The following is a 144,179-nucleotide window of genomic DNA, read 5'->3' as shown; positions in this document are numbered from 1 at the left end:
CCGTATATTTTTATGAAGTTTTACTTGAAGCTACACTACCTGAACTAGTTCACAGCACTAATTAACACCTAAATTCCTAAACCCACATAGTCTAGTTTCAAAATATTAACAGTGTGTGTCTCAAACACAAAAGTTAAGCTTTTCTCAGTCTCCAGTCTTTGGACTTAATTGCATGAGACAAAGAGGTGTGTCTGTTGTTTAGCCCACACCCTCACTGATTTGAATGAGGTGGACACTGAAACCCACCTGCAGTCTTTTTCAATGCAAACATGCACCAGTCACCAGCTATTTTGTATGTAAATGCATCTATTTTACTCATCCTTTGGTTGAACATTACTTGTACATTATTTATATTTATTATTTACCCAACTGATTAGAGATAAAAGGCGTTTCAGTCCTGCCTATGTCCCATAATTGACAATGAAGTTATATATATACACAATAGGAACACATGTGTACATAATGTAGCATCTATCTGTCACATGCAAATATATTTTTATAGTTTTCATGCAAATGTAACAGCAGAGTTGTTGAATAAGAAAAATCAATAATAGCAAATGTGAAGTAAAGGTGATCAAAGGTTTAACCTGAGATTGTGTACACCAGTAGGGACTCGTGTGAGGATAGTAAATCTGCACAGCAGCTGAAAGAAAACCTGCCAATGGCCAGTGTAATATGATGGTTCAACCTTTCACATCCATATGCCTGTGCTGTGTCTCTGTGTGTGTGTGTGTGTGTGTGTGTGTGTGTGTGTGTGTGTGTGTGTGTGTGTGTGTGTGTGTGGTGTGTTGTGTGGTGTGTGTGTGTGGGGTGTGTGTGTGTGTGTGTGTGTGTGCGTGTGTGCAATTTGCAACCGGTTTTCAGTCTCTCTTTTAGTTCCTCTTTTAAACACAGGACCATCATTTTTCTCTTTCACAATATTGTACATGCACATGCACACACGCATACACACACACAAATATACAAACACTAACTTATTGTTCTGGGAACACACACACACACACACACACACACACCCACACACACACACACATCGCTTTGTTGAAGAAGTTGTACCCCAATCCAGCAAGCCCTGACATGATGCACACTCTGTCTCTATAACACACACACACACACATACATACAATTCACCTCATGTGTGAAATGCACTCTTATCTACAGGGAGGAAGGGAGACATGGGGGTGACTAGAAAGAAAGTCCCAGGCATATGCCTTGGAGAATTAGTCATCGTGTTTGTGTGTGTATCTGTGTGTGTGTGTGTGTGCGGGTGTAGGATGCGACCGGCTGGCTGATAGACACAACAGACACAAAGACCTCAGCTGTTCCTTCCCCCCTCTCCCTATCAGCCAAATCTCTCTTACTGTAAACTCTCCGAGTAAACAACCTACACAAAAACACAATCCATCTTCCTCAGCACTATGTGGTATTATACAGTAATGGTTACAAAGTAGTAGTAGTAGTGTATGGAGCAGAATATACAGTATATGGTGGGTATGCATATGTTGAGAAGAATAGAAAGAAAGAAGGACTGAGACAAGAAGGAAGGTTTGAGGTGACCACACACCCTCTAGTGGCTGTCAGTATGGTAGATGGACTTGTCAACTATCAATAACCAGCAGGCACAGTGCCAGTGTCAGTAAAGTGTGGTTTACATTTAATTTTAAGGCAACACCTCATGCCCCAGTTGTGTAAATCTAATATGAGGAAAGTATACAAAGTCACACATGGACCAACAACTGCCAAACAACAGTGAGTAGACTTTCTTGTCAAGGCTCAGTTCAGACTGAAAAGATGGATCTATAATCCAAAGCACTCACAGATTTAACATAACAAATATAAAACTCAAGATTTACCTGTTTCTTAACATCTACCAGCACAGTAATTGGGAATGACACGTGGGATTAGCTGAAAATACAGATGTGGGTTTTGCACTTCAGTGTAGTGCTTGGTAAAACTGGACACTGTTGTATAAAGGTGGCAAAAGTTGAGCAAAAGCAGAATTTATATATTTTCCAATCCTCACCTTGCCAGTGGACTCACCACTGAGTGAGAGAGATGTTTTAATGATCTTCCAAAAAACACCCTCATGCATTTTGATCTGTGTACCGATGGAGGTCATGGAGAGCAGACAGTTTGCAGTGGAGGTGGTGTTTTTGCCAAGTGCCTAAAGGTGCTCTTTGTAAGTTTCTCTTATTGCACAGCAGAGGTAACGCTGCTCAGATTTGCATATAATAACCTCTTGGATAATGAAAAGTAACATATGGCTTCTTTAAATATTATACTGTCACACTTTTAATTTGGGTTATTACTTGAAAAGGTTTGCACGCTCCAATTTCAGAAAACACTTTCTCAAGCCTCTCAAGCAGTGTTTTCTCTTGGGTTCCTTTTTAAAGGGAACTTCAGGCTTTTATAAATTCGCAGTCTTTTAATGTACAAAAATGTTTCTCACTAGCGGAAAGGGAAACACTAAAAAGCATAAGAACATAATTTTCACTTGCAACAATCTCCACCAGTACTGTGAACTTCACACAAGCAGCCTCTCACATATGTTGTGGTGTCCACATGGTTTCTCCAGAGCCACTATAGCCATGAGCTGTACACGGTAACAGAGGCCAACATCAACTGCATCACAGCCACCGACACACTCTTTTAACTGATGCTAAATGTAGCTCTACCACAATCTGTCCCTTCAGTAGGTAGCCTGCATTCAATTTAAGCAACTTTCCTTGCCCTTATGTTACAGCTAAGTGGAGCCCAGTTAGTAGTACAGTACAAGCTGTCACAGTCCAAATGCAGTTCGTGGTTATGGTCAGAGAGAGAGAAAAAAGGGAGCAGGGTTAAAGAGAAGTAAGTAACACCTGGCATTACCCCCATATTATGTGTCTGAATCAGACTGTCTGCACGTGGTAACTTCCCTTCAGCCCCGGCAGACAACAGTGGTGGTCTGCAAGTGTGTGTTTACAGCAAGCGCTGTGTTGAGTGAGCGCTACTTCCAAAACTGAGGCTGGCAGTGACCCCCCCCCCCCCAGGGGCTAAACGCACACACACGCAACCACACACACCCACATAGTCCAAAACACTTGATACAGTGACCATACATTCTAAGGTGTTGCATTAATATATTAGTATGTACTACTCTACTGCAAAAACTGTTTAATACTACTTTTTTAAGGGCATGTAGCCATTAAAATCATATACTAGGACAACATAATCAAAGCTATGGTCAGGAGAGAGCGATAGAAAGAGTGGTTCCTGGTTTATTCTTGTCTGGGGGTCCATGACTTAGATGACTTAATGCATTAAGCAGACCCAGGGGATATTTAGGGAGCACAGGGGGAGCAGAGGAGAGGATATAGGATAGCAAGAGGAGAGTATGTAGCTCACAAAAGGTTCTCAATACCATCAACCTCTGTTTTTGATTAGGTTTTATTCCCTTGCCCTTTTTATTTGCTCATCATCTCTTTTATTCTGTTCCCATCTCTCTGTCCTCCTCCACTTTCACTCTTATCCTGTCCTCTCTTCTCTTAGGGAAGAGTTTCAACCTGACCATCACAGTGTTCACCAACCCTCCTCAAGTGGCCACATACCAAAGAGCTATTAAAATTACAGTGGACGGTCCGAGAGAGCCACGACGTGAGTTACACTGACACACACACACACACACACACACACACACACAAATGTTGACATCTTCCTTCTCAGATGAAAATAACATCTGGAGTCCCACAGGGTCAAGTTGTGGGTCCCGTCTAATTCCCTATTTAAATGGATTGCCACAAACACAGCTACCTACATCCACAGTTTACATTGTCAATGTTACTCCAGAGCTAACCAAAACCGGAACACTGTGATACACCAATGATTAAGGTTTAGGACACCTTCAAAATGAAAGACTGTCATGCTATATGTCCATCTACCACCCCAACCTGTATACCATAACTTTTTACCTGGTTACATAAGGGACACACTAATTGTTGCACTGACGAAGATGTTGTAATTGGAAATACATCACAAGGTGCAGACTTACTTACAGTGGGTCAGAAATCCCATATGACCTGTTGGAGGCAGCTGCTTACTGCAGCCTTTTATCCCTAATGAGTTACACTAATGTTTATATGCACAAGTTATTCTTGCCTCTTTTCATTTGTTCTTTGACTGACCATGAGTTACAGGCTCCTGCATCTAGAATGGATGATACTCAATGTCACTGTTGTGTATTTACTTGTCTGCACAGGCAAATAGGAAGATACCAAATTGAGAATATTTGGGATTGCGGTGATTGCCACCACCACAATCTTTCCCCCGCCTTAACCAGAGCTTATTATCGTTCTCTAACCTTAACCACGCGTGTTATCATGCTCAATGGTATTGTTGCCATTGATATTAATAGTGTTTACAACCTTACCAGCAGAGAAGCTGATAAGGTTGACAACAATGTACATTTTTAAGGACAGTTAAACAGTTTCATCAAGGTCAGCAGTTTGATCTTAATTCACTTTTTATAAGCACAGATAAGAACATGTTATGGCACATACCTGCTTGAGAAAGTCAGAGTATGATAGTTGTTTTTTGGACCTATAAGTTAATAAAGTAACCAACAACATACACAATGAGGACATGAGCTCAAGTCCCTACAGACAAAGACTCAGCTGAGTGAGTCAATGAGGAACCTGATGCAACACTGAGTTCCTCTCCCACTCCGTGTGTGATGAAACAAGGGGATTTCTAATGGCAGAATAAAGCGCAGTAAAAAAAGGCACACCGATTTTGTTTTGCTAAAACCCATGTCATACGCATAAAAGTCCTCTTAAATGGAGGTGAAGTGAAGTGAACGACACTGGTCAGCACAGTGAGGAGAGACGGGAGGTGACAGAAAGAGAAGAAGACTCCTGCCAGCTCTGCTCAGCTGTTAATAACCATCACTCGTCTCTAACTCGCCCACACACACACACACACACACACACACACACACACACACACACACACACACACACACACAGTATAAATACACATTCACGCACACTTCCCCCATTGGGAGGAAGTGCCTGTAACTGGAGCTCAGTCTTAGTGCTTTGAAGTGCAGCCAACACCACAGACAGCGTGACAGACCGCCACACACACACATGTGGGCCTATGCGGCGCCCATCGCCAGATTCACAGCCAGAGCGTGTTATAGTCTGGACATTTATACCCTATTTTGAGTTATAACTGTTGCTGAAATCCTTGGATTATGTAATCAGATTACAAGCAGGGAGTAATCTGCAGGCAAAATATCTCTCCGTTGCTTCGTGTTACACACAAACAGCTCCGGATTGAGTTTGCAGAACTTTGGTGTTGGGGCTGTATATTCAAAGGTGTTGATCAGTCATCATGACAATTTCAACTCAGGTCATCGTCAGAAGATGGACGAGGTCAAACCAGGCACACTGGCGTTCTCTGAGAGGCTAACTGAGCTGGAGCAGCTGAGGCGGAGCTCGATGAGGGTGACGCCGCCTCACCATCATCACCATCAACCCTCCACCAACCCCCGCCAAGCACTCAACTCTGCCACATTCTCCAGTCCCACGCACACGCAGTTAACTGCTGGTAAGAGCCCAAAAAACAATGGTTACATTTATGTCTAATCAGCCTTAATCAGTACAACAAGAGTAGAAATGGCAAAGAAGAAAAGTGTGTCTTCTTTCCTGTCAAACACTTCCTGTATTCTCGGTACAGTCACTTACATTCAACAGGGAAGCTGAAACAAAGAGTCACATTGTTCGGCTCAGTTAACCAAATTCAAACTGTCCATTACCCAAATTAAAGTGAGATGGACATGTTGTATTTATCAGTGTCACTTTAACCCAGTTAGGTTTTAGGCATTCCCTTTGACTGTAATAGCTCTGTCAAAGAGCAAATGCCCCTTTTTCTGATTATTCTTTGTAGTGTAATCTTTTTGTTTCTTCATAGTAACACAAAAATCTGAATTTAAGTTAAAAAAAGGTAAACTGCGATTAAAATGTTGATTCCCATCATTTATAATCTTTCAGCCACATTAGTATTTGTGGCATTTTATCCTAAGCAGCTGTTATACGACAATCAATTGTGTCTTTCTCGAGGACACTTCAGCATCTAGACACCCCAGCCACAGCCCTTACTTTCATACTGAGGAACTACTGCTTCAGTTTCACTATGAGCTCAAACGTGATCTAATGCGGCAATCATTCTAGACTACCAAGAACCGTGATACATGTCCTTTCAGAGAACAGGAAAGTCACAGGTCCGTGGTTCTTAAATAGCCATGACATGCTGCAAATGAAAAGTGTAAAGGTACCACTGTAGTCTACGCATGAATCTACATGGTGGAAATCCTTATTTTAATGAAGTCTGGGCAGGTTTTCTGGTTAGGTTTTACCAACATAAGTCCGAAAGAACAGATCAAACAGGTCTTTTTATCGTCTAATGAGAAACTTCTGTCTGTGGCTCCTGCTCAGAAATGCCTTCTGAACTCATTTCGAGGACTAAGGATTACTACATGTACGGTGACGCCAGACTACATGTCTACTCAGTGTGTGATTGGGTGGTTGTTGGTGAATCAGTTCAGCCCTAGTCTGAAAGCAGCTTGGTCACAGAGGCCAGAGACGTTTTGGGGTTTGTGTCTTTTATTTGTCACTTCCTGTAGTGAAACAAGATCTCATAGGTGTTGACATTACCAAGTCATTTTACCAAATGATTCAGCAGTGTCTCACATCGTACGAGCTTGTTCCTGTCAGTGCATTGACCGATTTTTACCAAACTTGGTGGGGAGGTTACTTGGGAGAGTGTCTCCTAGTGATTAACTATTGGAGCTGATTAGTCAAAGATCGAGGTTGACCAAAAATACGATCCAGAAAAACACATTTGCCAAGATGTCTCTGTAAATACTAGAGAGACATATGATGTCATGTGATAAGTGACTATGAGACCTAAAGCCTGAATAGATCATCATATAGTCGGATTAACCAATCATTTGTCATCATATGGTATAGATGATGCCATGATGACGTCATTTTGAAATGGATTTTTTTACAATGTAAAACTGCAGGTATATAAGGATATGCATCACCCCTGTGACGCTTTTCATTTTGCTATAGAAACCGAAAGCACTCCCATACCCTGAAATCTTCTCCCTTTATATTTACATTCATTCATTCATACAGTGGCAATTTGAGTGAGCAACTTTCACCTTTTTAGAAGTGTTTAATGCAGAAGTAGGAATTCAGCCGCACGCTAAACACAATGGGATGAAGTGCTCCTCTTTTATATTCTGTGGAGAAGGACGATTTTTCTGTTTCACCACATTTCTGGAGCTTCAATGCAGATTCATTGTAGTGTAGTGCAGCACACACCATCATCTACTAACAGGCAGAAACAAAAACTGTGTTCCCAAACTTGTGCATTCAGCTTGCATCCAACCTCATTGTTCCTCCTTGTGGTTTTAGTGAGATCTGTTGTGGTCTGTGTGTGTGGGTGTGTGTGTGTACATGTGTGCGCGCGCTTGTGTGTTGTACCCGTGAGAGTTTGTGTAACCGTGGATACTCTATTTGGCACCAGAAGACAGTATCTGTTCCTCTTCGGCCTTCAGTGGTAGTGACGATGTGAGTGTTTATGCGTGCAAGTGCGTCTGTTGTAGTACACCTTCGTATCTGTGCATGTGTGTGTCTGTAAGTGAGGAAGCAAGATAGGAGGAAATGAGAGTCACCTGGCAGGAAGTGCTACTATAAGAAAAAAAAAATGTAAATGTCAGAATTTGAAACCAAATCCTTCCTCACAAGACTTCTCGATTGATGTTCATCCGCCATTGGATGATGCATAAATACTATTAATTATACTCTTGTATAAAATATCCAATTTTTGGACTGGACGAGGGAATCGAACCACCAACAACCTTCTGGTTAGTGGACTACCCGCCCTCTCATTTTCAGAAATGGTATAGAGGCCATTGAAGTTTATTTTTTCATTGGATGTCAATACTAGTCAATATATTGTAATTTTAGTTGTATGAAGTTTTCTTTTGCAGTTTTATAATAAGTCTGAGGAACAGGACTGCGTGGCATCCATGTTGCCGTTGCCTAGCAACATTGTTCACTGGAACAGCAAGCATGACTTCCCATGTTGTAACCACAAGCTCAAAAGTTCCATGTGAAGGCAGCGCAGACTGCTGTGCAGCCAAACCACAGCCTTGGAACACTGTCATTGTTAAGATTCACTGCGTACTGACGCTAACACATGCTACTTTTGAGAAGAGCTGCCACTCTGTCCTCCAGAAATGCTGAGTCTAAACTAAAGGCTAAGATCAACATCAATTTAAACTGAAGCTGGACAGATCCAGATCCAGACAAGTATTGCTATTGCAGTTAGAAAATAGAGTTCTGGAACATAAAATGAACATTTTTATAATTATTTTAGTAATGGAAATGGTAATGTGAGCACATAATTACTGCATAACAGTGCAGAATATCTACAGATCTGTAACTCAAACTGAAACTCTGAGTTCTTACCTATTCCTTATCATAGATGTGAATCTATCAGTGCAATAGTGGATCATATTTTTGTCTATTTTAACTCAGTCTTCAGTCTCTTTCACTGGAGGTTGCATGAACTGGATAGCAACCGAACTGTGACTAATATTAAGGCTGTGAAAACAAATACATACCTGATGGAAAGATAAATAGAGAGGTAGCTCTCAGCGCTTCCTGATTTCTGTTTTTTTCAGATGCCTCTCAAAATGAAAACAGCAACAGGAAGCCGTTATGAAGCCATTCAAGACCTTACTATCTTTTTCTTTCTCTTCCTCCCTTGTTACCTTTACTCTAGATAGCTCTCCCCAATCATCAGGCCCTGCTGAACTTTCAATTCTCTTTTAATTCTCGTCACCGCTCACTTCACTTCTCTGGTTATAAATACTGCACATATAGTTTCCGCTGTGCGTGTGTGTAAAGGGCAACTTAGCCAAGTCTTTGTAGACGTAACTAGCAACAGGAGCTGTTACCTCCTTCCATCTTGTGATTCAGTGTCAAGTCCTCTTGCAGCATCTTGAATCTGAGATTTGTCTTTCGCTTTTGTTTCATCCATAGACCCTCCCTGTACTATTTGATTTGAGTCTTGCTCCGTCTGTGATTTTTTGAGTTTGCTGTGAGGTCTGCAGCATAATTTGCAAAGCACAGTTTCCTGGTTCATGTCCATGCAGCAGAAGTATAGCTCCTACTGTGAGCACCTACTCCTCATTTTGTCTTTAGCTGGTCGGAGTCCTTCTCCTCTGGGTCACGTTCACTCTCCCCCGTGTTTGTTTGTGTTGAGCTCATGCAAATTCCCCATCTCCATACATGTGTGACATACAATAATAGGTGTTTTTCTGTGTAGCCACATTATATATTGTTATAGCATACAGCCTATGTAAAGCTAAACCCTAATATATACCGACATGATCATTTCCTATACGGTGGATCTGGCTTCATCACCTGATCTGGCACCCCTGACTTTAAGATGGATCTTTTGTAAAAAAAAATCTAGCATTAAGAACTTCAAATGCATTTTTCAGAGTTTTAGATTTTACAGTAAACCTGATACCATGCAGTGCAACACAATCCACAAAGAAGGGAGAAACATTAAAGAGCGCCCCCCCCCCCCAGAAGCTGATTGTTTCATGGTGGTTATGTTCTAAAGTGCGGAGGAGAAAGATGGAGGTGGTTGTTTTTATAGTGTCCCGCCATTGCACACTGTGAGCTGCTATTGGCTGGGGGCTACACACCCACTGTTTTCAGCCCTGATACATCCCCAACATGGCAAAATAAGCATGCATGAATCATATCAGACTTCAGTGATATGGAATGAATGAGTTTTAATAACATTTTTTTGACATCTATGTAGCCGGCTATATGTTTTACTTCAATTTCCACACAGCCCGCCATCTACTGGATGACTTCTGGCCCACATTAGTGCTCTCAGCTTGGGGAGAGGAGCCAGGAAAGGAAGGGGGCCTGGCACGGGGCCTAGGCCTTACCACCACCCAGATACACCACACACACACACACACACACACACACACACACCCACACACACAACACCACATACTTACGTCAGTGCTTGGGAGAGCTCTTGGCAAGACTTGAAAAGCCTTCACTGGCGTCTCGGCTGCTGCGTACAATTTGCTTCCTCGTCTATCCACACATACATACTCACACAAACACACATACATATGCACGCTTGTCTGCAAGTCTGTGGATGATCAGTGCCATTTATTAGACTGTGGGGAAAAAGGCTGGATTGAATGAAAGAACTCACACACACATACACGCACACACACACACACACACACACACACACACGCACACAGCCCTCCCCTTCATCCATCCACCCCCACACCAAGTTAATTGCTTCCTCTCCTCCATCTCTCTTTTTTCTTTTTTCTTTCACCGTCAACAGCTTCTGTCTCAAGACCAAGTTCATGTGAATCAGCCTTTTATTTAAACAACATACTCTCCACAAATCGTGTTATCAATAGTTTGTCACTTTGCATACAAAGTTAAAAGCCAAAACGTGGCTTTTTATTTGTCATAAAATATTTTAAAGTTAAGGTTTAATAGCCCATATATTAAAGTTTGTCAAAGTAGAATCAAATAACCAGGACCATTCCAACAATTTGACACACGCCCATCACCTAGCCTGTAAGAACAATTAAATAACGTCTTCTGTGATTTTGGAGAAGAGCCTGATGATGTCATCTGCATTATTACCTCACATGTTATAATTCCCCATAAAAACTGACGAGTCCCCCAATTTTATAGGGGTGTGATACTAAACCTCTGAGCTTCCCCATTAGGAAATAAAGATGGTGGATCAACACTACAGTCCAGGCGCCACTGGAAACAGCTATCTCATGAAATGACGGACTGCTCTAAGACTTTAAAAGTGTCAGTTATTAAGCTCTCTCTCCCTCTCTCTCTCTCTCAGATTCCAGACAGATGCAGTCGTCTCCATCTTGGTCCTACGACCAGTCTTATCCCTACCTTGGCCAAATAACCGCACCCACTGTCCATACAGCCAACCCCCTTTCGCCTGGCCGCTCTTCACTCAGCGACTTGTCCTCTCGACTCACAGGTAACACACAGGCACACGCCCACAAACGGACAGCAGAACTAAGTGAGTATATTGGTGGATTGTAACCGTTTCCTCTGCCCTCTCTCAGGCCCGGACCTCACAGCCTTCGGAGACCCCAGGATGACCTTGGAACGATCTTTCTCTTCTCTTCCCTCCTTGCCTGACTCCCGCTTCTCCGACCCCCGCGTGCACTACCCTCCCACAGCGGCTGCCTTCACCTACGCCCCCTCCCACAACTCTGTCTCCAACAGCGCCCTTGGCATCAGCATGGCGACAGCCATGGCGACCACCCCAGCAGGGAGGTACCACACCTACCTGCCTCCTCCCTATCCTGCGAACACGCCGCACCAGGCTCAGAATGGGCATTTCCAGTCCACCTCCTCACCGTACCACCTGTACTACTCCACCGCTGCTGGATCGTACCAGTTCTCCATGATGGCCGGAGGAGGAGGCAGCAGCGACTCACGCTCCCCTCCAAGGATCCTGCCACCATGCACCAACGCCTCCACAGGCTCCTCCCTCCTGCACCCGTCATTGCCCAATCAGAATGAAGGCGTGGGCGTTGAGGTGGAGTCTAGCCATAGTAGCTCCCCGACAAACATGGCGGCTGCTGAAGCTGTCTGGAGACCGTACTGAAACAGCCAAGGGAGGATGCTCTTAATAAAGTGCAACGGATATCACCCCCTGGTCATGTGATGGCAGACGCTGAACAACACTGAACACATAAATACACACCAATCTGATTACATTACGTGGTTTTCATCTACACATGGGATTTGTTGACAGTAACAAAAATATTGAATATCAACAGACTTATACTCACGGCACATCAGTAGAATTAACAAATTCAAACTTGGGCTTGCTGAGCTCAATTGAAAACACTTTTTGAGTTCTGTTCGAAACTGGGACAGTGGTTACTGGTTTCTATTTATGTGGGAAAACCACATTACTGTGCGTCATCACATGACCAGGTGCCATATGCAGGGTGCGCCCACTTTAAGAAAAAAGGCTACTGACAAACACTGTTAGTTCAATGAAGAACAAGCAGGGCGACTGACAGATTTAGCAGTGAGGGGACTGATCACAACCCCAGCCTCACTGCAGGATACAAAGAGAGACACGGGACTGCAGGAGAGAAGAGTTTCTATGAAACGAAAGGATCTAACCATGGACATGAAAAGCAGCAGGGAAACATTTTGGTTCAACACTGACAAGGTGCATGCAGCAGCACTGGACTGATCTCAATTCAGCTTCCCCTTGTACATTAACAGGACTTTCCCCTCATAAATGTTGTTGTTGTGACTCGATGATTTGCTCATCCCGAATATTGTAGTGGCCTGTTTGTGTTTTCCTTCACCCCTCCGTCCATTTTTCATTCTTCCCCCATGCTGTTACCACTCCTCTTTGGTTTATGGTTGAAGAACTGAGCCCATCGCCTTTCAAAGAAAATAATGAAACATGATTACTTCACTCGCTAAAGTAGCTCAAATGGCCTCTGAATCAAATCTGGACAAAAAACAACTGTGACAGTGTGCTTCAGCCTCACCCATCAAAACAACTAGTAACTCCGATCTTTAAGACAAGGCTTTGATTATTATGTTAAGCAACTGTAGTCAATTTGAGATTTTCCACATTTTCATTACATTTATTCGGCAGATCCTTTCTTACTCAAGGACTAAAGACCCCGGGTGAAACTGGCAACATTGCGCAAAACTGGCTGAACTGCCCAGCGTTGGTTAAGGAGCCTGATTGATTCCATATTTATCATAGATGGCCCCCGGATTCCAGAGAGATTTTTCATCTTCCGAAGGTCTAAATGACGACTCAGATGTTTTTACAGGGGCAACACTTGGTATGAAAATAAAATTTAAACTGTGTTTGTGTTTCATCAGCAGCTTCACTCCGAGATGACTTGTATTCTGGCCTGCAGACCAGTCTCTGCTCGATGTTGAATGACTCATTTCCTCACTGCACTGAGAAGTCATTACAGTATGAAGTTTTGCAATGTGTTAATTTATTCCCACAATGCCATTTTTGGTAGCGTTTCACGTCTTTGTTCTTGTGTGTGAGTATGTGTGTGTGTGTATGTGTGGGTGGGTGTGTGTGTGGGTGAGTATGTGTATGTTACTTTTACCCATGATCCACAGCTAATTTGTACTGTATATAGCCATGGCTGTAAATTACACTGCATTTTTAATATGGTTTCGTCATCCCTTGCTCGCTCTGTTTCTCTCTTACACACACACAGACACACACACATACACACGTGTTTTATTTTGAAACTGTTGATAGTTCACATTTGGTTGTGATTTATATAAATATTCTTGAGGAAAATGCAACTGTTGTCCTGTGGTTATTTGTCAGATAATTTGTCTCATAATTATCTTTCTCTTTATTTCACACACACACACACACACACACACACACACACACACACACACACACACACACACACACACACACACACACACACACACACACACACACACACACACACACACACACACACACACACACTTCCTGCTCCTGAACAAATTCTACACACAAGCCCCAGCTTGTTCTCTCTGCCAGTTCACACAGACACCGTCATAGAAACCTTCTCCAAAAACTCAGGTGACGCACATGATAAAACATTTTATACAACTCCTGTGGCACCAGTTTAAATAAATAAAGGGTGAGTATGTGGATGACTTGGTGGTGACTGTAAATTTTAACCATCTGAGACAGACAACCTGAGACCAAATTGCATGGAGGTGAGACAGTGGGCTGGCCTTTAACATCCTCTCAAACTGTCTCCATTGTCCTTCACACAACTACAGAGGACTCTAAGTGCAACACTGGGAATTCCTTTCATGCGAGACTGTAATGATGACCCTCCACCCTGAATGAGTCTCTGAATGAGAGCAGGTCTGATGCTGCTTGCCAATCGAATGATCCTTTGTTTGAAGTAGACTGTCACCTTGGTATAAACTAAAAACAGATTGGATTGACGGTCACTGGTTGCTTTGTTTGGATGTGTGCAACCACGATAAACAAAAGATGGTTTATTTACTTCAGTCAGACAAACCGAAGTACACCCATCTTCTGTAATGGGTATGTTTTACTAATATAAAACAACAAAATCTTCAAATCAGCACCCCTCCCCTCAAATGGAGGGAGGCTCCCAAAACCAAAATGGCTCTCACACAGATGTCAGTTCATATTTTCACTAAAATAAGAAAGAGGTGGCTCAGTGTGATGGCCCCTGACATGGACTCTTCTGACCAGCTGCTGAAAGAGGACCATGGCGTCCATGTCCTTGTGTCCCACAGGACGAATGAGGTTAAATAAGTTAAAAACCTTTCCTAAATAGGAAAAAATTACCAAAAATCAAATCATCTACCCATGTACCCATAGGACTGATAAATGTTAAGTGTTTCCTCACAACATCCTTGACACTCTGTCAGAAAAGCCATCAGGGGCAGTGATGATTCACAAGGACACTTTGGCATGCCTAGCAACCAGTGACCCAGTGTGTTGATACATTTGTGACTGTTTATGGGATTAAACACCCACGGGCCAGTTGGAATTTTATCAAGCTCTCAAACAGAGATTGAGATTGTCATTTTTCTAATATTTTAACCTTGACAGAAAGTGTAGCTCATGGGGAAAACCAAATCCCCTTTGTTTTCTTGGAAATAAATAACTGGGAAATTTATAAATTAATGAAAATGTCTGGAAATTAGGGGGAATTATGGTAATCAGTCGATTAACTTTGTCCTTAAGGTGACAGCTGCTGACATCCATTTGCTTGTAAAAGTAAAGAAAATCTTCTTGACATTTCAGTGCATGGTTGTTTGAAGAGGAGAACGGAACAGTCAGTTTGAACGGGACAGCCATGCAGCCTTAGATTGCACTGACATCTAGAGGTCAACCGGCATTCTGGCATCCCAGTGCTTCAAATACCTTTAAATCTTTTTATTCTAGATAAAAGGTAACACTGAGAGTTTACACAGATCTCTAATTCAACGTGTGGTCTCATTTTTTAAATTCAGATTTTTAAATGAATTAGTTTTTCGTTCCCATTCTGACAAATCTGGTTAAACCGGCAGTTAAAGAACATGAATTTGCATTCCTCCGACTAAGTCTTATTAATTGACGGTTCATGAGCTATGATGCAGGTCCATTTGGGGGTCAAAATACTTTCATTCAAACTCATCAGCAATCAAACCGGTCACCGTTTTGACGCTTAAGGCGCTAGTTTTCTGCCTCCAGCCAACCAACGGAGACAGCAATTGATTTCCCAACAGCAGCCACCGTTTGGTGCCTGGCTGAGCTTCAGATGTGATTGATGACCCAGATTATTGACAAATGTGGAAGAAATTAACAGGGAGCAAGAATTTACATAATATCCTATTAATCAATGTGACAGCAGGACAGAGGTGGTGATGGCAAGAAAAGGGGGGCGGCAGCAAACCAGGCCAGTTGTTCAAAAATGATTTATTTATATGTGTGTGATGGTTAAACCGAAGACCTTTGTGTGCAGTCGTGAATCAGGGTGTCCCTGGAGTCTGCAATGGTATGACAAGTTTAGCTGTATTACAAACTTTTTAAGGTTCAGTGTGTAGAATTTAGTGACATCTAGTGATGAAGTTGCATGTTGCAGCTGAATACCCCTCACCTCACCCTCCCCTTCCAAACTCTAAAGTTGTTTAGTTTGTCCAGTCTGGGCTACTGTAAAAAACATGGCGACCTCCGTAGAGAGGACCGGCTCCCGATGTAAATATAAAGTATTTAAATATAAAGGGCCCATTGTCAATCAATCAATTAAATTATATTTGTACAGCCCATATTCACAAATCACAATTTGTCTCATAGGGCTTCAACAAGGTGTGACATCCTCTGCCCTTAACCCTCAACAAGAGTAAGGAAAAACTTTTAACAGGGTAAAAAGAAGGTAGAAACCTCAGAGAGAGCCACATGTGAGGGATCCCTCTCCCAGGACGGACAGAAGTGCAATAGATGCCACATCTTTGTATGAATTGTTGTTTTCTTTACCCTACAGTAAAGAAAACAACAATTCATACAATTTAGATGATTAGACACACGTGAAAACATCAATAGGATTATTTTATATTCAATTTCTGCAAATAGATCCCTTTCACCTAAATCTTACTGAGCTTTTATAGTGAACTCTCTCAGCCTCTACTCCAATCACCAGCCACGACCTGAAACTCCACACACAGAACACGGTGAACAGCACCACCCTCAGGCCGGGAGGGAGAACAACAGCATAAATCACACACACTTTGCACACATTATGATGTATGAGTCATAACATACCCATAAACCATAGCCTACAGATAAGAAGAAAGAAGAAGTATTAACTTAAATCGGAAAATAATGAATGAATCAATCAATCAATCTAATCAAATTTAATTTGTATAGCCCATATTCACAAATCACAATTTGTCTCATAGGGCTTTAACAGGGTGTGACATCCTCTGCCCTTAACCCTCAACAAGAGTAAGGAAAAACTAGTAAAAAAAAACATTTTAACAGGGTAAAAAGAAGGTAGAAACCTCAGAAACGAAAAAATGATGGCATTTTATTTTTATGTCTGAGGTCTTAAACAGGAAGTTCCGTTTTCCTACGAGCCAATCCGCATCACGCGCGGCTCCTTACGTCAGCACGCTACGCGCCAAATTTGTTTGAGTGCGGAAGGCGCAATAACAAAACGGCAGCTGCTGCCGTCTTCTTCCCGATCAGCCTTTCAGTTTGAGCTACCTTGCTAAACAGTTCCTCGTCAGTATGTCTCAGCAGGCAGGATATTCCCCCAACTTCAAACGACCCGCGGACATTATGCGGAAGAGGTGGAGGAGATCCCGAAGTGACGCCGGTGCCCTGTCCAGCCCGAGCGGACAGGAGTCCACTGGCAGCCCGGGACAAAGCGGCTCATCCCCGGCGTGTGTCCGGCCGTTTTCCCCCGGACCGCTGTTCAGCAACCAGAGCCGCTCCGGAGGTGGAACCAAACGCAGAAACCCGTTCTCAAGCATCGAAAACACGTACAGCCCCAAGAAGAAAATACACATTTTTAACGACGACGTGAAAAGCGACGCTGCAGACGATCACCAGGAGGAGGACGTGTCAACAAAAAGAGAGTGTCGAGGAGTGTCATCCTTCAGTGCAATCCTGACCGAGGCAGAGAGACACGAGCACCGAGATGTCCCCTCTAAGGTGTGTGGTTATACTACACTTATAATGCATGTGAAGAACAGACACACACACACACACACACACACACACACACACACACACACACACACACACACCTGTCTATACGTGATGCATCTATACATATACATACATCCACTTTACTCAAGTGCATCTCTCTACAAAGGTGTATATCATATACATATTGTCTGTATTTTTATTCAATTTAAATTGTCTTTATTATGTATTGTCCCTTTCAATTGTCTACCTCATTCTAACTATCTGCTGCTGTAATGAGTGAATCAACCCGGGCCTGGGGATCAATAAAGTAGTAGTTACTATCCAACCAAACTCTATATTCAAATCAGTGGCTGATCTAGTAGTAAATAAATAATTTAAATAAAAAAATCAGTCATTTTAGTATTGAGACACTAAGACAGGACATTGACACTGCAGTGGCCAATCCGATTGTTGCACCCCTGGCCCCGCCTCTGATTCAAACATATGAAGGTGACCCATTGGTTTGACTGATGTGCACAGACACACAGCAGAAGTCTCAACTAAACAAATATTGGGGAAACAGTTGTCAAAGTTCATATTTTAATGTTTAATGTACTTCCTCAATCAAATTGAACCATATGTTAAATAGTAATGTGACATTACCTATAATTATCTTAAATTGATCAGTACATTAGATACAATAATCCCATATCCTGTGGTTGTTATGCGACTCCCATATGACAAGACAGATGTGTCTTCACTCTGATTATAGAAACAGGTCATTTGTTTTCTTTATTTCCTGCCATACTTTGTCCCATTTCCCCTTCTCACTCGTCTGTCCTCTGCTCTAGAAGTGTCTCACTGTCTCTGAGGATGTCTCTCTGTTTGAAGAGGAGGAAGAAGACGTTAAAAGTCCACTGCTGAAGGTTGCATATTTTATCCTGCACTTTTCACATTGTTATTTGTAATACATGTATACAAAATGTGTGTCTCTTCATCTCTTTGACGTGTTCGTTTAATTGTCCAACCTGTTCTCTCCCCAGAGTCCTCAGGCCATTGCTCCTGCCTCCATAGCGCCCCCCGTCTGCACAGAGTATCCAGCAGACTGGAGCCTGAAGACTCGGCTCCTCTTCACCTCCCCGCTCACCCTGTCGTGGGCCGAGCAGCCCAAAGCCCAGGAGGAAGCTCTTGGGCTCAGCCAGCATTGTAGAGCTCAGTTTACCACCCTGCCTCACACTCTGCAGGTAGCCTTTTTGTGTCATTATTACACGTGACATTACACATTACCTTGTGTCTTCAAGGTGATGATTCTCACCCTCTGGTGTCGAAGTTTAGTGAGAATCCGTCGCTCAGTGAGTCCCCTCTGTTCCCCCGCAGGATCCCAGGTCCTGCTCGGAGCTTCGCTGTGCCTTCCAGCAGTGTCTGGTCTACTGGCAGCATCCCTCCCTGCCCTGGCTCTCTCTGTTCCCCAGGATCAATGCGGAGAGGCGCTTCACAGGGAAGAGCACCCCCTGGGCACAAAATGCATCACTGCAGCAGAGTCTCATGAGTGAATGGTGAGGCTGGGGATAGTGGTTTTAAGCTACATCCATATCACTACTCTAGCGCTTTTTTAGACCTTTTATACAACAGAGAGCAGCTTGGATTACGTTTTTCTTTCTGAACCCGTCCATGCCGATTGTCAGACTCAGAATATGTGCGGGGAGGCTGTTCTCTGACACCACTGGGCCGTCCCACAAACGGATGATGGAGGACAGTGGCCTCTTAAAGGCTGTTTGTGTCGATTGAGCATTGAGCATGTAATTCATGAACCTTTGATTGCCCCTAAGAAGACTCAAAAGTACGAAATTACAAAACTCACGCAAACGTACCCAGACAACCTGGAGGCGTTGTTTTTATTCCCTCAAGGAACAGAGAGACACAGTTGTGTTTTCTACTTTCCTCAACTATGTGAAAAGTGTTTCAAACAAAAGCTGTTTTTCTCTGCCAACGGCTTCTCTATGATTGACCTTCAACAAGTTCCCAGTGCATGAATAAGAATGAGTGAAAATGTGAACTTGCTTATTCTAAATTATGCACACGCGCACAATTGTCAATCTTTTTTTTCAGTGTTTTCTCTCTGTTCCTCTCTCCTCCACAGGTCAGTCAGTCTGTCATCTCTCTACAGTCTACTGAAGGCCAGACAGTGTCCTTACTTCTACCTCTGCTCCTATCAGGTAGCTCCTTCAGTTTTTGTACAAATCAAATGCTGTTGTTACAAAGGGGTTACAGCAGAACATGAGATTTATCCTGTGTTCTTTTCTGTGGTGTCAGTTTACAGTGTTGTTCAGGGCAGCAGGTCTCGGTGGTTCTAGTCCCATCACAGCCTTGATCTCCCCTACAACTCGAGGTCTCAGAGAGGCAATGAAGGCTGAAGGTGAGTCGCTTCTCGACGCACATTAATGCTGTGATACAGTAACTAGGAGCTGCCAGTTAGAAGTGTTCATATCCTACATAAAGGCCCTAAACCTCATATTCACAAAAAATGATTTTTCTACCCTTTTGAAGAATTCATTTTCAGTTTTGTCATCTCATGGCACCCTTGGAAATGTAGGTGGCATCTGTCAAATGTATTCCCTCCTCTTACAACTGTGTCATCGGATATTCATTTATATAAACTACAGATTATAGTGAACAAAATTATCATTATTAACAGTGTTATTGAGGTATTGTTCAAATGTGCTGAACATTTTCAAAAACCGCTGATACACAAACTAAAGTAATTTCACCAAGTTTTATATTTAAATGATAATTCATATTATATAAATAGAAAGACATAGCAATTATTATTAATAAAAGTAATATAGCACCAACACCCAATATATAGAGTGATTCTGTAGCCTGCTCTGTAAGATGTTTATTCTACAGTAAAAACTTCCAAATGAATCAAATGTGCATGCAAAAACAACACAACCATTATGAACAAAGTGTGTGTGTGTGTGTGTGTTATAACAATACAACCATATTTGTTAACTTTTCTGTACTTTTAGGTATAGAGTTCAGTCTCCCTCTAGTGGAGGACAGGAGGAAGAGCAAGGACCCACAGAACCTGGATGGGCAGGATGGGAAATCGGAGGGGTGAGTCTGACTTCCTGTATCTTCTTTATCTCTTCTTAACTCGACACGAATCCAGCTCGACTCTGTTTTCAGCTGTACTGACTTTTAGAATACGAGCTCACAGACAGGTTTTCATACTGAAAATCAGGAATTTTTACAAGGCTCCATTATTCAGGGTACAGGAAAAACACAGTTTTGGTCTGGACCATACAAAGAATAATGACATGATAGTGCCATAAGTAAACCAAAAAACATCTGTATTGCCCCCTGGTGCTGACTGTAGTAAAGGTCATACACCCATTCACCTCCATGTTGGCAGATGGGATATAAAAATAGGGTACACGGCAACACACCATGACACCAATACTCACTATTGTTGTTAATACAATTAAACAAGAGATTGCAAGTGTGGTTTTGATCAATTAAATCAAACTGTATCATATTGGAGTAGGAAAACACCAAATGCATGAGCTGAGGAAGAAGAATATCTGAGTGATTTCAGTATGATTGTGATCATTTCGATTGTAGGTGCTCTGAGCTGAAGGAAGGTGTCGAGTGTCAGGAGGATGAGGAGGGAGGAGAAGACGGATATAACGATGACGAAGACAGCAGCTTCTCCTGGCTGAAGGAGATGGGAATCCAGGACAAAATCAAGAAGCCCGACAGCATCAGCATACAACTGTATCCTCATAGTTTCCCGACACTGACTGTCTGCGTAACTAACAACCCTTAGCGTTGCTCCCGCCACACTGCACGTCATGTTTAATGTACAGCAATACGAGTCAAAGCTCCTTGACCACTAGTTCTAGCCGTAAGGAGAGTCACACTGTGTCTCTGGACCACAAACCAGAGTCTGTGGTGTGTGTGGAGGGATCTCACACTTTCACCCTCATCAACTTCCTCATCAACTGCAAGAGTGTGGTGGCTGCAGCGGGCTCCCAGGCTGGGTTACCCCCAACCCTGCTGGCCCCCATCGCTTTCAGAGGAGCTACAATGCACACGCTGAAGGTATGGGAAACACACACACACACACACTCAAACAGATGATGACATATTAACAAGCGTGTGTTTGTGTGTTGTTGTTTTTACAGGCTCGCAGTGTGAACGTGAAGTGCCAGGTTGGTTCCACCTTCCAGAATATCAGCAGTCTGGAGATCACAGGTACACAGCAGCAGTGTCTGATCCATTTATCTAAAATTCATTCCATGGCTTTCTTATATTGATACACACAAAAATGAAAAAAAAAGAAAAGAAAGCAAATATCTCATGGTGAAAAAGCTGTGACTCGCACCTAGAAGACACGGCGAAGAGGTCAAGAGAGTTTGTGGCGATAAAAGCTAACACCGGTGTCTGTGGGCTGTCAAGAAAATGACGCGACCTACGCAGCGGAGTTAATACATCGCTTCCTGTCTCTGTCTGCTGCACGCGGCTGCCCCACCTCTCACCCAATTCTTTGGATTTCACTTGCAAGACTCCAGATCACAAAGAAAATTGTCTTATTATTCTTCTTCTTCTTCTTATTATAAGTGATCAAATGTTTATGCTTTCATTGATTGTATTCATTTTTTCTTTGATTCCTCCAGGACCTATCCTCCCCTCGTCTCTCCACACCATCACAAACCTTCTTCGGCCCTCACAGAAAGGAAACTTCTCAGCTACTCTTTACACGCACGCACCTACTGCTGTCATGAACGCATGCACCAAGCAACAGGTAAGACAGCCATATACTTCTTATAGAGGAATTAAATGAACAACGCCGGTGGTTTGATTCCAGTGCTCCCCATCTACATGAAATGTTCTTGGGCAAAACACTGAACCCTGGATTTCCCCTCATAAATAAAGTATGTATGTAGTGATGCATTATGCCCTTATGAAGCTGAGTGGCACTATGTGTCTGCATTCCACCTCCCGGTGGTCACTCACTGAACATCCACTCACTCCAGCTGTCTGTGCGTTCGCAGTGTACCCCCTGCTCCGTGGACCTGTCCGGTTGTGGCCTCCACCCTGCTTCCCTCCAGCAGCTGCAGCGGCCCTCGAGCCTGGGCAAGACCGCCCTGACACACGTCAACTTGAACAACTACAGCTACACCTGGAAAAACTGAAGGGGAGCTGGAATCCCACATGAAATCTGCATCACTAGTGTTGTTTAGTGCTCGTGCTCAGGAAACAATCCTGACTTCTGATCTGCTGCACATGCAAGTTAAACCACTTCTCCCCCTTTTAAGTGTGCCTTTATCTTAAAATGTCTTTTAAAAACAGATTTTATTTCATTACGTTCTTTTAAAGTTGTGTTCTTATAATGAGTGAATAGTTCTGAATTTATTTTAACGTACATAAATGTATTGTTGTGGCAGCTTATTTTAATTACAATTTTATTTGTGTCTATAATTTGTTTTATTTTAGAGGAAATTGATTGTTCAGCTTGGCTTTTATGAATTAAATACTATTGGTCCACTGTGACATGTTGTCAGGTGTTTGGGTCTGGATTGCTGAGGGAATAAATTCATACTCTGGAATATATTAAATGCTCGGGAATAATTTTTTAGCTTTTTATTCTGAAAACAACCCTCTGTTTCCTCTTCATGAAATGACAGCACATGAATGTTGTAGAACTGTTTCTCATCAAGAGAAAATAAATAATTGAACACATCGCCAAACTTTCTTGTCAACAATTTCTCGAGCGCTTCTAATGAGGAACTACAGATTGAGAACCGTTTGCGCCGTGCAATTGCGTTTGGAAGAGTAAGCAGATTGTGACATCATTTCATCATATGGACGGGGTGAAGGGTGGAATGGAAATGACCAAATTTAATGTCGATGAGACTCATGAGTCCTTTCTATCGATCCTATATCGAGTCTGATACCTTTTCTCTAACCTTTTCTGCAATCCGTTGGTTTGGTAACCTGAGTGTCGAATCCAAAAGGGCCCTGTGCCTCTACCTCCTTTCCCCTTTTGTGTTTTCTAAGTTGTGTCTTGTTTTTATTGTCTATGTCTTGCTGCAAAACCAGTTGCCCTTCGAGACAATTTAAGTTGAGTCCTCTGAGGTTTGGGTTGAATGTGGTTGAAGCATACACAAGGGCTGCGGTCGGGAAGTCAAAAATAATCTCCTTTCCTAAAGGATGGTCTGTTGTTTCCTGTTCTGAAGGAGATAAGTTAGGAAGAGAGCTGCTGCAGCTGAAACATAAACCCCCTAGTGGTCATGTGGGGACAAAGCATATCAGAAGAATAATGACAGTTTTCCCCTTTTCATTTTGAATACTATTTTTACCTTTTGCATTTAACTGCAGCAGTACAATAGGTGGATCTTGTATCTTGAATCCATCCTCTCCAGCCACCTTCCCAAAACGTGTGTGGCTCTGCAACAGTGCGACATGACCAATGCCATGTGCGCCTGTGTCGTCTCTATATTTCCCCATTTTCAGCTTATTTTGATATTTTGCCATAAAGATGAAGCAAACCAGGTTATTGTATTATTGTGGCCATATTGTCTTTTTCAAAGTAATTGTCTCATCATTAAGAAGGACCTGTGCAACTGAGGCGATGATCTGAGACAACATCAAATCTGCAGAAATAATGCCATGACCTCTATTCAAGCCATTGTGATCAAAGTTAAATGCCTGGTGTCTTAGTTCAATAATAGCGTCAGTTATCATATGCGTCAGTTATCATATGGCAGATTTGCTTTTTATGTACAGCAACAAATCCTAACATGCACTAGCTCAAGGCACTTCACATAATTATAGATATAGAGCAACACAACGGTTCTTACAATGAGCAAACACACAGCGGTAAGTAAACGGGGACATTCCTTCCTTGCTTCACTGCAGGAAAGCCAGTGATGTTGCAACCAGTCCTGACCAGTAAATGACAAAAATCACCCTGTAAACAAAGATGTTATGTATCTGTGCTTTACACAATGTTTACAGAGCTCAGGTGGCATCATTGCATGACAACAAAACTTAATCTTAAGTAACTGGTTATAAATTAGGATAATTGGTTTGAAAAGGTATGACGTCGGCAACTCGTGTCCCAACATTTACGCAGATTTTCCGAGTTGTTCCCCCGAAAAAAGGCTAATTCAACAGCTGGCTTTGAGAGTGATGACAATGAAATAACAGTGCAGATTTCTCTCTGTAGTTCTGAGTGCAGCATATTGGCATTAGAGCAAAGCAAACTTATTCTAAAGTGCATTGATCTGTTTAACCAGGTTCGGCTCACAGTGCTGACTCGGGCCGTAGAGAGGAGCGTGTGCAAATACCAAAACTATCCCAGTGGAAGAGACGCCTTCATATACAGACAGAACAAGAAATAGAACCTTCCTGTAGTATATTTATTACATTTTAAGTACCTTGATTTCAATTAGTGGCCACGTCTGAAGCAATATTGCAACACCTCTGCTGCAAAAGCATGAAAACCTAAAAGGAACTGTAGCTGCAAGTGTCGGTGCAGAAAAAAAAGGAACCAGCAGCAGTAAAACAGGAACACACAGCGTCCAAACAACTTCTTCTTTCAGAGACATGAGGACATTGACTAGAAATCAAGTTTGTTGAGATCTAAGAGGAGATTCTAAGATGTTTGAGAGGAAGATAATAAAAAAAATACATGTTTACAAAGTGCGTCACAGACATAAAAACAGATCATGCATGCAGTGCAATTACAAGTTCAAACAAGTTATAGCAAAAGATGATGGATAAAATAAAGCAAACAAACATCTGGTAAAAAGAAATACAATAACAAAAACTGGTTTGCAGAAGGGAGATTAGGAGCAGAGGTCTGCTAAGTTAATTGGTACAATGCCATTCAGTGATTTGAAAATACGTAATTCAATTTCCAAAATCAATTCTAAGAACCAGTGCAATGAGACGAGAATGGCCGCACTCTCGACTTCTTGTGAGAACCCCCAGGTGTCTTTTGCACAAGTTGGCGAATAGTGAATTGCAGTATTTAAAATGGCTGTAGACAAAGGCATGAATGTCCATTTGGTTATTATTGAATGAAAGGAGTGATCTGATCCGGGCAATACTCCCGATTGGACTGATTGGTGATTGTAACAATGCCTCTGCGTTACCGTGAGTTCCTCGTCATGAACACAAGGGGAATCAGGGAGGTGTCTTCAATGTCTCCCTTTATTCGCTCCACACACACGTCAACAAACGTACACTTAAATCACACATAAAGCAACTAGCTTGGTTACTCTGAGTTTCTAAGTCCGAGGGAGGGATCTCCTGGTTCCCTGGCCCCCGCGCCAGTGCACTACTGCTGATAAAGAGGAGGGAGTCATTAGTTGAACTGGAACACCTGTGTACAATCAGACTCTCTCCCTGGCACCGATAGTTAAAAATTAAACAGACAGTCAGGGGCTGCCAGGTAGAACAGAGTGACTAAGGCGGAGAGGAATGTGTCTGCACAAGTTTATTTCACAACACTTTATTGAACAAAGGTCATATACGAACGTTATAATTCACACATTTTGAGTTTTGAACGTTTCTTTTTCCTCTCATGCATCAGATGTTACGGCAGTTGGGCCATTGATTTGACTGACAGGCAGATATGACTGCGATTAGCGGTGTGTCGGCTTGTAGTTACACAAATTGACACGCTGTGTGAAAACTGTCCTTTTTATCATTTCATACAAGACACAGCTTGACACAGTAATAAATCAGACGTGTTTACTCCTCAGATTGGCAAAGGCTCAGTCATGTGATATCAGATACATCGCTGCCAGTCCTGACCAATCACAGGAGCAGGTTCTCGTGGTTCCACTTGAGTTAAAAGAAGGAAGAGGAGGGTGTAAAACCAGAACACCTCTGGAGAACACAGGGACAAACCACTAAAGACTGGGCAACAAGGTAACAACCCATCTCTGTATGAGTACTGCTTCTGATGTGATGTTTGTGCTGTTTTATTCCTTGTGAATGTTGTTTTTGTAGTTTTTACAGTTATGTTCAGCTTCATGCGTCGTTCTGTTTATGTAGAGATGTTTTCACATGTTGAATGCTGGCACCAAAAGGGTTAAGATAAGATAAGATAAGATTAGATAAAATAAGATAGACTTTATTAATCCTAAAGGAAGTTCTTGTGCCAGCTTGCTCCAAGATTACAGTAGCACAATATATAATAGAGTACAGAGAATAGCACAATAGTATTCAGTCAAAGATATATCAGTAAAAATGAAAGGATCAAGTACATATGGAGTAAACACAGAACCAGTGCCTTCAAAAACCACAATAGAAATAAAAAGTAAAGTAACTGACCCTGATAGACATTTTCCTTCATTGTACATCTGTGCATTGTTTGACTTCCAGATTTCAAAATGAAAGCTGCCGTGTGTGCCGTCCTCCTCTTGCTGACTCTACATCAAGGTATTTCTTATTCTTTCATATATGGAAGAGAAAATACTTCTTTGTCAAGGCAGAAACATGTTACATAAAGAAACATTTAGCGAATAGTATAGTATAGCTGATGTATCAACTGAGAGAGACTTTCCTCTGAGTGTTCAGCTCCGTGTTGACATGACCTCACATCATCTCTGCACATGCACGCCGCGAATCTCTTGTGCAACCGCATCACGAAGCTTCTGGATTCACATCTGGTGACTGCGGAGGTCACCGGAGTTCACCGTCATGCTCATGAAACCAGTGGGAGACTTGTGCTTTGTGACATGGGGAATTATCTTGCTGGGAGTAACCGTTAGACCAGTGATTCTCTACAAAATTTGAGTCTACTTCTCAGTAGTTGGACTTTTTTATTTCACGTTTGTGCATGACAGCACTGTTGAGTCTGTTAAAAAAAGGCTGAAGTTACTGAATTGTTATGTATGTTGTTTTACCTTGTGTCCTTAAGATGCACTTTTTGGTTTTGAATTAAAATGCAGCTAATTGAGTGTAAAAGGGAATATTTCCCTCTCTAGCATCGCCACCTGCTGGTTGTTTTGGTTTGTCATTAAACTTGTTTTTTTGTGTTGGCATACTGTGATATTCTGTACTACCTCAGGTTCAAACTGCACCATCTTTTCATTAAATACATTTGAGAAGTTGAACATTTTCCTCGATTTGGGTCGCGGCTTGTCATTAACGGGTGATGGTCCCGAAGCCAGACCAGTTGAGAACCATTGCGTTAGACAATGGTGAGCTGTGGCTATAAATGGATGAACATGATCAGCAGCAATACTCACATAGACTGTGACATTCAAACTGTGATTATTCCGTATTAAAGGGTCAAGAAAACCTACTTTAAATAATCAAATCTACTGGTTCTTATGAATTAACTTTTTATGATTTGCTTATTTTTTTTGTGTGCAACTGCTCATAAATATGTGTGTGTGTGTGTGTGTGTTGTTGTTGTTTCAAGCTGAGGCCCTGAAGTGTAACTACTGTTACTCTAAGGGAAGTAATCTCTGCACCACTACCAGCACTCAGACCTGTTCAAGCAGAATGGCCGCGTGTGCTGCCGTCATATTGACGGCCCCACTAAGTGAGTACGCCACTGGATGGATTTTTTCCTGAAGTTGAATTGATTTAAAGTCACTCTCTATGCTTATTAATTTTGATCAATATCTGAACTTAAAGGGATAGTTCATCCCCCCCAAAAAACGAACATGACTCCGTGCAACTTACTTTCTGCCAAAAGCATTTTAGAAGTTTGGAGAAAGACTAGAATGGCTAAATGTGTCTATAATGATAAGCCTGGGATTGTGGTGGGGATTTGCAATTCAAATTTAACACTTTATTACAACTAGAATTGTCTGAAGATCCTAATGATGTGGTTTGGCATTGCGTTCCTCCGGGGGGGGGCTTTGGTTTCCCCAGGTCAGTCTCTTTTGCCTGGTGTCCCCAAAGTCCCTTGAAACGCTCCTGCTCAGAACTTTGTCTTTGGATTTCGTCCCTTCAAGATATTATACTGAAAGTGTACATGAACCATAATGGTATCTCGTTTTTAAATACCCGATGAAACATTTAAATGACATCGATACAATATGGACCTAACATAACTTTCTTATATCGTTCCAGACAGTTCATTCCGCTCGTGCATGAACATGGCAGTGTGTCAGGGTTACATCTCGACACCGGGCGTGTTCGCCACATGCTGCACCACCGACCTCTGCAACTGAGCCCCTTCACCTCAGCGTGGGGCCATTGGGATGTTGGATGATCCATTTCTACTGTTTATAAAACCAAAAAAGCAGGCGTTGGTCCACAATGTCAGGTCAAATTGAAACCGTTGAGGATCTGTACTGCTTTGCGACACTAGGTGGCAGTAGAGCGCTGTGAAGGTGAGCATACCACTGCCAGTGTGTCTGTGTGAGAGTGTTTTTTTTATGTGAATTATTAAAAAAGACAAAGAAATGAAACTAAGTGATGTGGCTTATCATTTGTGATAAGCCACATCACTTAGTGTTGTGGCTTATCATTTATTAAAGCCAAGTCATTTTCACCTGTGGATTATCTGTGGAGCAGAAACATGTTGTTCCAGTCCCAAGCAAAGATCAGCAGGACCAGAGATAGATGTGTTCTCCTTTGTGCGGGCTGCAGCTCCCTGCTTATGAGCTGATGGCTCGTTTTGTCGCTTGTAAGAGCAATTTAGCATCGTAAGGATATCGTGCGTTAAACCAGATCCGGTGCCAGCCACAGTTAATTAGGGGAAATGCTCTATGCTGTCTGAATGTTTTACAAAGACCGATCCTACTGTGTATTAGAGCATATTAAAGTTGTCAACACATGGGCCTGCATGGAAACACAAATGTTTAACTGAACACATGCAGGTTGTAGACCACCAAGAAACTGTCTAATTAGATCAAATATTAACCAACTGTGTATTCTCAGGAAAAAAATATTCATAACAATGTCATTTTAAACATTTTATTTGTTTTTACAATATATATTAGGTAGATACTTGATATTACTTTGTTTGGCCACAGATACATGACTTTAAAATGGAGCTTTACTGCCACCAGCTATAAACGACAACACACTGTTATGTAGATATGTCAACATAGATATGTAAATGAATATAATGCCTGTAAAAAATATTCAACTCAATAATCAATAATGATATTTATAACAATTATATCTTTTCCACAACCGGTCGAGGCAGATGGCCGCCCACATTGAGTCTGGTTCTGCTAATTTAAACCTCAACATGTAGAATGCCTTGAGATTATGAATATTATTACTTGGCGCTATACAAACACTCAATGGTACTGAAGTTTAGAAATGTTGTTTTTAAAGGATAGGGTTGCTCATGATCATTAAGCCAGCTGAGTTTTCTTCTTACCCTGTTCATCTACATGGGACGTTGTTACTGACTGACACAATATGAACACTACAACTACAAGTAGCCACAATGAATCCTCTTTGGCGGGTGAGGGGCCTCATCTTGAGGGACACACTAAGGAGCCTGTTTCGGGAATAGACCGGTTTCTCCTCTAGAATAATAGGAGCCCGTTGCGGTCATTCAAGCATGTGATCAGGACTCTCTGTGCAGGTACACCGAGCACGTCCAGAGGGGGGGGGAGACCCCGGGGCAGAGCTGGAGGGAGTACATAAATCCCATCTGGCCTGTGAATGTCTCCCGATTCACCGGGAGCAGACGGAGAGAGTAGCTGGGGGAGATGCACATCTGGAATGTGTTGCTTTGCTTGCTGCCCCTGCGACCGGTAGCAGAAGCGAAAGTGTTAGTGGAAAACCTGGAAGCATTTTCACAGAAATTGGCCATTTTACCTGTGATGGAGCACATTCAAAGTGCAGTTTTTACTGTTTTGCTTTTAAAAGGTGTGAATGGAACAGCTGTTTGTTGTTGACCAGAACAACTCTGTTCAATCTTCAACTTTCCTATCATGTCATGTTAAACTACAGGGGCACTCGGAGACCACAATCTTCCGCCAAGGCTGATTGGCCACTTCATCACCATATCGCATGTTGAGATCAGATCCATGTACAAAGAAATGCTCTGCAAACTACAACATATAAATATAAAATAATAAAATATAAATTCTGATATTCTCTAACAGCTGTAATTGGATTTGCTGTTATCGTACCGTACCTGAAAGATCATCCATTAAAAATCTATTTCGATAATCCGGATCATTGTCGGGACCACACCAAATTGTTCGTAGATATTATCTCTCTACAAATGCCTGACATGTGTCATAAAGATGTCTGCATTATTTGTTGAGAAATTATAAAAAGAATTCAATATAATATGTAAAAGAAGGTGAAAAAAATTGTTCTTCCCTGAATTTGACTGCAACCTCGTACCAACTTTCCACCAGTTTTGTGTGATTGTGCCAACTAAATACAAACAAACAAACCAATGCCGATGGGAATATAACCTCCTTGGTGAAGGTAGTACTTGTCCTAAGGTATTTAATCATGAGCAACCCTAGCAACAGAAAACCACATCATTGTACTGTATACAAACTTCCATGGAGTGTAGCTAGAGAGAAACCCCAGAAGGTGGACTCCCCCCTCCCCGGCACATACTCAGTAAAACCACAGGAAAAATCGCCAACCTCCTCCTTTATGAGGTGCACCCCATTAAGTGGGGCTTCCCTTCAGTAACAAGTGCCTGAGAGCAGTGTGGAAATACCATGCAGCTGTCTGCGTGAAGCCTGGAGGACCCCACACTGAAAAGTGGGATTCCACCAGCACGCATGCAGAGAGGAAGACACGCACGCAAACAAACATGGGCAGAAACAATGGGGGGAAAAAAACGTGATGGGAAATCATGGACACAATCCAATTTTGGGGGTTCAGGAAGAGCAGGAGACGTGCATTCAGTTCACAATGAAAGGTTTATTTAGAAATGGGAAGACATGAATCGAGGCCCCTGCGAAAAGAAAAAAGATAAGACGCTTATAAGTAAAGCCAGTAACGTTTATTTCCCTAATATTTATAAAAGCTAAAATGATTGAGTTACTGAGGCCACAGAGATACAACACATACCATTACGTGAATAGCGGGGGGGGCCAGTGTGTCGGCAGCGATCACTACCACTGCAAGGACAAACAACACACTGTTCAAGTGACCACCACCATTCAGGCTTACCACACCGCATGCAAAGTGGTGTGCAACCCACGACTACCCCCCCCCAGGTCGTCCGGCTGCCTAAAACCAGGGGTCCAGGGTCATAATAAAATATAAAAAGAAACATTCAACACAATAGAGGTAGAGGCAAAGCAGCAGTCTGGCACTTGATCTGCAAAGAGGGGGGTCTATACCTCTCAAGCACGGGGCTGCAGAGAACACTTCAATCTGGGTTGGCACACCCAGCCACAGAACTGAATGTACAAGCAACCTCGTTAGATTTTCACACAGAAAAGTCTAAAACCCGTCTTTTTCTCCCAGTCTCCCTAACCTGCACAAACACAGCAGCATACTATCTACCAGGCGTCAGGCAAAGAGGCAGCAATTGCCTGCACCTGTCCTTATAAAGGGGGGGAGCTCTCTAATCCCTCCCACCAGGCCGGCCCTCACAGTGTGTATATGTTGTCGATCCATCCTAAAGATAGTTGTCATACAGCATATCAGATGGCTTGTGAATTTAGATTTTTGACACATGTATTGTGTTGTTTGCTGACAATCCGAAGAGTTTAGTACTGGATTACGTTGCTGCACAGAAGAGCTCATTAGCCAGCTACTCGGATACTTTTCCCCAGGCTATATTTATATATGTGTATATATATATATATCTGATGCAGGTGCCATAAAGCTTGTGTACATTTCCCCCGCATAAACGTCTAATGACTGTGAGTAAAGGAAGTTTGAGTGATTTGTTTATTTCACAGGTCATGTCTGGCAAAACGATAATAATAAAAGCAAAAATATACCAACTCATCACAAATAAAAAGGAGTAACTGATATGAAGCCGGTTTATTACTTTGGGGGTTAACAACAGTCCCAATTTATATACCTGAGGTGTAAATCTTTGATTTCCCCGGTTGACTACCGAAGCACGTGTCGCACTTTAATTATATTCCTCACAGTAACTGGGGGGGATGTATTATTTAATTTATTTTTCTATACAAAGGGATATAGTATAAACCATGGGATTTGCTCATATTGGAGTGTAGAGGGCGGTTGTCATGGTGAGCAGGGGGTTTGCAAAGGGTTCGTAAGATGTGGGTCAGCGGTGGATAGATAGATAGATAGATAGATAGATAGATAGATAGATAGATAGATAGATAGATAGATAGATAGATAGATAGATAGATAGATAGATAGATAGATAGATGTTTTAATTCCCCTAAATCTAAACAGGGTATTGCACTGTTAATCACTGTTAAACTTCCACGTATAAACTGTAAACAAGGCAGTATTGTGTTAGTGCGAGTAGTCAAGTGAAGAGTGGGCCAAGGTCAGTGTCTGCAGCGGCAGTGTTCAGTACACTGACCAATCACGGTTGTTATTGTCCTCATTCAGGAACACCACAGACCTATGGAGCAGGAGTGACCTAACACCACTCTCTCTGTGTTTTCATGAATGGCAGCGGAGAGGTGGAGTCAACACGTCGGTCCAAAACTCTCCTGCAGGGGACCAGTCGATCTGAGGCCCGCTGTGTGTAGGGCTCAGTTTCTTATTGATCTGTCCAAACAACATGGTCAGGGTCAAAGTCATTATCTTATAAAGCTTCTGCATTCATGTAACTCCCGTTGTCTTTGGTAATTGAACTGTATTTGACATTTCGGGGGGGGGAAAAGGACGAGTATTAGCCCCAGCAAATTGGCACACGCGGCTGAACACACAATGAGTCAATTACATCGTCATAGTGTGTTGTTTTTATTTGTGAAACAGTAAGTCAAGCTCTCGGCGGGGAGCTCAGAGGGATTTTCTCCTTCCTGTTGTGGGTGGACCACCAGAGCATCAGCTCCCCACAGATCTGAAGAGACTCACTGCATTAACGGCCTATTTTAGGAATACCCCCTCGCAGATGCAAAACAAAACAGAAAACACTTTCGAGATTTGGGTCATTGGCTCCATTTCATTTATTTTTTTCCTTCCAGTAGGTGTGCTGAGGGGGATTCAGTCAACTGGGTCAAACACAACGTCTGGATAGTCGACGTCGGAGAACCCTCATTGCCTTTTAGTCTGTGAGATTGTACACATAGCTGGGTAATGAACCTGACTCTCTGGGAATCAGAGGTAAAAACTCTCAGCTGCAAAGGCCCATTAGGCCCATAAAGACACAGTTCTATAAAACCAGGGAGAGAGCACCACAGTAGGAGTGTGTTTGTAAATGCAAAGCGGCTGGGAAATATAGGCATCTTGTTAACACTGCGGGGTTCTCCAGCAGCGCAAGCCGGGGCCCCTTGTGCCAGGCATGAGGGAACCGACAACCCCGAGGTGGATCTCTTCAGAGTTTCCAAAACGTCATGTTTTTCTTCTTTCCCTGGGCGAGGAAACCAGCGGTGCCCTGCCTGCTTACGAGAGATATGTTTGTGGTTACTTTAATAGGGGAGTCCATAAAAATGCTGTTGTTTTGTAGATACCAGTGAACATTACAGCTGGGATTCCCTGGAAAACATATCGCCTGTGTCCCCCTGGTTGCACTGAGGAGAAAGCACTCTCACTCTCCGGGAAAAGGTTCCACCTGTGTGTAAAATCGTGGATTCTCCAACGTAAATGTTTCCTCTGCATTAAAATAACAGCAAGAGGTGTGAGATAGCTCCAACATCTGGCCCTGCATAAAACCGCTGGAAATATGCCATCAAGCTTACGAAGCATTGTAACATAATAAGTGTCGAGCTAAAATCGTGGCACGCTGTTTTAAATACATTCATATGAATCTTTTGGTTTCATTGTCAAGTTTTTATGGATTTCTAATGGAAACTTTGACTCGGGTTTGGATAAACAACAAAACTGGGAGAAACGGCTCATGATGCTTGAAATAAATGACCAAACAACAAATCCAATGTGCAGCCAGTCTCAGTCGACGTGGGGCTTGAGGTGGGGTGTACACCCTGGACAGGTAGCCAGCGGTTCGATTCCCAGTCTTCCCCATTCCACGTACCAAAGTGTCCGTGGGCAAGACACTGAACCATAAATTGCCCCTGACAGCTGTGTGGTGTATGATAGAGAAAGTGCCGCACATAGATGCACTGTTTGTGTGAATGGGTGAATGGCAAAATTGGACTCTAAAGTGCTTTAAGTTGTCATCAGGCTCCATATAAAAACTGACCATTTTCCCATTTAGCCCAGAAACTGAACCACACTAATGCAAACCACTGCACCAGCGTCCTGCCCTGAATGTGATGACCTGGTTTTCTGCATCATTAGGTCACAAAATGTGATCTGATCTTCATCGAGTCACAAATGTAGACCAAGTGGGATTTGCTTAAACTAGTAACACACACACACAATGGTGAGGTGTTGTGTCTTTTTTTTGTCTATTAAGCATTTGCAGTGCTGAGGGGGAAATTCCTTTCTTGGATATTCTTAAAGATATTCTAAAAGGTCAATCCTCAGTCTGTCGGACTATTCTTCCTTCAGACCTGCTCCAGCTCAGACATATTGTCAGGATGTTTGTCTGAGCTTGTGGGTATGCCGTGTCCTTTTTACACCATGTACAGTGCATCTTGTTTTTCCCAAACCAGTTGTCAAGCTGCTCTTTGGCAAACTTCTGGTGCAAAGCGACATTTGTTTGGGGAGATAATTTGCGTATGTTAGACTCGTAAACACAGACCTTAGCTAGCTTGATTCCTTTAAGCCTTTAGTTGTTGAACTGGGTTTCTTTTCTATCTCGTTGAACAGTCTTTGTTGTGCTTTCGGACTCAGACTGGTGCTCACGCCCGGGGAGAGTGTAGCCACAGAACTGAGCCGTCTCCGTGCACAGGCAGTTTGTCTGACAGTAGACTGATGCATTTCTAAACTCTTCAACAAACCAACAGTTCCACATCGTACGTCTTCGGGGATCTCGGTCCTGTGAGGCACGGTTCACATCCGCCGATGCTTCATGTTGTGGGTTTTATAAATCACAGCAGCTCTAACACACACGTCTAGTCAGGTTTCATTGATCGGACTCCAGGTTTGCTGACTCCTGACACCAGTTATTGTGTTCTTTTCACAAACAAGATGCTGGAATGGAGGAGGTTGGACTTAAAATAAGGGAAATATAAAATAAGGACATTTTTAACACAAAACTATAGTCACATAAAAGATTGTTTCATACTTCACAAATGGTAAATGGACTGTATTGATCTAGCACATTTCTAGATTTCTAGATCACTCTACCCACAAACATACTACTATGCTAATAATGCAAGCCAAGCTTCCCTTCAAGGTGAATAAAGGTGGCACAGATAATGTTAAGATGTAGTGCTATGGATTGGTTGAGGTTAGACTACAACTGCATGATTTCAACAAACAACTCTCACGTTAAGCAGTTATAAACTGATCCGTTTAGTTCACTGCTCACCACAAATATGAGCATGTTCATGTCATGTAGTTTTACTGTTATGACATGACAAACCAAAATATACAAACATGGTCACGATATCATGAGATAGCTTCAAAATCAAGATGAAAACGACCAATTAAAGATTTGGCCCTGTATATAAACCCTCATTGGACAGAAAACTGTACCTACAGGTCATGAAACTGAGCAAACTACTCCGTCATATTTGTCTTTGCAGTTCAATTCTGGGTGTTTCACATCAGGTGACATGTATGGCACAGGCTGTGGCTCCAGTGAACTGAGAGCTTCATGCTGGGATGCAAACCGAAGCCTCTCAGCATCCTGACCCCAACTGTGTACGCCTAGATCGTATAGCTCCTCCCTTGGCTATATAATTTCTAGTTTAGCTGGACTTCCATCAGATTGCTTCCCAGCTGCATTCCCTTGTTCCACAGCACCCCCCTTACTGCAGCCTGGACACGAAGAAGAGGGATGCCGGCCACAAGCAGCGCGTCCCTGTGGATTATTTTCCTCCTGGGCTCCGGGGTGTGCGCCAGGAAGCAGCGCGCCGAGGCGGAGGATGAGGAGTCCTGGCCGGAGAGCGTGTCCAGGGCGAGGTGTGCGTCGCGGTGCCTCAGCCTGCACAGCGTCGCTGCGCTCTCCACATCGCTCCAGGTAAGGACGCGGATGGCACCGGAGCGCACGGGGCTTGGAGCTGCCGTGCGCTCCGAAATGACGCGCAAGCAGAGTGACAGGGATTTAGCCAAATATGTATTGTCTTGAAACTCAATAGAAACACAAGGGCCACACAAGAAATCTCTGACTATAGTATTTTTAGACAAATGTCATTAGAGCTGTTTTGGAGGGCCACATTCTTTCCTTTTCCTTTTAATTAACTACAAATCTTTAATAAAGATAGGTTCAGTGTCATTTTGTGTTTTGGATGTTGATATGTACCTTTTCCTTTTGTTGGCTGCAAATATCTGTTTCTGTTCATATGTGTCAAAAGTATGACCTTTGAGACAGGGAAGTGACCAGCATATCGGTACTTGTAGTTACTCTTGTGTACAGTTGTATTACACTGAAATGGTAATTCTCTCCACTTCCATTGTCATACTATATCAATCAATCATATTTTATGTGTATAGCCCATATTCAACAGGTATGACACCAAGCAGGTGACTTCATGTTTGCGTATCTCAAGTAAAAGTGCAGATTTTCGAGTATAACAACACAATGCCTTCAAACGTTAAAGGTTCATTCGGAAGTGAGTGAAATCAATAATAAGTAAAAGTCATATATATGTTTGATACGGAAGAACAATCAGCTTGAACTTGACACTGATTCTGTCGCCCTCCACTCAAATGAACCTGCTACTGCTCGGATCAGACATCACCTCACCTTCCTTAAAAATGTGTTTTATGCATGTATGCAAACCTATTTATAGTTATTCCAGCATCCAGTACTTGACTAGAGACTCAGGCAAGACATGATAATGAAGATGGCCAATAACGGGCTATGGTAAGGTATTACTGTAGAGCAACAAATATATATCTACTATCATTATATCCTCTTGTTATGTACCCCAAACCCTGCTCCTTTTATAAGGCAATTTAAGTGTTTTCCTTTTAAGATCTTTCTTCATTAGCTCACTATAGTGGGATGTGGAAACCATGCAGCGCGTTGAAGGAAGAAATGCACAGCACGGTGATACAAGTGTTTATCAAAGGAAAGCCTGTTAAAAATAAGAGACAATTCTCAGAAGAACGCTGAAATAGTTGCTTAATTTCTGCACTGTCATTAAATTATTTGGATTGTTAGAAAACTAAAACGAAAAGTCCTATAATTAAAATAAACAGAGTCTAATGACTTGAATCAAAACTTCTCATTTCTGAGATCTGCATCCTTAACACGACGCTAACAGTATTTCTGTGGTGAGTTACTGCTTTAAAGAGCCAGTGACTCAAATTAAATTTGAATTAATCAGGCTTTCAGCAGAATCTAAAAATACCTTTAAAAAGAAGATAAAAAATGCATTATTGGAATATGTAATATTTAGGTCTATACATATTCATAATGGGTAAATTGCACTGCTGCTGTAAAAGTCCTCTATTGTTATTCAAATTGATAGAGTTGACAGAAACCCTTACATGTTTATAAATAAGACTTGTCATCTTGATTATATTATTCATACAGATCATTTAGTAACAGTCTCTTCACACATGCACACAGTTGCGCGCACACACACACACACACACACACACAGGGCAGCACGTCGCTTCTTTTCTCCCGGCTCCCGAGTGATGGTGACAGCATCCCTGCACACACTTAGCCCAATGATAACAACACAGAATGATGGTCCAGTCCAGACAAATAGGAGAAATCAGGCTAAATCATGAACACCTCGGTGATTTTCCGTTGCATTAGAGCTGCATGCTTTTAACTCAAACCCAGAGGTGTGCAACTGGCTCAACCCCCAAGTTGTCAAATCGGCACCTCAGATACAAAAGCGTCTGATGCAACGCTCTTCATTCTTTGCATTCTTTGTCCAACAGTGCCCAGCAGTCAGGAGAAGGGAGTCAGTGAGAGGTTCGTTCAGGCCAGATGCCAAATCGATGGCTGCTGGAGTGTGAAACACTCTCACATTGACCTCATGGGTGTGGATGTGTTGGGCTGGGGGGTTGTCTGGGTCAGACCATAACTGGAATCATCCCTCCAACCCTCTGAGTGTTGGGACAGGCAGGGTCAGTGTAGATGTCCAATTGTCCCTCTCTGTCCACTGAACCAACAGGACGGGCTTGTTATAGGCCTTTGCGGGTGTATTTTATTGCTTTGGTCCACTCAGAAAAAAGTTGGGACTGTCTCTGTGAGTGTTTTCCAGATTCCGGGGGACCCAGTGCTGGAAAAGGCCCTGAAACATACCACGGCTTATGATTATTTATTGTGTAACAGAGCTGTTGAGCTGTGTGGAGAAACCCCACATTTCCAAAGGCGCCAGAGTCACTATCTAATGCTGCACTTTCAGTTTGAAAGCACATGCTGTTTTTAGGTCCACACAATACCACATTTTTACTGTTGTATCCATCCCAATCCAAAAGTCTCGGATTAATGTTGTGATGCCAATCAGCAATTGGTTCCTTTTCTTAAACATTTCTAGTAAGCTCTGCTATAAAAGACCTTGTTAAAGTCACTTCTTATTGGCCGTACTGTTTCCACTTTTAATTCATGAGTCCAATACACACTCTGTGGCCACTTTATTACATGGTGTAGTAATTAGTTGTGGTTGTTGGAATTAGGAATCCATTTGGATCCACTGGAGCACTACCCACTCCTGATTTGTGACTATCCTTCATCAAAAGTGCACGTCAGGTAATTTTCGCCTATTTCACACAATGATAAGCCGAAATGGACAGTCGACTTATCATTTTTTTTACATGATTGCTGTGATTTTACTCCAAGAATTTCAGGAGAGAAGATAAAAAAGTGTTATCCACATTTGTTTACGACCGTCACATAGCCCTGCTGGTCTGTACGCGCTCAACACTGGTCTCTAGACGTGGATATACAAACTCATTTGTTTAGTGAAAGTTCAAATCTTAGTGTAACATCAGTGGAATTATTATGATTTATTTCCCTATAATTTGCATCATCATTAGCAAATTAGTCTGCAGTCAGATTGCCACAGACGAACTGCCACACAGGGCACTGGGGGTATAATGAAGTCTTCTGGGCCACAGAGGGAGTTGCCCATTTAATTGGTTGTCAACCAGTCTTGGCTCTTTAGATCACACAGCCTTTCAGGGTGATATCCACTGGTATTCTTCACCTAATTAGGCCCATGTGGTGTGTTTGGGGATTTTTACAATAAGGAATATTAGCCCACACCAATTGGCGCCCCAATCAGTCACAGTGTCCCGCTATAATTATTATTACCGCTGAGAGCTGCCTGGTCAACTTTGTGTGAGCGGCTCCACTGGAGCATCGCGCGGTGATTTGCTGGAGTGCGGCTCAGTCAGACTTGAGGAAGTTGAGCGAGAGGAAGAGACCTTCACTCCACTAATCCCCGGGCCCCAGAGGAGACAATTTAACTCAGCTCTCCATCAATCACGCTCTATTTATTTATTGACAGAGCGAATGTCAGCGTCTGAAAGGCCACATGCGCTCGTGTCCAATCACCAGCACCCGCAGCGGTGTGTAATGCCAGCCTCAGTGTAAGTACATGATGGAGGATGATTCTGTGTTCCCCGTGCACATTTGAGTGCAAACCCAGTAAAGAAAACGGACCAACAATAATTTAACCTTAAATGCAGCTTATTCAGCCCAGGGCCTGGGGAATTACTTTAATATAAGACAAATTTTGGGGGGATTTTTGCCTATATTCATATGTGTATATTTAAGTTAAGTATACTGTTTATAGTTAATGTTTTATGTTTCAACTTCCAATTTGCCTTCGGCATTAATTTGTGTTAGGTTCTGGCTCCGTTTAGGCACCGGGACCGTTTTAATACAGGGCTTGTGTAGGTGTTATAGAGAGAGTTGTTTTCACAGAATATGATGTAGGGTTTTTTGGTTCTTTTTGTCCTCCTCCGTTTCTTTCAGCTTTCATTAAAACAAAGCAGTGAGTCGTAGCACCGGATGATATCCTCTGTCATTACCACGGACACACACACACACACACACACACACACACACACACACACACACACACACACACACACACACACACACACACTCTGTTGTTTATTTTGACTGGATCAATTCGACATACACGATCCTGCTGCCCCCGAACACAATGCAACATTTCTTTATCAGCAGCCGGAACCAACAGGCTTGGAAATAAGAGCCACTTCCAGCAAGAATTAAGAACTGGACAAATTGTTGGTTCTGGTTGTGTGTGGGATTTGATGACATTGAATAATATAGAATAATGCCAGTTATATTCTATAATGTGCGAAAAACAAATAGATTATATAGAGGATTTAAGACAGGAGGTGAGAGACGGATTTTATATGTATTTTATTAGAATAATATTTTTAGGAATACACTGGTGAGTGTCCATTTCACACACAAACAATCCAAATGATTAGAACACAGCCGTGCTGATGAGACACCAGTTTAGTCATGCTGTAAATAATGAAATAAAATAAAGGAAATCTATTGGGCCACCGTCTCATGTGACCTGATTAATGATCCTGGTTCTGCACTCACTATTTTTTTCAAGCAATGCCCTCCGGCTCGCAGCGGGAGAGCCATGAAGGGCACAGAGTCTCACAAACTGTGCAGGAAAAACAACTCATTTGTCTTTATGCAGAAGAAGAGCACTTCTGTGAACCCCGCAGCTCTGTGATGTTCTCTGAATGAACTGTAATTACGTTGCCTGTCTCTGGGCCCTGACATTGGTAAACTATAATTAAGGAATAATGTATTTCTCTAGCACTTAATTAAACTCCAACAATGTATTTATTTGTGATTCTGTCTTTTGTCTCCCTCTTTTCATTTATCTCTTTAGAATAATGGATCCTTGGGCTGGTGTCAAAATCATAAACAGTGTGCAAAGGTAGGCAACTTGGTTCCTCAAACGTTTTTGAACTGCAGCATCCCTTCTGTCCAGCCGTAGTACTCAATGACTCGTGTTGATTGGAAGCAAAGGAGGAAGTCATGTGAGGGGGTGAAATAAGCGGGAAAGTCCACCGAGGGACAAGGTCGGGAAGGATGGAGGGGTCAACAAAACATCAGACTTAAAAGCGGGAGGCCGCTCTTTGTTTCCTGTTTCCTATCAGTAGTAGATGGACAAGGTCGTTTCCTGTAGCTGACTTTAAAGATGGCAAATATGACGGATTTGGTTTGCTCAGATAAGAATATATTTATGGAAGCATCCTCTGATAGTCACTTTCACTAAATCCACACTGGTTTTAAAAAGCATCACTGCCGCTATGTGTATTCCCCGACGTACAAACTACTCCAGAGTTCACAGACACCCAAGAGAAGCGATGGAAACGATGAATGGCACTCAGTGGAACGCATACCTCCGCCCAGGTCCGACAGTCCCCTTAAATTCAATGAAGCTGCACCAGATTGTAAACACACATACTGTAAATGTCAGTCTCGTAAATACGCCCTGATCACAGGTTCTTTCTTGAATCCTGTCTCATCCAAACCTGCTGACCAACAAACAAGGCAGGCGAAACACAACTTCCTTGGTGGAGGTCGTAAATGCAACAAAAAAAAACGCCAGGCACCCCAGGCTACCCCTAGCTCTCATTTTGTAGCGCTACACACAACGTTGTGTGTTCACTTTTACATACCTGTCGCATCATCTGTGCATTTATATGTGTTTCATTTGGCTGATCAGTGTAAAGACTGAAAGTTGTGTTGGACCGGTGTTTTCCAGTGTAATAAATCACTCTACCTCCATATGCAGGCACATTATGGGTGTGTGTGTGTGTTTGTGGGTGTTTGTGTGTGTGTTTGTGCCTTTTGCTGCAATAAATCACCGCACATGCAAACCAGTGACAGTGTGCCTTGTGTGTGTGTGTGTGCGCGCACGTACAGACCTGTATGTACTGATGCATGCTGGTGCACTGTAGTAGTTATTACCCATTTCTCAGCTCCATCATTCATTGCCAGACTTGGCCCTTTTACTCTCGGACGTGCTATACATCATCGCACTTTCCCAGCCAATACACCAACACTCACGAAAGAGGCAGTCAATAATGGATGGGATACATGCCTGGAAAGCACGATATATAATGTTTATATCATAACGCTCCCCCCCCCCCCTGGTAACTTTCATGAAATTACCCTCAGATAATCATATTCCGCTCTGGCTGTGCGACTACTTACCCCTGGAGTTTTTTGATATTTAACAGCCCCCACGAGGAATATGGTCTTCTTGTTGAGCAACGCAGATATTAACGCGCCTTAGCAGCCTCTCACTTTGGTAACCATGTGATCCCAGTGATGGGTAATTGTGGTGACATATCAGCGCATTAGACGTCTCTCCAGCTGCATTATTAAGAGCTTGTAAAGAGGCGATACGCCGGCCCCGCTAATGAGCGATCACAGGGAGGAAATCTTTTCATGGCAGCGTGCATTAGTTCCTGGTACCAGGAGCGGCTTCATCCTATCACATGTTAAGGACAGCGGCGTCTTTATCAGTGCATGTTGTTTGGGTGGCTGTTTCAACCCAAAGAATCATCGTTACATGGTGAATATTATTACGTGCAAAACATATGAGGCAGAGGGAAATTATCATCATACTAGTGGTTCATGTGCTTACTTAGTTAAAATAAACACTAATGACAAGGGATAATTCTCAAGTAGCATTACCACAGGTCAGGTAAACAGCCACATTTCAAACAGGCAGGTTTAGAACGGGCTCTGAACAAGTTAAGTAAAAGGGACAGATTTATTGCAGAATCATATGTGTATTTGATGGAGCTGATAAAATAGACTGGATGGATGGATGGATAGATAGATATAGAGAGAAGCATCCTTAAACTTACATCCTGATTTCTCACTGCACCCTTTAGGAGCTTTGGGTTTGACGTGCGCCCTTCAAATTGCACTCCTGTTTAATCATGGCTAATTGTGAAATGACAGGCTCTTACGTTGTGATGTGAAATCAATTCACTCCTCTTAAATGAATTTACTGCGGAGCAACCGTGGGCCTCTGTGCACTTAGGGTTTCATCAAGCTATACAACAGAGCTTATGATGTAGATGTGGTAGAAAATGTGTCAGGGCTGACAGGTGCTCTCTGAAGTATTGCGACTCGGCTCACGGTGTTTTCATCGTGTCTGCAGCGTCTTGATCAAAGGTGTGTTTTTTTGGGGTTTTGTGGAAGTTGCAGCTCGACTACGTCAGCCGTAGCGGTTTGCTCTGTTCGGAGGCATTGTTTGTTTTGAGTGGTTCTTCAGCAGACTTTGGATTCTCATGATCGTCTGGATGCTGCGGAAGTAAAAACTACTTTGCTTGTATTCACGGTCCTTTCACCTCAATCACTGTTATTTGCATGCTTAAATGGGCAAACCTTAAATCATTCACTCATGACAAACTTATTGCATCAATGAAGTGTTGGAGCAAGCAGATACAAAAAGACCTCCATCCTGCAGCAGGAATTAGGAGGCAGGACATATAACATAACAAGATGGTATGTTTTAGTTTTTTTATGTTTATGCTCTCGAATCTCGTTGTCCTTCCAAGTTGACATCTTTGTCAGCATCTTCTACGTGTTTTTTTTCTTCAGTTTCGCATCTCTCGCGTGTTCGAAATGTCATCAATGATCCGACTCGCTCGCGGTGAATCCTGTGCTCTCCCATGGGCTCACTCGGACATTATAGAGAGTCTTTACTTGAGGGTGGGCAGGAGGAACGTTCCCATTCACAGCCCTTCCAGATAATTAACCAAAGTTCACTGCATGTCTTGAGGCATCTTTATCGTAAACGTTTGTTGTTGCTTCCCCAGTACTAATATGCAAAAAGAAATTCAGGGAAACTTTTCCTGAGGTTCAAATTTAGGATTTTGGTCACAGTTGTACAGACATTAATGTACGATGTAAAGTCCAGTAATTACGGAATAGATCGATAGATCTAAATTTAGTTTTGGAAATATTCCTGGGGCCTTTATTCGGCCTAGAAAATCACTAATGTGGCAGTCCCAGTGTTGATGTGTCCCTCTCCAGCTCCACGGCTCAGAGAGGCCTGATGAGAAGTGTGTTGAGGCTTGTTGCTGTGAGACAGCCCCATCACTTTGGCTCGTGACCGTTTGGCCCCTTGTCTTCCTCATGGACCCTGGTGGTAATGAGTGCTTGTTAATCCTTCTGTCACTATCTCCTCCAGGCAGACAGCCATTTGCAAGTGCCAGTGTTGATTAGCAACACACTCCCACACAGTCCCCTTCAATTGAGCCCTTGAAAGGGACTTAAGATGGAACTACTGTAGCATCAGGGCCGTGAATAGAAATTGTGTGTTTGCACTGACATGGGTCTTTTAGCTCACAACCGAGACAGTTGGCATTGACCGTGGTGTAAAGACCTTCTTTCAGTAGCACTCAGCGGTCATTAGTGGACTTCAATACTCCCAACGGCCTTGTTGTGATGTTTGACTCAGAGCCAGACATCCTTTTCTTCCTCTCCTCCTCGCCTCCAACTCACACTTTCAAACCGAAAAAAAATACTTGCAAAATAATTTGCTCGTGGTTCCTTCCTTGGCCTTGTCTGTGGATGTTTAAAGGTCTGGAGCACTTTCAAAGACAATGCAAGTTGTTGAAACAGGAAGCAAGAGACAAACATGGGGCCTATTTCCTCTCTGAGGGGTTTGTCTGGGCGGTGAATCAAACAGAGCACCACAAGAACAGCATTTTGCACGGTCAGCAGAGAAGTTGTTCGCTCCATTATCTCTGGTTGGTCATGGAGGAGTGGTGCACGAGTGCTGCCAAAACGCACACACACACACAAACAAATCAGGCACGCACATACACACACATACAAAGAGAGGGCTTCACGCGGCAGCCAAATAAACACAAGCCATGTTCTGTGACCTAAAAGATCAGCTTGGATCCCGAAACCGATTTCAATCTGAAGAAAAAAATAAAATCTCTTGTCTTCCTATAAATGGGAACTGAGGTGCTTTTTCTCAAATCTCTCAACCACATCACAAAGTTTGCCGCAGTCAGCTGTATTTGTGGTAGAGTGGAAGAGAATGCTTGATTTAAGCTTGAAATGGGGCGTAAAACTGACGCAGAGGCCCAATGGGAATGGCACGAGAGTGGGAGCGTCAGTTCGGATTAGTTGACAAGCCCTCCGTTGGAGACAGGGGAGGGGAGATGTGAGATGGCAGGCCTGGCACAGGGATATCAGACATGCTTCAGCACATTCTTCATTGCATTGCAGCAATAGCTGTACTGCACTGTGTCAATTTGGCAGCAACTTTTGTTTCCCCCTCTTCGCTCTTACCTTGTAGTGGTACACACCATTGGTCTGAGGCTCTGTAGTAACTGGAAAAGGCAAGTGCAGTAAAACACTAAAACCCAGGACAATAATAATGACTGATTATAATAGGAATTGCACATACTGTATGTATTCAAATATTGTTGGTCAAAGTGAGGCGATGTGAAACTGAAAATATAGACACACATTTTTCCTCTTGTACCCCCAGTAGCTTGTGATAACCATAGAGACGATGTACAACCATTCAGAATAAAGTGAAATAAAGCACTGTTATTATGTTATGCTATGTAATGAGAAAGTTAGGTAAAGTAAAGGTACAATGAAATGAATCAAAGCAGAAGCACTAGTGCTCTTATTTTGAAGCACTAACTCAGATCGTTTTAATGAAGTTACTTTGAACAATGTTTCCCTTAATCATCAACTCTCACCTGCTTTGTTCTGAGATCAGTCACAGCCATAATTTTTCCAATCAATAGCCAATGTATTGTATTTATTTATTTGCATACTTTATCCCAATAACTAGCTTAGCTACATATCACCATTTACCTTGTAGTTCATAGAAAAAGGCGCTGCTCATAGATGCACTGTATGAATGTGTGTGTGTGAATTGGTGAGTGGCAAACAACTGTACTGTAAAGCTTTGAGTGGACATCAGAACTAGAACGACTCTATATAAATACAGACCATCCACCACTTATTTTGAAGGGGACTCGACATTCTGACCTGCAAATTGGCTGAGTTACATAATCCTTACAAGAAACATTTTTCTGCTTTTACTGTTGGCAGATCTCCATTGCTCCTGTGCAGTGATGAGTCATAAGTGCACATTGACTTATGTAACATGTAACATTACCATTATATTACAGCGATCTAACCATTATATCGCATTAGATGCATTTATCTGGCAGAAGCCGTCATCCATAGAACAACTGAGAAACAACACTGGATCTATATCTATATCTAATACTGTCACAGCAGGGATGATGCACATTGACATGATTACAGCTCCAATGTTCCCATGTTAGTAGAGTGCCATGCTATAGTTGACTAAATAGGAAACCACAGATGCGGGGAAGAAATGTACTATAAAAAGAAAATATAAAAATATTGGTTATGCTTCGGTTATAATCCTCATGTCAGAGTCAGTTGAGGGTAACTGAATCATGATTTTAATTAAACGATAATCACAGTGAGCTATTAAATAAAATATTCTTTCGATCAGCCTAATTAATTTTTATTATATCAATTAATGCAAAATAATGGCGCGGGCTTACAGAGTTTATGGAGTCTTGTCACATAGTTTTATGACTATTGAACATACATGTGGGATTTTCCATATGAATACTTTAATGCTCCACTGATTGGGCTCATTAAGGACTTTTTTTGGGGGGGGGGTTGTGGTTTATGAAGGAGGGAGATGCAGAGCTCTCAAACTGGCAACGTTAGCTGCCTGAGGCTAACTCATTAGGATCTTCTGTAGCTTGTGTGTAACAGCAGCCATATTTACAGGACGGCCTTTTTCCTACCAGTTTATTCATAGTTTCCGACAACGATTATATCTTCCACCACACACACACACACACATAAAACACTGCACAGCCGTCAGGCACGGAGAATTAGGATTCAGTATCCTGTCCTAAGACACTGCTTATCCACAGTTGATCGTCCACACTATTCCAGAGTGTTAGAGCTGCTTAAACTGAGAAGTTCGAGAACACTGATGGCCCCGTATTATTTTAAAAACTCTGGGGCCACGTTTTAGTCTGGATGGGTAGAGATGTTTGTAAAAAACGACGTAGACACTCACTACCGCTTGGTGATTGGGTCTTTTTAGGCACAACGTAGACTTTACTCATTTGTCAGGCTCCTATCACGTGACCCTCTTCCGGAAAAAAGCAATTGGCTTTAGCCTCGTGTAACAGTGTAGACAGTGAGACAAGCTATTATTCGAGCTATTTGCGACAATTCCCTTATTAAAACACAGTAGCATGAATGTAGCCACAGTATATAGTCTCTCCAGCGTATTATAGGTCGACTCCAACCTGTAAGATGTGGCTGGAAAACCTCCAGAAAGATGGTGCCCAGAAAATGCCCCGACTGAATCCTTTCAATTTAAAAGGAGCAGTGGCTCTACACCTTGCTCTCTCCTTACAATATCAAATTGAGCCCATCCACTTTAGAGGGCAAAACCCATTTTGGCCTGCTTGTATTCGTGCTCTCGTTCTTTCAATTTCAATTCAATGCTCAAAGCTGATGACCACAGGTGAGGGTTGTAATGCAGTTCAACTGGTAAATCAAAAGCTTTGTTTTCTGCCTCGTTTCCCTCTTCACCACAACGGTCCAGTGCGATGTCCTCATGAGCTGGACACTGCAGCAAACTGCCTGTCAGCCTGACACTCACTCAAAACATAAAAGACCCCAAGATATTTAAACTGCTGCACACGAGGCGGAAACTTGCTCTCAACCAGAAAAGGAGCCATCCAACCGACTCCATGCCGACTCCAATTCCATGTGCTTGCTACACAGCCCCACTCCATGGGACCACTTTACCTGGGGAGACCCTAACAGACAGATCCCTGACCACACAACTCCCAGGATCACCAAGAACCAGACACTTGTGTTGCTTTGGTTTCTAGAATTTGGCTTTTTTATGATGGGAATATAAATAATTTCACCCATCATATTTCCAAGTTAACACAACATGCATACACTGAGGATACCTAGGAGATCATAGTAGTTGACCCTAGTCGAGACCTATTTTCTTTCCATAAAGGGCGACATCTTCCCTGCAGACCTAAGTAAACAAAAGTTTGTTCAGAGTTTGGGGTGCATCTCTAACTCTCAGACGGCTTGGCATGTCCTTGTGATGCTGCTGTACATCCCTCCCCCACTGTTTCTCACTACAGCATGAAATTACAATCAGTGTACACTCGTTCCCCTCCGCTGCCTCTGCTCACGGTATAGAGGGCAATGCGGTTAACCGTTGACTGGCTCTAGAACAGCCTGAGAACGCAGGACAACATTTCTCAGCCTTCCCTTACTTTTAAGTGTATATGCTTAAACTGTGCCACCAGCTCCTGCTTACATTTATTATCGTATGGTAAAGATAAAAAAGCTAAATTATTCAATACAAAATATTAATTGATAAATCCTATTGCTAATACAGCCTGTGTTGTGTTTTTATAACCTGGAATACTATCAGCGATTTTTCTTTTAGAAGGAAGGATGGATGGATGGAAGAAAGAAAGGAAGGCAATAAGGAAGGATGGAAATAAGGAAACAAGGAAGGATATGAGAGGAAAGAAAGAAAGGGAAGAGAAAAAGAATGGAGGTAGAAGAAAGGAAGAAAACAGGGGAAATAAGGAAACAGGGAAGGAAATAAGAAAGGAAGTAAATAAGGAAGGAAGTGAGGAGGGAAGGAAAAAAGAATGGAAGGAAGGACATAAAGCAACAAGTAAGGAATGAAATACCGAAGAAAATTAGGGAAGGAAGGAAGTACATAGGTAAGGAAAGGGAGGAAAAAGGGAGTCAAGTAAGGAACTAAGAAGGAATGTTGAAATAAGTAGGGAGAGGAGGAAAAGAGTAAGTAAGGAAGGAAGGAAAGGTGGAAGGAATCCAACTGACCAAGAAGAACATTTGCTCAGAAATTATCAAACTAGCTCTATTCTACCTGCGTCTATATTTGTTGTTGTTGATTTAAAAATATATCTCACAAGCAAGCTTTCATCTGGAGATGGCAGGGACAGGTTAAGCTTATCCTCGGTCAGACCTGCTTTGGTCAGTGCTTCAAAACTCTCAGTCTGAGTGATTCCTTTTGGCATGTCAGAGGAGTTATTGTTACCTGAAATAAAGATGTTAGCTGGATTAAATTCTCTTTCAACGCAGTTCAATCAAAGGTAAGAGAAGCTGGCTGGCAGGGGAAATGTTTTGCCTTTGATCAACGAGAAAGTTAGATTCACCTCCAAATCTCCTTATTCAAATGTGATTGTAGCTCATATTAACACTTGTCACTTGTCACTTCCTCAGTGCCTGGAGCCCTGCAAAGATACCTGGGAGATGAAGAGGAAGAACAACTGCAGGGAGCTTTGCGAGGTACAATGCAACACACAGTCACACACTATGCTGTTGTGTTCATGGAATGGAAAAACAACCTGGGGGTCATTGTGTGGAACTATTGATTTCATATAAAATCTATCAAGCATGAGCTTGTTTTGGCAAAGTAGAGCCGGGACAGAAGGCTCAATGATTGGATCCAGATTGAACTCAGAATATTTGTGTTTCTGTCCTGTCAAATGATATTGTCATTAAATTATCTTTTATATTTAATCAGAAATATTATTTCAATCAGATTTACATTTTTTTCATATTATTTCAACTCATGCATGGATGCTGTATGATAGACTTACTCTGACCAGGACTTTTTAAACATTCAAACCATCAGAAATATTCTCTAAAAACATATTCATGTGTCTTCTCTTCAATCGTTCTCATTGAATACATATGAATGCATAATCCAGGAAGCAAAACGTTGACCACATTAACATTATAAACTGTTCAAGGCCCAACAGGGTAATACCACTGTAACGTTAAATACGTTACCCAGCCAATGGTGCTAACTCACCTCCCTCCAATCCGTCTAGCGGGTGTTTCCCAAGAAGCACTGGGAGTGCGTGACCAGCTGTGAGTTCCTGCAGTCGGTGCTGGCGACCAAGCAGGGCAGCTGTCCGCCTCCGGAGAGAGCCAGTGGCTTCGCGGCGGCCTGCGTGGAGAGCTGTGACCACGACCGGGAGTGCTCGGCTCAGAAGAAATGCTGCTCCAACGGTTGCGGCCACACCTGCCAGGCCCCCAAAGACCTCTACAAAGGTTAGTAGAGACAGAGGGTCTAACGGAGACATATTTATTTAGAGTGCCGTTGATCTACTGAACCGAACCTTGTATTTGCACAGTAGCAGTAAGATGTCATCCCAAGTTCCCTCGGGTTCTGCGCCCAGATCAATGATGTAATTCCCAATTCGCGTGCTCACAACCAGTGCGAGTCAGGTGGAGCTCGCCCTACTTAGGTCCCATTGTCAGAAGAGGGATCAAAGGGAGCTGAGGCTAAACAGACAATGCGAGTTTGCAGCAGCATGTTCGCGCCTCGCTGACGGTGACACATGACAGGCAGGGAGAAAGATGCGGGGAGCGGGGGTTTGCCTTTTCACACTGTGGCACGGTGGAAAGCTGTAAATCCGCACACAACCCAGGGGCCATCGACTAAGCTGACTGGGAGCAGGATATCCTATGTGTTGGGACATAGCTAAGATGTGCAGGATTACAGTGGATAGTGTTATATGGGGGTGGCTGCAGGAAAAGACTTGTATACATCAAATATATCGGTTTGCTGACTCAGCAGGTTGATTTCGGCTATTTATCAAACATTAACCTCATCCTGGGGTGTGTTGACCATGTTGACCTTCCCCCCCCAATCCTTCACATCATCCCAAGCCCCCATTGTGTGTGGTTTATTCCGCAGGTGCTCCTCTGAAGCCAAGGAAAGAGCTGGGCTTCGAGGAACTCTCCGATGGTCAGATGGTGGTGCGCTGGTCGTCCCGTTTCAACATCTCAGCGGAGCCGGTGGTCTACATCCTGCAGAGGAGGTGGAACTTTGGCATCCAGCCCAGCGAGGACACTGCCACCCCCTGGCAGGGGGCTGCCCAGGTTAGTTCACCGAACCCAATATATGGCCTTTTATCAGATGTGAAAATATAAAGGGTGCAAGTCCTGACCACCAGGTTTTGTTGTGGAAGACTTTTTGGTCCTATATGTATTTACCTTGGGTGCTGCCTGCTGGCGGCACTCCACCTTGTAATTGTGCTTTTAGGTTTGATGGCACTGAGTCTCTAAAGCTTTTGCCGTAAAGGAGTGTTTTGATTGAGGGTAAAAGGTAATGATGCTGCACTGATGAAGCGCGGTGATCTCACTCACCTGTGAACGGAATCACACACACAACATCAAACCCTTAATGTCCTCTCTAGACCTCACTGTCCCACCAGGCTCCCACCCAGCACTGGAATACCTTTTTTTACCTTGGAACGTGAAGCTTTTGATGTGACTCACCAAGCACTTTATTAGGAACACCATACAAACACTGTTTTGGAAAGCTCACAGATGTTTATCTGGTTGGTTTAACTTTTGTTTTACTGATGTTTTGAAACTCAGCTACGAACTGTATTCGAGTTAGAAAACCTTTTTTTTTTTTTAAATGCCATGTCTTGTGATGCTGCATCTTTTCTTTGAACCACCTCCTTCTGATTGCCCCATAGACCACAGAGCAGGGGGTGAGGCTATCTGACACCCGGCCTGGACGCTGGTACCAGTTCAGAGTGGCAGCCGTCAACACCCACGGGACCAGAGGTTTCACCACACCCAGCAGGCACATCCACTCGAGCAGAGGTCAGACACGTGTGTGTGTGTGTGTGGATTTGATCAATGATTACATTATAAACAAAAGCAGACATGAATAACAGGAAATAAGTAAATTATTGAAAGCTTTTAATGTCTGCATAAAAGTAATTTAGAGACTAAAGAAAAGAGACAGGTCTTCGAATGGATTTTAAAGATATGAATCAGGAATGTTTAGTGGTATTAGACTGTTGGCGTTTAGACATATTTCTTTCATATTTCATATTTTTTACATTTACGCTCCACTCTCCTGCCTTCAACCCCAGGAGTTATAAATTTAAACTAGTGCTGAGCCTTGATTTTTGCTTTCCTAACTATGTAAAGGGCAAATCAAGTCAGTAATATTGGCGATAGTGTAATTGAATACTGTAAGCATGCAGCTCCTCTGTGCCCAGAGCAGCAGGGGGTAGCTTTAATGAGAGAAGAGGAGAGGGCATCCGAGAACTGCCTGGCAGGGAGAGGGGGGATGGAGCTGGAAGAGTTCCCTGGCAGACTGGGTGGAGGAGTAAAACATTATGGACCAGTGATCAGAAGAACTGAAATTGTTTATCTGCTGAAAAATCTACCTGCTAATTCCACAAACGTTTATACCTGGAATGCATATCTCATGGACATCATCTAAGCAGCTTCACCCTTGTGTATTCATTATGGCCCAACAAATTGCAGTGTCCAGTTTGCTGCGATTTGGACACACAATACGTTCAATACTAATACAATATGAATAAACAGGCAAACAGTGCCTTGTAGCTATGGGAGCAGGGGTTAACAGCAACTCTGTGGCCATAGTAGAACATGTCTTCATCTACGTTCTCTTTATTTTTATTTGTACTTCCTGCTTAGCAATTAAAAGTAAAAACACAACACAACACAACAACTTTTGTTTTTTAACATTGGTCTGAAGATTGGCAGACCTCTGAGATAGCCGACATGCAATGTATCAAAAAATAACACCAGTTAGGTAAATCTTTTAAATATATATATAATATATTGAAATGTTTGTCATACACCATTACTCTGAGCATCTGTAAGCAATATCCTGTGACCCCCCCCCAGACCCCTCCAGTCCTCCTGCTCCCACTGAGCTGAGAGTGGCCAACATGAGCTTCGGCCCTGGCAGGGCGGTGTCGGCCCGGCTCCAGTGGAGCACGCCTGCCGACCTGGACGTCCCCGTCCACCACCACAAGGTCAGCTGGAGCTGGACTGCAGTGGGACAGTCCTCCGCTTCATCCCTGACCAAGAGGAGGAAGACAGTCAGAGGGGTGAGGACAGACAGAACTGTGCTTTGGAAATGTACCGAGGATGCTTGCTACTGTTTTGTCTTTTAACAGCTTGTGAAGGACAGGTCCTATAGATTAAGCTACACATGACCTGCTGCTAAAAATCTACTATGTAACTACTCAAAAAGTGTGTGGCAATATTCAATTCAATTCAATTTTATTTGTTTGCTCTTCTAACCTTTTTTATTTAATATTACTTTCTGTTCATTGGAGTTTGAGTTGACTTCTGACAATACGAATGACATAATAAATAGAGCCAACTTAAATCAATCTCCTGTTAATGGACCAACCCGTGGTGGAAAATTACAAAAACAAGTCAAAGCCACAAGACTGAACAGAGAAACTTCGCGGGATATGTCCACAACAGTGTGTGTCCCATGGAGCACTGGCAGAAGAAACAAGAAGATCCTTGTTTGATCTGGACCTTCAGGCGTTTCAGTTTAGTCCGAAACCAAAATAGCTGGTGTGAAATGAGCCGTGAATCAAAACGTAGTCCGTCCGTCCACGGTTCGGTTTGTTTCATGCGTGAAAACACTTTTATGCCTAGTTTGGACACATTGCAGGAAGTTGAGAAAGCATTAAACAAGAAGCAGAGTGGGACCAAGAAGCGCAGGAGGCTCACAGGATTGCTTAAAGGCTTCACCTCTGAGGATGTAATGTTTGAAGTGATGTCAAGTACTGTGCCTGAGGTTCTGCGTGTGGAAATCCTCCAAGAAATATAAAATGTAATGGAACTTATGTCTGTGCATGTGTGTGTGTGTGTGTGAGCAGAGCCAAGTGGAGCTGGACAGCATGCGCTCTAACAGGAGCTACAGGGTGGAGGTCCAGGCTGTGTCCTACTGGGGACAAACTCAACTCAAAGGACCCCGAGCCGTCCTGAACTTCAACACGCAGCGCAGTAAGGAGACTTTTTACATTTTGGATTGTACAGCTTGATGTCTTTGACACGACGTACAAGGAAAGAAAATGTCTTCTGATCTCTCGCAAAGACTGCTTGGTTCAAATAGTTTCTTAAAAACAGCAGCACTCCTGCTCCAAATGTTTCCTCCTAAATGCATTTCTATGATCTTTGAGTTTTTTCTCACACGTATATGGGAATAGTTTTATGAAAAAACACCTGTGGGGGTTAAAGACAGATTTTTCTGACTTCAAAGTTGACTTGTTTGATCCTCCATATTTCAGAGCTTCGCTACATAGACACATTCTCATCATTCAGCCCTTCCAACTTATCAGAGCGACGGAGCAGAATAATCTTTTAACTTTAATTCAAAATGTCATGGTGCCTTTCAAAATGACAGGCTGACATTATGAAGAAGAAGAAGAAGAAAAAAAAGAAAAGAAATGTTTTCAACAACTGCAGACGTGAATGTTCCGGCGGATGCATCATTGTAAAATGTTGGAAATGATTTGTTAGTGCCCACTTCTTACTTAGAAGTGTTGGTTAGCCCTGCTCAAGATGAAAAAGTTAACAATGCAAGGTCACATATTTAAAACTAATGTTGTCTTTCTTGAAGCCACCAGTTCCGCTCAGAGCAAACCCATAGGAGACATTCTGGATGTGGGGACACCGTTCTACCAGGACGGACAGCTCCGGGTTCATGTTTACTGGCAGAGCAGCCCTGGTATGTATGTGCACAGTAAAGGAGGGATGCATGGAAAACATGGATTGACAGAAAAACAAAACTGTTGCTCTGACGTGGTTATGATGAGGTTATGTTGATGTAACAAAGGTGTGATTGACTGCGAGGGTTCAGGGTAGTAGCTGGAGGGTGTACGTACATCTAACACATCCCCTGATGCCAGTAAAGGCAAATGAGCACAACATATTCTTCGTGGTGTATTTATTTTTCTATCCATCCATTATTTATTTCACATGTCCTCTAAGGGTCAATCCTAGCTGTTGTAACTATAAGAGCCACATGTCCCAGGATGGACGGAAGGGCAATAGATGCAACTTCGTAACTGAACACTAAATAACAGTATATTTACAACATTGATTAGAAGAAACCGTTTGTAACATGAGGGATAATGGAGCTGTATTAATGCCCTATTTTGCCCTGCGGCAGAAGAGAATGATCAATATCATCTGTGTTGAGTGCATAGATAAGTAAAGTCAAGGACATATTTAGCATAAAGAAATAATATACTCGTTTTCTAGTTTTAGTTTGAGGGAAATTAGTCAATTGTTCCTCCTTCACATCCATTCCTTGTATTAGACCTTTTGTCACAGGATGGTTTGTTCTTTTGTGACTAGATCCTTCAGTTGAGTTCTACAGAATCCAGTGGGGACCAGAGTATTGTGGACACAACCAGACCAGACCCATGGAGAAGACCAGCTCACAGGTAGCATAGAAAGATTGTCCCTGTGCACATGAATGTCAAGAAAATGATGAGCATATGATGCAAATTGTCATATAAAATAAACTTGCAGACTTCATGGACAGAGCAGATCACATTTATAAATAATTATTGTTATTGATTGGCCAGAGAGAGCGTCTACATCATTAATGAGCAAACGTGGTCAAACTCTGTAATTTGGGATCTGGCATTTCGGGGACCAGCCATGATGATTTTCTGTCTCCGTCTGCTCCAGGACAACTTTGTCAGCCTGCAGGGTTTGCTCTTCGCCTGCAAGTATAAAGTCCTCCTGCAGCCGGTCAGCAAGAAGGGTCGCCCTCTGGCAGAAAGCACCAGCTTCTTCACTCCTTCCTGTGCCACCGTTCAGGCCAAGAGTCCGAGTCCCATCTCCTGCCCTGGAGAAACATGTGAGGCAATTGGAAACTTTGGTCTTGAAAACACTGTACATGATGTTTTGGTTTTACCTTGCTCACCATTTAACCCCCGGGGCCCTGCAGCGTCCCCTCAGAAGGTCCTGCTGAAGGCAGCCAACCTGACAGCATCCTTCGAGGTCCGGGTAGGCAACGTGACAGCCATCTTCAGCTGGGATTTGTTAAGGGTCCTGTCCCACCAGCAGCTGACTGGTTACCAAGTGACCTGGACGGAGCTCCTCCCCACTAACCACCACAGCAGCAACAAGCTGCCTCACAGCCTCATCTCCCAGTCCCAGATCCTACCCCCGGTCAGTCCCGCTGTAAACTGTAGTGCCATATAAATCTTGATATCTGGATTTACATGTTCATAAACAATCTGTACTGTGGACTGCTCTGATCCTCATGTGTTGCCGTCCCTGTCATGTGTCTCGTGATATTTATATTTATGTCTGATGCAGTGTGGTTTGTAGCAGGATTGTTGTTAATTGTTGATTCAACTCCTGTTTATATCGATGTAAATGAAGTAAACCTTTTACTATTCAGCAAACAGAAAGGTTTATAGTAACATTATATGTTTTCCCAGGATGTTTTCAAGAAAGAATTATTTATTTTGGTACAAAATAGAGATTGTGTCATTTGTACACGTCTAAACAGTCAAATAATCTCTAATGAATACACAGCAGATCAACTAAACATTAGAAATATGACATTTGTCACCTTCCCTTATAATGAGTACCAAAAGACACAGTAGTCATAATTTTTAAGATCCACACGTACAGGTTTATGAGGTTTAGATTACACCTAAGGGATATTTCTCCCAGATATTACATATATTTACATCTGACTTCTGTTGTAGGCCAGAATCATACTCATTGCTTTATTTTGATATTTAATTTGATTTTCGACTTAATGCTTCGAAATATTTACAGACAGTTGGATCATCAAATAAAAGATGAATGAATAAACCCCAACAAACACAATTCAAATACATTTTTCAGACTTTATTTTTGGTTATATTCAGAATGAGTGCAAGGGGTGCACTGGGGGAGCTTGTTTAAATAAATAAAAAATCCTACCCATGGGTTAGAAGTGTAAAGTTGATGTGTGATTTTCACTTTCATGTAATCCACTGTTCTTGAATAGCAGGCACTATTATGCAAAATGATTTCAACTGGAACGACATTGCAAATATGAATATAAATACAAATGACCACTGGGGGAAAATGCAATAGCCCTATTAAAAAGACAAAATTAAATGTAATGTCACATGAAATTCATTTAATAGCAAACGGAAAATGAAAAAAACAAATGAATCGAACAGCTACACTGAAACTGAAACTGATCTCAGCACCTTTCAGGTTTTTCAATTTCACATCCATTTCAGAATTGTCATCTAATGACATCTATTTGTCATTGTGGTATCAAGTTTCATTTGTGTTCATTTCTTTCCATCCAAGCAATGACGAGCATGGGACTAAAAGAGAAATTTCCTCTTTTTATTTGATTTCTTTGATTTCTAATGCAGGTTCAGATTTGTATTTTCCCTGTGGACAAATCTCAGGGTCCACTGGGCTGGCAAATGCTTGAAATCCTGTTTAATCTTCAGCTTCCTTACGATTCCACACACCTTGAGCATTTGAAACTCTGTCTTCCTCCTCCTCCTCTTCCTCCTCCACTCACTGCGGGTGTCTTTTTCTCCTCACATTCAGGACGGTAACGTTCTGGTGGTGTCAGACCTACACCCTGCCAGTCTGTACAGGCTGGAGGTGCGCGCCATCACAGGAGAGGGGGAAGGTCCTGCAACCAACCGGACCTTTCAGACTCCTGGATACCAAAACCCAACGAAGCACAGTAAGAGACACGAAAACAACAACACCTGCCAATGAATTGAACCTTCAACATCCTCTGGTCACTTGGACCATTTATATAGATTGATTTATAGCGTGTAGATTTTAGTGACATTTCCAGAAAAGAGTATCTCTGCCAAAATCTGAACAGGGCTCTAGATAACACCTGTTGGTTTTGTACAAGGCAAGATACATGGGTAAGGATTTAAATGTCATTGATTGGACAATAGTCACCATCAAAGTCTAACCTCATGTCTCTTGTCTGCCATCATTCAGGATCCAGGCTGAGGAAGCATCCCCATAAACTGCCAATCATAGAGAGGCACTGAGTCCAGACAGCCAATCAGCCTGCATGAACCGAGTCTCCCAACATTAGGATGATTAGAAAATCCACAGAGCGGCGATCGCTGAAGACAAGTGCAGCGTCCCGACTGGCAGCGGTTTGAATCCCTCCCCTCAGTGTCTTACAGTGGACTGGACCAGTCCAGTAACCAGTAACCAACCACCACCCATGGTATTCTTACAGAGGTATCACGGTTAGTGTGATATCCTGATCAATAAATCCAGTTCATCCACTGCATCACTCTGAAACAGCCGTAACATCCCGTGCAACTCGTTAGAGAAGCTGTATTTCCCATTGCCTCCCGTCTGAGAGATGAATCTCAGCACTTGTGTGTGAAATTGAAATGATATTATTATGAACATCATTATAGCATGTTGATTCAGTAGCTATAGATTTCTATCCACTGTAGGACTGGGTATGGTGCGACCATTTTCTAACATCTGGTAGCGGAAAACATAAAGAATGAAAACAATCGCCAAAGAAAAAAACTGCCTTTCAACATCAGTGATTATAGGGGTTCACACTTCCGAGGTGTGTTGAATTGAATCGGAGGAGACACGTGTGCAGCTCTGGGGTCTGGGACACAGCGTGGAATCAAATTCGGCATCAACAAAAACAGCAGTTGAAATCAAATCGAGTGAGCGCTAAAAGCAAAATTTCTATTTCAACCCGATGAGGGGGAAGAGTTGAGCAGCGCTGTGAATCAGCTTATCCGTTTAAAGACAACTCGTCTGTTTGTGCTGTTGCTCCCTCCCGGAGAGGTAATGAGGTTTGATACCCAGCCCTAATCCCCTGCTGTCCTGTAGATGGAATTGCATGCCAACACAATGTTTATTGTCTCGTCCGTGTCACTGAGTGGTTCCTTCATTTTTTTTAAAAACCTGAAAACATTTCCTGCAGCTGATTCACCGTTTCAGCCCCTGTGCTCTGTAAATGCTGTATATACTGTTTGTCTGTATTTATTAGTTGTGGTGTATTTGTGTCTGGATGAGTGTCGCCTGTAAACATAATGCATCTGTACTTTATGTGTGCTCAGCCTTTTGTAAACCTCTAGAGACCCTGTACAAAGATGTTTTTTTTAACTGAAGATAAATTCCTCGTCAATATGAGCACTTGCCTTTTTTAAGATCGCATTATTTGATCCTTTCTTTCCCACCCGTTCCTCATCAGCATTTTCTATTCGGTATCCAGTCGTGACCTTTGTCCTCTGAGAAAATGAATAATGATGGTGTAACCAGGCCGTATTCCTTTGGGGAGCAAAGCCATGAGGAAACAAAGCTCTGTACTCTCATTCTTCCTCCATTATTCTTGAGTTTGTGTGCAGACAAAAGGTTTGTAACCCCCCCGGGGGGGGTTTTTACCGTATGTGGAAATAAGGACGAGGGCTCTTCTACACGCACACACAAGTGAGAAACTCTAAAGGCTCAGCAATGATTGCATCATGCCACATTCCTATGAATATCCACACATAGATGGTCTTTTTTTTTATGTGTGTGTGTGTGTGTGTGTGTGTGTGTATCACGTTTAATGGTAGGTTTTTGAGCAATTCTGAGCAGCACAGGCTAAATTCTGCGGTCTCCTCATACACGTACAGGATACAGAGCCACAACGGTTCCACATACGGAGCTCAGATGAAGTGTATCTCTGTGATGGAGTATCCTCTAACACAGATGACTGACTGCACTATATGGCCGAGGCTGGAGGTTCCCGCTGGTAGTCCATTTGGATAAGGAATGGCTCAGCCTGCAGCATCATAAACATGTTTACCAAGGATTTACAACCAGTTCAAGTTTTTCTCCCCGACCAGCCGGAATATGTTTACCACAAAGCAGGCAGTGACTGAGAGAGGAGAACTACTGAGTAGAATACATGTTTGTTACAGTAAAGTAATCTCGGCTTAGGGCCAAAGATTCACAATATATAACTGTCGTGTGCTGGGGTTGCAAGGATGGAGGGTCTAATGAGAAGATGAAGGTGAGTTGGATCACGTATACAAATAATGTTAATATTAGTTTCTTTGTTGATTGAAATTGAAAACCTTATACTTTTTGATAAATATTGTTTTAAGCTATATGCAATTTGACAATACAAAACTTACCTGAACCTTTATTTCTATAGCTACTAATTCCATAAATGTCTATCTGTCTATTTAATGGACGCATATCCCGTGAGCCGTTCAACTTATCTTCTTTACACTTGACGTGTATTAAATAGCAGTCTGTGGGGGGGGTGGGGCGGCCTGTTAACAGTTTGTGGACAGAGTTGAACATGTCTACTTTTATGTTATGTCCCATAAACTACAGCAGCAGTCTGCAACTGCCAATAACCGCAGTTCTATCAATGCCACCACATCATTATGAAAATCGGATTATTTTGATTTCACCATATCAGACTGACATAAACATTCACGGGGGTAAATAATTTCCATTTTAGATAGTCTTCAAAATAAAAGCATATGGTCTGTTTTGTTGCTGTATAGAGTTACATTGAGCAGAGCTTTGATTTTGAACAGTTGTGAACTTGGGTCTGAAGGTGCGGCGGTTTTGTATTCACAGCAGTTCAGCAAATCATTCAAACTTGTATACAAACCCCACACGTAAAAAACAATAAAGCAAATTCAGTTTAATTTTATGAAAAACACTACCTATGATCTTCATTGCAGATAAACCAGGTAGGATGAACACAAAGTCTTTTAACTTCCCTCTGCACCACAGACTGTTTATACTGTTAAAAGCTCTGCACACAACATCCTGCATGAAAACAATGAAAAAGTGACACTATGTCGTTGAACTGTTCGAGGAGGACTCACTAATGATGTAACGCTGGAGCATCACCGCAGGCAAAGCAAACAGCCCATAAGGGGATATGATACGTTCAGTATTTAAATGTGTGTGGGATTTAGTGGCTCCTAGTCGGAAGTTATATATACCAAGCAAATACCCTGAGGAAACCCAGAGTGACCTTCAGGTGTTATAACCGTTAAAGGCCTTCTCCAGAGCCTGGGCTGCTGTAGAAACGCGTCAGGGCAAAATGGTGGACTCGGGAAGAAGATTTACTCCTAACGTAGATAAAAAAAGTTAAATTCTAAGAGCTGAAAACACAATTATCCCTATTTCAAGTGATTGTACGAAAATGAAAACTTCCTAACGACTATCCTACACAATTTCTTATGATAGATTCCCCTCAATCCTGCACACTGGACCTTTAATAATGATGATGATCCAGTTTACACTATGTTTTCCCTCAAACGGACATACTGGTCCTATTATGCACTAGTTGACAGTGGTTGCGTGGGGAAAACAAAACACTGATATAGAGGCAGGATTGTTGACATCTGCATAACACACATTTATGAGCCACAGTGCACACGAACAGCGTCTTGATGAGGAAGTATTTTAATGTAGCCAGCTGATTTGTTTTTACTTGTAAATCTCACAAGGGAAGGCTGAATCTATGAGTCAGAAAGAATTTGGACGCCCACACCTCTGCTAATAATTTTATTCCGACAGTTCCTGACATGAAACATTTACAAATTATTCATGCAAATCGTGGTGAGGTTTGCCTTGTTGAAGGCTGTACACTGAGCTAAGCAGCCTCTTTTTTCATTTTTGAATCAGTAAATTATGTATATTTGAATGTACAGGTGCAGCACATACTCATAAATCCATAACCTAAATATAAATAGTGTTACTACTCCCTCTTCAAATCCCTTCTTAAAGCATAATAGCAGTTTGCAGATTTCAGTATGTGGCCACCAGATATGAATTGGCAAACAATACTGGTGCTCTGATACTCGTGGGTGTGTCACATTGTCCGCGGTAACTTTCCGGGTCACTTATTAAGAAAATGTGCATTTGATTTTCTGCATCCTTCAATGATTGTGCACCGGAGAGGGTGAAGATCCCACTGGGGGTTTCAAACATTGCACAACTCCTGCATGGCGTGAGCTCAGAGTGTTCAAAAGTGCCCCCCCTCCCCCTCACTCAGAGAAGTTGGCCTCGGACGAGAGGACTCGTTCAGGAAGAAAAAAAAAAAAAATTGCACCCTTGATGTGTTAAACATCAAAGCCAGCGTGTTATTTTCTCCTTGAAATGGACCGTGTGAACCGTGCATTTGAAGGAATTGGAATGAGTTGGCGCCCCGCTGTGGGGGGGCGATTGAGAAATGTTTTATGTCTATATGTTTGCTAGAAATGCATTCTTTTGATTATGACTGAACTTTAATCTGATCGCATACATCTGTTAGAGACACTCAAACTGCAAGCGTCCTTCCTTTTAGTATTCTGTGATCATGTGGACAAGCATAATTAATGATAACAATGTCCAAAATGGTGTCCCAGCCCTTGTAATGTTCAAAACTAATTTTTTTAGCAGTCTGCTCATCTCGATTTTATTGATTATAAGACAGGCAGGCGCTGCCTTGGTGCTAAGGTCTAATGTGCTTATTTTGTAGTGGTGAGAACAGTTTACGAGGACAAAACTAGGACAGAGAGGTTTGCCTGAAAATTCTTGGCACCTAATGAACAAGAAGACCTTGAGATGGAAATGTAACTTCCAATTTAACAATGCGCCCTGCCCCATGACGTCCTCTACCGTCCTGTTAAATCTGTTTCGTAGTCTCTCTGGACACAACACTCTCAATATAAGACCACATAGTTACTGGCCTTTTTCAGACATGTACATGCTTTCATCTTACTTATGAATTTACTTATATTCTTCTAAAATATTTTACCTTTTTAGTTTCTGGTATATTTTAGTTTGATACAATAACTGGCATCGAGAGAGAGTCATAGCAAACTGAGATAACCCCTTTATTTATGCAAATGACAACAAAACCCTTGGATTTGGAGAACAGTCGTGCCACAGCTATGATCAGTTACAAGGTTTATGTCTTTCACCCCCGCTGTGCTGGGGGGGGGGGTTTGGTGGCACGCTCTTTGACTCTCACCAGTGGAAACACGAGCCAGCTCCACACTTGGCCCAAATTTCTGCTTACTGATAGCTTCAAAAGCTGCCAAGCTGTATCGCCTACTTCACTTGTGCTGGTTTGGAGCAATCCATCATGACTTGTTATTTCCAGCACAGTCGAATGACAACAGATCATTATTTAGACATGAAATGCAGTTTGAAAGTATCAAAACATCATCTGCATTAGGTTTTTTTTTTATAACTTCCAAGACTTCAGGTCGGCCCCTGGCCAGAACTGTGAGGCCTGGGTATCATGATGCCGTCTCTCTCTTAGAATAAGTTAATGTGACAAGTTAGCATGCAGATATTAGCATTTAGTTCAAAGCACTCAGAGCCATTAGTGTTGCCGAAACAAGGGGTGGGAAACCTTTTTCCCTGTCAAGGACCATTTCAGTTTTTATGACATCCTTCACAGGCCATACTAAATTATTGAACATACAGTCTGACACTTTCCCATGGGAAAGTCTCAGACTTTTGGAGCCCACTGTATATCAAACTAAGGCCTCTAATGCAATGGCAGAACTGCTTCTCTTTGGCAAGGCATCCAATTTCAGATGGTTGTGAATGTGATGATGATGATGATGATCAAATTTTGACCTGTGGTGCCATGCAGGGCTCGCTTCCTTTCTTCATAACAAATCTGATCCCATGTACAGAAATGACTGGTTGAGTGGTACCTGACATGTCCAGAGAGAAAACAGGACATTTCTTCCTTCGGTGTATTTAAAATTTTCTTTTGAGACTAATTGACACAGAGGCAATTTTACATTGTACAGTTACAGCAGCTCAGCAGCATTGGGAACAACTTGCCGGAAACAAGCAGTGCGGCAATAGCTAACCAGAACCCCCCTGTGAATGCATACCTGCTCAGATATTCAGATATAAGACATATTTAGTGTCCAGCTGGGGAACACAGTGCAGCTTTTAGCAGCTAAAAAGGTCAATAGTGTGACACAAAAAAGAGGGAGTGAATATTGGGTATTCATCAGTCACCATACTGCTCTGTTACCGCTGGATGTCCTCGCAAGATTATCAGAACTAAAGGATAATTCTCTGTGGGTGAAACTAAATCATAGAAACGTCATTAAATATATATGTGTGTGTGTGTGTGTGTGATTTACAGCGCAGACGTGCATGTCTCTGGTGGTACATTTCTTACTTTCTGGGTGTTCCAATACAAATCAACAAATGACAGTCTATCAGGCGTAAACACCGAAATGAAAACCTCGAGCCGTCCCCACCTATTATTGTGAAACACATTTTCAGAGATGATTGACTCAGCTGTCAGCGGTGAAAATGGGCCGAGATCAGAAGTCAGATATTGAAATGACTCATCCTCCTCCAACGCACAAACCAGCTTGATAATGAGGCGTTCACTGATGTTTAATAGAAACCAGCGGCATTGGCAGCGGCAGTGGTTGGACTCAAGGCAACGCAGGGAATGAACTGCGACCTCTGTCAGTCTCCATTCACCTCCCATCAATACATCGCTGCTGCGGCGGACCCACGGAGAGCGGCGTGGCTGCGTGGACCGACCCCGCTCCTAATTGTTTGCATGCCCCCCAGGTGACACGGAGCTGGAACTGCCTTTGTCCAGAGCTGGAACAGCGCTCCCAAAAGAGCTGTGCATGCTTTCGCTACGTGCAGCCTTCGCACACTCCTGTGAGTCCTTGGCCAGCAGAGTGAGCCACAGTGCTGATAACAACCTTGGATCCATTGATATGTGCCTTTCGGCCTCAAATAATGCAGGGCAGTGTTTTTGTAGCCTATACTCATTGTTGATTCCTTGATAGCCAGCAAATAAATTAATAAATACATTTTTGTCAGCGGTTTTTACTTAATTATACAATTTGTGTGATTTTATCTGAAGTATTGCACGACAAATGAAAGTCGAACGCCTTCGCTAGCTAGAAATGTAAAGCTCTGAGGAGACGCGAGCTTAAATACAGTAAATGGCGACACTCATTTCTTCATTGCCCATCCTCCTCGTTGGCTGTTTCCTCCACACATGGCGTTAAGTGAGGAGTGTTGAGCAGATGGGCTGTGAAAAATAACTAGGAGTGTGTGGAGCACACACAAAGGAGGACTGGAATCACATGTGTGTTCGCACCACAATTGCATGCCATAATCCCCAAAGATCCAAGCGATGGGATCTTTGAAGAAGTGCTGTGTGTAGTTTTTTTTTCCCCGTAATGCTGATTTGTGTTCCGTGGCTGATCCAACACTGTTTCAGGTCCTCTGGGATCCTCGGGAAATCACTATACAGCGCGGAGAATGAGGGAGGAGGCCTCGCAGAGGAGAGTCACACTGCAAATCGATCCCTCTCAGGCCGATTTCAGCTGCAGTCACTTCACTTTGAAACTGTGGCAAAGTGCTACGCTGTGACTGGAAGAGCAGCCCCATTTGTTCTATTTCATGAAACACACTGACCAGGCGAATCAAGCAAAACTAATAAAGGACAGATCCAAGCTGCCTGTGTCTGTGCCCAACACTTGTCTTCAGGGGACACCTCCACATTTTAGAGAAGACACTCCTCCATTGGAGGACGATAAATATAATTCCCCCTATAGATTCTCAAGTGTTGAACAATCAAACTACAAATCAAATATAAAGATTAAATGCAAACACAAAGACTTTCCCTATTGGCTGCAGACTGGCATGTTTACCCTGGTGCATGCTGCCGTTGGCCCATTGCATGCTGGGATAGGCTCCTGCAGCAATGCACCAGTTACAGTAGGGTGGTGCAGGAAATGGACAGATGGATGAATTACTGACTAAATTAAAGTGACAGCAGAGTCAACACATCCTTTCTTGTCACCCTGGCAGCTTTACACTCCAACAGGAGATCACATCACATAAACCCATCTAATCCACTGCATGTAGTTTTTTCTGTGTTGTGTTTTTCTTGTTGGCTTAAGTCATGGGATTCTTTTAATTCAACTAAGTACCGTAACAAAGTGATGAGCCAATCTGGTGAAAATACATTTAACTATTGCAGAGCCCGTTCTAAACATGTCTGTTTAAAATGGCCTGTTGTCTTGGCCTGAGGTAAGGCTGGTTGCAGCTTTATTTCTGAAACTGAACTGTGAATAGCATGTTTAAGAATGACTGCTCCTTCAATAGTCATCCATGAACAGGTTAACAATAAACTGTCACTTTTGAATTGTTTGTTTTTAAAAAAGCTCTGCAAAGCATACAGTCTATATGCAGGGTTGAGTTCAAAAACCTTGCATTCCTCCTTTGTTATTGTTCATGTAATATTTGAAGATTTGCACAACTTATTTGTTCATACATTGCACGTCGGCTATTTCAGAAGCCAGTTGAGCAATCCGCACAATCTACAATCTAGAACAAAGTTCACAACTCTTCAAAATAAAAGCTCTTTAATTCAACTCGATATCAAGCATTGCAGCAACAAAACAAACATCGTGCTTAGACTTTGTAGACCAATCAATTTGCATTAATATTGAACATATTGCATTGCACCAAATTCCAAACTGCACTACCTCAGGCTATTAACAATGCACATGCCAGGTGGGAAGCCAATAATAGAAACGGTTTGCAAGTTATGCGTTCCACGTACGGACAGACATTTGTGGAATTAGTAGGTAGATAAAATATATTAACTGCTATAGTGGCCTGCTATACTGTCTCACTGCTGACTTCTGCATGTATATGTGTTCGGAAACAGGTCTGCTCACTGACAATACAAAGAGAATCCTGGGTTGGTTCAGAACTGTCGGGGAGACAGCTGCCCTCATTTCCCAGGTTCTCTCTCGCAAAATGCTAATGCTGCGATCTCCCGTAGGTCTGCGAATTACAAACTGTTCACTTCATTTAGCCCTATTCAGGCCGTATTGGTGGGATGTCGATGCCGGCTCCCAACACAGCGGTAGAGATTTCATCAGCTCTCATCCTGACTAATATAATTACCATCAAATCTAAAAACGCAAAACATGCCAAGCCATGTTATTGTTGTCTCTCCGTCGCTGATTAAAAGCCCTTTGGCTCCTCCGCACGCTGAAGATGGAGGATGATTAGGAGTTATTGATATTTCTGACACACTGCTAACACCATACATCAGCTATGCTTGCAGGAGTAGTGTTTATCGATAGATGACAGTGCTTGACGATCGGCTGCAGAAATTATTGGCAAAACCCTAATTCACTTCCAGACTTGCAGTATTTAAACTGATGGTCTCAATTAAACGGAATTCCCTGATCAACCAAGACATATTCAGTGTTCAACAGTAACCCATCAAATGTATTGATCTCTTTCTGTCAATAGTTTCTAGCCATGCTATTGGCCCTTTGAGACTGTATTCTGAGCAGTGCTAAACGCTAATGTCTGCATGCTAAGGTTAAGAACAGAGGATATCGCACGTTGTTAAGCCCTATGAGACAAATTGTGATTTGTGAATATGGGCTATATAAATAAAATGTTATCGATCGATTGACTGATATAAATACAGTCCTTTAACTGGCCTCTCCCACGTGTTACAGGCCGCTTCCAGAGGTTGTGTGTACTTGGCCTTACTCATGTTTAAATATCTGGGGACGTTTTTTCCTTTCCTTCCATTCTTTTGATTTAACACCCCCTCACTTGGTAAACAGTCATGCAGAGATGAACCTGAGTGTGTGTACATTTATGTGCACAGTCAGGGAGGGCTGTTTACTTGTCAGCCACTGTTCACACACACACACTGTACACAGTTTACAGTAGATGTTTGTGCAGACACCCCATATCATTACATTTTAAAGCATCACAGATGCATCATGAATCCATTCACAGACTCCTGTTAGATCACCTGGAGCCACTGCTGTCTCGGCTGTTGAAAGCTTAATGGCATGCTGGCAAAATCAAAAAATCAAAAGTCCTTGTTTCAGGATACAATCAATGGTTTCAAAAATAATGATGATGGGCAACATGAATTATTTACAGTTTTCATGGAGTGAATCAAAGCAGATCCACGTGGTAACTACAACAGCCATCAATTCACACCCCCACCACTCAAGTGAAATGAGGAATGTGTTTTCTTTCCCCACCATTAGGTGTTAATATGTTCTGATCCTCTCCTCAGGCTGTGCTTTATTCACTCACACACACACACACACACACACACACACACACACACACACACACACACACACACACACACACACACACACACACAGACGTTACAAGTCTGTGCACACATGTAGGGCAACCAGTGGGCAAGTGAACGCTGAGAACCACAGGGCCCACCTCCCTTTTTCTCTGTCTTCTAAAGAGCTTCAGGCTAATTCTGGAAAATAGCTGATCAGTGAGGTGTGAGACATATTTACGTACAGAACGTCTGAAAAACCGTAGAACAGTTCACCCTGCAAAACTCTTGAGGGACAGATACGACATGTAAGAGGCTTTCAAATTCGGTATAATTTACGTTTATTACATTTTGTTCAAACCCATATGTTATGTTTGCATTAATACTTATGTGTGGTGACTGGGTTGGGTACCGTATTTAATTGGCAATTAAACTACTAATAAATTGATTGATGAATATGTCTTTCACTGAGTAATATGATCTATATTAGTGGAGCCTGAAAGTAACAGGTCCACAAATGAGGGTGGGGTGGTTTGGGAGGCCATTGAGACAGTATCCATCCATCCATTCATTTTCTTCTGCTCAGGGCATGGAGGTAGCCGGTCAAGTACCTTCGAAGTCCCTCTCCTTTGCCATGCTGTCCAGCTCTTCCTGGGGGGATTCTGAGGAAGGCAGATGGGATATGTAATCCCTCGAGCAAGTTCTGGGTCCACCCTGGGGTTCCCTCCCATTGGGTGTGCCCCTGTAAACCTCCCAGAAGGCCTCTTGAACACATGCCTGAACCACCTCAACTGTCCCCTTTCGACATGAAGGAGCACCGGTTCAGCTACAAGCTCCCTCCGGATCTCTGAACTGCTCAACCCACTCCTCAAGAGAAAATCCATTTTGGCCGCCTGTAAACTCGACCTTGTTCTTTCGGTCACTACGTAGTGCTTGAGACCAAATGTGAGGGTTGGAATGTAGATCGACCAGTAAATGGACAGCCTTCCTTTGCAGCTCAGCTCCTCCTTTACCACCAACGGTCCACTACAACACCTGCATTACTGCTGCTACTGCACCGACCCGCCTGTTCATCTCATGCTCCATTGTCCCTTCACTCGAGAACAAGGACCCCAAGATACTTAAACTTGAGGCAACAACTCTCCCCCCAGCCTGGAGAGAGCAATCTACCATTGCAGTCAGTCTTGTGGTATATGAGCAAAAGAAGTCTACTCCAGTATTGGAAGAAAAAAAAAAGAGCAAACCCAAACAGTGAAGGATCTCACATCTCAAACATTTCAAATAGCTGTCCTTTATTGCAAGTGAGGACTTCCTTTTTATATTAGAGTGGAGAAACACAGGGAACAGGTTTGCTAGGCAGTCAAACCAAAAGGAAAGTAATTGTACACCAGTTATTATGTATGGCAATTGTACTACAACCACCTTCACAAATCAGATGTTAATTCAGAGGTATTTCACATTGGGAGCAATATCCGTGGATCAGAAAGATCATTTAAAGGATCCATCAGGTCATAATAAGAAATACATTGAGATATTTGGCCCCTATTCTGACAACTGTTTATGAAGAATTGCTTTCACCATGGCAACTACCAGAAACATTTGATGAAGCTCGGATTTATCTAATTCCAAACATTATACCGACCCACAATATCTTTTGTGATCATTGCCTGAGAAGAATTCTGACTATGAGGCCGCCACACCTAATACATTCAAATCAAGTGGGATTCATAAAAGGAAGGTCATCCTCGGACAAAGTCTTTTACACCTCATGTGGCTTGATTTTAATGAACCAATCCCAATGGCCGCCTGCTGTAGTGAATTAAAATGTATTGCATGGCTGGGCAGCCACATAATACATATTAATTTTTGCTGTGAATTTTAATATCTTTATTTTCGGTTATATGAAAATGCTTTAAAAGCAAAAAAATTACAATGTTCTCTTTCTTACCACACCACCTATGCCTTTAGTTATTGAATCTAAGTGGCGTGGTTCTTTGCACCGTTCACTGTTACAGCTCGTCAGATTTGATTATTAATATCCTCTTAGAAAAATTGCACCTGTCAGAAAGTCATTTATTCATCCCTGCATCCACACTATAAAACCACTTGAATAGTAGGACACTCGTAGCATGTGTTCTGACATGCTCGCCCGTCACAAATCAAAGTTCTCATGTTTTAAATAGTGTCTGGGACTGTCAGCCGCGTAAGACGCAGCCAATCCGACCTGTCAGCCCGAGCAAAAGCTAAACATCTGCTCCAACGATAAAATAAGTGCTCAGCACAGCCTAAATATCCATCTCACTTCAAGCCTCCGTCTTTAGAGGGGAAAAGCGATTAATCGTGAAGGGGGCATATGTTCCTGTACAGTTGCTCTTTAATGGTTATTCTCTCACTGCCAAGATGAAAATTGTTTCCTTACAATGCATTTCATTTGTTTCCACAAGATATCTGCCTGTAGCAACTAAAACATGGATAACATTTGTTATGTTTCTGTTTAGGAACTCACGGCACTTAGTAAAGGTTTGGGAAAGGTAGTGTGCCGGATGAAAACCTTGGTTCAAGTCCACTGTAACTTAAATGGGAACTTTGCTGATTTTCATCCTGCTTTGACTTGTTAAAATATCAATAGTATATGAAAATTAACAATGTTTTACATCCCACTGTGTGGCCTGGATTGAGATATAGTTGATCTTCTGATGCTAAAAGTCACTGGTGGATTTTTTTGTCTGCAGTCCGATCGGGAGCGGGGCAACTTCCAGCTCGAAATCAACCAGTTAGAACAACGACTACAAGACAATATAAAAACAATATCAAATATCAAATTACTATACATTGCTTGGGTATGGGTATTAGTTGCCCGGTGGTGCTATTGGTGGTTTTGCCTAAAGTTATAACCTTACTACCTGTAATAGTAGTATATGGGTGAAAATAAGCATAAGTGAAAGTATGGCCATGCACTCCGTACCACTATATGCTGTAGTACCTGTACGCTTCATGAATGTTGGTTTAACTAGCGGAGCATCCAAAGCATCCAATAGGAGAGAGGCCTGGGAGCCCAGTGCTTTCTGGGACTTGAAGCCGGGAAATAGGGAATACCACAGTCTCTTTTCTCGGTTTTCTCCAGTCATATTGCACACATTTAGATTTAGTTTTCCCCTTTCTACTGCATGGACACACAAGTTTATTAGAAGGCCATCTTCAAAACTGAAGGGAAGCTGCCATCAGTGTTTTAATAGTGTAAAACCTCACACAGGATTCAGGACGGGCACGGATTTTCATCGGTAGTGAAAAGCCACGGTGATGTCACCTCTTTCCAAAACAAAACATAACATCTGCGGTGCCACTCATAAACTTTCACTTGGCCCCGTGCCCCCCCCCCTTCACTAGCTCATCTCACAGTTGCAAATGGCCACTGGCTGCACAGGAAGTGATGTGTTGCAGGATTACCACTCAGGCTGTAAAGCCCGGGGTTAGATTGTGGAAATCGATTGCAGACACTGAACTCCATCAGTGCTGGCCGGCGAGCCAAGCCTGGAGTCTAAATGAGCGCTCCCACCCTTCCCACGGCCAAATGAAATCAACATGAGGAGCCACTCAAAATACGGAATAGCCGTCTAATTACTATGATTCCGGCTGTCTCCTGTGATCGGCGCAATCATCAAACACACGCGACACAAAACTGAATTAAATGCAAATAGGCACGCCGTAATCACAATCACAGAAAACAAACTATTACGATTTACTTTATTTCTGAGTCAAAAGAAAGATATTTTCAATCCTATTAGATCTTTGCTTCGCTGTGAAGTTTTTTTTTTTTGTAAGACAGATTTCAAACAGTTTCTCCCTGCATGACTGAAAACCCAGAGGCCCGGGAGTTTTGATCACGTCTGTTTTATTTATTTTTTGTTTTGTTTTCGTGTTACCGCAGCGCTGCACTGACTCACGTGCACCCCGCTGTCACATGCGCGCTCTGCCCTAATTCTGCTGCCGGAGCAGGGTAAACGCAAGCTCCCGAACTGCTGCAGGCTGAGGATGCCTTTCATGGCTCTGACCTAGAGTGAGTGCGTGCGTGTGTGTGTGTGTGTGTGTTTATGAGAGCGCTCTCAGTTTTATTGAGTGTTTGATATAGCTGTGGGGAGAATCAAAGCCGTCAGCCATCTGCTGTGGTTCAGACACGACTGCAGAGCAAAGAACAACAAATTCATGCCTCACATTTGTAGCCTTTTGCTCGGGTTAAAGAGTGGTTCTCCAACTTCTTCTGGCGTGGCCCCATTCCCTTCAGAAGCCAAAAGAGGTTGGCCTCCCCGCCCTACTTAAAAAAAACAAAAAAACATAAACAATGATAGGGGAAGCAACTAATTAGAAGAGGATCCAAGTTGAATTTTAATGAAATAAAAACTCAATCCATTCAACTTCGACTTACTCCATAATTTCCCCTGATCATCCAAGCACCCCCTGCATTGGCTCTATGCTTCCCCCAGGGGGCCCCCTCCACCCAGTTTGAGACCCACTAAAGGGTTAACAGAGGAGGCGGTTTTCAATGAGGTGACATAAGGACCATGACAGCTCCCCCAAAAGTGAAGCCAATGAAGTGTCTTGATCCTTTTGATCGCCCCCTTGTGGCTGGCTGCAGTGTAGTTCATAAACACTGCCTACCCCATGCTAGTGGATCGGAAACGGGCCAAAAGTTATTCATGCTTAAAAACAGGGTGAATCTTCATGATTGACAGCTGAGTATCGGCTCCATCCCTTGGTCCCCTACTGTGCAGACTCTGGCTGATTTGCATCCAAAATACTTTGGTTTCATTTTTGGACACTAGCAGGAAGTGACACGTCCTCCATCTTTATATACAGTTTATATAGACATAACCCACAGTCTGTTATCTTTTTATTCTTTATACAAGAGTCTAAAATTGTTTTTTAAGTATTATACACTATTTGGTAATCAGTGTGGAGGAATGAAGAGATGACCAGAGGAGCAGGACTGACTTTTTATTGATTCCAATAATGGTTACCGCAACATAACTACTCTAATGGTGTCGGCAGGGCTTCATTTTCTTGCACAGCAGGTGTTTGACCATGAAGGTGAATGATCCCGAAAGAACATTTTCATAATATTGTGTTAGCATGAAAGGCGTGGAATATTAGTTTGAGCCAGTATAATACAGAGATTTATGACTTAGTTAAAGAATAATTGCTTTTTTCGTACAGCGTTGGCCTCACTTTATTAGTTTAGTCCTTTTATATAAATAATAATAACATTGTGCCTGCAAAGTAATTGCTGCGCTCGAGAAAAAGCACATGCTCATGATTCATACTCCATCTGACTCTGTTGTAGGAGAATGGGCATCACACATGGTTTACAAGGGATTTGCTGTGGTGTGTTTGTGGAAGCATAAAGGATATAGAAATAAGAAACAATATAATATATTGAGCTTATATCCTCCTAGAGCAGCTTCTTTGTTAGAAAGGAAACAAAGAGCAGCGGGTGTATCTGTTTACACTGCAGCCAAACACGTTCAAGTTGTTTTAACAGTGAAAACAGTGGGTTACAGTCTGCACCATTTTCTGTTAGGACCTGGTTCATGTGAGGGCAGTTTCATTCCAGAGCAGGAACAGGCAAACTTTAATGTTCACACACCCCCATTCCACATGCAAAAGTGTCCTTGGGCAAGATAATGAAGCCCGAAATGCCCCTGATGGCTGTGACAACAGTGTGTGATTGATGTGTGACAGAGAGAGTGCTTCACATATGCACTGTATGAATGTGTGTGTAAATGGGTGCAGACTAGAAAGGACTACATAAATACAGATAATTCACTATGTGCAGAAAGGGGGGGGGGATTATATAAAACAAATACATTAAATGGCTATTGATGGAAATCAGCTTTTTGGTCAGACAATCGTCGGATGAACTTTAAAAGCAGGTTTAAGTTGTAATAAAGAGGAATTGTCGATTAAGGTTGAAGGAAGATGTCAGCCAGTGATTAAGGACACTGCCTGCTACTCCTATATGGAAAGTGAGATGTCAGTGCTGAAGAGAAACAACACTTGGCGCTGCCTTTGAACAGAAGTTCTCTCGCGGTGCAGCTGTAGCCGGCTCTGTATAAATGTTATCGGTGTTGCTACAAACCTTCTTCCATATGACAGAATGTTTGCTGACAACATTCCAAGCACTAAGCTACCAAGCACTGTCAGTGTAAAGGCATAAAACACTGGCTAGACGGCAAGACAGAATGACTGAACAGGCTCCGGCTGTCGTGGAGATTGGTTCCCAACAAGCAGCTTTCGCTAGATCAGATTCTGACAGGGACAAAGTTACTGCAGTCAGGTTTTGTCGCGAGCGAGCTGATGGCTAAGAAGCTGAAGCCTCACTCAGAGGGAGGGTTGGTGCCGGAGCCTCTCAACTGCTGTGAAACTGCTGGAACCAGACAAAGCAAAGTTGTTCCAAAGTCTCAGTTTGTGTTGAAGAAAATCGCCACAGAGCGGGTCCTTGATAACAAGATATGGGAAAAAAAGAAACACGTACAGAAGGACACCACAGGACGGTTCCTTTAGTTTTTCTTTGGTTTTTTCTTATATATATTTTGGGGGCTTTTTATTGCCTTTAATGGATGGGGCAGAGGGTAAGCTGTGAAGGGGGGACAGAGAGAGAGTGGGGGAGGACATGCATAAATGGCCGCAGGTAGGAATCGAACCCCGGCCTCTGCGGGTTGAGGCAGCTCTACAAGGTGAGCTATACACCGGCCCTGGACCCTATACTTTTGAATAATATTTTTCGATTTCGATAATAAAGTTGTAATATTACATTATTATTATTATTATTAAGTATTGGGCATTTTTTAAAGGATTGTGCAAGAAACTGTGTTTGAAGAAAGAACCGCGAAGAAGTTGTCTCTTTTATGGAGGAGGAAATGTTTGGCAGTGGTCGACTTTATTGGTTATATCTGTGTTCTATTGAAATGGACTTCGTAGTGTCTTAAGAAACATCGAGATTGGTATCCAGAGTGAGTTAAACTCTTTTTCTCATAATGTTGCGACTTTTTTCTCATCAAATCGTGACTTCATTCTCGTAATATTATGACTTCTTCATCTTTATTCTCAAAATCTCCGATATTTTTTCATTCCATCATATTTGTTTCCCCTGTAAGTGGCATATACACTTTAAATATAGGTTCTGTGGGTCTTAGGAACACTGGGTTGCACAACATGAGTTTTTCAGGCTGAACAAATTAAGAAAAAGTGAAAAAAAGAGAACTTTATATTGTAAAAAAAAAAAAATCAATAAATTCTGCCTTACACACTGAGGAGCAGCTCTGTTTTCAGTACGTACATACACGTATCGTTGTCAGCTGCTCTTGCAGTGCAACTTTACACTTTTCTCATCTTGACCTCCAGAGTGATGCTCCAAATGCCCTTTGGGATTGCTTTACAACACTGCTCCCTACTGGTTGCACCGCAGCACCCTCATATTTAACTCCTCGGACCCCCCACACACTTCTCTGTTCAGATACTGTAAAAGTCAAACTCATGGAAGCCCTGAAGCTGCAACAGTGACTGAATCCCTAAACCCTATGTTTTAATTCGGATTTCACTTCAAACCAAAAGTAATAATACATTGTACTTGGAAGCTGAAGTCTTACTTCACCTTCAGCGTGAAACTGTAAAATACAGTCAGTCAGATTAAGATGTCATTCATTATGTTCTATCTAAAGACTCATATGAACAAAGTATGGAAATTGTATGTTGTAACTGTATCATTATGTAATTGTCTGTAATGCGTTAGTGCTTTTACTTTAATGTACATGGGCGCAAAATAGTACAATCAGTCAGAATTATACAAATTATGACGTCAAAATTACTTTAACATTTAACCTGCTTCCTGCTCTAAGAAGGATGAAGAGGATTACAGTGGTGTCATACGTTTTTCTAAATGTCATTTTCTTTTAAAAAATACATAAGTAATTATATTACAGTTGATATTTTCGCAATTAGATAAATGGGCACGCTGCCTCAAACCTCAAGCCTCAGCATTTTAAGCCGTTCTATATGCAGAGGTGCAGGAAATGCAACCTTATCCCCAAACCCCAGCTTTCATTCCTTCCATCTTGAAAAAGCAGTTTCCAATCGCTGACTGCTCCTGATTTCACATTCTGATACATCCAAGTTCCATTTTTCAAAATACACAATTTCAACAATGGCCGCGCCATTCGATCAAATGGAAGTGAATGGAACAATCTAATCCAAAAATTAAATATCTAAATTATATAAAAATATTATATATGTCAGTATTTTGTTGGGTTATGAGTATTTTGTTGTACTGTGAGCATTTGGTTGTGATCTGAGTATTTTGTTATATTGTGAGTATTGGGTTGTGATGTGAGTATTTTGTTGTATTGTGAGTATTGGGTTGTGATGTGAGTATTTTGTTGTACTGTGAGTATTCAGTTGTACTGTGAGTATTGGGTTGTGTTGTGAGTATTTGCATAGTATCTTCCCATTTCCCACGCATGTGCTGTCAAATTGATTCAAAGGTTTTCTCTATTTTCACCTTTTTTTGTCTATGTGGACGTTTTCTTAAATTGTGGCGGGTTGCGCTCTGTATAACTCGGTTTCACCCCTTTAAAACTAATAATAATAATCTTGACATGATAGTAAAGAAAATGTTACATGACAATAAATGTTGAAAACTGTAGGTAGAGCTTCATGGGTTTCATGATAGCGCTACAGCCATGATCTGTTCTTTAAATTACATGAAAACTGTATGTGTCTGTATTATTTTTCATTCAGCTCCTGAAGTGTGGGTTGCAGACTGCTGCCGACAGGATTTTACAGAATAAAATGGTGCCTCACATTATCGGTTGGACAAGCTTTGGCTAATTTATTTTATGAAGTAATGCTCATGTGTAAATGATATAGGGCTGTTTAATGACCCACATGCCGTGAAGACTCAGCTCCTGATCCGCTCGTGGAAACAGGGAGGGAGGCATTAAATACGAAATATTTTCTCACTAATTTCAAAGAGGATGCATGTTTGGATTGATTGGAGAAGATTCTCATTAGCTGAGCTCAGCTGTTACTTACAGTGCAGTGCTGTAAAAAGGTCCGGATTTCTTAATTCTACACAACTTCACACACACACACACACACACACAAATAATATTGCTACACTATTGGCCCCATATAACCTTAAACAACACCTTGTAGGGACATGTCTCAACTGCCCACTCTCAGGTCTACACCCAGCTTATGGAGATATAAAGGGTTCATCTTAAGGTAATGAAATGCTCATATTTCTCATATCCTTTGGGTGAATTATCAGACATCAATGTTTTTCTTGATAAGGAAATGTCATTACATCCCTTGATTTCTAAGGGGGGGAAAAAATTGTTTATGCTCCAAATCTAGCTAGCAAAAGTATTGAAGTGAAGATTAATATAAAACCATAAAACCCAGTCAGCAAAGTCACTTAAAATCCGGTCAAATATATCATTTATAGCATGCTTTGACCTTCGGAGTTCTGTGACTCCTGTCGGGCTCATTAATGATAAGTTTGCAGCAGCGACCACAGACTGACGGGGCTGATGAACCGGGCGTGAAGATAATCTTATCACCCAGGTGCTTTTGTCCCCCCCCCCCAGCTCAGTTCAAAGTCTTGCACAGTTAAAGCGTCTTCAAGCGTGTCTCCATGTCGGAATGTCCGTGTGAGCTGAGGTGCCGAGTGTGTCGCACTTCCTTGTCAAAAGTGCCTACATTACCCACAAGGCACCTCGACTAGTTCAGACATAGATAGGAAAAGTGACTGCGATTGGATTATGCTTTCAACCAACACAATTAGTGCAGTGGCTGTTCTGGAGCTGCCTATTTGGAATGGGTTGTGTGGTGGGGGCCATAAACAGAAGAATGAGATTTGAACAACAAACCTACTGATCTACTGTTTCAAGGTCCTTCTCTGGACACCAATAAATTGCACAAGGTCGTACTTAGAAGAGGCAGAGACGGGTTTTTCTCAGGAATTCAAAATAATCAAAATCACAGCGGCTGGAACTGCTGGGGAAGAAAAAGAAGCATTAACACACCAAAGAGGAGGATTGAAATGTTCTACCATACACCAACCTTTAAAACTACTATCCCTAAAAATTATATCAAATGTCAAAACCACAGAATAAGGAGAAAAGTGAGTTTAGGCCACTTGTGGAGAGGCAGACTAACTAAGGAGTGTGAAAGGGTGCTACCAGTTACTCACCTCAGGTGCAGCAGAGCACACCACAGCAACAAATGGTGCAAACAACATTCATGTCCCTGTGCTCTCACTCATGCATTAAACATGGGGGGGGCGTCAGCCTGAGTGCCCAGCCTCACCGCAATGTGGCACAGCTAGAAATTACAAGCAATATAAAGAGCGGCCGTCCTCCAACCAGAAGGTCAGCGCCTCGATCCCCAGTCTTCCCCGTCTGAATGCCGAAGTGTCCTTGGGCAAGATGCTGAACCCTGAATTGCCCCTCATGGAAGAAAGGGCTGCCCGTGGGTGCACTGTATGATTGTGTGTGTGAATGGGTGAATGGCAAACTGTACTGTAAAGCTTCAACAAAGATTTGACCACTTGATCTGTATGAATATTCTCAAATGTAACAATACGACTGAAGTTGTATGCATTGCAGTTGTATTTATATTTTAAGGATATTCATATTTTTCAGATCCCACACTATATGAACCACAAGTATTAGTGTAAGATTCGAATTCCATCTGAACAGTTACAGCTCTCATATAAATCATGTTACTGACTTTTCTCCCTTCACCGAATGCCTCTGATAATCACACAGACCAAACACTGTGTAGTTATCACTTTCGATTTTTTTCACGACATCCTTTGATATCTCAATTCTTGTGGCGCTCTGCCTCGTGTTTCAGCCGTGAATCATTGGGGTGACTGGGAGCGGCGACCTTGGATCCACTGCTGCTCTGCTCCTCTCCTCTGGCTGTTGCCTGCAGAGCGGCTGCAGCTCTCTCCAGCAGCGCCAGCTATTTTTGAAGCATATGGAAAGCCTCTGTTAAGCACATTAACATTTTTTTTTTTTTGCTTTGTAGCTGAAATGGTATCGGGCAATAAATATGTTTGGCTTTTGGGGAGGCAGCAAAATGGAAATGAGGCGATATGGGCCGGGGCATCTCTCTTAACTGGGCCGATCACCAATAGCTCTCTGTCTCTCGCTTTGTTCTCTTTTCTTCTCTTTACTTCTTTTATCACGTTGGTCCACTTTGGGCAGTGACCTACGAGAGGAACCTCCACTCGTCTGACAGAAAGCAACTCGTTAATTGCAACGACAGCTCACTTCTATACGTCCCCTCCTGCTGCACACTTTATTTGCTCATGCATTTGTTCTGGCAGGTGAGAAATTTCGAGTAAACTTAAAGCCGACAGAACTTAATTCCCATTTGCACGGTTCACCTAATGCACAAATACATGTCTACTGGAGACGGAGATGTCTTCCGAGTCCCATTCAGTAAGTTCTCCATGCGGTGAAAGCTGGACTCAACAACGTTACATCTCTGGGAGCCACCAGGCAAAGCTCACTATTTGCCACTTGATTTCCTCTCAGCGCTTCGCCTCCGGTGGTCACAGTCACTGAGCAGAGACCAGCGGACTCAGTGGAGCCCAGTGACCCGTGAGCGCCTCGCTGTTCAACTGCTGCTCCTCTGCATTGACACTATATCTCAGGATTTAAGCACCTGTTAAGAATGCCACCCCCCCCCCCAGGCTCCCCGAAGGTCCCACTAGGATGCCCCGGGTCCCTGTCTGATGCTAAACTGAGAGCTGCACAGTGGGAAGAGACATTTGGGTGAGCTCAAAACAAATGTCCACCAAGGACCCCTGATATTCAGGACACCGGAGCGTTCCAAAAACACTGTAAGTCTTCTGGTGGTGGATTGTAGTAGCGGCTGCCTTTGACTACAATTGTTTGTTTCTGAATTATAAGTGTTTACCTGTATATTCACTTTTATGCAGATGATATCAAATGATGATAATAATCCACTTTATTTGTGTAGCACTTCACTTAACAAGGTTACAAAGTGCTTTACAGAGAAGGAGAACCAAAGCAACAATAACAAAAACCATAATACATACAACAGAAGGTTCAACAACATAAAAACACTGGGAGGTGAAATAAAGCAAATCTAGTAAAATGTCAAGAGTGGGAAGATAAAATCCAGCAAGGTTTTTAAGTATTCATAAATGCTTTGCGATAAAGGAAAGTTTTGAGACGAGATTTAAATTATACTAATGATGTTGCCTGCCTGATTTCAATAGAGTGTTCCACAGTCAGGGGGCTCGAACAGCAAAGGTCTGGTCACCTTTAGTCATAAGCCGAGATCTGAAGAAAAAACACTGGAGCTGCATCCATTGATTGTTGTTGTTATTATTATTATTATGTTTAAAAGAGATGAGAGAGATTATTTTCTCTACCACATTAGATAAAAACGAGGGGAGGGTGTTTCCTTTTTGCATTCTCATTTTGATCGGAGCAATGTGATCGAGGATGGAAGGACAGTGACTGTAAAAAGATTTTAATATTTCATCTGGATTTTGGAGAAGTGTAGAAGTAGGGAAAGAAAACTATTGCTGGATTTTGCTGCAGAGTCAGCAGTAAGAATGTGGGAGTAAGTCATGGTGTGAGCTTTGAAAAGAGAAGAGGAGCTTTCAAAATCGCCAGCTTTGTGGTCTGATGCAAAGACATCTATTAGTTCAACACTCTCTGGGCAGAGACCCGAGGAAAGTACCAAGGGTATATGACCTTTCGCATGGGTAAGATCTTTAACTGATTTTAGATTGAAGGATTCAGCAAGATAGAGGAATTTGCTAGACATGGGGTGTGACTGGCAGCAGACGTGAATATAAAAAACAGCCAGAATAAGCCCTTTGTCGCGCTTGGATCAAACAATCGATAAAAGTTCTGTTAAAGTTCTGTAATAAAATGATTATACCTTGGAGGTCTATGGACTAAAATACACAGTAAAGGAGCAGGGCCTGAAATTAGAAAGCATGAGACTCTAAATCAAATAAAATTACCTAAAGGAAATGAGAGAGCACTTAAAACCTTTGTTATAAAAAAAACAGCTAAACAACCGCCTCTCCCACAGGGACTAGGAAGATGGAGGTGGTTAAATTATACACCTCATTGTATCTTGCTACTTTATCACGTAGCATAACGGCCTCAACCCTCTAATAACTGGAGGATCCGTGTTTTTTATGACTATAATCGAGGGCTACACATTTATCGAATGGAGACCCTGTCCAGAATGGATAAAGCATTTTTAAAATCAGATCAAATGACCACATTTCCCCCGAGGCCAAGATTTACCCAGTGGCCGAATTTTTCATTTTTCCATGGCCCTGTTCCTAACAAATTTTGTCTAGATATGAGAAATTGGTTCAAGCAGATGGCTTTCCGACCTTTAACATTTCCATCCGTTTCTGACATTGTAAACATGATAATCCTTATGGGTTATTATCATATTCATTGCCGTCAATGGAGAAATTCCAAGACCTCTTCTGAACGTTTTTTTACTGATTTAAAAAAAGATTGTCTCCTCTTAAGAGAATTAAATACATTTTTGCCATTGTTGAAAGTACAATGCGGCATAGAAACCCCACCGCCAACTAACTTTAAAAAAAATCTCGTTATGAAAGTACCAAGAATTGTCCGACCATTAAGATTTTGGTCAGATGAGAGCAATTCAACCAACTGATGGTCTTGCCAATCACGACGCTACAACCCCACAACGTGTAGCTTGGATATTTTTTGTAAATCTGTTGTTTCTTTCAGTTATAATATCGCTGCACTCACAGAATTAGCCGCTGAGATCATCCATCATTGTCTACAGACACGCTGCCTGGTTGAACTTTGAAATTAAAATGTGGGTTCGTTTAAATCTGTTGGACAAGCCGACTGCATGTTTTGTGTTTCTCGTATTATTTGACTTTGATGTAGTGGCGTCACCATATTCCTCGAGTGCAGCGTGCACTCGCTATTCATCTGCTGTATTTTCTTTCACATTTGGTTCAACATGCCCTGTTGCCTGCAGCGCTGTTTTACGTCACAGTGCTTCACAACAAATGGCTCGTATTAGTATGTGCTTGGTGCCTGAGTCTTCTCTCAAGTGCTTCAACTGTTCCAGCGACCCGTCCTGCAGGAGGTGTGCTGTGCTCTCACAGCAATTTGAAGTTGGAAGAAGAAAAAGGCTTCAATGTATCGTATTGCAGAAGCAAGAGAGCGGCGTTCTTTAGAGCCACGTATGGGGGAGCTGCAGAAACCTGCAAAGATGTGACTTGACTGCTCATGGCGTTGCCTAATGATTGGGTCTGTGGCAGATGGATAGTGATGTTGTCGAGTGCGGATGGTCCATTATGTGCGGCTGCAAGCTATCAAGTGGTCAGCCTCACCACAGTGCACTCATTTTAAAAACAGGCCCATACACGTATTGGCTGCGGTGCATGTTGCATTTCAAAGGCTCGACAGCATGTTGGGCTACTGCCGGCCGAGGTGCACGGGTCAGTGTTTGCAGCACGGGCGCTTCAACACTGCAGCAAAAAAAGGAAATTTAAATTCTCCTTCTTTTTTGAGCAACAATGTTTAGTAATATGACAAATATTGTGCATATTGGTTCTATCTGAATGCCCACACTCAAAATGTAAATGCAAATGTCCTGCATCGTCATAGCAAGGGGTGAGATGCAATTGGGGTTCAAGTGCAGGTAAGATTGCACTTGCAGGCGTGGATGTGGGGGTTTGCAAGCTGTTACAAGCTGAAACTTTGAGAGTGTGCAATGTGGGACACAAACAACAGATGCCAGTATTTCTCCACACTTCCAAGCGCTTCCCACATTCAACCAGCAGACATCAGGTGCAGGGGTGGGGGGGGGAATCATCAAAAGGGATTCAAACAGAGATGTGGATGACAAGGACACCAGAAATCGTGTCGAGGCTGTGTATGACTCTGTGCATGACTCAGCGAGGTAATGTGAGAGGCTGCAGCAGCTTAAACGTTCCGCAAGCCTCCAAAACACGACGTGCGGAGGGAAATATTGTGTTTGGAAAGAAGAGAAAAAGATTACATGACATGTATATGAATACAATGAGGGAAGTTACAACGTAAAAACACTAAACAATGTTCTATAAATACTTGTAATTAATAGTTTATTGTATTATACTACATGTTTAGTACATTTGAGAGGACTACTGCGGCTCTCAGCACCACATTGGCTGCACCCAGGCTCACATGGGGTGAGCACACCAGAAATAAAGGCTACAACCACACTACAATTGCAAAACAATGTAGTGTGGTTCTTTTGCAGAAGAATGCTGATTGGGTCTTTTCCGCCACAATATGCTGATTAGTCACGCTCCTATCACATGACCCCCCCTTCTGGTTGAAAACAATCAGCCTCGGCTACCTGGATAACCAATTACAAGAGTTGCTGACCCGGTTTCCTTTGGTTAGAGCGGTTGTGTGATGTTAAATTCTGCATTTTATAACGATGCAGCTACATGCGTGGGAGCAATTATTCAGGAAATATGCCACAGGTCCTGTGATCAGTGTGTCGCACATTGCCTCCCTGTATTCACTGGCATGCACTATGCATTTTCAGGTGTTAGTGTGAGCGGGGATAAATAATAACGATTGATAATCATTTAAGTTTGAAAACGTGATAGTATGGATTGTAGCCAAAGGCCGCTCCCCCATCTGTGCCTGATGTAGTGAGAAAGAATGTGTTACAGATAAAGTTGGTTCAAATAAGCCGATGTGCAGTCGGATTTTCTGAGAACCACCGATTTGTGCTTATGAATTCCCCTTCACATCTTTCTTTAGCCTCATGACGTATTCCGTCGAGGTCGAGAAAAGTGTTTACAAAAAGGAGAATTCCTCTTACTTTTTTCACCACAGCCAAGGACTTATGATGAATAATGTGCTCCTGGAATCTCTGCACCTCACCTCCAGTACTGCTCTGGTTCATGTCTTCCTCTAACATTACCTATTTTGGCGACCCCCATAGTTTGCAACACTTCAACAATTCAAGCCACTAAGCAAACATAGTATGAAGCACAAATCATAGAGTGAGCCCATTTTTAATCTGGTATTATCTGATAAAGGGGCCACTAGACCACATGTAGGCTTTATGTGGATACCCTCTACACTGATTGTGAATTTAATCTGAATATTCTGGCTCCACTTCTTGTCAGTCTGATTTATAAAATCAGGATTCACTACCCCAAGCCAACTGTCTGGAAGACGAGGACATAATCAAACTGAGGTTGTAGAGAACCTAAAGGGTTATACTGGTATCTGTGAATGTAGCCTTCAACACATTTTGTTTGAATATTTCAAAGTGCAGTTATCAACTCTGTGGATCGGATTCATTTGATTTGTTTTCAAACAGGAACGGTTATCTATCACATCCGGTTTCCAAAAATCAAAAGATTCCTCAGTTCAAAGCTTTCTGACATTAACGTGAGCAGCGCAGTGTTCCCTTTCGATTGGGATTTGTAGCATGGTGATAGCGTGTTCAAATGTCCTTTGATTATCAAAAAAACATCTGGATCTGTCACAAACACTGAAGGCAATATTTATATCTTTATGGCCATATAATAAAACGGGAAATATTTCAAAGTTAAACAGGGTTGAGGGAGCTGGTATTATTAATAAAATGGTGATTTGAATGGACAACAAAGGATCGTTCCTGAGGATGGAGGACGCTCCTCTGTGACATGTCCATGTGTAAAGCAAACATTATGGAGGAATGCACATGCTGGGGGAACTCCTGATCATAATTAAGGGCTAACCTGCAGCAATTTGATTACTAACATTTTAAGGTGGTACATGAAAAGCATGTGATATCAGAGGAATGCAAGCATTTATACACCTGCTTATATGAAATGCTATTTTACACATTTGTGAAGAAAGAGCTTGGGAGAAATATATGATTTGGATTTTGTTTCATGTTTTTGTCTGTATATGCCTGTGTTGTGACTTTTTGCAGCTCGTTGAGTTCTCTCGGCCACCGTAGTTTTATTTTGAAACGTGGCTTTATTTTGTAAACACAAGCGGAACAGGTCCAGTGGAGTCCCGCGCTCCGCGGGGCGCAGCTAAAGTGAATCGTGGACTTTTTACCAACAGACGTCGTTTCTATCATGTTAGTTTATCCACCGGTAACGAGTGTGATAGCCGAGCAGCCAATCAGATCCGCCAACGTGAGTTAACAGCGGAGGGTTTCGGGACTGTAATCACGGTACGTCCTCTCCTCCGCAGCCTTTAGCGCTTAGCCTGTGCACGCATTGTAGACCCAGGTGCGGCGGAGGGTTATAACATGTCTATACGCAGTCTGTTATGTGCGGCGGTGTCACCACAGCCCCCTGTGATGTATGTATCTGCAGCAGAAGCGGTGTGGCGGTTATCAGTGCATTATGGGATGTTTTCAACGGAGCTGTAATCTACGTCTCCCTGCACTATTCTCCCACAGGCGCACAGAGGGGCTGACTCCGTGGCTTCAATGTATGAAAGGACCTGTGCACAAGAAATTAATTAACAGTTTAAATCCACCCCACGCTTCTGTACAGCTGAGGCCTGTGCACAACATACAGAATGGGGGGCGAAAAGAGCAGGGAGAGAGGGAGCAGGGAGGCAGCAGAACTTCACACATTTCACAAGTTACAATTCTGGCCGGCAGTGGCAAGAGGGGAGACCCACAGGAGCTGGGGGCGTCCTCTTAACCTGCGAGCTTGGAGGCTGGAACCAATCAGTCAATCATCCACTCAGTCAGCCATCGAGCCAGACACACCTGAAACACATCACACACAAGCATCACAGCAGAGAGAGAGAGAGAGCCTCAGGGTCCTAACAGGGATATACAAATACAATTTGATTGATTGCCTAGTTAACTCAGGCTACTTAAGTAAGCTAATTAGTATGTTGTATGCGTGTGTTTACAATGTCTGCGTGTGTGGGGGGGGTGGGAGGGTATGTGTGTCTCAGCACAGCCTCTCAGCACTGCATTCTAAAGAGCTTTTTTAGAATTTTCAGGGAGAAACACTTGTACTTTAATATTTTGTGATCAATGAAATCATTTTATTATTACATTGTAATTATTGGATGCTAAAAATATCTATTTTTTAAAAGTCAACTGCATCCTATTTGACTGAGGTTGTGGTATCATGTCTGTGTAGGTACTGACGATGACAGTCCTGAATCTGTCCTTTGCCGCCTGTGGATTCTTGGGGATCTACCACTTGGGTGCCGTGGGGGCCTTTCTCCGCCACGGGAACCAGCTGCTTGGCTCCCTCGGGGCCTGTGCAGGGGCCTCGGCCGGGGCCCTGGTGGCTGCTGTGATGATCACGGCCCCCGACAAGTTGGAGGTCAGATATGTGTTCTGTCCTGGAACAGATTAGCGCGTGAATGTGGCCTAAAATCATGAAATAAAACTTCCTAAACCATGTGTCAGGAAGTGAGATATGATCTTTGTTTCCCCGTCTCCCAGGAGTGTAAAGACTTCACTTACCGGTTTGCTCAGAATGTGAGAGCACAGCAGCTTGGAGCCATGACACCAGGATACAACTTCATGCGGACGCTACGGTATTTACTCAATTCTATTTTATTTATATAACACCGAGTCTGATTTACAATTGGCTGCCACCGAGGAACAGTGTCCAATCATAAGGCGAAGATCCTCATCTGACCAATCGGCATTTATTAGCAGAATACAACAACATTTTGGGCAAAATCGTCCTCTCTGTTGAAATAAAATAAAATTACAATTTTTTTTTTTGAGTAGAACCACAAAGCATCTGTTTCATCTTACTGAGCTGTATCCAGTGAATATCAAGGTTTACACAAATATGTCAAAACGCTTCATTTTTAACGAAAACATAAAATAAACGGTGAATTAAACTGTGATCTCAGTGTTGTGAATTAAAATCAAATGAGCTGACTATGTCCTTACATCCTTCTTTAATATGCTTTGGTGAGTCTGTAGTTTTAATTACGTGAAACTGTGTTTATGATGCCCTGTGGGGACATTGGTAAAAACCTGACAAATGAGCATCAGTGCGTTGTTGCTCTCCAGGGAGGGGATCGAGGAGATTCTACCCGGTGACGCTCACAGTCTGGCCACGGACCGCCTCCACGTCTCAATAACGCACTCCAGAAGTGGCAGGAACCACATTGTGTCGAGGTTTACCTCTAGGGAGGAGCTCATAAAGGTACACACCCACACCCGCCGATCCTCTCAGTTTAAAACGCTGTCGTAAATGTTTATGCTTGTTTTACATCCTCGTTTCCGTCCATTCTTCAGCTGAGTGTTTACTTTTTACTGCTTTGACCAGAAAGTGACACTAACAAAGTCAATACCTGTGTAATGAAGTAATGTAATATCATCAGCAATGACACTAATAGCATTTGAGGCACTAACTGTGATCTTTGCATCTACTTTATGGGACATTTACACAAAGTATTCTTCTATCGCTCATGTTAGATGTTGACTGGGCCAAAATATTCAATGTACAGCCACCGCCTGCTGAAGAATCATTGCCTCCTGTGAGTATTTACTGGTTTAATGGATTTCCCCTTGTACCTTCTCCAGGCTCTACTGGCCAGCAGCTTTGTTCCTGTCTATGCTGGACTCAAACCAGTGGAATTCAGGGGACAGGTAATGGGCTCATTCACTGTTTGTCCAGAGAAAAGTCTCGTATTTCTTCAAATTTGGCTTCTAGTGCAGGATTTGCGGTTCTCCTCCAATACGTTGTTCCATTATGAATTGCAGTGACTAGTGTTTGGAACTGTTTCCTAAATGCAAAGTACCTGTACCAAGTTTAGGAAGTACCTCTAAAAACTTGAATGGAAAAGTACAACCCTTTGCTATTGCTAATGAAGCCTATAAATGAACCAATGTGGTCATCTGCCAAGACCTTTCTCAGAGACACACACATTACACATCAACACAATGAGGTGTCCATTTGTTTAGATACATGTTAGCTTGGGTTGTCACAAACTACTTGACTAATACTCGATAATCAAAACCACCAGTTGAAATTTTGCATTGTTGTCGGAAATTAACGCCATGAGTCTGCAAGATGCAGTACGAAAAGGAACGGTAGGGGGCAGTGAAGGGGCACGACAAGTGTTGCTGTGTGTTTTTAATTTACAAATGCAAATTCGGTAGTTCTTTGTGGTCTGCGGTGTGCCCACTCTTTACACTTACAATTATGGTATGTAGGTTACGTCAATAATCTTGAACACATATGGGTTTTTGTACTTTTTCACTATTTGAAGTATAGGTGAAATATTTCACCAAAATCTCCAAACCTACTATAAATATGCATTCATTTAACACATCAAGGGTCGGAATCTCCCATGAATAATTGACTAGTCTATTACTTTTCTTTAAATAGTTGACTGTGTAACTACTGAAATGCAGTGGCTGTGAATGCCCCAGTGCCAGCAGTGTGAAAGATGGACTGCAAAAGAGAGAAGGGAGGGAGAAGGTTAAAGACAGAGGGAGTAAAGAGAAAGGAAGGAGGAATGCTGGGTGATTGTGGGCTCCAGTTGAAACATCTGTCTTTGTTATCGTGCCTCTGTCCACTCCTCCATCTTTGTGCAAGTGCTCCATCTTGATACTTGCATCCCGACAAATTACAGTCGGTACAATCAGCCCTGTGTTGACGAGGAAAGGTAATTGTTGAGCCTCCTTGCATTAACTCCTTCTCTTTGGCTCTCTGCCTTCCTCCATTGCTTACTGCTCCACACACGTACACACACAAACATGCAGATGCCCGACAATACAACGTGTTCCTCTGTGTGTGTGTGTGTTTGTGTCTGCACTGGGTTGCTCTTTATCTATTATTTAAGATTTTTGGCTCAGCCACAAGATTGAGGCCACATCAGCCAGTTACTTTTCCCATTGGCCTTTGCTCTTTCAAAATGAATTGGTTCTAACAGTTTCTATTACATCATCAGGGGACGTTTGTTATATGGACTGACATTTCCCTTTAGCAACTTTTGTTCAAAACAGTGGCAAATCTAGCCTCTTTTTGTAGAGAGTCACCAGTTATGTTGCTTTGACTTGCTCTTATTTTAAGCCTGACTGGTGCTATTTTGTCTTTGTAAAGCACTTGGTACCATTGTTTAGAAAAGATTCATATGCATAACATGTATTATTATCATCAGTGTTTCCCCTTGAGCACGAGGTCGGGCTTTTCCTCTGCAGGCACGGCTCTTTGGTCTCGGTTATAAAACCAGGATTCTATTGGAATCTATAAGCACAGTTAAAAGCAATGAAATTTAAACATTTTACTAGCTCTTTCCTATATATACCGATCAGCCACAAGATTAAAACATATTCTATGTTTCTTTTTTTACAGAAAAACAGAATGTAGTAACACATATGTGTATTTTGGATTGGTCAGAGTGTAAGAACACACATAATAAAGCATATTTACCATTTCCAGTTAGATAAATTCCAAAATAAAAGTCCCAACAAATGGCTTTGTTGTAAAGTTTGATGTTCCTGTCTGTGACTAATTGGTACTGAGGAAAACAGTTCTACTGTGTCAATCTAGAGACATGCCAACATAAAACTCCCATTTAAAATGCTTCATTTCACAAATATTACGATACAATAAAAACGTGAGCATATTAAGCTCAGAGGCCCTTTACACAGTAGATCTTTGGACATAGGGCCTAAAGTGCCTAAAATAGATCCTTGGGGTACACCACATGAGGTAAAACTTTTTTGGGCACCAAAATTCCCAAGACAAATGCTAAAATTGCCTTGCTTTTTTAATTCCTGAGGCATAAATAATTAAAGCTGTCGCGATGCTCTAAAAGTTTGGTTTGACGCCATTTGCACTCAGCCCTCCTGCGGTCCCTTTTCCTCATCCTTATCAATTCACCAACTACCCAAGGACTTTTAGTTTTATTAGCAGCACTTTGATTTTAATGTCAATGTCATCTAAAACTTTAGTTCAGCACCTTGATTAAAAGTAACAGGATGGCATATCCGATCTTACATTACAGAATGTGTGAGAAAATACCAGCATAGTTGCAATGGCAGTAACTTTCATGTCCAGTTTATTGATAAAGCATCCGATCATACACACATTGACCTGACAGAGAGTAAGACCTGACAGTAATATAGAGAGAAACCCAACAGTTCCGTTGGTAGATATTTTATGACCCGTCCGACCGGCAGCTTTCACGGACTCTGGTTTTGTTTTATTAGAAATGGATCGATGGGGGGTTCACTGACAGCCTGCCAATTCTGCCTGTGGGGCGAACCATCACCGTGTCTCCCTTTGCTGGGCTGCAGGATGTGTGTCCTGTCCACAGTGGGCGCTTCAACACTCACCTCAGGCTGGCCAACATGAATGTTATGGTGAGTACCGGATCGTTGCATCAAATTGGTCTGAGAGGGGGGGGGATCTGACGTAAACAAGGGTTTTGGGTGTATTTTTTGAAAACATCCTTTGTTTAAAGATTCCCAAAGTGTTTTCTAAAGATGTGGCACCATTCTAACAAGCTATTGTGAAGCGTGACGTTTGTGACACCGTGATGACCCCCAATGGGGAAAAAACAACACAATAGTCAGTGTGGAGTTCTTTAGTTTGGGATCAGAGAGGCATTCCTGCAGTGATCCTTATTGTGTGGGAGTGGGCCTGAAAACACATCCAGCTGAATACGTGACACAGGACCCATTTTAATAGGCCCCACACAGACTGTGGTGTCATCTCACTGCCTGAGTGGTGCGTTTCATTTTGCATCAGCCTTAAAAGGATAATGATGGCGCTATGGCAAACCCCATCAAGGATAAAACACATTTAGCAATGCCTAATCGAAAGTCATTAGTTGGTTAATCATTTCAAACGCTTCACTGGGGAACATGCATTAGATCATAGTGTTAAACGTATGGAACCATTAAAACAAAAGAGTCTGACGCATTCTCCCCTCATCAAAAGGGCTTTAGACTTCGTATGTGATCTAATGGCTCAAAACATTTTTGCCTCGCGCCTCTCGTCTACTGCATCTGCGGCTCCCAGCTCCGAGCCCCTCGTTTGGAGACGTGATTTTAGAAAAAGGGATTCAAGATGTTTTTCTTTTTTTTTTAAACATACCGAGTAATTTCTTCAAATTGTTTATCAAACAGGAGGAAACACCGCATTTGTTAAGCACTATTTTAATCAGCAAATGAAGTTGCATATGTTGCCGTAGTGTATTTCCAGCAATCTGGTAAATGATGGTGTGAAAGGGAAATTCAAAGCCTGATGTATCTTCCTCCTCTGTGCCACAGAGCTCTATCGTTATCCAAGAGCTATAAAAATGCATCGATGAGCCACACACAGCGGTTTATTTCATACTGTCAATCCAGAACATGCTGAGAAACTCAAGATACATCTCAAGATAAAAACACATCAAAACATAAGCCGACAAAATCACAACTATATTCAAAAGAGTCATTTGAAATCTAGCAGACCCGACCCTGAAAAGCAGACATTTGCACATAAAGTAGCGGCCGCCCTAATAAAATCTACACACATGGGGATTCACGGCTCATGTAAATTTGGGAGTTATTTCCATTTCTTAAATAATAAATACTGTTTGTTACTTTTAGTGGAAACAATGGCCTGCAGTTTTCGGGACACTTTCTCTCACTGTGCTGTTGTCTCTGGTCTCCTCAGTTCTCCATGGAGAACATCAAACGTCTGAACCAGGCTCTGTTCCCCCCATCAACCAGCGGCATGCACTTCTTATGCGAACAAGGTTTCGATGACGCCGTGCGGTTCCTGAAGAGGGAGGACTGGATGAGCTGACGGGAAGAAAAAACAAAACTCACGGAAAGAACTTGCTCTTACGGACGAGCACGACGCCAAGTATCATTCACAGAAATGAGAGGATAGACTTTATTGATTTGACTGTATTCTATTTCCAGTGTGACTTTAGTTTTAGAGTGTCTCCATGGAGTGACGCTGGAGAGAAACTACCATCACATGGATTCAACAGCTCCATGCAGACCGATCTGTGAACATCGCCTGTGATGGCCTCAGTGTATATTTATAAAGGAGAGCATGAAAGAGAGTGTGTATCATTGTGAGCTTCAATCAGATAAGTGTTATCACACACACACACACACACTGGGTCTCTTCCTCTGCTCTGTGACAGCAGCTGAGCATGATGAAAAGCCTTCATGAGAACATGTACTCTTCATCAATTTTCCAAGGAGGCATTTAATTTCCCCCAGCTTGAAGCGCGCGCGAAGGGAAAAAAAAATATTGGATATCGCAGCACTTCACAGGAAGTCCATGCTGCCGTCATGAATGCTGGTCTGGGAGCTCCCTTAGGACGCGAGGAGGGAGCGTCGTCTTTGAAGTGCCCGGCGATTCCACGGGGTTTCTCTGCCGCTGGGTTATTTTTTGATTTCTTCCAGCGTCGGGAGACATGAGCAGGTTCTCCGTCAGTTCCTTTTTAAGCCATTTGCGCTGGTGCGGTGAGCACTGCTCCCCCGTCAGGACAGAGCTCGCGAGGCTCCGATTGAAACATTTAAAACCTTTATTTAATTTACTAAAACATCAGCATAGCACGATATCATCAGCATCGGATCTGTACTTTTTTGCAGTTCCCAGACGGACCAGGGCCTCGTTTCCCAAGAGCATCTTACAACTGAGAAGATGGCAGGATCCATCATACAAACGTTCCTCAGCTGAAGACGTTTCCCAGAAGCTTTGTTACTGAAGGCAACTAAAATGACGATGGATCAAAAAGCGACTTCTACCAACCAAAGGGGGCTCAGAGCATCTTAAGAAGCTGTTGAATCTACAGGAGGAACAAAAAAGCTGCATGAATTATTGAAGTTTGATCTGCTGTACTATTGTCACTGACATGTCAGCTGCTGTAGAATAAGCTATGATGTTTAAATTTGAAAACTTGCAAATGACATTAAACTAACATCACGGTACTCGTGTCCCTCCTCTTGACACTGACACTTCCTGGTGGGACATCTTTAACTTCTGTATCTCTGCTTTCTATTTATCCTGTGTATATTATTATGAGACACATATGTAAAGCAGATCTGATACAGAAATGATAACATATTCATAAAAATGTGCTCCTCAAGCAGCAGCTGAATCAACGTTGACTTTCCATAACTAACTTCCACCGAGGAACATGAATTATAAAGACTGTGCTGCATATTGTTCTTAGCACAAAAGTGCACAAATGAATAAAGAATAAAATATTGTATTAAAGTTTTCCAAAGCACAGATCTTAAAGGTTCCCTGTGGATCTTTTACCTCTAATAATAATAATACGTTTTATTTTGAAGTGAGCTGCTCGATGACACTTAACGACTTCAAAAACACACAACTGATCCCACTGGTAAACCCACTTTGTTTGCCATGAAAGGGTATTTTTAATTTTTAATTTGTCGCTTAGAAACAAAGATAAGTTTTGTCAGTTAAAATCATTGCATATATGTAAAAGCAATTACTTCCCAAGTGCTTTCTGTAATGTCAGTCTATGTATTTTGTTCTTTATTGACTTTTACTTTTAGAATTTTCTTTCTTTTTCCTCTCTGTTTTTCTCCTTGCACACTTGAAATATGTAAAATGATGATTTGAAACAAGCACCCATCCATCTACATTAGTATCTACATCTTTACAGCTTGTCCTTTGAGGGTCATGGAGGAGAGCTGGAGCCAATCCCAGTTTGGACTCAAGGATTAACTGATTTGATTCCCAGAGGTCAAAGGTCAAGGTTACTTTGACCTCCCAAAGTTTTCCATAGTGAACGCGATATCTGCGGAACGCCTTGAGGGAATCCTTTCACATTTGGCACAAACATTCTCTTGGACTTGGATTTGATTGTGAAGTACATATGAAGTATGTTTATTTTTTCTTGAATGTGATATATTAAGATCAAATTGAGGGAATGTTTTCTATTTACTTGGACTCATAGATGTTGGTGCCAAGGTCAAGGTCAGGACTGCCAGTAGGGAATTCCATTACATCTGGCACAAGTTACTTGGACTCATGGATGACCTGATTAGAGTTTTGTGTCATCTCACAAAAAAACAAGTTTTGCCTTATGATACCTAAACCTACACCTCAAAGGAATTCGTTCAAATTTGGCACACTGTTTATTTGGATTTACTGAATAACTGATGAGATTTTGGTGTCCTCTGGAATCTTATGTCTCCAGCCCACCTTGAAGGAATTTCTTCAACTTCTGATCAGTTGTCACTTGGACTCAAAGATGAAGTGGTTAGATTTCAGTGGTCAAAGGTCAAAGGGACCATATATGAATCTGGGAAAGTAATTGTGCAGGAATATGTAGATGGAAACTGCACTGGTTTGCGGAGGCATATAACTGCAGTCATCATCATAATGTGAATGACTCACAGGTCGTAGCAAAATCCGACAGGTTGATGTGCGTAAGCTGAACATCCTCTCTGGCGATAAGGGGAAATGAAAATAAATAAATAACGGGGACATGAAAGAACGTCTTCCTGGTTGAAATGCATCCCGGTTTCATTTGGAGTGTCACACACAGCTCAGAGACTAGGAGAAAAAAACCCATCCCCTTCACATAATCTCCTATGTTATTGGGTTTTTTGCTTCAGAGCCTCGGGAGATACAGGTTTATTTTTGCAGTACGGGAGTTTGTTCATCAGCTTGTTGATCAGGCAGCTCTTCTACCTGCTGGATGAATCTCCCAGCAGCACCGGGGCTCAGCGGGGACGTCTACTGTAGAAATATGGCTACAGGTTACGCAGCTGCAGAAGCACAACCTACACGCGTGCGACTTGCATACAGATCAGACCTGTGAAATGTTACCAGTGGTGTTTTACATGGCGACACTTCATACCGTCTCTCTGCAGTGACTCACACTTGACAAATGTTCTCCTCTGTGAGCTGACGTTCTCGGGCTTGAACACACTTATCAGGGCGGGAGCACATTGCAGGTGCATGCGGTTCTTTTCAGTCGGCAGCTGAATAATTACGCTGACAAACGTTCTCTTTTGGCTTTTTGCCCGTTTCCAGACAGCAGGCCCCTTCAGTGCTTCATTACCGAGAGCGAGTTTTCCAACAAGAAGAACTGAAAATGTAATGTATAAAAAAAAGCTGAGCCCCGGGTAGAAACTTTAATTTAAGGGAAGCCTTAATTGAGACTCATTAAGAGAACCAGCAGGTGGGCTTACATAATACCAGTTGGGAAACAGTGGGTACATCTCTCTCTGTGTGTCTGTGTTCTTCTTGATTTACATACTAAATCTATTTCATGATGGAGTTATATGATGCTTCACATCATCAGATGCTCGGAGTCAAATCAGGGCTGGGCATCATTTGAAATATTCTGAGATGAGCGAGACAGAATGAGCCAGGTTTTGGGTCTCAAATATCTTAGGTCTAAACAGGCAACAATACAAGAGCTTTTGCAAAACAGGAAAAACATCACTCTGGATTTGTTTAAATGGGGGAGTATGACCTTATCATTTCTCAGGACATCAGTGCTGAGGACATCTAGTTTTCATCTCCTTCCCACCAGATAACATCAAGAGCATAAAAAAGACTGTCAATCAATCTCTTGGTAACTCTGTCTCTGTATTGACCCTTTTACAAAGGTTTGAAGCTTCTTATACAAAAATATACAAGGACAGGTCTGTTGTGCGATCTTTATTTTCCGATTTCCACCACACCATATACAAATAAAATTGAATTGACAGGCCCAAAATATCAAAAAATCCAACCTGCTACTGAATAACATGTCAAATAAATGTTATCTTGTTTTGTATCTAGGATATTTTTCATGGAAAGAGGTCGCAAGTGTGACTGCAATGACCTTCTGTTCGAGGTACAGCGAAGTCCTATTGGTCCTGCTGCTCATGCTGCTAATGCTGGCACTGACATAACTGTCCAAGTGTGGAGCAGCATGGCTGCAGCCAGGGCTTCCATATCACGTTCCCTACAGATAATTGGTTCTCCACGGGCTTCACCGATCTCCGGTGCCTCTCCACGGCCTCCGCCATCACAGACACAATGGACTCGAAGGCTGGTTCGGTGTCAGGTGTCAGCGGCGTGGTCTCCGATGGGTCCTTCGAGAGGTCGAAGAGTAGCGGAGGACTGTGATAGGTCACGTAGCCCGGCATGCAAAAGCAGACTTGTGTCTGGACACACGTCGTCGCGTTCTCCGGGTCGAAGTTTTGTGTGAAGTAAAAGGCTTTCCACACTGAGCTACCTGCAGAAATTAGAAAATGGAACAACTCAATGTGACTTATTGCCTTGAGGCAGCCTGTGTACTTTCAAACAGTCTGTCACGTAGATCAGGGGTTTCTAAACTGTTCAGCCCCCGACCCCCCCAAAATAACTGTGCCACAGAATTGCAACCCCCATTATCCCCAGAGGTTGTTTGAAGCATACAAAAGATATTGATTTCAAGTTCACTTTTAACGTCTATCATCCTTGTGCAAAGTATGTGGCTGATTGCAGACTACTGATGATTAAGGCGCTGTTTGCACACAGCTTACAAACACAGTAAAATGTAGTAGGGTATACACATAAATATAGATAAATAATGCATATTTGTATTTGTATATTAGTGATAGTATTTATAACATTTGTAAGAATAATAAGAGTAATAGTAGTAATGATAATATAATAAAACATTTTTTAATTGTAATAATAATAATGATATTAATTAGTCATGTACAGGGTCTGTATTGTGGAATATGCATATGAAGACCTGACAATATGTAGCCAGTGTATTTACATTAAAAGCTAGCAGACATCTTCAAAGTAATAATGAATAACAGTATATATATATATACACATCTTAAAATAGTTGTACTATATAATATACTGCTATACTAGTATACTATGGTATATATACACACACACACACACAGAATGTTTATTTTTATATCACACCTGCCATACTATAACAGCATATCTTCGGTTATGTCCATTTTAATATCTCATATTTAAAGCGCAAATGCAGTTTACATCCTCATTCAATCATCTTGTACCACTGCACTTTACTCATTTACATTTATCTACATACAATATTTATTTTAAAAGGTGTATATTATCTACATATTATCTGTATTTTTATTTCATTGTCTTATTTTTATTCTATTGCCTTTTTTACTCTCTTGTCTACCTCATTCTGAGTATCTGTGGGTGTAACATCTCATCTTATCTTCTCATTGTTTTTGAAATTTCATTTGATTTCCAGATATCATGTCCCAAGCAGGGACCAGATATTTATACAGATTATTTACATGTATGTTGTGGATAACTCCTTGAGCATCAATCAGGGTCCTTGTTTGGACTTACTGTTTTGGGGGTGCCATCTGACTGCATTCAAGTAGGCGTTGCAGTAATGGAACAGAAACTCGTGGTTCGACCTTTCAACTCTCTTCTGGAGCAAATCCATGAGGTCATGGCCATCGATCTCCCTGCAGAGCACAGGACACAAACACATTCAGCTGCTCAGTATGTGAATGAGTGTTGTCAGGATACCAAATATGCACGGTACCCATTTATTGATCCTTTATGGGCGTAGTGGGCGTAGCAGGCAAGATACATTTGTTCGAGATGAATACCATTTACCACAACCATGTTTGGACTTAGTGCTAAAAGCTGGAGGCTGGGGTGGTGGAGGCAAGTTGCCGGAAGCAGACCATGAGTGGCAGTGTAGCTGAGCAGGGATCAGTGAGGAGGAGGTCGTATTTAAAAGGGACCGCTTTGCTGAGAGACTGGGCTGTGACTGCCCCATTAGTATTTCTTCTTAATATTTGTCGATGATTAGACACAGACTGTACCATTCTTTAAGGCAGAGTGTATTGACATACTTTCCTGGAATTGATATATCACGTATTATTTTTACTGTGACTCACAGTGGCTGATGAATCCCTCAGATCAAAGCCTCAGAGTTATCCTTAATACCCCCTGTTCATTAGTAAACATGTTTGCTCTGCTCAGAGCCTGCATCTCACTCACTGTGGGCCCAGTGACTCACTCACTTCTAAATGTGACCTAGATTTCAGGCTGCACTTGTTTTGACTGACATGTGGAGGGAGTGCTGTCTCACCGCTGCGCGGCCTCACCTGTCCTCCGGGACTGAAGCTCCACTCAGGTGTACCACTGTAGGAAACAGGTCCATGTTGCTGGTGGGCTCGTCTATCTGTACGCCCCCGGGGATTTTTCCTGGCCAGCTAAGAATCCCGGGGACCCGGATCCCTCCCTCCCAATTTGTGGCTTTCCCTGCTGCTCAGAAGAAAGAAAAAGGACACAAATCCATGAAAGGACTTCTCATCCAGCTGCCATAACTCAGCAGGTCTGGTCTAAAAACAGCGCTGGGTTGGTAACGAAAGCAACAACTTGCTCCTTAAGAGTGGCCACTTGCAGAGATAAAAGAGCATTGCCGACATTAGCTGCATAACAAAAGCATTCGCTGCTCTTTGAATCCGGTCTTCGGGGTCCAAACAGAAAGATTACATCAAATCTGAGTCCACACTGTGAGCCTCTGTCAGGGAAGCTTGTCTTAAATCATAGACAATAGTCTGCTGCTGTCTCTCTTAGGACGCACCGCTCGTCTGATGTGAGTAAAACAAACGGTCTTATTTTGATTCTATTTTGTTTGCACGATCTAGATTTTCAGTCTCATCATCACACACAAAGTTTTGTGACATTTGGATTTTAGAGGTGTTTCATTTGCTGGAAAATTTCCTTGAGGGAACTACGCAATTACAGAGAATATCATTAAGCAATGAGAAAGGGATCGTGTTCAATACAATTCAGTGACAGTGAAATATAATGATGATGCTTATGGATGGATGGATGTATGGAGGCAACATTTACAATTTACACAGCGCGCAGAAACTACCCAGCTGGTTCTCGCCATGCAAACCACAGTGACATTTTCACAATTCATCCTGAGGGGAATTTAAGTTCAACAACTGTTGCAGAAAATACTGGCATCCCTTAAATCTGTCAATAACAATTCAGATTACTGGTAAGGAAAGGTTTTGTTGTAGCTAACACAGGAATGGTGGATAAAGGGATATGGGATAAATACGTTTCTTCTGAGGAATATTTATGTTAGTGCTATGGTGTAATTGTTACAAAGATGGTGGAGATTTTGTATTTCATTGCTACACTGTACTCCGATGCTTTTCTTTGCTGTATGTTATACATTTATGTAAATATTCAATTTGAATTTGGTTAATGTTGATTTTCAATTGTAATATGGTGCATAGAGGCTGATGGAGAAATATGCATTGAGTTATCTTTTGATGCGTTATAGTGGAGCCTTGTATTTGTTTGGAAAGCATGGAAGTCATTTTATAGTCACATGTTGAGTACACATTCCAATTACTTTGTGCAAAATAGGTGGTCCATCACCTTTGGCACTCATTCATTGTGAATACTGGGCTCTGTGTCCTCACTCCTACTCTTCTACTTTCACACATTCATCTCCTGCCGCCTCCACAGCCTCCTCCTGGATTATCTTTTAGCTGGACATGCATTTTTAATGTGTTTAATGAGTGTTCATGTTCATTAAATGTGTATCTCAGACTCAGGGAGGTGTTGTGAGCTCAGGGACATTGAATCTCAAGGTTGCGTCAAATTGTTCCTCAGCATAGTCTCGCTGGCAATATAAAGAATTCATAATTTTCATAAATGGTAAAAACCTGGCAGTGAGACGCCTGGCAGGAGTCTGAAAAGACACACTTCTCTCGTGTACCTTTATATATTCCATTGGATCCATGTTGGGTTTCCTCCAGATGAGCCCCCTGGTCCGAAGTCAGGTAAACCAGAGTGTTTTCTCTCAGTTTGAGTCTTTCCAGAGCGTTCACCATCTGACCTGAGAACAGACGGTAAACTTCGGGTAAATGGTCAGTGATATTGTGTCATACATAATCATAATTCCTTGTAAGGATTCTTGCCGCTGGGTGCAAATTGAAAAGACAAAGCGCCAGGGAGAAAAGGAAGTAGCATTCAGCAAGCAAAATACTAAGCAATTATTGCCCCCCTCCTTTGTGCTAACACAATACTCCTCAAGCTAAAATAATTGGGGTAATTACACGTTCATTAGCAAAGCAGCCCCCTGCATTCAGTCCATTGTGGGGCGGTGTTGTACGGAGGCCGTCCTTGAGACTGAGCAGCAATTAGAGCAGAGAGAAAATGGCCTATTTCAACGAAACTTTTATATTCATGAAGGACTGTCTGATGCACTAGAAGTGAGCCTAAATCTGATAACAGAGGAAAAACAAGTAGAGGATTTTTTCAATTCCCCACACTCGAGGATTTTGCTGCTGCAGTCGTACTTGGTGGAATACAACGAGTGGTAAATATTGAAATGGTTGCTGCTCCGCTGCAAAGTGATGATTAAAAATGCAGTCTGTTGTCCTTTGCCACAATACCACTGGGTTGGGGTTGCACTTCCTGGAACTGTGAGGGGATTTTGACGTAGTGGCCACACACAATGTCGGAGCATTAGTCCTTTCCCCGTAACATGACGGTAGTTTTAGTCAGGCCCCATAGCTGGAGAAAGACAAAACTAAATATGAGAAGGCCCACCAAGGCCTTCTCATATTTAGGAGGTTTAGGAGCTGCAGTCAGAAGCTTCGTAATATCCCCAACTTGTGAAGTGTGAAAATGTCTTAGGTTCCCATCAGCTGTGGCTGGACAAATTAGAATCTGGCGAGCGGCCACCGTCTATACATTCATGGCAAATAACGTAGTGTGTGCTGACCCACCTACACTCCAGTCCACCTCATGGATGGCGTCTCCATAGATGCCGTGTTGGCTTGTCCCTCTGAACGCTGCCGAGGCAAACATGGCCGTGTGCACTTGGATGAAAGACAAAAACAGCAGGAAAGGCTTCGCTGAGTTGCTGCAAAAACAGAAAATAGAGTTTAAACTATCCGCATTACATGTGAATATTCATAGGAGTGCAATAACTGAGACTGACGTTAAATTCATCGCAGCTTTAACCTATTGTGTAAAGAAAATATTTTCTCTATTTCTTTTCTATGAAATGTACAATTTTATATTATCACCAGCATAAATGACAGACCTCTTTGATCCATGTGGTTCAGGAAAGCTGAAATGTACCTCTCAATGAAGTCCACGGCCTCTTTAGTCATCGTCTGTGTCAGGTTTTCAGATGTGAATGACTGCTCCACAACTCTATGGTCCCTCATGAGGACACAGTTCATGTACGGGATGATCATCATGAATCCTCCCAACAGAGCCGTGACCACGAGCGACAGAGACAGCAGGCTCCAAATCAGCCATCTAGGGATGGTGAGGATGCTGCAGTAGTGGAGTACGACGGCGGTGACCAATACAATGGCCAGTGTCCTGTAGGGTAGATATCTGAAGAAGTTGATCTCGGCGCCATGTCCTGGCTGGCATTCCCGCAGGTTGGTCAGCGGGATACCGAAGAAGTAGTTGAAGCCATGGACGCTGGGGTGGTGGCAGTGATCGTCTCTGTGTTCACAGCTAAGTCCAAGGTGCCATTTTCCTGGGACCAAGACAAAAAAGAGAGAAACCATGTGATCATTTTTTCGTGTGATCATTGGAGCCTTAGTCCTGCATGACTACTGGACTAGCTATATTCTGGGCTATTTTACATTCGACAATAAATTTCAATCAAGGATCACGTAGGGTTGTCTTGGTGAACACAGCTTTCACTCAAACCCAGCTGTCAACCCTGTTGGTGGCTGGTTTGATTATTTATTCAACTTCTTTTCCATTTTGCTATATCACGATATATACTAATGTCACAACAACGCCTTTTTTCTCCACCTGCCACATGCGTTTCTTAGCTAAATAGACTGTTGAGTATGTCACAATATTTCCTGTTCCTGTTTCAAAGTAAAAGCACTCTCGCATTTCTGTTAATCCATTAGATTATTTTAACAAGGTTTTTTATTGTGAACAATTTGCAGTACCGAGAGATGCACGGCTTCATACTGTAAATTCTGGCATCCAGCTGAGTACTTGAGCTCCTTTTTTATTCAAGGATAATACAGAAGTCATACCAGGAACCTCACATTGCGGCTCATAGCGAATGTGAAATAATAGACGGCTGCAGTGTACCTATTAGAGCCGTCTCGTAGCCTTGTTGTTTTGCAATCTTAGCAAAGGTCATCTCCTGGCTGGGAAGACCTCCGGATGCTGCATTAAATATAAAGACCCCAGGATTTGTAAAACCAGCTACACCTGTTGAAGAGAAAAAAATAAAAGGGAACATATTTGAATCCACCAAACATACAGTGGGGCAAAAAAGTATTTAGTCAGCCACCAATTGTGCAAGTTCTCCCACTTAAAACGATGAGAGAGGCCTGTAATTTTCATCATAGGTACACTTCAACTATGAGAGACAGAATGGGGGGAAAGAATCCAGGAAATCACATTGTAGGATTTTTAATGAATTAATTGGTAAATTCCTCGGTAAAATAAGTATTTGGTCACCTACAAACAAGCAAGATGTGTGGCTCTCACAGACCTGTAACTTCTTCAAGAGGCTCCTCTGTCCTCCACCCGTTACCTGTATTAATGGCACCTGTTTGAACTCATTATCAGTATAAAAGACACCTGTCCACAACCTCAAACAGTCACAATCCAAACTCCACTATGGCCAAAGAGCTGTCAAAGGACACCAGAAACTAAATTGTAGACCTGCACCAGGCTGGGAAGACTGAATCTGCAATAGGTAAGCAGCTTGGTGTGAAGAAATCAACTGTGGGAGCAATTATTAGAAAATGGAAGACATACAAGACCACTGATAATCTCCCTCGATCTGGGGCTCCACGCAAGATCTCACCCGTGGGGTCAAAATGATCACAAGAACGGTGAACAAAAATCCCAGAACCACACGGGGGGACCTAGTGAATGACCTGCAGAGAGCTGGGACCAAAGTAACAAAGGCTACCATCAGTAACACACTACGCCGCCAGGGACTCAAATCCTGCAGTGCCAGACGTGTCCCCTGCTGCTTAAGCCAGTACATGTCCAGGCCTGTCTGAAGTTTGCTAGAGAGCATTTGGATGATCCAGAAGAGGATTGGGAGAATGTCATATGGTCAGATGAAACCAAATAAGAACTGGTAAAAACTCAACTCATCGTGTTTGGAGGAGAAGGAATGCCGAGTTGCATCCAAAGAACACCATACCTACTGTGAAGCATGGGGGTGGAAACATCATGCTTTGGGGCTGTTTTTCTGAAGGGGACCAGGACGACTGATCCGTGTAAAGGAAAGAATGAATGGGGCCATGTATCGTGAGATTTTGAGTGAAAACCTCCTTCCATCAGCAAGGGCATTGAAGATGAAACGTGGCTGGGTCTTTCAGCGTGACAATGATCCCAAACACACCGCCGGGCAACGAAGGAGTGGCTTCGTAAGAAGCATTTCAAGGTCCTGGAGTGGCCTAGCCAGTCTCCAGATCTCAACCCCATAGAAAATCTGTGGAGGGAGTTGAAAGTCCGTGCCCAGCGACAGCCCCAAAACATCACTGCTCTAGAGGAGATCTGCATGGAGGAATGGGCCAAAATACCAGCAACAGTGTGTGAAAAGCTTGTGAAGACTATGAGATCAGGTAGCTTGCATGCAAAATTTTGCTTGTTCCGATAGTTCAGTTGTGTGCGTTATGAGCAGCCGACAGGGAGAGAAAGAGAGCGGATGCATGAGACTAACAACTGAAGCAGAGAACTAATAGTTAGTCTAGCTGTGAAGTAGCAGTACTCTCGTTGCTCTCATAAGCTCTGGCTGCAGAAGTGCTCTCACATACTTTGGTCCGACATCAACAACTGCTGTCAAATGACTTTCAATGTCATTCCCTCATTTCTTTGCAAACGCCAAAAGTCCCCACACGCTACTGCATTCGAGGCTGCCACAATCTCTTTCTCTAACTTGTAGGTGGGTTGACCTCATGACAATCCCGTGTTAAATAATTCAGCCATGGAATAAATGGGTTTCCTGCAGGAGGTGGAGTAAACATCTGTTTTATGTGACAGTGTTAAACAGTTGTGTTTCCCATGGTCCTGGCCTGCAGAGGAACATTAAGCACGGTGTCAGTCTGTAAGGATTTCTCCCTGCGTTAGCGTCCTTGAACTGGCCTGATCGTATCGGGTATCGTCCGGTGAGGAATGCTGCCCTGCTGGGCGTGCACAGGTTGGCTGCGGCGATGTGGTGAGTGAGCTTCGCGCCTTCCCGTGCCAGCTGGTCAATATTGGGGGTCCTGGAAAAACACATTTCATCACCAGTCACAAGACAGGTTCAACAGTCAGAGATGAATACGGGACTTTTTGAAAGGCTTTTCAATGTGTGGCCAAAAATCGGAGGAAAAATGTCTAAGAAAAACAACTTGTGTCCACGCGAAAAAGGGAAGAAAGAAATATAGCTTTTTCAAATCCATCCTAAAAATATATGTTTTAATATTTCCATGCTGGTGACCTGCTTGTCCTGGGTTTTCCCACGCATCTCCCCCAATGTCTTCTGGGATTGGCTAATAATGGATAGATAGAAATACATTCCCCATTAAATAGAGGATGTCAACAAAAGCTTTAATGAGCAACAGGGACACTTCATAAAGTTTGCTTTTGAATCCCACTGTCATCGAAAAGGGTGGAGGCAGAACTCTCTGATACACACAATGGATGTGAAAATAATTGGGTGAGCCGACTCTTTAATAGAGCCGCTTTACTGAAAACTATATAAATCAAAGTTCGGTGAGGAAATGCCTTGATCCGCTGGCATCCAATACATTTTTGGGCAACTGAGGGACAGCTGGTTATACATCACCAACTTGTGATCCACTTATTAACTAATAGGAAATTATTAATATGAAATAGAAAATGCAGGAGACCTTGATTTTTATTTTTCTCAAGCTCACACACTTGAATTTTTTCATTAAAATAATTGATCATTATTATATGTTCTACCACAAAATTATAAAGCTAAAACCTTTTTCAAATCCAACTCACCTCTTCAGAACTGCTTTCAATCTATGACAAGGAATATGGCCAAAAATATGACTATTTTCTTGTATAAAAGTAGTCCTGTGTACTCAAATAAATACAAGTACTATACAGTATGAAGCCGTGCATCTTCCGTTCCTGCAAATATTTCACAATAAACCCCCTTTTCTTTAAACGAAAGAATGAATTCGGTCCACAGAAACGATGGAGTGCTTTTATTTTTAAACGTATACAGAAAGTGTGGAAACCATTTATGTTTGTGACATAAATTCATCAGTTAAACATTAAAACTCCGGTGAAAGACAATCTCCTCTGTTTATTCTGCTGTGAACGAACGACAACGTTTAACTGTCTATGTCAATATGTATTTCCAACAGTTACCGAACCTGTTTCAAAGTAAAAGCACTCCAATGTTTTATGTTCAAGTGAATAAGAAGCAGATGAATAAAAACGGTAGCGTATGAATACATATATATGCAGAAGCTAAATAGATAACCACATAATGAACAGTTAAGGTGAATACTGAATAATATATGTACAGGACCAGGTAGCAGCAGATGAATAACTATTTAAAATTTTTAATATATATATATATATATATATATGTGTTTAAACTTATCACATGATGCCGCCTCCACAAGGTTCTTTAGTTGACGCACATTGAATGCACTTCACACTGGTTACGTTTGCTATTACTAGTCAATGAAAACATAGGGCACCGTGCAAAGCGCAGTTAAATGTCTCGTTTGCAGGGACAGCGACTCTGTGCATATGGTATTTTGGTGACAAGACGCAACTGGCCCATCTGGGAACAGGGAAAGAATAAGATATACAACTGGAGGGAGCAACTTGAGAGTGTGCACCATGCAACAGTGTAGTGTCATTTTAGCGAGGGCTGATTGTGCAGGTCTCAGAGAAAGAGGGGGAGAGACCACGCGGTGTCAAGTGGAGACAGCTAAATCTTTTTACCTCAGTGTTTTATTGCCATAGCAGCCCAGGTCTCCAATTCCCATGTCATCCACCATTATCAGGACAAAGTTGGGCTTGTTGCTTTCCAGGGGAGACACACAGCTCATCTCCAAGAAGAGCAGCAGCAGCAGAGATGTGGACTTCATGTTGTCAGAGCAGAAACACTAAAGGGAACCACACCAAATGTTGATTCTGTTGTAATATACTGTTATACACAACATACACCCACTGCTTCAATTATGGCAGCCATTATCACGTCACGACTTGGTTTTCCTAGTGATTCTTTGTTTTTTCGACTGCCAGCAACACCACAGTGGTATTCCATGATATTTCAAGATACCAGCTATTCAATTCATGTATATTTCAATTATGCAACAATTTGTTTTATATTAAAGTGGATTGTTAGTTGAGTGTTTATGTGTGAAGTACTTGTTTGTTTTGGTATTTTGACGTGCAGCTCATGTGCCTCCAACACGAAGGTGCAAATGTTATGGAGAGTGGCACTAAACAATTTTAAAAAAGAAATTCCCCTGCAGGCTTATACATAAGCTGGGATGCATGTTATGTAGTGTCATATGCTTATAAGGGCGAGTTAATGTTATAGTAGGAAATTAACCAATGGGCCAAACCTAATTTGATTTCCTTTTCTTATATTTATCTTAAAATCTGCTCTCTTATTTTGAATTACATTTGAACACGTTTTATTTTCATCTATTTTGTATGTAAAGCACTTTGAGCTGCATGTCTTGCATGAAATACATCCATACAAATAAAATGTATTATTAAGTATATTATTAATACCAATAATATTACTCTTTTTTTCATGTGCATAATTACTACAAATCTTTGCATTATATTACTCACTCTTATATTCATTATGCATAATACACACTTTCGTTTAGTATGATATTACTGTCCCATGGAACTTAATTTACAAGTTATACTTTACACTGTATTATTTTTAATTCTCAGTATACTTTCATTTTTATTTTAACTTATATTGTTTCGACTTAAAACTTCGGAAAAGTACTTATTAGTAATAGTTCTGTCATTTTTTCGGACATATAAATATTAAAAGTAATATTTAATGAAGTAAATGATCTGAATACTAAGAGTTGTTTCCCCACTGCCTTTCTCCAGAGTCCTGCACGGACAGACGGAACATGCTGTCTCAGCGGGATTTAAAGAGTAAACTCCCGGTGGACTTTGCCTCGTGACTTGCAAATAACTGACAGTTCAGAACAGACGTCCCATTCAATGTGACAGTTTGTGACAGAAGAGAAGTAAAACCATGGACATCGCAGCGTTACGAATGCACACGTTTCTGACTTCCGTGTTATTCCCAGAAGCATGCAAACCGTTAAAAAGCGCACCGTAGTTTTACTCACATCACCCCGGTGGTCAATGCTGGAGCGGACAGTGCTGTAAGTTCAGAAATACACCCGCACCTAAACTTCACTCCAGCAACAGAATGTATGGGTGTTTCTTTTTTTTCAATCAATCTTTATTAACAACATGTTACACTACAAGAACAAAACGTATTGTCCGTGTTAGAGAAGCATTAAAAAAGATATACAAATATACAAATATGCAAAGCATTCCAAGACACCAGAAAAAAGACAAATAAAAAACAGTAACGTTTGCAAAATAGCAAAGACAAGAGCAAATATAAAAGCCTTAAAATAAAAATAAAGCACATACATTGAATTTAAAGCAAATTAATAAAATCAATAAAATCAATCAAATAAAACTGGAGGTGAAATAAGTTTAGATTAAAATAGTTACCCTAACGTTGCAGACACAAATGATTGGAGCTTCAGATTGTTCTGTATTTTATTCCAATGTTGCGGGTGCATGAGGAGAATAAACTGGAGAAAATGTCCAAATATCAATAAATTGTTGGTTCCACTGGTTCTAATGCAAACCTATGTGTTTAGTGTGCCTGGAAACCAAATCAGCCATGAAAGGTTTCAACTTGAGTCGCCAATACAATACCACGCACAAAGACAAATACGACAAGTACCTGTACACCGGAGCTGCTAGAGCTGCCGTCATCTCAAGGGAAAGACACACCGACAACGCAGCCTTTTCACCGGTGCTACAAGTGAGTAAAGTAAAATTAGCTAACCTGGCACTAATAGCAAAAGACAGCAAAATACGAATTAGTTCAGTCCTGTGTCTTGAAGTGTTTCTCGAACTTATAGCGGGGTGTATAATCAGAGTAGATGTATGATTTATTTACCAAATGTCGGTGGTGGTGCCGTAGCGGTGCAGCTATTATGACACCCTTATTACAAATTATATTTCATTATGGACAGATAGCCAAGGAGACTGTACACAGGCCAAACAGGGAGCCCATTCCAAACAGGCCGATTTGCTCTAGTAACAGTGAACAAGTGACCTAAAAACTACAGAAAGACAAATGTGTGTGTAAAAGTTAGAAACAAAGAGGGTTTTTTTTTGCCATCAGGCCATTCTCATGGGGACTTCTTAGTTGTAGCGCTCTTGCCTTTTCAAGTTTACTTGTGATGTGGTGCTGCTTCTGCAGCAGCATGAATCATTGATGGGTATAGCATTGGTTAGCCCACCCATCCGATATCTCCACCAGCCGTCTGTTGTGGCTTTCGACGCTGTTACTTGTCTGCTGATTCTTCAGCGTTTGGGATGAGCCCGGGCCAAATCTCTCATCTCCCGCGAGTCTCATCACCGCACACATTTTATGAGCTCATCCAGCCACTGCATTGGGAACGGGTTGACGTGTGGTTTGGCACATGCGAGGAAGGACTCGTGTCACGCCAGACCCCATGAGATGTAATCGCTTCCTCCTGATTGTGCGTTACAATGCGCCCCGGTCCAAGAGCTCCAGCTGCCAGACAACCGCAAAGACACACAGGAGCCCAATTAACTGTCTGTTACTGTTGAAGGTTCTGTACAAGGTAAGACCCACAATCTGTTTGATATAAAACACACACACTTCACAACCATAACTGCCTCTAAAACAACGAGAAAGGTCATCTCTGTGTGGAATTAATTGCACATTTCTCCTGTGTGATGCAGTAAAAACAGTCCCAAAAATTGCTACCAGATAAGGATCGTCCCACTCCGACCAAGCAGATATGTAGTGTTTTCAACCCGAAAACTTGTAATGAAACTCCTCCCACAGGATGTCTGATAGCCCTGTCATGTAACAACCCAAATAATAAACCAGTGCACTTTTATTATTAGCCCTACTTTGTTGTTTTCTCGCCTAAAGCGGTGTCCCTGGAGTGCAATTCTTCCTCTGCTACCACTTCAGTCAGCATTTATTTCCCATGGACCCTCTGCCATCGGAATTCTCCGCGCGTTGCTCTCGCCCCTTGCTTTTCCTGGCACGTCAGCACAAATTTCCCGCTACTTCGGTGTTGCTTATGATTATGTATAGCCTAAAGTGGATTTGGGAGGGGGTTTATGTGCTGTGGAGAAAAAAAAAAGAACAGGGCTGAACTCCATCAGAGGGGGGGCAACAGTGTTTGTGAGCGGCTGAAATAATGGAGGGAGGATAAAGCTTTTCATTGGTGAAGGACGGAAAAGGATGGTTTGGATTTTTAGCTCTGATGCAGCAGAAATGTTTTACTGTTTGGAATGACTCGCATCATGATTCCTGCGTGTTGAGGATGACAGACCCCAAATAGAGCTGGAAATCTGGAGGGTAGTGACTTTTACACCTTCTAAAACATATAGAAGAGTCTTTTCTGTCTCTCTCCTGCATCTTATGCATCCTGGAAATCTGAACTCTTTCTTGGCTGAAGGAGTATAAGTGCCCAGGAAAAATATCTAATGTATCACTTATATAATTACCATTAACTGTTAGCTCTGGTGAAAATGCAGAATCCTGTATTTCCCTGCTTCTTCAAACTGGAACTTCAGAAATGAAGCTCCCATCAGCGTGGACAGCTGAAAGACAAAAAAAGGGGCAGTAACAACAACATATACCGATCTGAGATGATGAATCACAGTGTAATTTGAATGTTAATTTGCTACTTCTACCTCTTAATACTTGGGAAGAAAAAAATTAAGATATTTTCCAATCAGTCAATCAATCAAATTGTATTTGTACAGCCCATATTCACCAATCACAATTTGTCTCAGAGGGCTTTAACAAGGTGTGACATTGTGGTGTCATATTTTCACTGTTTTGGTTGTAGCAACAGAAATGGAGATTCTTATGGCACTTGGCAAAGATGACGTCACTGAAAAGATGACAGAGGGCAGTGATCTAACCCAAATAGGGTTAGCCTACAAAATTAGAGGGCTGGCCCTTTGCGTTGAAGTGTGGCCTGGAAACGAGTCGAATTCCCGGCGTAAATCATTGTCCCGGTCCGCCCCTGATGACAGATGAGTGTTGTTATTACTTATATGATATATTATCTGAGCAGAGAAACCCAGCAGTACGATGTGAGAGCAGATTATTTAACAGTTCATAAAACCTGTCTCACTAAGCCTCCAGGAGCTGCTGACTCGTCTAAAAATGGTTTCATTAGCCTGAGTTTGGGGGGGAAGCGTTAGTGTCTCCTGATGCTGAAACAGTGGTTCAGAGGCTTCTCCACTCGGAAAAACAGCGAACGCCACACAATTCTGTAGAAATGAAACGGCTGCAAACACAATCATTTGAATCCTATTGCATTATATCTCCTAAGAAACACTGCATCACAGACTGAACATCGATTCCTTCACAGCACCAAGAGACTTCAGTGGTGCAGTGGCCGTTCTAAAGCTGACGGTTTGGAATGGGCTGTCATGCTGGCTGCAAAAGTTTCTGTTTTTAAATCAATGTAATTCATGATCTGAAACTGAATTAGGTTTATTATTGTGGCTTAAATATAACTTTGATTTATTTACTGGTGTTTACATTTCCATACATCGCATGACGGCTATTCGCGAGGTCTGTTACGCAATCGACACAATCTTCAGACCCAAGTCCACACCTTTTCAAAATTCAGCTCAATATAAAATGTCGCATAAACATAATTAACATGTTGTTTTACTTTTTAGAGAAATTGTTAAGAGGAAGTGATTCTATAAATGTTGTTGCCATGGTAGAGATCAGCACTTGCGACTCCCGTGAACGGCTGTGTCAGTCCGATATGGTCAAAATAAAGTAATCAAATTGTCAAAATGATTTGGTGGTTCAGATATTGTTGTCGCCTGTTGCCGAACACGGCTGTAATTTATGTGAGGACTTAGAAGAAGACATTATAACTTCAGTCTGAAGATGATCGAAACCCGATCCCCACTGACTGTAAGGAGCCGTTTGCCTGTTTGTTCACATTTTATTAATATTGAAAAAAAGTATCCAACTCGAACCAAATTTGACTTGAACCCTTGACAATACACGTGCCAACTGTGAAGCTGCAAAGATGAGCTGTTTCCACATACTAACAGACAGACTGATAGACATTTTTGGAATTAGTAGGTAGATTAACATAACATTTAACTGTACCCCCCCCCCAGAAATACATAAAGATAAATATGTAGTTAAAAAATTGTTTAAGATATACATATATATTAGTTACAAATTACTGTAGTTTTAAAAATGTATTTGCAATATGTGGGGCAGCAGGGAAAGGTCACCCAGTGTTAATGGTAAATATTACCTTATCTTCCTCTCAAAGTGCTTGAGACTACAAGTAACATTCACTCATTGTTGTTTCTATCACACATCATTCATACACTGATGGAACAATTTGAGGGTTCAGTGTCTGGCCCAAGGACACTTCTGCATGCTGACCAGAGGAGCCAGGGAATCAAGTATCGATCCAGCGACCCTCTGGTAAGTGGATGACCCGCTCTACCTCCTGAGCCACAGCTCCTAGTGGTCTATTAATGATTAATAATGACAGTGATGGAGACGAAGTTAGTGTCCGGCTTTGATACACACACACACGTGCAATATTTGTTGATGGGATCACTTGAGGTTTGGTTCTGCTCATGGGATTTCTTTACTGTATCATGCATATATTACCAAACTCCACAGTTAACAGTATAACATTTTTTTTTTTATTTCCAAACACATGTATTTTATCCCTTGTTTGAATTAATTAGTAAGTTTAGAATTGGAAGACAGAGACATAGTGGATATAGTTGGCACTGTGATGATCCCCATGCACAGACACAGAGCCCTGTGCAGAACTCCACAGGCCCGCAGGTCTGAACCCCCACTAAACCCTGTACCACTGTGCCACACTCAGTGCATTCATTATATATTTTTTAAAAAGCCCCTAACCACCAACTAACATCTGGCTTTTGTCTGCAATGGGAATGATTCAATCAGAATTCTCTCCCGGGTCAAATGACTCTTCCGTCGACTCGGATTTTAAATCGGCTCCGGCTCCAATAGGCAGTGATGAGAAATGTGACACCTGAGTGAACTCCATGAATTGGCAAGACAACGAGGTGAGAGAGCCGCTCAGCTGTCGGTGTGTTTATGATGTCAACACATCAAAAAAAAACGGAGAGGCAAACTCCTGTACTGGCAATGGGAAAGGAGTCAAATCGCCTTACTTTAGTGGGTTTAACTGCATAATAAAAGCAGTGTATACCTGCTGATTCTGGTGTAGAAGAGGTTTTAGATTTGTGTGAAGGATCTCGGTTCAAATCCCAGTTCAACCAGGGTTCTTTCTATGGAGGCTGCATGTTCTCCCTGCTTATGTGTTGGTTTTCCGAAGGTACCCCGGCTTCCTCCCACAGTCCAAAGACATGCAGATGGAGGTTCGGTAAATTAGAGACTCTAAACGGACCATAGGTGTAAATGTGAAAGTGAATTGTGGTTTGTCTCTGCACGTTGGCCCTGATACACTGAGGACTGTCCATGGTTTACCCTCTTATAAATACAATCTATGGGTGTACCCCGCCTCTTGTCAAATTTCATCTGGAATCAACTCCAGCCGACCCCAAGGATTGAATTTTCCATTCACCCATTCACACACAGCATTTTGGAGTTCAGTATCTTGCCCAAGGACACTTCGGCATACAGAGGGGGAAAGGATCGAACCCGCGACCTTCTCCCTGAGCCACGGCCGGCCCTCCTCCCCCAGAAGGAGGTATTGTTTTTTTCATCATGACATCAAATTGTAAGAAATATTTTTAAGATGCTGGAAAATATTTGCATTATGATTATTAATATTAATATCTTAAAATATAACAACATAAACTGTGCTAAAACCACAGTGTATTTCTATTTCCCATGCTTGGCATTAGACTAAAAGCTGGATCATCCTCACCAAGTCATTGTAACATTATCACAAGTGAGCATTCTTTTTACTTCCATTCCACAGTAATATCAGTGAAGCTAATACTGCTGCAGAAACTCCCATGATGCACTTAGCATTTTTCTCTCTCTCTCTCGCCAAGTGTTTGCTCATTGTTGGAACTGTTGGCTTACTGTAATTATTGTAAAGTCTCCACCATACAGTGTGGAGTGCTTTGTGTACGTTCTGAAACGGTGCTGTAGAAATAAAAGGGAATTGAAAGTATCTGCTGTGATGTGGCCTCGTCTGTTCATCTGGAGTCTCTTTTCAACTAACGCAAGGACGGTGACAGACGTACCACAGCAATATTATCCTTGCGCCGACGACATTGTTTAGCTACCAGCAGAGGAGAGAGAGAGAGAGAGAGAGATTCATGGACAAAAGAAACAAAGAAGTCCAATTTCTGCTATCAGACTAATTATCCAGAGCAACGTCTCAATCAAGGGGGACTTTCAGAAAAATGGTGGCGGGAACATTATCAGACCCACTGTGAGGAGTGGGCTTGACGGTGCCATGTTTGTGTGTAAACGGGGGGTAATTATACTTCTGAGGGCTCGGGCTAGCTGATAAAGGCCTAAAGGCTTTTTTTTATGGGCAGATTGAGGAGAAAGCAAACCTGCTGCCCCCTCCTCCCTCCACAAACCCATCGACGCGCCGTTGGAAAGACATTGCAAGGTCACACAGATAAAGTAAATCTGCTCAAAGATTAAATACTTCCTGTAGATCGAAAAAAAAAAAAAAAAAAGAGACCTAAATGTGGAGCCAAGGCAGGAGAGAGAGGAGAAATCAGAGTGAAATTGAAAGCACGGCAGAGAGGCCGAGGGTGCGATGGAAGGATATGTGGGCGTGAGGATGAGAAGCGAAAACAGAAGCAGATGTGACAGATGACAAAGGAGAGAGGTGACGGCTTGCTGAAAGGCCATTAGGACAAATCACATCAACGCCGTGCAAACATGTACCTGTCATATCGCTGCAGATCTGCATAGCGGAGTGTGAGGACAAGAGGATTACTCACCTCGTTGGAACATGATTCATAATAATGTCGGCGCGGTGTTAGAGGCATTTCATGGCAAAGCCCGGCTCCTGTGAGACTAATTAAAGTTTAGTTACTGACAAAACGACAAAGAAAGTTGCTTTCCTTCACTAATACACAACAAGCAGCCCTTGATTGAATTACTGTACACACACTGAGCTCAGGGTAAAGTGACAGCAAACACTCCGAGGCTGCAAAAAAAAAAAAACCCGAATTGCATCGATCACAGGAATAAGCAGTAGCTCGTCATCTCGGGCACTTTTTGAAATCTCACTGTGTCTCCTCGGGGGAAAATGAAGGACAAACTATTTAAGGAAGGGAAAATTGGATATCCTTCACTTCAGGAGGAGGATGGAGGGAAAACAGTGATTGAGATTCTTGGAACGGATGCTGAGGCCGCGGAGGAAGAAAGAAGGAGACGGAGAGAAAAAAAAACTGTGTTCCATATCACATTTAGGCCCAGTCGAAACTCAATCGCTTTCTGCAATGGGACAAGTTTACTTCAAAGAAAAGGGCTAAAAGTTTTTCGGTCTTGCTGTAATTGGACGACTTCACCTCCAACTACAAGAAGCCAGTGGCATTCCGAATCCTCTATGTGGACACGGGACAAAGAAAAACATTACACGGGTTTGTTTGCAAGCCTCGGTGTGGATAACATTCCTTCTTATGACCTTCATACTCTCTTCCCCTGAGGGACTAGAGATGCTTTACATTGTGTTCACCCGGTACATCCAATACGCAATATGCAAATAAGGCGGAGGTGGCAGAATAACAACGTACAAAACATCATGTAGGGGTCATCTGACGGCTATTTTTTGCTGACCTTGCTAATTCTAAAGCACGCGTTTCTGTGTGTGTGGGTGGGGGATCTTAGCCCCAAGTCCCAGCACTGCTTTTCGTATATCAAGGGAAAGACACTTCACCCAAAACCTAGGGGGGGAACCAACACTTCAAGTAACATGCGCTAAAGCTGGAATCACACTCTACGTCTGCATAGGCATGAGCGTCTGTGTGATTTAAATGTCTCCATCCGACCATGTAGATGTATGCATGTAGGTAATGAGTGTGCAGATAGTGTGCACCGGAGCGTGAGAGCAGCGTGAGTGTGAGGACATTTTTTTTTTGAAGTTGGAGCTTTGCCTGATCTCCATCCTGCTCCAATTTGGCTCCTCTACTGCTCACACCATGAGCTCGGAGGAGCACGCCTCAATCCATATCCCAGAATGCATTAATGCACTCAGACTGTTTGGAGTTTAAGTCATTTCAGAAGGAAGCGTGGGATAGTACAGGTATGATACAGGTGTACTATTATATACACTAACATGACAATCCTGTTGTTTAAATTAGTTTATTTCAAATGTTTTTAAAAGATAATGCAAAATAAATGTGGAGAAAAGAATCACAAAATAGACAATCAACACAGCAACATAAATAGAAGAAGAAAACAAGTATTTAGTAACATAAATTAACATAGATTGACATTTCATTCCCGAGGGTAGAAGAAGCAACATGCTTGTCTTGTCCTACCCCTTCGTTATTTGATTTTAGAGTGAAATGTCATGATTGACAGCTGAGATAAGATATTGCTTCCACTTTTTAATGTCTAATTGCATGTCTGCATAGAGGACAGATTCTATTCAACCTGGATTACCATGTTTCCATCTTGACCAAACCAAGATGAGGAGATATCAAGTGATACTTTAAGAATTATAAATAAGAAACCAAAAAGTTAGAGTCACAGAATGTCCCTTCTTTTACTGATAAAATTACAATCATCAAATAGGACGGCCGTGAATTATCGCGATACTTGCCGAACCTTTAAACTGGTTACAAGGCTGTATCCTCACACTGTGGGTTTTCAGACTGATTAAATATTTATCCTGTGCTCCAAAAATAAAGCTGGAAATCCATCTCTGAATTGGGAGAAAAAGACAGCGGGGCTTTTGTATCATTATTAGCCCTGGAACACATTCTCGTCTTGCCTTTGTTCCGTGCCCATATGACGTTACATTCCACTACAGCAAAAGCTCCAGGCTCTCCTTACAAATCCAATCAATAACTAAACTCAGGCTTCATATGAGCCGTTTCTATTTTACACTTCACACTTGCTCTTAAAGAACTGCACTCACTACTTGTAACACTCACATATAGAGAGGAAGTGTCCGGATCTTTTGTCTTTCTTTCCCCTGGAGAAATACATTTTAATATTTTAGCACCAAGCGTTGACCGCTGCTAAGACCCTATTGTAATGCTAGACATTCGAATATTTCTTTTTCACCCCAGAGAATCACATTTTTGAGGGGCCAAACTCATGAAACCTGGCATGTTGAGGACTTTTTGAATATCCTCACACATTACTCTATACGCCACTATATATTATGTATGTTATATATTACATTATATCTGCACAGGAGAATAGTGCCTGCCTAAGTCCACAGATACTCCCTTCTCTCTCCAAGCAGTACCAAGGTCAGGTTATAGATAAAGGGCCAACCAACAGTACATTGTGGTGTCAACGCTTAGCGACTTTCATATCTAACTCAGATGCGCCACACAGAGAGGCACCAACTTCAACTCTCACCAACTTTAACTCTTTTGCGTATTTCACCAGTGGCAAGATGCAAGGACACAAAGTGATGAAGGTATCCATACTTTATTAACTGATGAAAAAGCAGCCATGTGCAGTAATATCGGAAAACGTGGATGTGATACATTGAAATGTATCGAAGATGCATCGTTGTGCATTCGAATCGTTGACTGCTGAATCGTAATCGAATCGTGAGGCTAGTGAAGGTGCACTAGTGAGCACACAGTCATCACACTCATGTCAGACAGGCAGCACCCCCCCACCTCCCAGCTCCTGTTCCGGTTGTACTGGTGTTTCTTCTCTTGTGTGGAGCTGAGTGGTGATAAACAAAGGACTAAACTACCAGTGCCTCCAGTTTACAGCTAATCAGCCTAAAGCCAAAAACAATATATACCTAACTTGCGCCTTTCTAGCAAACAGACAGAGGGTAAAACAAACACCATCTAAATGTGTATTTTTGGAAGTTTTCTTTCCATTAGAGGGAAAGAAGACATGGAAGAAAGACACACCAAAATCAAGAAATTTACCATTACACAAAAAAGCTATGTTTTTGCCTGTAGTGTTAAACTGCATAATTTTCATTGTTGGCTCCTCATCTAATAACTATTCATCATACTAATATTGAGTATTTAACAATTGTGTGAGTGTGACGGTATTATAATTAAACTTTTGGGTTTAAAACTTTTTTTTTCACAAATAATTATGAGAGGTGCCCTTTTTCTCACTCGAGCCCCTGTCCCCCAAAATGTCTGTGCACATCCCTGCTGGACTGTTTACCTAACCTGCAATTACCAACTGTTTAATTGGAACTGTTGTGTGGTGTTGTGTGTTGAGTCCTTGTAAATTGCTAATGGTCTGTACATAGAGCTTTTTCTGTTCCTGATGACCACACTTTATGCTTTCCCGTACAGTTTTGCCATTCACCCTATTGCCTAAGAGCACTCACACATACACACACCAGTACACTCTTACACAAACACCACTAAACTCCCTTTCATGTAGGCAACCATCATACTCTGTTACATGCACCATGGGTTTTCAGCAGAATAGACAGAGAAAAAATGATATTTCAATCATGTCAATGTTTATCTATTGAATAAATGTCACAAACAGAAATATTTGCAACATTTCCTGTTCACATCTCAAAGCGTTTCTGTTGACTGAATCCATTCATTTGTTCGTAAAAAGGTTTTTTAAAAAAAGGTCTGGTATTTATATTACGCTTTTCCAGTCTTGATGACAACTCAAAGCACACTGCCGTTCATCCGTTCACACACACATTCATACAGTGCATCTATGGGAAGCCCTTTTGGACCCTCGAGGATACTTCGGAATGCATATGGGGGAGACTGGGATCAAACCTTCGACCTCCAGCTGCATCACCTCATTGTATTGGTCTAAAAAAATGTGATGTCCTTCTAATTACCATTTACTACCAACAAAAACTGACCTTGAAAAAGAAGGTAAATAAGTAGAAACACCATAGATAACTCCCTGCTGTTCTAACAAAACTGTAAAGTCGTCCTTAAAGGGCTGCTGCTTTATTTAAATGATCCAATTTAGCCGGTGCAATCAGGGAAGGAAAATTCAAATGTCTTCCTGTTTGGTGAAACTCACTTCCTTTTTAATCATACTCTCTCTCACAGAGGGTATAGTAGTGTGTGTAAGACTATAGGGGCGTGCGTCTGTGTGGTGCATGTGAGTATAGTAGTGTGTATGAGAGCGTTTATGATGCTGCATGCAAGAGAGAATAGTTTTGTGTAACAGTATACTGGTGTGTGTGTGTGTGTGAGATCAAGATGCTGTGTGTGAAACCAAGTGTTAATTATTTCTCATAGGGCCTCTCATATCACACAGAATATGAAACCTCGAAACAAACAGCTCACCGAAATATCAAAAGAAGTAATTATTGCTGCAATCATCCGCATGCAGCAAGTGGCTGTAACATAAAGTTTTAAATCTACTGCAGCAAAAGGACACAATTTTCCAAAACGAGTGAACAGATGCATCATGGGGCACGGTTTGGTCCAAATGGGCTAGAGATGAACACAGCATCAGACTAATGACGTAAAACAAAATGTCAATTCAGCATCATGGATTTAAATCCCCGGAGAATTTTTAAATTTGAGGTGAACTGTTCCTTTTACAATGAGCTGTCTCTCAGCGTCTTTTGAGACCATCTGTGTTTGTATTCAGACACTGTGTTTACATGCTGTTGGGTTTGCCTTACAGTGACAGTCTTACTCCTACACTGGTGTTGATCCCCAAAAATCCAATAGTCATTTCAGGGCCGAGAGGTTTGCCTCCTGAAAATCTCACCACCTTGTCATTTTGAAGATTGCCTCACTATAGGTGAGATTTCCAACAATTGCATGGTGGCATTATTGGTTCTCTCTCAGCATGAAGCTGCCGTCTGAGCAGGCCAAATCTTATTTAAAATAAACCAGGGTAGTGCGTCATGTTTTGTCTCCAATCTGCCGCTGTCACATTTCTCTGGCGTGTACAATTTTCACTGGGGGACCCTTTTCCCCCCCGCATTACACATAACACACATAACAACATTTCATGCTTGTACGCTGCAGGGCAGGCAAGTCTCTAAGGAGACAGATGCCATGTCCTGACTAATTTGAACAACATATAAACTGATTATAAACAGGCGGCTGCGAGGCATTCTGGGTTTTTTTTCAAATTTCAGCGCTCGATCACAGCATGCGAGCGTGTGCCGAGTCCCCTCAGAGCACAGTGTGCAAAGAATGATCAATACCAAGAGAGACATCCACAGACTGACATTAGCCATTCCACTGTTTTGTTTAGCCCTCTGGTCAAAGTGGGATGTCCTCCTGATAATTCCATTGATCACAGTCGACTTGGAAATGCTGAGCGGGGGAAGCCTGCGTAATTAGCTACGACAAGTGGCCGTAAACACAAAGAGCACATCACCGAGCTTATTGAAATGCATACGCCGAGCAGTTCATAGATCATTTCCTCACAGAGCATTACTCAGACTCTGATCAGACCCACTGTTTGCCTGTTATCTGTTCCTTTGATTCAATCTGAAGTACTGATGTAGTTTCATTAAATCTGTTGAGATTTGGTTTAAATGCATGAAAATAATGCTCTGTCTCTCAAACAAACGCTTTAAACGTGACAGCTCATTCTTCACCCTAGAAACAATAATTTGACTAAATAATCTTAATGTTCCACTTATTTCATCTTTTCAATAATGTATATATATGTACACTCACATGTATATACATACAGTAATTATTGTTAGGGGATTTTCCTCTCTATGGGGCATAGTGCAGCTGGTTGTCGTGTTTGGGGAAGAACTAGAAAATACATGTAATTGTTTAGGAACTAGCAGACCCATGGATTAAATGATCTGTAGGGGTTTAAAGTCTGACTGCAGGAAAGCAGACTTCAGGATATGAGAGGACATCATGCACAGTTGTTGTTTGATGAATTCTGATTTTCTCCTTGGCCAAGCTTCAATTAATATTTCAGCATGGGACATCAAAGGGCTCCTGAACACTTTCTTCACTGATGAGTTGACCATTGACCAGCAGACAACGATTACACCCAATGGAATACAACAAAACATCCTATAAAAGTAGTTGTCTAGTTCATGTAGACTAAGGAATCGCATTGGATCCGTCGTTCCTCTGCAAAGGAAGCACGTCTCGGCTGCATTTGAAGAAGCCTTTGAAATTGGACAGCCTAATTACCACTGTGATGCAATCGGCATCAATCTTTGATTTACCTTTTACGTTCAAACAGAGTAGCACACCACACATGAATCAATCAATGGATCAATAATTCAATTAATCCAATTTTATTTGTATAGCCCATATTCACAAACATCGCCATCTTCGCTTAACCCTCACCAAGAAAACTACCGCAGAAATCCCATTTAACAGGGAAAAAAACGTAGAAATCTCAAATAACATTATTTAGCCACATTCATGAAAAAAGACAAAATCATATATAACATAAATAGAGAGGTGTATCACTTTTAAATGACAATTATACTATTGATTGTCCTTCTTTTTCCTTTACATACATCATTTTTTTTGGTTAGGTTTTTTTCTCACGTTTATATTCACAAAATAATCTGTTTTGCACAGATGTGCAAGTGTACACAAGTGTGGACATGGAAGAGAAAGTGCACACATTCACACACACAAACAAAACTGACCCCGTACAACTATAGAATCAAAACTGCGCCCTTAAATTAAATGGCCTGCCCTGTATAACCCTTTAATCCATCAAAGAAACAGCTCACTTAATGTTAGTGTTACCTTGTCGTCATGGTTACAATAATACGTCTGGAGTTAAGGTTGTGGAAATGTCAAGGATAAAAAAAACAATTGCAGTCTGCAGTGTTAAAGTTTAGTGGACACATTCTCACTCTCCTGCTCCTCTGACAGCTTTCAGATGTCTCATTGTGTCTTCATAATCATGCGGGGTTAAAAGTTCACAATTCAGGAAACAACATTTGAAATAGAAATCTCCACTTAAAGCATACTTAAAATGTACTTTTACTCTTCATTATTAGATACTGATGAATACATCTATATTTCTCACGTCAAAACAATGGATAGAAGTGTTTTCTCTCATTAACCGTAATAATAATCATACCAACTCCACCTCCTTATAGTTTAATTTATTAGTGCAGTGGTCGTTTTAAACCTGCCTGTTCAGAATGACCTGTTTTCTCAAACAGTTCTACAATTAGCGTCACTTTTGATTGTTTGTGTGCTGGACATTGTGTGCAGAGCCTCCTATAACAGTCTATGGTGCAGAGTGAAGTTAGACAACTTTGCGTTCATCCTACCTGGTTTATTTGCAATGAAGATATCATAGTAAATTGTTAAGGAATCGACACACTCCTCAGACCCAAGTTAACATCCTATCAAAATAAAAGCTGTGTAATTCAGCTCGATATCGACCATTGCAGGAACTAAAAGAATGTGTTTGTTCCTCAAAGACAACTTGCTAAAGAGGATGTGATTCTGTAACTGTCCAATATGATGAAAGAAAATTCAGTTTATCAAAATGATCTGGCGGGACAGATATCATTGACCAGTTGCAGACCAATGCTGTAGTTTATCCAAAGAAGTCATGTCCAACCCCTTACGTGGACTGACAGTTAGCATGCTGCCGCGGCCCGACTGACTGCTACAGAGCGCTGGTCGCCTGTTTGTTACATTTTTACGAATATTCGATTTATCGTTCGTCCAAATCGCAGCAAGCTCTGCACTGCACTTCCCTGGGACAACAGCAATTCAAAATGCCACGTGTGAAATTGACTCGAGAAATATTTTTGCAAGATAAGCATCCCACATACATAGAGACAGGCGGACAGATGTTTGTGGAATAAGTAGGAAGGAGGATTCAATTTAAAACTCTTGAGGGTTTCTCTCTTAAAACTGTGGTAATGCAACAGCTTCTACTAAACTGATCCTGCAGCAGTGATATATGAAGCCTACTGGCTGCATCCCAAGGCACTGCTGCCATTCCGACACCCTCCCACTCTGACTGTTATTATTTAGTAACAAAAGTTTACACTGAGTTTCTTGAGTTTACAACTTGTGTATATTTCATTTATTCTGCAGGTTGAGAGGTGAGTCTGTGCCGCTCTCCAATAATATCTGATTGTTAAATTGTCACAGAATACGGTTTTTGACACCTTGAGATAATTGCAATGTTAGAATTTCTGAGGGAATACGATAAGATGTTATATTTTATCATTGCAGCACAGTTGCCTTAATTCCCACGTTGGCCTGCAGTAGCTTTGGTCTACTGGACAGTTTTGTATTGGGGGCTCTGCTGGGAAATAAGTGGTGGTTAGACTGTATCAGATAGCTGCCTCATATTAGCCTTCAGTAAAAAAAAAACCTGATGTTCACCAATTAATGCTTTCTACCAACAAATAAGCAAGCAACAGTCGCTGGGGGGGTTGAAGGCATGGGGTGGGTACTCTCTCAGCAATTGCCGAGGTGTCACTCTAGAAAACCTTTGATACAAAGCACCCGAAAAAGATTGGTTACTGCGGAGGGCTGCAGGCAGGGAAACGCAGTTATTTTCCTCTGTGGGGGGGAAACTAAGAAAACTCGACACACGGAGAAATATCAATAATCAGTCAAACCTGTTACGGCTTGAAACTCTCGGTGTAGGTGATGACGCTTTATGATAACGCTTGCGAAAGTAGAAATGTCCGGCTTGTTATTCTCCACAGTGAGTCAACCCACGGCACTGCCACGTCATCAAGTTCATTCATGTTTGGAAGGGGAGGGTGAGGTGAGGCGTACTCAGCTGCAGCATGCAACTTCACCACTAGATGTCACTAAATTCTACACACTGAACCTTTAAACAGTAGCTGGCACAGAAATTGCTGTAATGCTCATCCATTCACTTGCAGTTAGCTGTAGCTTTTTCCAACGTACACGGTTCATGCATTAAGTATAATTCATCTGCAGTTGTCCACGTTTTACATTGACACGTGTGACTTTAAAGGGGTATTTCCTAATTTCATCGTCTAACAGTGTTCATTACAACCCCACAATGCATTAACTGGCTATACTGCCATTGGGTTGATTATACTAATGATTTATTCATAGAGCCACATCCTATTTTGTACATGAAACCTCCATCTGTTTGTTGCATTCTGAAACACCCTGTGTTCAACTCTGACATTTTGGCCTGAGGGGAAGCGCGCCAAGTTGGTAGAAAAGTTCATGAGCTCACACACCCACTGCTCACATTCATCCTCATTGGACCATGAATGTTATCAGAAATCTGGCCAAAATGGAAAAAAAAAATACTTTTATCTGTTGAAGTGGTGCTTCTCCCCATTCAGACAGAAATGTACTTTTGTTATTAATTCTTACAGCTTCCCTCAGACATGAGGGCACATTTACTGATAGAAGTAAGTGTTTGCTCACTTTGTGTTATCTCATGATATGATGGAGCCATTTTCTTTTGTGTCACTGGCTGAATCAATGGGTTTTAAAGGATATTCTTCCCATTGAAGCCTTAATTAATGTTCATCATGAGCACAAGGGATGCTCTCCCTCCCAAGTGACCCCACTCATACATTTTTTAGATCTGTTTCTTCCACTACACTGGAACCGCTAACACACTTGAATTTAAGAGAAATTATCCCTCTTTTATTCTTCTCTTTATCGTTTTTTCAAGCAGGGACAGTGCACAATAAATGAATTGCATCGGACACCTCACAGTGTTGATTTCAATCAGGAAACCACAAGCAGTAAACCCCTTGATACTTGAACTTAGAGATTAATGAATATGTATGTAGAGTTAACTGTCTGTTAGCAGAGTTCAGGACAAGAGGACTCTTAAATCTGTCGACGCAGATCTAGCATGGCGGCTTCAATCGTGGTGGTGGATCGTGTTGACGGATCGTGACGGAGGATTGCGGTGGCAGCTGATAGTGGATTATGATTACAACCACATTGTTTAGATATACAATATGCCTACTCACATATACTTTTATCACTGTCAATACTGCTATCATTACGATCGTCATTGCTGCTCCCTTCATCTATGTCTTTTGTATTAATACTTTAAACATTGATACACCTCTAGTCTTTTCTCTTTAATGTTGTAAATATTGTGTTTTGTCGATGTGCTCTGTTACACATGACATCTATTACACTTCTGTCCGTCCTTTGGTAGTTTTCCTGATTTTAGTTAAGGTAGAAGATGTTGCACCTTGCTAAGATCTATAAAGCAAATATTGATTTGTGAATATAGGCAGAAGTATGTAGATGGTGGGTTTCCTTGTTGGATATGATTCTGCCACACTATCCTTAACGAGACTCTTTGAATAGTCTGACATTACTTCCAAAAACCCCCAGAGCTTGACTTACTGAAAAAAGAAAAACTATAATGGTACTCAATAGAATGCATACTTCCCCATTTACAAACACTAAAACCCGCTAGATCCAGATTTTTTAATTGGATCTGCACCAAAGGGCACACACTCATAGATATCAGTCCCCCGTATTGTTTTTTGCTTTTCATGTCAAGATCCATGCATCCATTCCTGGTAAAATAGCGAAAAAACCAAACAACCTCCCCAGGTTGTGATCAAAGATTTATTTTCGACTTTCTGGTTGGAGGCTGACCACTCAACCCCTCAACATCAGCCGCCCCACAAAAGAAATAAAAATAAAACAAAAGGTGAAAACATAACCTGGCAGAGATAAAAAATTGGACCAATTAAATTTGGCATTCAGATACAAACCCAGGCTTGTTCCATTTGGTCTATTCAAAGTCATCGTGTTATTTCTCAGTGGAATTCAACCGGAGAGGCCTCCTCACTATACATCAATGTCATTATTTAATGTTACCATGTCAGTGGATTCTGCCGCCTGCCTCGATGCCTCTCATTTAATTTCTTCTCTGCCCACATGCTGTTTGTGAAACCCATTTTACATAGTCATCCTTGCAGTTGGAATGAAAATTTGATCAGATTTCATGGATGTACCACTTTAGTTTTTTATCTGGTGACAATGAGAGAAAAAAACAGTTTTACAGACTAATTCCGGAATCTCCTCAACCCCTTTTAAATTGGCTCTTTTACAGCGTTCATTGGTAAATTAAAAATGTCTTTGTGTGTGACAGACAAATATTGAGACTTTCATTACGGTGACTTTGTGCTATTCCAGTTTGTGTTATCTGGTGGCATTCAGTTCAGGTTTGTGTTGTGCTGAAAGTGATACAGAAATGTACAGATCTGACGTAAGATTACTATGAAAGCAGACTCACAATAAAGGCTGTTGCTTCCTGTCATTATTTCTTTGTCCACCTTAAAACGTAACTAAGGCTTGAAATAAATTGGTTGTGCAGGTGATGTATGGGCTTGTTTTCTCTGGGACAGTTGGGAGGCAGGGTTTAATCTTTTCGCTCAGACTTCAAGCGGTCTGAAAGTATGCACTACTATCCCCATTCAAAAAAAACATTCAGTTACAGCTATGAGTCTTCTTCAAAGCAGGCGTAGCTTGATTTCGAGTGTGAACCCGCCCAAAACACACTGAGGAGGCATTTGAGATCCAATCTCTCAGACCAAAATAAAACCTCAATTGTGAGGCACAGAGAGCGGAAAAACACGAGTCTCTCAGAAACGCACACACAGTAAAAAAACACTAGTACTGGTGTCCTTGTCCTGTGTCACCAACACAATAAAAGGGAACACTGCAAAAGTAATGCTAACTGTACATATAAATGTTTTTTGTTTTTTTTCAATAGTCAGTGTGACAACGTGACAGTATTGTATTCCTGTAGAGTTCTCTCCTTTCCATTCCCCAGCCCAGACCTCTTATCTAACGAGAACATTTTTAGATGAGGCTCAAGAGTCATCACTGCGTTTTTGACATTACTGTGTCAGAGCAGAACAACTCTCTGTTACAATTAGCCAGTGGAAGCAGCGCAGCAGCGGAGGACCCAAATAAAGACACGAGGCAGCACATTTTAAGTAAGAAAAGCAGGTAGGCGGTGTGTTACCAGGCAGAGGAGGAGACAGGCAGGAAGGAAGAGACAACTGGATCGCACAAGTGGCACCAAGGAGCGTAACATGGGACGAAAAACAGACAATCTGACAAAGGGCTGGTAGTACAGGCACAGAAAGTGAGATACAGGTGTGTGTGTGTATGTGTGTGTGGGTTAGTTGAGTGCTGTCCAGATGTCCCCAGGTGATTGTGGACATCTGGTGGGTAGCAAGAGGGAGGACTGGGGAGAAGAGGGGAGGAAACATGGGAGCAGTGAGCTGAGCGTGGAGACAGGGGCACAGGGGACGATCATGACAGTCTCTCTGGCGCACACCGAGCAGAATGCAGATGCCCTTTTTCTCACTTATTTCCTATTCTCCTGTGGAGCTGACCTGAAAAGGTCAGATCACCATTTTGTAAAAGTCAAACCGCCGCTCAGCATTGTAGTTTTCTTTAAAGAAAATGACATTTGGCTTGACGCGATTCAGTTTTACTCTGGAAGCTGATACATTACCGACAGAAGAAACCATTTGTGTGTGCAGGCGTGTCAGCGGGGCTGATGAGAATGTAAAGCCGAGTTTGACCTGAAAACCTTGTTGATAACAGCAGAATAGGGAAAGAGGGGAAACGCTCTCCCTAATTAGCCGTCACATTATTGAGTTTAAACTTGGCAATAAATACGTCAACAGTGTTACTTTGGTTTTCACCCACTGTCGGTGTGGAATACTCTTTAAAGTCAGAAGAAATGCATGGCTTTATATAGAGCTCGAAACCCACTGAGAGAACGGGCCTCAAGCAATAACAGTTTGTTTCTCACAGATGTTAAATGGTCTGTGTTTATAAAGTGCTTTTCTGGTCTTGATGACCACCCAACGAGCTTTACAGTAAAGTTTTTTACCACACACACTTTCATACAGTGCATCTATGGCAGCAATTTTTCAATGAATGCGACAACCCGCTCTACCCCCTGAGCCACGGGAGATAAGGTTGGTAATCTCAGAAGAACTAGCAAGACCAGGCCTCACAACACAATTTGACGTCGATTTTTGTCGTCATTTGCCAACTCTCCACCTCAGGACAGATGTGGTCAACCAGTAGTCAAGACAGGAGGGCTGTACCGTGGGACAATGCACCATTGGTGTGCTGCGCTACACACCAAAGATCGCGAGTCAAAATATCTGAGCATGCTGCATATCAAATAATTTTGCAATGTTTATTTAATCATTTATTTTATTTTTGTATAACTTTATTTTCCCAAAGTGTGCATCACCATAGTGACACTGTAGCCTACTGCATTTTTTTTTTGTCCCCATTTTCATATTGAAACATTCTTTATTTATTTTCCGTGACCCAGTGTGACCCTCAGGTTATACAACAGTTCAGGCACCGCTTTAGTCAGTCGGCCAATTCTACTGAGAGAGTACGAACATGTACGGCTGGCATTCACTGTGTTTATGCAGGTCATTCATACACTTTCTGAAGTAAGACTAATTTGGATGAGCCCCAAAGTTGTTGAAAAAAGAAATGTCTACTTAAACTTTTTGCCTTTAGTTTCCTCACCAGGAAAATAAGCCAATCTGTTTTTTATTCAAACACCCTTAAACGTATGAATGTTTATTTTTTTCACATAAACAATGTATTTACTATATATTTCATTTAAAAAACAAAACAAATCCATACAAAAAGCAAAGACACTCTGAGGTTCTGCTCCTTGTTGACATGACTGCATCCCATCATCTCTGCAGATTCTTGCTGCCAATCTCCTCCACATCACAAAGCTTCTACTGGATTCACATCTGCTGACTGTGGAGAACACAGGTCATATGCTTCAGCTATACAGCCATGAACCTGTCTGTATAAATATATAAAGAGGCAAATGCATATCCACATTGAAAAGCATACACTGCATTAGATCACCTAAAAGGTTTCAGTGGTTGGCAAAACACAGCACAGTACATTAAGCCCTCACAATACTATGCCTATAAATTATTCAACCTGATTTCATAATGAGCAAAATGAATCACCTTCATGAAATAGGCTCACACCTTCTGACATGCTATTTTGGCAGGACTAAGATTCAGTTTGAAATAAATCTTATTCCGGTCGCCAAATTAGAAAAGAAGTGTTGGCTAGAGATGGTGTCAGAGATTGCTCAAGAACGGGGAATAACTCAAATGCAAGTTCCATCTACATAGAAATCCTGCTGTTTTGTTGTCAGTCACAAATAACTTGCATGTGTATTTATGCCTTTTGTGTCCCAGCTCTGATATAACATCGTAATATAAAGAGCTGTGTCTTTGTCCATTCATCACTCTGTCCGCCTCTGCACAGAGTGTCGTAACCGCAGCCTTTGAGGAAGATCACTGGGCAGATTTCAAACTGTAAGACCTGGCACCAAACAGCCAGAGAGTCCTGGCGACGAACAGCAAATGGAGGCAGGAGTAATCTTGAGAAGGTCGGGAAGATGATTTCGTAACTTCCATTTATTTGACTTGCCTCTTTGGTCAACTTTGGAGGAAATGCGGAAAACCGGTCTGTTTTCCGAGTCACAGAGAATCTCAAAAATACACATAAGAGGATGTAACCGACTGAATCCTGCTGCGCTAATTTAGATGCTCTTCTGTTGAGGGGTCTCTGTCTGTTTGTCAGCAACTTCAGCAACTTGGTCAAAATCACAGCCAGATCATTTTGATGATTTCATTTTTTTTTTTTATTTCATCATATCACACTGACACAGACATTGACAGCTGCTCATCTCCTTCATGGCAATAACATTCATAGAATCATTTTCTCTTTTGCAAGTTGTCTTCAAAGTAAAAGCACAACATTTGTGTCTTTGATGTAATGATTCATACCTTAGAGGGGTTTTATTTTTGAAAAGTTGTGAATTTGGCTCTGAAATAGCCAATATCCAATGTAGAAAAAAACAAACACCAAATCAGTAAAACATGCATACTTATATATAATCCACACACGTGAACAGTAATAAAGCAAAGTCGGTTTCATTTCATGAAAAACATTTACTATACAATCTTGATTGCAAATAAACCAGGTAGGATGTACGCAAAGTTAGTGCTTCCTACTGTTTGGTCTGAGGTAAGTTAGCCAGAGAGCTATTAGCATCCTCCTGCCTATTTGGCAAAGGTTAGCTCATTTAACAATCTTGTCGACATCTGTCAACACCTGATGAGCATGAATTGAGTTTATCTTGCATTCCTTTGTCTCTCAGGATTATTAGATAGATGGATGCACTTTATTGAACCCAATTTGGGAAATTATTGTGTCCTAATGAGCCGTGCAGTGTGGCATTTATCAGGACCTGGAAACTGACGTAGCCAAATGGAATCAAGACATTATTGATCTTAATATTCATGCCTGCGCTTTCCCTGCTGTCACGTGTCACATTGTCTTCTGGGGGGGGGGGAAGCCTGTGGGGTGATGGCAGCAGATATTTCAGAGACATCTACTGTGTGTCAGATTCAGTAAGCTATTTGACCATAACTGGTACACAAAACGACGCTGGGTTTCAGAAGAAGAATTCCCCTCGGTGGCTTTCAGTAAATAAAACGCAACACAATGAAAGACCACTAGAATGCATTTATTTTCTGTGTCGCAGCTCTATGGGTGTCGTCTCCACATTCATTTGGATTGAAAAGCTTTTTAAACACAGCTGCAGGCCATTGTGGCAAAATCTATTCAGCCGGCAGCTTGCCGAGAATGGCTGCTACCTCGTCCTTCAAGGAGGCTCAGACAATAGTTAGAAATCAAAAGAGAAGGGGAGGAAAGGCCCCTTTTATTTATTATGATGTCTTTTTTTAACTATTGTTGTGGACATGAGAAGATGTGAAGATTTGTCTGTGTGGGGGAGTGTTTTGTGTGTGTGTGTTTGCTGTTTCTCTGAGTGTTTCTGTGGGGGCATGCAGTGCACAGTGTGTGTGAGCATGCTGAATTACATCTGATGCGTAGGTGTGTCCTCTGAGACAGCAAGCAGTTCTTAGTAGGGGGCAGAGACATGTAGTACCGCCTGCTGTCAAATGGGGGAGCAGTTGTCCTGCAACTGCTGCCTCTGAATCTGCTTCTTATTCAGCTCTCTTAACACAATCCAAAGAGCCTTTCCTTGAAATAGATGTGCTTTAGTCCCGTCAGCCACTGTAATACAATCACTTACCTAAGAGATGTTACCGATATCCATCTATGCAGTAGATAGGAGGCAGATTTGGCAGCCAACATAAACCATCCCGTAGCCGCTGTTGCTATAGCAATCCTCCACACCTCGAGCTGGACCCCTGCATGCTAGCAGAGCACACTTTGTCAAGGTGGATGGATTCGCAAACAACAAAATGGATGTGGTGTGTGTGTACATGGGCGGTTATGTCACAGCTGGTGGAGGGAAGGTTGGGGTGTATCGCGGCTGCTGCTGCTGCTGCATCGCGCTTCTGATCCTGCAAAAGAGGTCATCTTTCTTTTTTGTTTTCTGGCTTCTATTTTCGGCACTTTCCTCCATGCTGATCGGGGGTAGTTATCACCCAGGGATTATACAGCAACGTGATCCATTATTCATGACTCAGCAAAAGTAATAACACTTCCTCCTGGGGCAAAGCAACCAGTTCCTCTTTTCGGGGTGTTTATATTCCCAGGGGTCTCCATTATGAGTTATGAACTATAACTTACTGTAAAGTGTAACGGCGGTGTAAGGGAAGCGTCGCACAATGTGATAAAGTGTGAACTTCAGCTGTTTGCCAGCCGCACAACTCACCAGTGACAGAGTGCCTATTTGTTGTGCATTGCGGTGTGAAACAAGCTTTTACACTTTCAGGAGGGATGCCTTCAATTTTAAATGTCCTCCTGGGATTTCATTGGAGTCTGATGGACTCCCAGGACACCGAGCAGGGAAGGTTTGACCCTGAAATGATGTCCCTCATCAGGTTGGACTGATTTATCTGTTCATGTTTTACTGGATATTAATTGAAACTAGTGCAGTGCCCGTTGTAAACATGGCTATTTGGAATGGGCTTTTTTCATGGCCTGTGTTAATGCTCCGGAGCCTTCTTCCGAATTATAAGTAAGTCCTCCTCGAGCAGTTTTGCAATATACCATAACTGTGCAGAGGGTTTTATTTACAGTCTGTGGTGCAGAGTGAAGTTAGACAACGAGTGTTCATCCTACCTGGTTTATCCGCGGGGATGTTTTTAAGTCTATGTTTTTCATATGGTGGAAATGAAATCGCTTTGTTACTGTTCAGGTGCGTGGTTTATATATAAGTTTCAATGATTTGCGTAACTTGTGGAGGGGGCTGGGAGATTGGAGGACCAATCAGCTAACAGCTCTCACCTGCACTGATTGATCCTCTATGAGCAGGTGAGGGTGCTCTCCCAGCCCCCCCCCCACCTCCACAGTGGTATTTTCTTTTCATTGCTTTTCTGGCCATTTCAGAGGTCCGAGAAGCAAGTGTCATAATCTTTAGACCCAAGGTCACAACTTTTCAAAATTCTAATTAACCTCCACAAGCAGTGCAGCAGCAAAACGAATGTTATGCTTTTACTTTGATGATAAAATTGCCAAAGAGGAAGTATTAATGAGGGAGTTTTTTCTCTCCACAGTCACCAAAGTGCTCGATCATTGTGGGAACTGTTGGGTTTCTCTATAATTTGAAAGGTCGTGACCTTATATGTAAAGTACCTTGAGATATGTATATTATGATTTGACACTACAAATAAAATTGAGCTCAGCAACCATTGCAGGTCAGTCAGTCTGTGTCTCAGTCGATATAATATGTTAAAATAAAAATGATAAAATGATCTGGGGGTGATTTTGTCCCCCTTGTTTGACCCTGTTGCTGACTGATGCTGTAGTGTCCGAGGACGTAGGATAAAATATTCTTCATTTTGACATGTATTTTTTGTGTGAAGCACTTTGTAACCTTGTTTAGATAAGTGCTATACAAATAAAGTTATTATTATTATATGTTCCACATTGGTTTGCAGGCTTAAGGCACACAACCCTGCCCCCACTTAAAGCTACAGAGCGCTGGTCCCCTGTTTATACAATCTGTATTAACATTGAACGTATTGCGTGTCCAAATTGCACCAAACGTCCCTGAGCCATCATCGATCCACATGCTAAGTGTGACATTGATAAGATGCACGATTTACAACAGAGCTTTGTATAATTAGTAGGTAGAGATGTAATAACACTAAGCCCAACACTCGACTGGTTTTCTGATCAATGTTTCAGGGAAACAACACATGGAAGTGAGTCCACTCATCATCGTTAGCACTACTCGTCCCGTGAAAGCCGGGGTACGATGTCGTCTGAGTCTCTGGAGCAGTACTGTCACATCTGACAAAACAACTGCAGTGATGTCATCAGGTTAATGACAGTTTGGGATTGGAGAATGCAAATGTACAACAGGAAGCTGTGTTACTCGCTGGAGGTGTGGAATTTTAAAGATGTGAGGAAATAAGGTCGAACAAAATGATGCTATTGGCATCAGCATTGAACTGTAGTGTTTTTCGAGCTTGATCCACCAGGGACTAAAAGTCATAATTTGTGCGTTCAAGATCTCATCCTCTTTGGAGGGAAGTAAAAAGCAGATCCTTGATCTGAACTTTTAGAATAAAACCTAAGAAATATCATACCTGTCAGTGAAGCCAAACAGGACAAGGTTCTTTTGTCGCAGATGTGGTTCCCTGGTGTGGCAGCCGGAGGAAAACAACCGAGCCTCCCAGCTCCTGCAATGTTTTAAGGTCATGTGACACGGTGATGTTCTGCAGTGCTGGAAAAGTTAAATCAGCACAGTTACAAAAGTCGAACCTTAACCTCTGCAACTATGATTTTGACCATTATTTTTTGTGCCTCTTGGTAGCCTGCAGTCTTTAAGCAAGCACAATACTAACTGTGTTTATGTCGTTATGTTATGAGTAGACTTTCACCATTCACTTCTCCTTTTTAAAGACAACATTATCCCAGTAAGGGTCAGAACTTCGCAGATGGGTCCCTTTTTTGTTTTTATCCAGGACCATCCGCTCAGCACTTTCTGACAGCAGCTGCATTATACTTAGCACAGAGACCCTGAAACCAATTAGTACTCAGGACCGCGCTCGCTCGCGTGCACTGCAAAGCCAGTAGTCTGTGGTGATTTCGGGAAATGTAGCGGGTGAGCAAAATCCCAACTAGCAATGATAATGGAACAAAGGATTATGTAATAACACAGGTCCCATTCGACGTCGCACTTTTGCGGTGCAAATCATCAAACTAGTTTCCAAGTAAATTAGCAGCAACAAACCGACACAGAGACACTGGAGCTTTTGTGGCCCCTGGAGATCCGATCGCAGTCGGCAATTCAGCCTTGCAGATGCTTTTCAAGTCTAATTGGAATTCTGGGATTAACTGAACACTTGTACTTTAGTTGAGGTCACGGGATCTTTGTAGCCATGGCAACAGAAAGGGGTTGAGCTCACGGATAACGACTGTGCTCACGGTGAAGAGGAACAGACACGGGTTCATGTTTACTTCTCTGATTGACAATGTTGTTCATGTATAGAAACGGGGGGAGTGAGTTGATTCTCCGATTAAGGAACATGCGAGAAAGCAGATTGGCGGGAGGAGACCGGACCGATGGTCTCGCCCGGCCAGTGGGACACACTACAGGGGGTGAGCAAGGGGAGGGGACACAGCTAAACCTCACTCACTACACAGGGACTTCTATGTAGAGGACTATATGGTGAGATCATCGGCAAAAGAAAAAAACACCATACACCAACAGCAACAATCACTTTTAAATGTTTGTTGTACACTTTAGTATTGATACGTTTAGGTAAAAAGCACATTTCTATCTTTATCCACATGCTAATTTAGTTATTTTTGATAAGAACAAGAAGGAATAGAATCACCAGAGGAGGCTGGGACGTGCTGCCCTCTCTCCTCGTCTCTCTCACCATTTTCTTTTCCTGTCAACACCGCGAGTGCAATGCATGATGGTATATATTGCTAGTGACCATCTGTTGAACGCTACTTGTCACGTTGCTCTGAGGGATACATTAAGTCAACTGTAGGTGTCAGAAATGTCAGACTCTTGGTTGGATGAAATGAGACTTTCAAAGATGTCAGCTTATAGCATTTGCTCAATATTTGGGGTTGTGTGTGAGTGTTGTGTTTTATGTTCTTAATTGCTGCTGGGACACTTTAATTTCCCTTCTGGGACGAATAAAGTATCTATCTCTCTAATATTAACTGATATAAGCTAAGGTTGATATATTAAGGTTGTTAATAGTATATATTTTTTAATTTAAACTCTGCATTGTGGAGGGTGGCAGAGACGCAAATGGAAACATCTGCTTCCATTCGCAGCTCCCATCCTCTTGCTCTTGAGTGATGCACTTAAACCCGGCTCCCAGGTGCTGATACTCAAGATTGTCTAAGAGCAGTAAATTGCTGGAAAACAGCAGCGGGACCGGCGGCTCTCGCTGGATACACACAGCTCCGAAAACACACGTCTTGTGCTGACATTAGCTGAGTGAGGGAGTGGAGACGTGCACTATGGGGGGGCTGGTGGGAGGAAATGAAGGCGTCCTCCATTCGCACCCCCAGCTAAAACCCAGTCTGGGGGAGTAATGAGCCACAGGAACAGCGGCTGCAGATTAAACAGACGGCAGAGGAGTGTTTTAGATGCCTATCTCTTTTGAGGAGGTGTTGAGCTGCCGATTTCAGATGCAAGATAAAGCTGCGGGCTCTCTGATTGGGAGAGGTGTGTGTGTGTGTGTGTGTTTTTAATTGTAATGAGGGCACTCTCCTCTCTGATCTGCAATGAAGTTAGATCATCTCTGCAGACGGCGCTGGCCAGAGAGCCTTGAAGCAGCACCTTCAGTTTAATATAGACGCGAGTATGGCCTCCTGAAGCCTCCTTCTACTCAGTATTCAGCAAGAGTTTGAATTCTCCACTTTCACAGTTAATTCTGGAAATCTCTGATGTCTTAGACCACAAGCAGTGCTTCAGACAAACGTCATCACATCTGGTGCTGTTTAACACACACACACACAAAAAGTAAAAATATATATAAGAAAATGAAAAACTATTCAAAAAGCCAATACCAGGGATATGAAGAGCCCTAGGACGCTAAATGGCTAAGCAGGTTATTTATTTAAAATGTTTAATAATAGGTGAGCAGAGTTAAAACCACAACTAAAAGACTATTTTAAAAGATTTATCTTAAAGGCAATAAATAAAAAAACATGACTGGATCTAACACATTCGTTTAAACTAATTACCTAATATCCCGGTCCAATATTGTCTCCAGTGGGTGAAACCTTTTGTCCAATGCGGGTGTCGACTGTTCCCCCGCCCCCCCATTCCTTCTCCACACTGGCCGTTCCTGGATCCCCTCATCTCAAAGTCGCCATCGCCCGATACACCGCTCAGGGGAGACAAACATGTATCTACGCTGAATCCATGCTTTGGGCAGTAGGAAAAAAACCACGATTAGAGCACAGCAGGATAAAAAGCATTTAAACCACTTGATATAAAAACAGGGAACATGTCCCAAATCCAAACATGCAGAAGGCCCCATACATCTGACCTTGTCACATGAAACCGAGTGGACCACTAAACGCGACAATGCACTGACACAGGAAGCGGAGAAGAAGGATGTAAGCAAAAAATTCCAGCTTCACGAGGAAGGAAATGTATTCAACACATTTGTTTGTACTCAGGGATACACCCATTGGAAACACTGAGTCTTAAAGGAAACCGTGTTTACAAGAAAACTCTGCAGGGCAGTTTTTATGTCTTTTAAAAACACGCGTTTAACATATTTTCCATGTTGCAAAATGGGATCACTTACAGCTACTAAAGCATGACTCAACGTTTTTATGTCGTGGGCTCTCTCATCTCCCGGTTATTACTGACGAATTTCCCGAGTGACTTACGGATAAAAGCCTTTACCTTATGAATGTTTTACAGAATGACAATTGTTCCGTCTAACCTTAAAGTGCTTTTCTTGTCTAAAACCTTACAACACACAAGTCAGGGTATGAAACTCTGTCGGCAGCAGCAATGTCCCACATCCGCCATAAACACTTTGTACACTCATCACCGACAGGGAGCATAAATCAGTGTTCAGACGGAAAAATGTCTCCGAGCTTCGGTAAAGTGCCTGAATATGCACATTTGCCCTTTAACCTTCATTAATTAAATCCACATTAACTTTATACTCCACACAGCCCGACTGGTCAACAAGGTCACAGTCAGGAGCATATGGTTCAACTGTGCGCTCCATAATGACACATTAACTACCACGGTCACAGTTTTAATCAGCCACGGGCTGTGATGATATACAATTATGTAAGGACCGGGCCTCTGAAACAGATCTGGAGTTTTTTTAATTGTGGAACCTTGTGCGCTCGTTAGCAGAGGGAGCCACACGCCCACACATGATCTGTATGCGCACAGCCACAGTATCGAGCCGGAGAGAGAGGTGACACCGGCATGCTAATTAGAGCGGGGAACGTGCTCTTTAAACTATTATTGATGTTTTAGTAATCGTTCCTGTGCTTTGATTTTAGGCCTTGTCAAAAACCGCTGCGGAGGAAGTTTTTTCTTCCCTCCCGTCGAACACAGACAATCCCCGATGAGCGATGATTGAAGCGAATGCCCCCCACCCACCCCACCCCATCTTAATTACCACAATTTAAACAGTCGACAAACTTCTATTTGCCAAGTTATCATCCTGTGCTCATTGTCACACTAGCACGCTGACGTACGGAGATATTCAAGTGGCAGAAGACGAGTGCGACGCTCGTGTTTTCCCCTTCAGGGTCTGCATCCCCAGTGTATCATGCAAATAGCAGACATAAAGAAAAACTGACAGTGAGGAATCACAGGGCGGCGTGAATAGCAGGCCCTGCAGGGCTTCGGCAGCACATATCAATAATGAGGGATGAGTTGAAGCTCTCACATGTTTGGGCACCGTCTCGGGGGGGATCCATTCAGAGGGTGGATGCCGGTGCCCTCAGCAGGCCTCGCACAATGCCTCGGGTTCCACGTGGGATGTCAGCGGGTACAATCCACCACGTCTCTCTCTCTCTCTCTCTCTCTCTCTCTCCTCTTGGCATTTGATAACAGCCGACACGCTGCACAGACTGATAAAACGGGGGAAAGGTATAGGCCAAGGATTTCCATAATGTGCTCGGGATTATTGAACAGACCCGTTGGCTGCCAGGTTATATTCGTTTCACATAATTTGCACGACTATTTGTGTACGTCTCCTTTTCCTGTTTTGTATCGACAGTGTAATATATCACATGGAGATGTACTGTTGCTGTCATTTGAGATGCTTTGTGGGATCCGACTCGTATGATGAACCAGTAAGAATTGCATAGGTCGGCATGAGTTTTTACACTAGCTCCCTTTATACAGAGTAGATAACAATCTGGCTGTATGTGTCATGTGTGTTGTAAATTGGGTCTAAAGGCTGTGTAGAGTGCTTTTACAAACCTCTGAAGTTGCTGACATGTAAACAAAGTACAAAAATAAAACCCTCATGTTTGGGTGCATGGGCGCTGGCTGAAGTTAAGCTGGCATGACCAAGCAACTGCTTCATTATTTACAGGAGCTCAGCAGTTCCTAGCCTGGGGCCCAAGACATCGGTAGATCCAAGCCCATTGGGGTACCCTGATGTACAATGAGCAGTATGTCGCAGTAAAATAGAAGTATTAAGCTGTTTTGGAGGATTCCAGAGTCTTTTTCATAATCATATGCACATTAGAAGAGCTTTTGGTGACTGTGATCCTTCCTTCTGCCCTTCATGACTGTGCATGCACGAGGAGAGTTAGAGGACAATACCCACAGTCCTCTAATTGTAAACCTTCCCTTAAGGCTAATTAGTGCGTCAGTAGGCTAGACCTAATCTTTTTAACTTACAGACTTTAAACAAATTGTATTTCTCTGTTCTCTTGTATTATGTCATTAATATTATGACTCAGTTATGCAATTGAGTAGTTAAAGGTTGCAGCACATGATGCTAAATCTTTCATTTCATACCTGCCTATATTCTCACATTATGGGATTAATGTAACTTTGCTTGTGGTTTCCTTTGTGAAGCAGAATGGAGTGATGATATTTTAAGAGATAAACTTTTATGGCATTTAAACAAGTCTCAAAAGTTGCCCAAATAAAAACCACGACGATGTGATTCAAATGCACAGAACTGTATCCATGAGAGGAAAGGCATACTCCCGAGCAAGCGTTTCTGCTCTGCGTGCATGACTGCGGTTCTGAGACCCGCTAGTAACTCGCTCAACATCGCCCGACAATCGCTCGCTCGTCAACTTGAATTTTGAGATCTTGGATTTGGGGACAGCGGCTGATGCTCCCCTCCTTTTATTGGTCTCATTCGGATGTTTTGTGTGAACAATAACTGAAGCTTCTGACCTTAATCTGCAGGATTTCTTCACATTGCACTGTTGCCTCATGACTGGCCAATTATACAAGCATTTGAATGAGCAAGGTGTACAGGTTTTTTCGAAAACGTGAATGTCATGTTTCCCAGGAGGAGAAAGTCGGAGATCGGGAAGCTGAACCAACCGGTCCAGGCAGATGAGATACATATCTGACGCTCTAACCTAATAACACGGATGGTTAAATGAAAAGCAAGAGGTTCTGCAACACACACAGATCCACCGTGGCCCAAACGTTTTTCTTTCTTCCTACAAGGTCAGTGTATTACAATGGCATAGCACAAATCTAGGTTGTTTCACACACACACACACACACACAAAACCCAGCCATCATCTGTCCTGATGCTCAACATGATATATAACATGATATATGACATTTTGATAGTACCGGAACCCGCCCCTCCATCTCATTCTATTTGCACTGAAAGGCAGGCCTGACATGTGACACACTGTGCTGTCGCAGGTAGGTCTTATTGTTTGTGTAAATATGACGGCATCAGTCTGACAGACTGTTTTTACTGCAGCAGACAAAGGTGAAACAGAGCAGGCAGAGCGAAGCTGTCACGGGGATCAGATGCCACCGGGCTGGCAGCAAAAGGGCCCACAGACCCGGGGACGCCGCGGCTCCCACGACATCACTGTCTCAACGGTGTTTTGGCTTGTTCAACGTTTTTCTACCCGTGTTTGTGTGGCTCTGATCAGAAAATTAAGAATTATACGCAGGAAGCCAGCGGTACACTCTACGCCTCAGTCGCCATGCTCCAGACCACCTCACAGTAGGTCCATTGAATTTCCGACATGTCAGACTTTGTGGTCTTTGGTCGGCTGCCTTCGGGTTGATTTCCCAAACCCAGCACATTTTCCCTCACTGCCTCCGAGCAAAATGGCAAAACTCAATAGTAGAAATGTAGTTTATGGCGGGGGAGCAATTGCAGAGCAAGAAAAGAAATAGAAGGAGATAAAAGGGGTTCTTACAGTGCAGTAATCACAGTGTAGCTCATGATCAATTTACAATACAGTAGTTTGCTTTCTTCTGCAAAATAGCCAAACCAAAATGCCCACATCTCCCAAACACCGGTCCAGTGCTGGTCCGGAGGTGCCAATGGCAACAAACAGCGTAAACAGTCGGGTCGTGTGTCAGGTAATTGGAGCGTACAGTGTGAGCACATAAATCGTGAGCTTTGGCTTCACATCTCAGATGATTTGCCCGTCGAGTGCGAGGTGGAAGTTAGCAACATTTTCAGAGCCACACAGTGTATGCACGGCTTAAGAGTAGTGGTGTCCTTTCCTCTATTAAATATTTTTGTCCTTTCGAAGCATTTATGGGAACCTGTATCAGAACTTCCAAAAGGCCAACCTAAACCTGTTTGTCTTTGGAAAAAGTGTCATATGAAAAAGTGTGATTAACATTGAGTCCCCAGAAGAGCAAAAAGTGTAAATATACACACGAGTCCGAGGGGGTTGGCTGAGTAGGCGGACAGAGTGGCCCATGACATATTTGCAGTCACACAGCTAAGGGAGGTCCGGGAGTTATGTTGTCTGAGTGATCGGATCTACACGAGTCTTCAATGCATCTCTGGTGAATCCCCACCTGAACTCGGAGCTGACCACTTGATATTTGTATTAATTGAATCCAAAAGGACCCCCCCTGTGCACAGTTTCAATTTCATAATCCGTTTCTACAGATTTGTAAACCATGCTCGGGGTTTGAACACGATTTGGGGAAATCTTTTCCTCTCAGATGTGGCTCTATGAAAGGAATTTGTCCAATCCACGGGCACGGACTTGTAGACTGCGAGCACAATGGAGCCTTTTGTTTCTCAGCTAACCCCAGGGGGGCTCGATACAAGGTAGAGGCGTGATGTAGCATTATTTCATTTTGGCATTGATAGACATGTCTGACTTGGTGACTTTATCGTATATGCAGACGGATTCTAACATACAATATGTTAATGCCACAATTACCAGGAGGCAGGAAACATGGCAGCGGATCCCCAGACAGCAGGGAGGATAATAAAAAGTGGCAGATACATTCACACAACACAGTGGACTGTAAATTATGTACAGTGAGCAGTATCTGCTGCTGGTTGTTTTTGGCTCGGTGCTTAATGTTATGGCTCATGACTCAGATTTACCTCCATCACTGGCTTTGACAAATATTCACTTGGGTAAATACCTTTACACAGTATGTCAAATACCCAGTGGCATAACATGCTGTAATATGATTGTAATCTCACTTGAGCCCCTGTCCCCTCAAAATGTCTGTGCACGTCCCTGCATGTAGATATTTGGATAGACAAACAAAAGGTGAGGACAACAAACACAACTTGAAAAGACTAAAATGGTGCATACCTCCTCAGGGCCCGACTGTCCCCTTAATTTCAATCAAATCCATTTTTCATCAAGATCCATGAATTCCTGGAAAAGCAGTGACAATGTTGAAAAACGTTGCAATGAGTTTTGTTAATATGTCAGTAGGCAAGGGATCTCTCAAAACTAATGCCAATCTCACCATCGCACTATGTGAATATTTCCTCCTTGTGTCAATATAGATTCTAACTGTCAGACATGATGTTTCAACATATTTGCTGTTAGAAATTGACTGAATATATATAAACAAATAGTTTTCAACGTGTTAAATTTGTATGCTCCAGTTATTTCCCTCTAACATGACCCTGTATTTGCCTTCCTGCTCCCTGTATTTCTTTCTTTGAGCAAATCCAGAGTAGTACTACTACAGACTATTTCCATGTGGTGTTCCAGCTTTGACATTTCACCAGGAAAGCTAATAGGGCTTGTTTGGTCAGCTTTAACATTTAAAGGCTTTAAATTATTATACCTGACTGTTGGATTAGCTAATGTGTAAATATTTGCTTCCAAGAGGGCGGCCTTGTATTAAATATAGCAAAAGGCAAAAATGGTCTTTGAAGCAGAGTGAGAGGACGTCCTTGAACCCCAGTTTGTGTCTACACAGAACCGCTGAGCTTCCCACGCGTCGCTGCTGCTTTGCATCACTCCTTAAATCCGTGTATTTGTTCATTAAACAGCTCAGTCTGATCGTGACAGATTTCATTTTTTTCCCCTAATTGATCCAGTGTCTCTCCCGGCACTGATCTCAAACGAAACGGCTCCGAGGGGCTTTTTTAGAAGCTCTGCGGGGACACGGCACAAAAGAACACATCAGAGACACTGAGATGACTTATCTGTCTTACTTAGTAAGTACATACCGAAAAAAATGATTAGATGTTACCTGCCTTCTCCCGCGCTGCCTCATCTACCACTGTTGTTTCTCCCAATGATTCCGACACATTAGTCAAAATTCAAACTGTGTTTCAATCCTGCTGATTGGGGTCACTGCTCCGTGTCTCTAATGGATTTCTCTCTGTGTGATCGCTGATGTTTTATGCAAAATGGCCGCCTAGGAGCGCAGACTGACACCGGTGGATATTACGATTGATGCCACACAGAGCAGGTCTCATATTTAGAGAATGTAAGCACCGATAGCACCACCATGGCGGTTGGCATAGTAACTCCTGCTACTCACATTAGAGGTGGAAAATATACATCAATCACTCAAATTTCATTTGTACAGTCCATATTCATAAATCACAATTTGTCTCATAGGGCTTAACAAGGTGAAAATAAGGAGCAGCAATGACAGTTGTAATGATAGCTGCATTGGCAGTAATACCAGTATAATATTGTATATCTAAGCAATCTGGTTGTAATTATAATTGTTAACGATAAAGCACAGGGACTCAGGGGAAATAGTCAAGTCAGTAATACGTATTAATGAGACGTTAATGTGAGGAAGACAAGGAAGCAGAAGCCCCATGTGTCCCCCGACAACATAGGCCCATAGCAGCATAACCAAGACTGAACATGACTTTGCAATTTCAACAAGTTTGAGCTCAAAGATAAGATGTCAAATTCCTATTATCCTGCTAGTTTTTCTCTATTTCTTTTTTTTGTCAGTAGTACACACTTTAAAGTCTGAAAAGAAAAAAAACTGTTATTTATAGTGGAATTCTGAGATTTAAAAAAAATCAATGAGCCAATGTAGCACTTGCGGAACAAGAAACAGAAACTCATAAGACACTCAGAGATAAGTGACTAAAAGTATTGACAGTAGGCAAAACAGGGAAAGACATCCTTAACTGGTAAACCAAGCAAAGTCACAATATCTGCTTTTAAATCAGTCACAAGTTGCAAAGTTTTTGTTGATGCTTCCAGAAATGGAGACCATGGGACTTAAGTTTTCATTGATTGGAAAGTCAATATATTGCGATTGAATTTTCTTAATTATTTCATGACACATCTGAGGTAAATATTGATCTTCCCAACATTGCCTTTGCATTTGTTGATTCATGTCATCCACTTTGAGTGGATTTGGAAAAAGACGAGATGTATTTAAGTGTTTCAACAACAATTTGACATCTTTTGTCCAATATTTACATAATAGCAGATATATCGAGATAATGTATGTTGTGATTCGGTGCTATTTCAAATTGAATTGAAACAGGATCAGGTATAAATAAAAAAAAAAAGATGCACTTTTATCATAAAAACATCTTTGTTTGCTAAAACGTACATTAAAGCACGAGTGAGAGACACGCAGTTTGCAAGTGACAAAATGTTCACATCTGACAAGTTGAGCTGTGTGTTGAGAAAGCTACTCATTAGAGTTGATTGTAAAATTATGTATATTGGTTTATAAGTGATCACGTTGTTGTTCTGGCCTGCGATGCCGTTCACCAGAGTAACGTCTGTGATTATTCAGACTCCACATGAAGGCACAAGTCTCTCTGCTCCCCTGTCTCCTTTGTCACTTCGCCTGT

General features: G+C 42.2%; 5 protein-coding genes and 2 long non-coding RNA genes across 13 annotated transcripts in view; 6 read left to right on the top strand and 1 right to left on the bottom strand.

The window, feature by feature from the left end:
• The window catches only part of runx1 (RUNX family transcription factor 1), a 50,810-nt gene extending 37,353 nt beyond the window's left edge, over positions 1-13,457 (top strand). For 2 of the 3 annotated variants that reach the window (XM_035150436.2, XM_035150435.2), the window contains 4 exons: positions 3,529-3,633; positions 5,389-5,586; positions 10,972-11,118; positions 11,207-13,457. In XM_035150436.2, the coding sequence (XP_035006327.1) occupies positions 3,529-3,633; positions 5,389-5,586; positions 10,972-11,118; positions 11,207-11,754 (998 nt within the window). In that variant the 3' untranslated portion in view covers positions 11,755-13,457. The remainder of the gene's footprint in view (positions 1-3,528; positions 3,634-5,388; positions 5,587-10,971; positions 11,119-11,206) is intronic. The other variant, XM_035150438.2, reaches the window with a different exon arrangement.
• A 3,300-nt stretch (positions 13,458-16,757) lies between these two features.
• On the top strand, positions 16,758-23,063 carry LOC118103140 (protein downstream neighbor of son homolog). The gene is made up of 12 exons (XM_035149745.2): positions 16,758-17,334; positions 18,162-18,236; positions 18,354-18,554; positions 18,688-18,866; positions 19,451-19,526; positions 19,624-19,726; positions 20,340-20,427; positions 20,935-21,087; positions 21,216-21,414; positions 21,498-21,567; positions 21,990-22,117; positions 22,368-23,063. The coding sequence occupies exons 1-12, from the start codon at positions 16,909-16,911 to the stop codon at positions 22,506-22,508; spliced, it is 1,839 nt and encodes a 612-aa protein (XP_035005636.1). The 5' UTR covers positions 16,758-16,908; the 3' UTR covers positions 22,509-23,063.
• Positions 23,064-26,707: 3,644 nt separating this feature from the next.
• Positions 26,708-28,446, top strand: LOC118103156. The gene is made up of 3 exons (XR_007032430.1): positions 26,708-26,769; positions 27,772-27,880; positions 28,417-28,446. It is a non-coding gene; the product is annotated as an uncharacterized LOC118103156 (long non-coding RNA).
• Positions 28,447-28,512: 66 nt separating this feature from the next.
• LOC124851394 lies at positions 28,513-33,050 on the top strand. Its single transcript, XR_007032431.1, has 2 exons — positions 28,513-28,679; positions 32,827-33,050. It is a non-coding gene; the product is annotated as an uncharacterized LOC124851394 (long non-coding RNA).
• Positions 33,051-36,066: 3,016 nt separating this feature from the next.
• anos1a (anosmin 1a) lies at positions 36,067-59,533 on the top strand. 3 transcript variants are annotated; one of them, XM_047339018.1, is made up of 14 exons: positions 36,067-36,472; positions 41,307-41,354; positions 49,772-49,837; positions 50,386-50,608; positions 51,258-51,442; positions 52,048-52,177; positions 53,240-53,445; positions 54,235-54,361; positions 54,978-55,085; positions 55,727-55,806; positions 56,057-56,228; positions 56,316-56,542; positions 57,944-58,085; positions 58,358-59,533. In XM_047339018.1, the coding sequence occupies exons 1-14, from the start codon at positions 36,290-36,292 to the stop codon at positions 58,408-58,410; spliced, it is 1,950 nt and encodes a 649-aa protein (XP_047194974.1). In that variant the 5' UTR covers positions 36,067-36,289; the 3' UTR covers positions 58,411-59,533. The 3 variants fall into 3 exon arrangements, with proteins under 3 accessions (XP_047194974.1, XP_047194972.1, XP_047194973.1); XM_047339016.1 differs by having other exon boundaries at positions 36,068-36,472; positions 55,718-55,806; XM_047339017.1 differs by having other exon boundaries at positions 36,071-36,472; positions 55,718-55,806; positions 56,319-56,542.
• Positions 59,534-85,562: 26,029 nt separating this feature from the next.
• On the top strand, positions 85,563-95,028 carry pnpla4 (patatin-like phospholipase domain containing 4). 3 transcript variants are annotated; one of them, XM_047339174.1, is made up of 7 exons: positions 85,563-85,722; positions 86,695-86,883; positions 87,006-87,100; positions 87,591-87,726; positions 88,107-88,172; positions 90,744-90,896; positions 93,132-95,028. In XM_047339174.1, exons 1-7 carry the CDS (start codon positions 85,663-85,665, stop codon positions 93,177-93,179), a joined length of 747 nt encoding a protein of 248 aa, XP_047195130.1. In that variant the 5' UTR covers positions 85,563-85,662; the 3' UTR covers positions 93,180-95,028. The 3 variants fall into 3 exon arrangements, with proteins under 3 accessions (XP_047195130.1, XP_047195129.1, XP_047195131.1); XM_047339173.1 differs by having other exon boundaries at positions 92,197-95,028; XM_047339175.1 differs by having other exon boundaries at positions 85,563-85,760; positions 92,197-95,028.
• Positions 95,029-96,171: 1,143 nt separating this feature from the next.
• On the bottom strand, positions 96,172-107,964 carry sts (steroid sulfatase (microsomal), isozyme S). The gene is made up of 10 exons (XM_035150740.2): positions 107,859-107,964; positions 106,471-106,634; positions 104,641-104,762; positions 102,622-102,744; positions 101,632-102,043; positions 101,274-101,410; positions 100,259-100,378; positions 98,619-98,778; positions 97,846-97,967; positions 96,172-96,748 (listed from the first exon to the last, which is right to left on the bottom strand). The coding sequence occupies exons 2-10, from the start codon at positions 106,614-106,616 to the stop codon at positions 96,402-96,404; spliced, it is 1,689 nt and encodes a 562-aa protein (XP_035006631.2). The 5' UTR covers positions 106,617-106,634; positions 107,859-107,964; the 3' UTR covers positions 96,172-96,401.
• Positions 107,965-144,179: the final 36,215 nt, after the last annotated feature.

The sequence above is a fragment of the Hippoglossus stenolepis genome, chromosome 24, assembly GCF_022539355.2.
Source record: "Hippoglossus stenolepis isolate QCI-W04-F060 chromosome 24, HSTE1.2, whole genome shotgun sequence".
NCBI classification, from domain to species: domain Eukaryota; kingdom Metazoa; phylum Chordata; class Actinopteri; order Pleuronectiformes; family Pleuronectidae; genus Hippoglossus; species Hippoglossus stenolepis.
The sequence above is the reverse complement of the archived record's forward strand: the minus strand, read 5'-3'. Positions and strand labels throughout refer to the sequence as shown.

Coding starts and splice junctions, on each gene's coding strand:
- LOC118103140 (XM_035149745.2), top strand. CDS start 16,909: ATGTCTCAGCAGGCAGGATATTCCCCCAACTTCAAACGACCCGCGGAC. Junction 21,088..21,215: donor GACAGCATCAGCATACAACT/GTATCCTCATAG, acceptor CACTAGTTCTAG/CCGTAAGGAGAGTCACACTG. Junction 21,415..21,497: donor CTACAATGCACACGCTGAAG/GTATGGGAAACA, acceptor TTGTTTTTACAG/GCTCGCAGTGTGAACGTGAA.
- anos1a (XM_047339016.1), top strand. CDS start 36,290: ATGCCGGCCACAAGCAGCGCGTCCCTGTGGATTATTTTCCTCCTGGGC. Junction 41,355..49,771: donor ATCATAAACAGTGTGCAAAG/GTAGGCAACTTG, acceptor TCACTTCCTCAG/TGCCTGGAGCCCTGCAAAGA. Junction 50,609..51,257: donor CCCCAAAGACCTCTACAAAG/GTTAGTAGAGAC, acceptor TTTATTCCGCAG/GTGCTCCTCTGAAGCCAAGG.
- pnpla4 (XM_047339173.1), top strand. CDS start 85,663: ATGTTAGTTTATCCACCGGTAACGAGTGTGATAGCCGAGCAGCCAATC. Junction 86,884..87,005: donor CGGCCCCCGACAAGTTGGAG/GTCAGATATGTG, acceptor CCCGTCTCCCAG/GAGTGTAAAGACTTCACTTA. Junction 87,727..88,106: donor CTAGGGAGGAGCTCATAAAG/GTACACACCCAC, acceptor TACCTTCTCCAG/GCTCTACTGGCCAGCAGCTT.
- sts (XM_035150740.2), bottom strand. CDS start 106,616: ATGAAGTCCACATCTCTGCTGCTGCTGCTCTTCTTGGAGATGAGCTGT. Junction 101,411..101,631: donor GCCGTGGACTTCATTGAGAG/GTACATTTCAGC, acceptor CTGTTTTTGCAG/CAACTCAGCGAAGCCTTTCC. Junction 98,779..100,258: donor ATCCAATGGAATATATAAAG/GTACACGAGAGA, acceptor TCTTCTGAGCAG/CAGGGAAAGCCACAAATTGG.